This window comes from Hyperoodon ampullatus, assembly GCF_949752795.1.
Source record: "Hyperoodon ampullatus genome assembly, chromosome: 3".
NCBI classification, from domain to species: Eukaryota; Metazoa; Chordata; class Mammalia; order Artiodactyla; family Ziphiidae; genus Hyperoodon; species Hyperoodon ampullatus.
In genome coordinates this window covers 143,249,181-143,391,870 of record NC_136916.1, presented here as the reverse complement: position 1 = coordinate 143,391,870, position 142,690 = coordinate 143,249,181, and the positions used below count along the sequence as shown (strand labels likewise).

The following is a 142,690-nucleotide window of genomic DNA, read 5'->3' as shown; positions in this document are numbered from 1 at the left end:
CTGCGGCATGTGGGATCTTCCTGGACCGGGGCACGAACCCGTGTCCCCTGCATCGGCAGGCGGACTCTCAACCACTGCACCACCAGGGAAGCGCCACCAGGGGAGCCCCCACACACACATTTTTTGAATGACAACTTCAGTGTTGACCTGTATTTAATTTATGATCTCCCACAAGATTTTGTTTTCCTACCTGTTTCCAACTTGGGTCAAAACTGTTAGTTACCATTTTGTATTTAGGAAGCTTATTCTTCCACCTTTGCTGACTCAGTATGTATGAATCCCTCTTTGATTTAATCTACTTTCTAATAATTCTGTATTTTTTCAAAGTTGAGTGATAATTGATAAGTATCAAGATTGATTAGGCAACCTTAGGAAACTCAAATAATTAAAGCACGGGTAGTAAAGAACACAAAGTTATGGGATTAATCTTGTCATAAGACGGTTAGCCTTGGATTGGGCCAGTCTGATGGCTTGATAAATTTTCCCGTTGTGCATGGGATGGACTGGTAAGGGAGGGAGAATGGGTCAGGCAAATCTGCCTCCAACACGTGATGACTGAGATGATGGAGAAAAACAGATCAGCTGTGCCCAATTTGTGTAACAAGAGCTGTTTTTTTACCTTCATGGCACATATTTATTTCATTATCTGAGTTATTGAGGAAAATATTCAGGCATTGTTTTCCTTTAGTTCACTGCTGTTTTGTCCTTGCCCTGGCCCTCTTCTCTACCAAAACTTGCTCACAGGAAAGGAATTAATATTTGCTGCTTATATTTAACTATATTTCCCCCCAAATGAAATAACTTTGTTGCTTATTATGGAAATGTTCTATATGTATAAATACCCAAACATCATAGAAGAATAGAGAAGGAAGTAAGAATTACTCTTAATCCCACCATCTAGAAATAACTTGAGATTTTTAGGAGTATCCTTCCTTATATAAAATACTTTATTCCTTAGTCAAATGGAAATTATTTGATGGCTACTTAAAAAAAAACAACAGTATGTCATGCCATCTTTATCAATAAATATAAAACCATATCATCACTTAACTGGCTACATAGAATTTATACATGTGTGTATACCCACTATACTTGATTTCATCAGTTCCATTGTGATGAACATTGAACTAATTTCCAATTTTTCCTTTTAAAGAACATTATTGTAACGAACATCTAGTATGTTCTTACTGTAAGTGTAAAATAATAGAAAGCTAGAGCTGAAAGAGTCCTTAGAGATTAGCTAGTTCAATGCCATCATTTTGCGGAAGAAAAACAAAGGCATAGAGAGGATAAAGGGGAGTAGAAGCCAGGTCTTTTGACTTTACATCTATTAATCTTTTCAGTCTACCCTACTACCATCTTTCTAAAAAATTGCTTGGCTATTAAAATGCCACTAAGTGGCACTGACTTTTTATACTCCAGTAGCCAAAAGCCTGTGCCTTAAAACTTAACTCTTCCCAGGGTTATTTACATTTTAATATTGTTAGTTATGCAATAAGTTAAAAGATTCATATATATATATATAAAAGATATAAAATCTTTAGAATGAGGTCAGGGAATACCTCAAGTACTTGAAATCATATGTGGCAAGCTCCTACTTCAATTTCTGGCCATATTTGGTAGACGTGAGGAGTGGGAGTTGAGAAATAGGTTTAGGCAGTAGTTGGGGTCTGTAACAGAATACTGATGGTCACTCACAGCTTTGAAACACTTCCAAAAGAAGGGTCTAAAGCTTTGGCTTATTTCAGTTTCTGCTATGGAAGGTCCAGAGCTAGATGCTTAATTAAGTGTATTTTGATGATTAAGATGATGATGGAATAGAACTAGCAGCACTGAGTTGTTACTTGTACACACTCAGCATAATTGGGGGCTAAATTCTTGATCTAATTATGGACTTAAAAAATTAGTCTATAATGTAGATCATCTACATTAAATATCATGGGATCTGTTAATTTAAAAACCCATGAGAGGGACTTCCCTGGCGGCACAGTGGTTAAGAATCCGCCTGCCAATGCAGAGGACACGGGTTCGAGCCCTGGTCTAGGAAGATCCCACATGCCGCGGAGCAACTAAGCCCTCCTGCCACAACAACTGAGCCTGCGCTCTAGAGCCCGCGAGCCACAACTTCTGAGCCCGCGCACCACAATTACTGAAGCCCGTGCCCCTAGAGCCCATGTACCGTAACAAAGACAAGCCACTGCAATGAGAAGCCCGCGCACCACAATGAAGAGTAGCCCCTGTTGCCGCAACTACAGAAAGCCCGCATGCAGCAATGAAGACCCAATGCAGCCAAAAATAAATAAATTAATTTACATAAAAAAATTAAAACCCACGAGATACTGCTTCCTAGATAAATAACTCTTTCATAAGGAAGGGATTTGGAGTTCTATGTGATTTTTGGACAATGACTTGAACTCTGAGTTTCTTGGTTTCTTTATCTGGCAATAAGGATAATGATAGCAATTTACTTCATGAAATTGAATAAAAATGATTATATGGCATTTGGCAAAAAGAAAATGATAAGTCTTTTAAAAATAAAATTTGCCATACACGAAGGAAAATGAAGAAGAATGGTGTTTTTGATAAGAACCAGTTACTCTACAAAATAAATCATGTTTGAGTCTCTTGTGGTCTTTAAAGCATTCAAGAAATATTCAACGGAAGTTGAGCAGCTGCAGAAATATCCCACAGAATAGAAAATGAGATGAATTTGCAGAGGTAATAGAATCTTTCATTGCAGTATCTTTCCAAACTTTATTGAAAATTTCCCAAAGGTTTTGGTTAATACTATGAAAAAAAAATTGTAAGTTTGGAAACTGCTCACTAACAAATTAAAGCAATTAACAAGATCATTTATGCTGGCAATAATTATCACATAAACACAAAATTGTTTAATTGGTTGAATTGTTAGCACTCTAGCTGTCGTTCCTTGTTAATAAACTCGAGTTTTAAATTATATTTTCTCTCCTTGATTTGAGTTCCTGGCTTGATATATATTTATAAAAGAAGAGAACAAAGATTTCAGGTTTAGGCACTTTTGATTATTCACATACAAACTATCCACTTTGTGGAGTACTCAAGACAGAGTGTTAATGTCAACACCAACTCACTGCTTATAATGCTTTTTGATCCACCTTCCTACGTTCTTAATCCTACGTGCTCAAGGCTTTGGCATACTGGAGCGTGGGATTTGGAGTGGGGCCACTGCCCCAGGATGAAGTCTGAAAACCGCACTGAGAGGGTGGAGCAAACAGAGACAAAGTCCACAGAGCTGAACCATCACTATTGTATTTGCTGTACCTCATTATGAATGAAACATTGGAAGACTGCAGGTGAACTTGATAGTGGGTGTGAACATAAAACCTACTTAATTGACTTCATTTCTCATCCACAGACAGTAAGTTAGGTATGAATGTGCCAAGGTGGCCGAGGATGTGGTGAAATTCAGACACAAATATTGCCAATTATGTCTCCGGGAATGTGAATTTACTTAAATAAATTTACTCAAACATAAATAGGAAAGTGATTCTCCTGAAAAAAATCACAAATATATATTTTTAAGCCAACTAGAAATGACTTTCAATTACCTACTTCTTTGGTTGGCCTCCAGAACTGCAACTCTCTTTTAGTTTGCATGATTTATTTGTTCATTAATTCACTTATTCACTCACTTACTCGTCAGGCCTTTATTAAGTGCATCTTGTGTGTCAGGGGCTGTGCTAAGCGCTGGGAAACTTAAAACTGTATCCCGAAAGCAACAGGGAGCCATTGGATGATTTAAAGTAGTGGAGTGACATGATCAGATTTCTTTTTTAGAAAGTGTACTTTGGCTACTATGTGGGGGAAGAATTGAAGGAGAGTGAAACTGGAGAATGGGACAGCAGTTAGGAGATTTATAAGAAGCAATTCATGTGAGAAAAGATGAGGCCTGGGTTATGGACTGAATTGTGGCCTGCCCTCCAAATTCATGTTAAAATGTTAGCCCCGGGCTTCCCTGGTGGAGCAGTGGTTGAGAGTCCGCCTGCCGATGCAGGGGACACGGGTTCGTGCCCCGGTCCGGGAAGATTCCACATGCCGCAGAGTGGCTGGGCCCCTGAGCCATGGCCGCTGAGCCTGCGCGTCCGGAGCCTGTGCTCCACAACGGGAGAGGCCACAACAGTGAGAGGCCCGCGTACAGCAAAAAAAAAAAAAAAAAAAAAAAAAAAAAAAAAAAAAAAAAAAAAAAAAGCCCCAGGTACCTCGGAAAGTGACCAGATCTGGAGATAGAGCCTTTAAAGAGTTAATTAATGTAAAATAAAGTCATGTGGCTGGCCCTAATCCAATATGACTAGTGTCCTCACAAGAGGAGATTAGGACACAGACACACAAAGGAAAGACCATGTGAAGACAGAGGGAAAACATGGCCACCTACAAGCCAAAGAGAGGGGCCTCAGAAGAAACAACCCTGCCGGTAACTTGATCTCGGACTTCTAGCCTCCAGAATTGTGAGAAAACTAATTTTGTTGTTTAAGCCACTCAGTCTGTGGTATTTGTCATGGAAGCCCATGCAAACTAATACAGCCTGAACAAGGCAACTGCAGCAGAACATAAGCGCCTTCAGACACCAGTTTATCATCACACCCCAGTATAAGCCTGCTATTCCATCTGCACGAGCTCACATCTCTTAGGTAATGGAAAATCTAATCCTGGAAAGGAAGGAAAGCTCAGGCACAGCTATAGAAGGAAAGATGCCCATTTATTCCAAAGCCTGGTTAGTGCTTCCATGCACTGCTGGATGACAGGATGTAAGTCTTGTTCTTCTGCTCCTTTCCATTATCGGTGGACGGAAATTTGAAATTGGTGTCACTTGCTCCTTTAGAGGGAGGTCAGTTTGGTATTTACACACTCACTGCCAGTTTTCAGATTCCTTGCAAGGACCATTCTGTTTGAGGCATCTGAAGCTGAAGTTCATTCCTTTGTCCTCAATGCCTCTATATTGTAAATGGTGGGCTTTTCAAATGGTTCCTCCTGCTGCTTTGTCTTTGGAAGTTGTGGAGACTGTGGTTCCCCTAGATGCTCCCAGAAATGGAACAGAAATTTCAGGTTAGTTTTATGAAATGCATCTCTTGGTGACAAGGTAAAGATGAAGGGAACTAATGTTTTTTGAGCTCTAGGCACTATTTCAAAGTTTTCTGCTCATAACCATGAGTTCTCGATTTTTCCATTGTTAGCAGAGATTTGAATGAGGGGAACATTGGGTAGGGCTGGGTTTATTTGGTTTGGTATTTCTGTTTTTAAGTAGCTTTCTGATACATGTTCATTTCTAAGTCACAGTAGTCTTAAAATTTCAAACAAATAACTGGTTCTGTGATTCAGTAAAAATCGTTTTTAGGATTAATTTAATTCAAGGCACAGGAAGCTAGTCTAGTCTATATTTTTGGTTTATGATTTAATTTTTTCAAGTTCCTGGGTCTTTCACTCTTAAACTTTAAACTGTACATAAAATTGTAAACTGTATTTAAAAATCTTTATCCTGCTTTAAACTGCTTTTACTGAATCTGAAAATTCATATTTTTCTTCAACTCTGAGAAATTTTATTCTACTTTCTCCTTATTATCATCTCATCTGCTCTCTCTTTTCTCTCCTTTTGTAACTTCTTTTGGAACAGATATTGGAACTTGAGGATCTCACCTCCATGACTTTCAACCATTCTCACAAACTTTCCATCTCCTTGTTTTTTGCCCTGTGTTTGGGGAGAATTTCTGTTTCCACTAATCTGCTCTTAACTTGATCAGTTCTGCTGATCAGCTAATGAATTTTAAACTTCAGAAACCACTTTTTAAATCTCTACGTTTTCTCAGTGATTATTTTTCATGGATACAATATCCTTTCAAATCTTGCTGAATAAAATTTAAATTCATTTAAATTTTATCTTCTGTCTTCTTTATTAACTTAGTTTCCTCTGATATTACTTCTTTATTAGCTGTGTTTGGTGCTTTTCTTTCATGTTCTTGGCTCCCCTCCGTTGACAAAATCTTTGGTGATTTTGATTGTCCAATCATCTTTTACTTGAGGATCGGCTTGCCTGTCTGTTCTGTTAATCATAGCCTGTCTTCAGGAACTGTGAAGGAAGGGCGCAACATGCTATCCAGAGAGAGTGAAAGTTACCTATTATTTCTAGCGGTCAGTATATACTTGGGCTCCGCCCCTCTGGTCCTAGGATCCCCACTAACTTTATCCCACAGGCAAACATTTGGTACTTAAGGCCAGCAGGAGAGGGGACTCCTCAATGAATTATTCTATCCTAGGTTTCCCCGACCCCACCTCCTCTTGTATCCTTTGACTCTTGCTTGGAATTTCCCTAAACTATTCCTTCTCCTGAACCTGTTTTGATTTCCTCTAACTTTGTTTTTCTCTAGATCAGGTCCTGCCTCTCTCTTCTGTATTTCAGGATTTCCTAAAAATTCCTGGAAAATTGATCACATTTTTTGTTTGTTTGTTTGTTTGTTGCGGTACGCGGGCTTCTCACTGCTGTGGCCTCTCCCGTTGCGGAGCACAGGCTCCGGATGCGCAGGCTCAGCGGCCATGGTGCATGGACCCAGCCGCTCCGCGGCATGCGGGATCCTCCCAGACCGGGGCACGAACCCGTGTCCCCTGCATCGGCAGGCGGACTCTCAACCACTGCGCCACCAGGGAAGCCCTGATCACATTTTTTTTTCTTACTTCCCTGTTCTATTAGATTTCTATTCTCTTTAAGACATATCTTTTTATGAGATTTAGGATGGAAGAGAAGGTAAATGCATGGGCTCAACCCACCATCTTGACCCAATCTCTACTTATTATTTTCTTTATTATCTCTAATTAATTATCAAATAATATAAGCTCAATGTGAAAAATTCAGAGAATATAGAAATAGAAAATGAAAGTTCCTTCTTGTGTCAGATTCCTCTAATGTCCTGACTTATATCCACTTCTCACCTATTGATTTTAGCTGGAGCTGGATTGACAGTTCTGTGAGGGCTTCCTCTCACTTCCTGGTTAAGTAGAAGCCCCAGTTCCTGGCTGACAGCATCTAGTTTCAAATTAACACCTTCTCTCTGGCCCTAGAACTGCAGATTGCCAGTTAGGAGCTTGCTTGGTAGCTTGGAAGTGTGGGCTGTCAACATGGAATAGGAGGTTAGGGGGGCAGTCCCTTGACCAACCAGGATGAGGACCAATCTCCCACCTTTCTGATAGATAATTCAGGGAGGCTTTATGAACTCTTCTCAGGAAGTCCCTGCAGAATTAACCCCTGCTGCCCACAGCAATGACTTCAAATATGAACCCTTATATGAGCTTTTCCTTCTTACCTATTTCACTCTCCCCAGTTTCTCATTCCCACTCCCTGGGATCTGCCATTTTCCTCCCTCCTTATTTGACAATACCCTTTTCCTCTGTACTTCTAAACTTCCTCTCTCCTTCAGTCCTAATTTATCATTTCACTGTAACTCTATTAGCTGTAAAGCATGTGGGGATGCTGTCAGGATAACAGGCTCTGTAGCAAATGAGGTTGTATTGAATTATTTAGGTTTCAGCTAAAGTGGAAACAACGAAAGCAGCTGAACAGGTTTGTAAAATCCTGGGGTAATCTGTCCACTGATTTGGTGCTTTTACCATATTAATTTTTTCTCGTGGTTGAAAATTATAAATTTTAAGGCTACAAAGAAATATATGTGTACAACTTTTCAGTTCAGAGCCACAAACCTAAAGCTAAGGAATTGTCTGTTTCATGTAGTATATAATTATGTAGCTGCAGAGCTGCAATTCTAGGGAACCATGAATTTATTTAATAAGTTTATCCACACAAGGCTTTTTAAAAACACAAATACATAATTTCTCTCCATTTTTTAATTTCAAAAATAGAACAAAGATTTCTACTTGAGATATATGATAGTCTCAGCCTTTGAAGTTGGCCTGTTTTTCTTGAGTTTTCCTTGCCAGAATTTGGTTCTTAATTTTTAAATGAAAAAGACCTTGTTGTTTCTAACTCAGTAAAAAAAAACAAATGGATTCTTAAATGCTATCAGAAAGGGGGAAGGGTGGATCACTGCTAATCTAATGGGTGACAACAAATATTCTTCTATTATCTTCCTTCTATTACTAGTGTGTCTTGGGAAATTGAGCTTAATAAGGGCCCAGACAACAAGGTGGTAGAGTGGAGAGTTCTGTGCCTTTGTAACATCTGTGGAGTTTGCTCCACTTAGCACATCTCAATGTCTAAATGCCCACTCTCAAAAGAAGAGTGACTGCAGCAGGAAGTGAAGTATCTTTGCATATGTTCAATATATAAACTAAGCACGCACATCTGGCACTTAAACACCCTTTTCCTGGTGAATCCTGGAAAACAGCATAATTATACTCCCAAGCAAATAACTCAGGTGAAAGACTGTTTCGTTGTTAAGAATACCAGGCATCACCAAAGTTAAAACTCTTTTCTCATCTTTGCGCTTTAAATCTCCACTGTCATCTCCAAAACACCTGAGATTACCTGGGCTGATGTCTGGTGAGAAATTGTCTCAGCACGGCTGAGATGAAAGCTGCAGCAAGGTGTACCACCAAACCTTACTGAACAATGACCTTGTAGAGTAAGAAAGTCAAGAAAGTGGACAACCTTGCAAGCTGCCACTTCTGTGTCTCTCTCCCGAGGTGACTCGGAGATGCTTTGTCTTTCCTCTCTGGCACCATCGGTTCTAGTGTTTTCTCTGGCCTACAGCATCCCACCCCACCCAGCGTGAGGAAGCCTCCGCTCGCCTGGAAACCGGGTCTGGCCAGGAGGTGTCGGTGGGCTGGGGTGGCAGCTTGCCTGTTGATTACAGTCCCTGTAACGTGCGAGCCATGGGACTGCGGGCTGCGCCCCGCCAGCATTGCCCGGTCCGCCTGGACCACTCCAGGTTTGCAAACAGAAACGGAGACACCGAGCCCTCAGTCTGGGGACGCGGGTCTCGGGCCCAGTGCCCACCCGAGCCCTCCCAGCATCTGTTCTTACTACCATCCAGGAGAAGCCCGCCCCGGAGGACGCTTTCTAACACACCAGCCCCCGGGAACAATCTGTCCCTCCCAAATCCGCCGCAGCGGGGACGCACTGCCAGGGCGCCAGCTTTGCCTACCCTACGGCCTAAGCGTGTCTTTTAATATATTTTAAAAACCTGACTGTATACAGTGGGGACGCAGGGCGGGAAAGACTGGAGGGCTCATTTTCGTGGCGAGACTCGCCGCTCTGGGCGCACGAATTAGGCCGGAGCTGCAGAGCCAAATCCTTTCCCCGCTGCAGGGGGCTCGGGGTAGCGCGCGGTGAGGGGCGGTGAGCAGCTATGGGGGCGCTGCGGCCGGCTGTGGCCTCCTGTGGCCTCTGGCGGCTCAGGCTCATGCAGTCCAGAGGGGGGCGGAGGCCGGCCCGAGGAGCCGGGCGGAGGCCGGGCAGGTGGCCCCGGGCTTGGAGGCTGATTGGCAGGTGCGGGAGTGGGTGGGGAAGGCGGGGGCTGGGCCTGGCTCTGCGGGAGGCTGCGGCCCCGCCTCCCCGCCCCCGCCGCGGGACTATCTGGTCCCGGCAGCAGCGATGTCCCCCGGCAGGAATGTCCCTCCTCAGATAATGTTATTTATATCTCTGGGCGGGTCCGCGGCTCGGCAGCACCAGGCGCCCGGCGGCCGCTGTGCCAGGAGCCCTGCGCTGCCCTCCTCCCCCTGCGCCGCCGCCGCTGCCACCCCCGGGCTCGGGGTGGCCGCCGCTACAACCCCAGCGCAGGTGAGTCCCGGGAGGGCCCGGCGGCCAGAGGGAGCTGGGTGCGGGTGCGGATGCGCGAGGCTGGGGCGCGCGGCGCGAGCGCAGCGGAGGCGCTGGGCCCAGGGGGCGCGTGACGCACGGGGCCCAGGGGACCGGGTGGGGACCCAGCCCTGGGTGCCGGGCGTAGAGCCCGTGGGAGGCCCTGGCGGCTGCGGCAGCTATCGCCCCGGGGCGCGGGAATCCTCGTGGGCTTCGGCGGCGCTTGGCAAGCTGGGCGCTTGCTTTGGAGAGCCGGATCCTGGAGCGTCGCCCGGGGGCGCTGGGAGGGCGGTGAGGGGGGTGCGTGTTCTGGTCCCGGGCTGCCTCCTCCGGGACCCCGGCGTGGGGACGAAGGGGGTTCTGCCTCAAGCCTGTCGGACCTCCGCGCTGCCCTCTCTGCCGGGTTCCTCAGCCCTGGGGCCGCTCAGATTCTCTTCTGGGGAACTTGTCTGCGCGCTCCCCGGCAGCCCGGCGCCCAGGCAGGGAGGCGGAGGGGCCGGGTCCCCGAGCGTTGGGAACCACGCGGAGAGTGGCCGGGTGCAGCCCCAAGAAAGAGAGATCAGCGTGCCCCAAGCCATCCTCCAAGGACCCCCACCCTTCCTTTCCCAAAGAGTTCCGCTTCTCCAAGCTGTACTCTCCCTTACCTCACGGGTTCCTCTTTCTCCAACAACTTGGCCCTGAGAAATAGCAGAAAGTGGGAGAAATAACAGGAGCTTTAAAACAATCCCCAACTCCCACCAACTCACCCAGACTTCCAAAGGTGGGGAAGTAGCGGCAGGCTTGAGTACCGTTTCCGTGACAACGAGCCCCAGGTAGGGTCTTGATTTACAGCCTATTAATATCCAAACCACTATTTTCAGTGAGGAATTAGAGGCACCGGGAGTTAATAGTACCACGCTTAAATCACTGAAGGAAAATGAAAAGAAACCACAGTTTTGTATGCATCAGATGGTGGAGGGGGGTGGGTAGGGGGTGGATATATAGTGACAGTGTTTTTGCACCCAGAACTCCTGTGAGGAGAGGCTAGGCTGTCACTTCCAGGTAGCAGGCAGCCTTGCAAAGTCCACAGCCTTGAGTTAGTCACGATCTATACTTGAATTCCTAAGGAAAGTGACTCAGGCGGCTCTTGAATGAGAGGAGTGTGCAAATCAAAAATTTTAGGCACCTCTGTACTATCCACTAACCGATTCTTAATTTCAAAGATGGTACAAATTTTATCCTAGAATTCCCTCTTTGACCACCCTCTGATCCTATGACCTAGGGCAGGTCATTTCCTATTCCAGTATCAGACTTTAACTGTTTTGCTAGGAGCCGTGGGTTCCAGAATGTCTTGGGAAACTCTTTTTCGTAAGTGCAAAATGTTTAAGTGTACTGAAGGCTCAATACCCAACACAGCTAGGCTTGTACTTGCCCAGAGGCTGTGGGCTAGTTAGAAAAAGGAATATTAGGCTCACACTGAAGAAGAGCCCACCAGCCTTGAAGCTAACTGACTCCTCAGAAGTGGGTCATTTATACAGAACTTTATCAAATCCTAGCATAAAGTACAGCTGAAAGACATAAGCCCTACATTACAAAAACATGGCCTTTAGACCCCCTTAGCTGTTGCCCTTCTCTTTATCGGTGGTCCGGTCACAATGATTGGGGATGAGCCAGTTCTGTTAATCCCAAATTCTCAGAAGACTCAGTCTGTTCATGGAATTGAAAGCACCCCAAACCTCCCAGGCATCCAGGGATGGGCCTTGTAACACAGGCATATCAAGTTTTCCTGAGTGGCTTGCCCAGCTGAGAGCTGGGATACCACTTTTTGCTCTGGTCATTGCTTCTCCCAAGTGTTCTGAAGGTGTCTTTTAGCAAAATACCTGCTAGATGGTTAGCTTCGGGGTAGGTAAAGGTGTGGCAGGAAACAGACTCTCCTATATGACAAACTAAAAATGACTATTTTAGGCAAACTACCTGTGAATGAAAGTTTTGAACTAGAGTCAGAATCGGATGGTTCTGCCACAGTTCTGGAAACAGGCTTGTTTTTGGTAAATAAAAATAACAGTAGCTTTCTTTTTTTTTTTTTCTGTCTTTTACATACCAGTGCCCAGCCCGGTGCCTGGCTGGTGGTGCACACTCAGTTCATCTTTGTTGAATGAACGAGGGAACGAGTAAATGAATGCTCAGTGTTTTCTTTATATCGTCCTATTCAGTTGTCACAATAACTCTTCAAGGTAGCTCATATAATCAACATTTTACAAGTGAGGAAACAGGTTCAAGGAGATTAAGTAATTTCCCTCACATCACTCAGCTGATGAGAGGTGAGGCTGGGATTCAAACTCACCTGTTCAGTTCCAGCCTCTTTTAAGGTTCAGAAGTCGGCAGGGGATATAGAAGTATAAATTGGAAAGTTTGGTTATAGGATTGTCTCTTAGCTTCACAATCTTTCACTCTCAAGGCCTCAGGTAATAATTCTGCCTATATCAAAGAAGCTTTAAAAATATTGCTAAAGGTATAGGACACTTCCTTGCTCAGAGGTATTTAGCCATGCCCATTATGTGCAGGTCATTGTTTCAAGGACAGAACTGTAATTTTGGCAGTAGTCAAAGCATGGATTTTTTGAAAACAGATTTTCCTTTCAGTCGTGGAATTGGCCAGGAGGGCTTGATGATGCATGGGGACAGCGTGATAGGACGGAGGATGACTATAAAAAATTCATGAGGCAAACGTTATTGGACTGGGAAGGGACCTTGGAAGTCATTGGGTCTAGACTTCTATTTGCGTAGCTACTTGCTTAAAGGTGAGACCTAACTGTAATTTACCTGGTCATTTATGTGCAGTGGTGGTACGTGCCTTCCGTGCTTCTTACCATTCTAGACCATTTCTTTCCTGTCTCTCTCAAGGCCAGTATTGGGTTTATTTCCTGAAGTTCTGCCTAATATTAAACCACTGACATTTTCTTTCCTTTGAGGGAGATTGTGAGAGGATATATTTTAATATCCAATACTTTCATCCTAGTGAAATCTTAAAAAGGTATTGGAGGGCTTCCCTGGTGGCGCAGTGGTTGAGAGTCCGCCTGCCGATGCAGGGGACACGGGTTCGTGCCCCGGTCCGGGAAGATCCCACATGCCGCGGCGCGGCTGGGCCCGTGAGCCATGGCCGCTGAGCCTGCGCGTCTGGAGCCTGTGCTCCGCAACGGGAGAGGCCACAACAGTGAGAGGCCCACGTACCGCAAAAAAACCAAAAAAAACAAAAACAAACAAACAAACAAAAAAAAAAGGTATTGGAGATAGGAGAGAAGACATAAGGAGCATTCAACTCTAAACTGTTCCATAACCTCCCCATTGCCTGTTAGGTGTACAGATGTATGCATTTTTACACAACAGGTATCTTGAGACAATACAGATTTTAAGACAAATAATTATGTAGCATTTCTGGAGCAATGGAGAAGGAAAAGACTTTAAGGAATTATTGGGACTGTCAAATACCTGTTTTAATCTAAGCCCAGTCACTAAATTGCTCTTGAAGTATATTATTCCAAATTTCAAATTCGAAAGCAAAATTATACTCTCCATTCAAGACCTGAAATGGTAGGAAACATAACCAGTGGGACGTTTAAAGTGATATAAAATACATTTCTTCATAATTTTTTTTTTTGCGGTACGTGGGCCTCTCACTATTGTGGCCTCTCCCGTTGCGGAGCACAGGCTCCGGACGCGCAGGCTCAGTGGCCATGGCTCATGGGCCCAGCCGCGCCGCGGCATGTGGGATCTTCCCGGACCGGGGCACGAACCCGCGTCCCCTGCATCGGCAGGCGGACTCTCAACCACTGCGCCACCAGGGAAGCCCTCTTCATAATTTTTTTAAATAAAAAAATAATTTAAAAAAATTAATAACCTTGACCTGCAGATTAACAATTATTAATTGACTTGGGAAGATCAAGAATGAAAATAACTGCTGTGTGGGCTGATGAGAAATTTGACTTTGGAATGAGGACTGGCAGGGAGTGTTCACGGATACTGGGTTCTGAAATCATGTGGTTATCACTAGTTGAAAATTACTGTGGAAAGAAGTATTTTACCTTAAACGTAGTTTATATTGACTCAGTGTTTTACAGACCACTGTTTGGTTACTCCTCTACTTTAGATAAGAAATCTGGGGAGGAAGAGTAAATGCAGTGGTCTGTGTGCTAGGATCATCACAGAGCATTTGCCGGGTTATTCACAGAGAGGCGGTTTTTCCTCTGACAACCCCAGAGGTGAGGATCACCTGTTTTTAGAGATGGAGATGGTGATGGAGGGAAGGTGTCGGAGGCAGTCAGGAGAGCTCACTGTCAGGTCTGGCTCCACTCACTGAATTGTCAACTCCCCTTGGTAAATATTTAGAAAATCTCATAGCGTGTTTCTCTTTGTTGCTGTGCTTATTTCTTAACTCACAGTCAAGCAATCCACGTTCTTCCATTTTCATCTAGCCTTAGCTGACTATCAAACCACCAGGGGATTCGCAGCCTTCCAGCTCACACAGTCTTCGAGGTGGTCATAGACAGAAAATTCTTCTTCAGTGGATTGCTAGCTAGCTTATGACATTCCCAGCCCTCCTTTTCATCTTTATCTTTCCTTCTCCTGGTGGCTGGAGATATTACAAAGCCGTCGTGTCTTCATACCTCAGCAAGGCCTTTTCAGGCTGTGCCATAATGTTTAATTTCTACATTATACCTGTGCAGACCTGGCCAAGAGTATAATTACAAGGGCAATTAAAATCCAGACATATATCATGTTAGCAGTGGGGGCAAAAGTGGGGCTTCCTTTCTTCCTTTCATTTTAATGCTGTAAATTTAGCAACTGAAAAGGTACAGGGCTAGGGAAAAAAAATAGAGTTTGCATTGAACTGGGCTCAGATCATCTAGGATATTTATTTATGAAAAGAATAACAGGGCACCTTGACAGCTAAAGAACAATGATTGCTTTGAATTATAGTCAATTCAAGAGTTTCCTCCAGGGGCTTCTCTGGTGGCACAGTGGTTAAGAATCCACCTTAACCAATGCAGGGGACACGGGTTCGAGCCCTGGTCCGGGAAGATCCCACATGCCATGGAACAACTAAGACAGTGTGCCACAGCTACTGAGCCTGCACTCTAGAGCCCGCGAGCCACAACTACTGAAGCCCGCACACCTAGAGCCCGTGCTCTGCAACAAGGGAAGCCGCCGCAATGAGAAGCCCGCACACCACAGCGAAGAGTAGCCCCCGCTCGCAGCAACTAGAGAAAGCCCATGTGCAGCAACAAAGACCCAACTCAGCCATAAATAAATAAATAAATAAATAAATAAAGAGTTTCCTCCAGCATGAAAGGGAGAAACTTGGATAATCCTGAAAATGAATAAGTTGAAAATCATTTCCATTTATACCAGACTTAAATATGGGTGTGTCTCACTAGAGAATTCAAAGCACCTCAAATAAAATGAAGCACACCTTAAACACATAACTTATGAGGACTGGAAAGAGGCCACTTGCTTCATTCTGCCCCTCTGCTCAGTTCATGCCTGTTTCTACAAGCCCCCTAGGAGACTTCAATCAGCTTCACCTTCCAGAATATTTCCTCAGGGGTAGAAGAGTAAGAAAAGGCCTTTCATAACACTTACTCCAAGCCGTAAGTCATAGGGAGCTAGAGCTGTAGAGGCCTGAGAGAGCCATATTCAGAAAGAACAGACACTGGCCACCTACTGTCTGCATTACCCTGTTATATGTTGAGGACACACAACATCCGATGGAGACCCACTGGTCCGGTGGGAGAAAGGACTTGCAAACAAGCAGTGATTCAACAGGGCGCCTGAGAAAAAGCCCACAGGGGGAAGCATCTGATTCAGGCTGGAGAGTGTCTAGGATTTTCCTGATGGAAGAAGGGAGGATGGGTGAGGGTGGAGCCCTAGGCACATAGCCTGGCATAGACGTGCAATAGATCATGATTAGATTAGGGAATGAGGATTAGTTCTCTGTGGTTGGAGTACAGGCCACAGCACAGGAATGGGCTGGAGGTGTGACCCTAAAAATGGTTTGGGTTCGATTTGTGAAGAAGTTTGAACCATTGAAGGTTCAAGTTGAAATCAGTGAATGTTTTGAGAAGGGAAGGACCTGATCAGATCCTTGTTTAGACAAAGCTCACCAGCAAAAGAGAAGGGAATGTGAACTAGAGATCAGCCAGTACAAGTTGATGACCATACATGATGTATGGTCCACTTAGTTTTCAGGAGGCCTTTGTAAGTGCATCATCTCATTTTATTCTACAGTTGACCACGTGAAGAAACAGGGAACGTGTCATCATTCCTGCTTTACAGTCAAAGAAACAGGATCAGAAACATACAATGATTTGCCCAAGGTCCCTGAATTTGTGGTAGAACTTGACTTTGACCCAGTTTCCTAGTTCCAAGACTGGGGCTTTGTCTAGACGTTCTCCATGGAATAATTGAATATTCTGGGCCTTCTGGGTGAGACAGTGCTTGCTTTCTTTCTTCAGCAGAATTTTCAGTCTAAGTTCATTGGTCCTGGAGAAAGGGAGGAGGAAAGTTGTTACTGTATTTACTCTTTAGCCACAAAATCTTAAGGATGGCCCTCCAGCCTGTACACAGATGATGTTGCAAAGTATGACTTAATGTCAAGCATACATGTGGATTCCCAGCATGCTGTAGATAAGCAATGGACTTATATGGCTGTCAATTGATGTTTTGGCTTTTTCATTCTCTTACCCCAAATTTACTGGGCATTGTTATGCATATGCCTCATTTTGGGCTTCAAAAACCTCTTTTTGTCCAGTGATCTTGGGTGCCTTGATTTGTGCTTACTTCAGTCTTCAACAAATATTTATTGAGCTCTCATTTATTTGCCAGGCATATTCTAGGCCTAGGGGATATAGCAGTGAAGATGGTAAAAAAAAAAAAAAGTGACATCACGGAGCACATTCTAGTTGGGTGAGGCTGGTACTAAACAACAACAAATGACAGATGAGTATCTATCATACTTTCAGGTGATATAAAGAAAAAATAGTGCAAAGGGAAAGAGAGGGAGGTGGTTCTAGAAGTTGATGTAGGTTGGCTAGGAAAGGCCTCTCTGATGAGTTTTCATTTGACTAGAGACACAAATGAAGCGAGGTGGGGGAACAGGGACGTTTGGGGGAAGAGATTCAGGTTGAGTGAATCTCTCAACCTGAATTGGTTGAGATGAAGGCCCAAAGATGGGGTCGCTGCTGTGTCCAAGGAGTGGGCAGGAAGCCAATGTGACTGGCATGTTGGGAGCCAGTGGGGAGCACAGGATGTGATGTTGGGGAGGAAACTGGGTCTGGATCATGCAGGCTTTGAGGCCAGGCGACAACTTTGGATCTTAGCCATACGACAGGAAGTCACAGGATGTTGTGGGCAGGGGAGTGACTTCTTCAGATTGGTGTTTTAGGAGGATCTTTCTGGCTGTCCTGTGGAAGATTGATTGTATGGGACAAGAGTGGAAGCAAGGAGTGGAATGAAAGCTACTGTAAGTGGTCCAGGTAGAGATAGTGGACCAGGCTGAGGGTGGTAGGTTTGGTGACATGCAGCTGGCTTCTGGATAAATCTTTAAGGTAGAGTTGATGGAACTTGGATATAGAAGATGGGAGAAAAAGAGTAAGTCAAGGATGATTCAACTGGTTTTGCTCCGAGCTACTAGAAGGATGAAAAAGCCACTTACTGAGATGGGGATATGTCTTATCAAATATACTGTGGGCTAGTATTTTTGATTTTTGTTTTCATTGGGGAGTTCATTTGGAATAGACTACACAAAAAAGATACACAAAAAAGGTGTTTTATTATGAGTGGCTCATCTGTTTGTTTTGAGGTAGAGCCTCAGATGTGCAGTTAGTTCTCTGTGGTTTGTACCATTACTTTTAGGTCATTCTCACAACATCTGATAGAGATTAAGATATGGTACAAACAAGATTGAGATACATGTCACTTTTTGTAATTAGAAATGTCTTGAATTTGCTGATTAGAGCCCACTTTTTAACACTATCTGGTTGTCATTTTTAAAAGAACTTTTAAAATTATAAAATGAATTCATACACATGGTTGAGAAGTGTATCCACATTGTACAAGGTACACAACGAAAAGTCAAAGTCTTCCTTCCCCTACCTCCAGTCCTACTCCTAAAAAGTTACCAATGTCAGCAGTTTCCCGTGTATCCTTCAAGAAAAATTCAGTGCATCTATAAGCATATGGCCTGACACATTTTAAAGTCCTAACTTTAACCTAACAAAAGTATGTGTTTGGTTTCATTTTTTGTGACTCAGTGGCCCTCAGGTATATACTTCAATGGGCTGGAATCCAACTTTCTACCAATTAAGGGTCTCCCTCTCCAAAGCCACCCCACATGGGAACATCGTGTTCATCATACAGTGTCCCTTCTCAGAAACCTACAGTGGTTCCTCTGTGGGTAGAGACGGAAATCCAAACTCAGAAAGTGACTTTTTAAAAGCTATTGTAATCTGGCTCCTATCTCTTTCTACCCTTCTCTCTTACCACTTCCCATCACAAACCCACTACTTGAACCAGGTTCATCTGCTTCTACTTACTGAGTCCTGAACATTTCTTCCAGAGACTTTTGCATCAGTCTTCCTGGAACACTCCAGCCCTCAGTCACCTCTCCCTTCTCCAAGTTTGTTAAAGGGCTAGTTACATATACTACTTAATTGAACATAATCATAGACTTCTTTTATTGTTACTTAACTTTTCTTGTGTCTATTATTTGTTCAACTAGACAGCTCTTAAGAGCAAGAACTGATTTATGAATTGCAGTCACGGGTCTTACATAAAGCTTGGCTTTTGCACATAGAAGTTCAACTAGTAATTTTTGCAACGTGCACTTTGACAGTCATTCCCTAGCGGGGTGATGCTGTTACATAGGGATTATTTTAATTAAAACTTGTCAGATGATGGCTGCCAAAAAAGCCACCTTCTTAGTGGTTTACAAAGATGTCCATTCCCAGGGAATGGTAACTGGATGCTTCTCCTTTGGATAAAGAACTTTCTGATACGCCTGGCCTCAGTGTCTTTTCCCTTCCTCAGATGGCATTGCATCTAAATGTCAGAAACGGAGTGTTTTTATTTGCCTCTAAGTGATGAAGAACAGGCATTTAATGAACATGGCAACCATTCGAGTTTTAAAAATTGTTTTAAATTATGATAAGTATATGTAACATAAAAATTTCCTTTTTAACTATTTGAAGTGCTTAGTTCAGTGGCATAAGTATGTGCTCATTGTTGTGTAGCCACATCATCACTGCCATGTCCAGAACATTTTTCATCTTCCAAAACTCAAACTCGGTGCCCACTGAGCACTAACTCCCACTAACACTCCACAGCACCTGGCAACCACCACTCTACTTTCTGTCTCTATGTATCTGACCACTCTAGGTACCTCAGGTAAGCAGAATCATATAATATTTGTCTTTAGTAACTGGCTTATTTCACTTAGCATAATGTTTTCAAGGTTCATCCATGTTGTAGCATGTGTCAGAATTTCCTTCCTTGTTAAGGCTGGATAATATTCCATTGTATGTATTTTTCACATTTTGTTTATCCGTTCATCCATTGATGGGAACCTGGGCTTCTTCCACTCTTGGCTGTTGTGAATAATGATGCTATGAACATGGATGTACAAACATCTCTTCAACATCCTGCTTTCACTTCTTTTGGGTATATACTCAGAAGCATACTCCATTATATTGCTGGATCTTTCTATTTTTGACTTTTTGAGAAACCAAACCATGCAATTTTAAAATTTCTCCCTGGTATTTGTTGTTTTCAAAGGGAAGGGCAAAATCTATTAACATCCTCACCTTTGGGACCAAACTGAACTTGAAAATTGTTCCTTTGAGAACACTATCTTGAGGGGGTAGTTTGTCATCAGAGTTCTTGAATTTGTACCTATGTTAGTAACCTATTTTTAAACTGTAGACTTTTAGAGGACAGGCAGGAGATGTTTAATTTGCTTGTAGAACATGTAGCCCAAACTCAGGTGGGAAGAGTGTAAATATTACATGATGATTATTTCAGCCAAAATAACTCCTTGAGCTGGATGACAAGAGTTTGGGTTGCTTCCAGCTCCTTTTCTCTTGCTGTTTGCCCTTCGGCTAAGAACCTTCTTTTTCTGACTTTTTCAGGTGTGTGTGTGTGTGTGTGTGTGTGAGTGAGTGAGATAGCACCTTAATATTTATTATTATCCTTAAAATTTCTTCACAGATTTCCTTGTAATGACTGTTACTTCATCTTTGTAGCCTGGCCTGACAGCCCTTCTCCAGGTCCTGGGGTAGCAGCGAGTGCTTCCCCTTGAATATTTTTGAGCACCTTTCTCATTCCTTTGTTACAGCAAGGATCATCTTGCTTTGTAATTGTCCACTTGCCTTCTAAACCTTTAGGCTGTGCTTCTTGTGATGGGGAATTGGGTCTTACTCTTTTTTTTTTTTTTTTTAATTAATATTCCCAGCACCTAGAGTCATGCTTGGTACGTAGAGGGGAGTGGCTCAAAAATAGTTATTGATTAAAAAAGTAAAGACTAAATGAAACATTATTACAATAATTGCATAATTAGAATAATGAGTTATTATAATAAGTCAACATTTATTATGTGATGGCACTATGCTGAGAGCTTTTATATGTATTTGTTATTTCTATTATCCTAATTAGAGAGAGAAAAAAATCAGGCTTAGAGAAGTTTAATTACCCAAAATTACATACCTAGAAGATCAAAGCTGGATTTGAACCCTGGTGTATATTCTAGAGTGCTTGCTTGGACTCACCACGCCTACCATATTTGGGTGGACATCATTATTCCATGGCTCTCAATTCTAAGAGTTTCTTTTGTTCTTTTATCCTGCATCTTTAATGATCTGAAATTAGAGAGGTAATTATTTGTATACCTTTATATGTTGCTTTATATTTTCAATGATTTAACCTAATAGGCTTGAATCCCCTGATTAGCTGTTCATAAATAATTGATGTTCTGAATCCTATTTCCGAAACAGTTCTTTGACATCTGAGGATGAAGGTGCTAATGAGTACTGTACAATATACCCACCGTCATAAGGCAGCTCCCCATATCTCTGTACTAAAACTGCTTTCGAAGGGGTCTGATACTGTCAAACGTGATGGCCTCCATCTAGACCCAAGTCCCAGGGTCCCTGCAATATTTAACTGTTAACCACTCTTGCTTTGAAACTATGCCCTCCGTTGGCTTCCTTTTTCTCCTCCCAGCTTGTTTACTATTACTTCTTTCTGCTTTTTTTGTTCCTTCCTCACTACCAGTTTTTAATTGTTGAGGTTGCCAATGCATCTAAATCCTTATCTCTAGCCCCAGTCTCCCCTCTCAGTTCCAGGCTGCTTTAGAGCTGTGTACTAGCTGTCTTCATTTGGTTGTAACAAGAGGTCTCAAACTCACCAGGTAGCAATAGGACCTCTTGGCCCCCTTCTTCGCCCCCAAACCTGCTCTTCTGCCCTTTCTTACAACTAGGTTCATGTTGTCACCACCCTCCCAATCAAGAATCTCAGCAACTTTTGTGGTTATTCTTCTTTTCACACTTCCACATCCTGTTGGCTGCTGGCTCCTATATATATATATATATATTGTGTGTGTGTGTGTGTGTGTGTGTGTGTGTGTGTGTGTGTGGTACGCGGGCCTCTCACTGCTGTGGCCTCTCCCGTTGCGGAGCACAGGCTCTGGACGCGCAGGCTCAGTGGCCATGGCTCACGGGCCCAGCTGCTCCACAGCATGTGGGATCCTCCCAGACCGGGGCACGAACCCATGTCCCCTGCATCGGCAGGCAGACTCTCAACCACTGCGCAACCAGGGAAGCCCCCTATACATTTTTTTTCTAAAAATTTCAAGTTAGTTCCTTTCTTTCAATTTCCACTGTCCCTATTCGTATCCTATGTTTGAATAATTGGCCTTCAGTCTCTATCTTTCTAACCCATCTTACTCCCAATCTCAGAATTATTCTTAAAAACATGAGTCTGACTGAGTCATTCAACTGCTTTAAAACCCTTTAATCATTCCCCATTGCCCCCAAATAAACTTTAAACAGGTAGGAAGGGACCTTCACAACCTGTTCCAACCTCCTTTCCAGGCTTCATTCCCTCTCTGTTTACCCCACATTGGATGCTTATGACTGTTAAAACTTGGGGTGCATTTTCATGCCTCCATGACTTTGCTTCTGTTGTTTTCTAGGGCTGGAATATCTTTTTGCCTTTCCTCAGCCATGAACTCTTACACAAATGTCCCTAAAGGCCCTGATCAAACATAACTGCTTTGATGCTTTCCCTCTTCCCTAACCCAGGAAGACACTACACTCTCCTCTGATCTCTTACACTGTCACTTTTCACGTGGTACCCTGGCTGGCCGTATACAGGCGTGTCTCTCCTTCAGATTATGAGTTCCTCGAAGAAGGGATATTTGTCTGGTGCCCATGGGTGCCTAACTCAGGGTCTGGCTCATGGGCGGTGCTCAAGAAGTGTTGGTTGAATTGGGTGATAGGGGAAGTTTCAAGAATATTCAACACTGAAAATAATCCCCCACATTCTGACCTATAGACAATTATAAGAAGGGTTAATGGGAGACACACGCTGTTGACGGGTTTGGGGTGGGGAGTGGAGAGGCATGCTTTAGACCTGAGGAGGCTATCTTCCCACCTCTGTATTCCCCAATTGCTTTCCATTTAGCAGAGGGGAAAGTAACTGCTGACTTTTAACTTACATCATCAGAATATGTCTAGTGCTAGAAAAATTTAGTTATTCATCGAGAATACAGTCACTCCCACCTCATTTTTCATTGAATGTTTGAGGCTGACCCTTAGAATGCAGCTATGAAAGGCTCTTTGAGTGGGTGTTGTCAGAGCAATATACACAAGATTTGCTTTATAATAGTGAAGACTTAGAAAAACATTTCAGAAAAAAAGACCCTCCAATTCCTGTAGAGAGATTTTATTTTTTCTAGGTGCATTTAACCTTTTTTGTTTGTTTGTTTGTTTGTCCTTAAGGCATGTCAAAATAGAGACTACCTTGTAAAATATTACAGCGCTTGTTTCTTGGTATGTTCTGCCCTGCTTTTTGCCTTACCCGGGCAAAATATGAGTTTCACCAGTGGCTGGACTCCCCAGCATACTGCTTGCTCAGGCCTTTGAGAGTGTTTTGTTTCTTTCAACAAAACTCTCTGTCATGGACACACTCCCACTGCAATCCAACCGCTCTCTTCTTTTGCTGCGTTCTGTGCCCAGTGGTTGATAGGAGCTGGTTTTTAGCTTCCAAAGGCGGTGAGCAGGGCTGCTAGGCCTTTATAAACATGTGCAGGGGTTCTGAGATGAACTGATCAACGGAAGGCCCTCAAAAGGCCGTGGACGGATGTGCCCGGTAAAAAGAGGGTCAGAGGACAAAGTTAGGTCTCATGCGGGGGACCTGAGGGGAAAGAAACAAAGGAAGGGACTCAGCCAAGATAACTGAAGGCCCCAGGGAGTCCTGAGGGGCGTAAGGAGGCCAGTGATGAGCAGACAGCAGGCAGCAAACTTGATCCAGAGGTGACAGTGAACGTGGGGTCAACTAATAGCAGCTTCTAGAAGGTCTAGATAGAATGCCATGGGTGCCAGTGGTCACTATCCCATCTCAAGGATTCCTAGTTGCCATTGTAAAGGTCACCAGCAGGCTGACTACTGGTTAAGTGGCCTGGCTGCGTGCTTTTTCAGTGAACAAGCCTTTTTATTTTATTTTCAGGAATGATTTACTTTGTATTATGTTAGCTGTGGTCTGGTCTCGGTTTTCCCATTTAAAATCTAGGCTATTGCTGGTGGGGTCAGTGGCTCAGGCTCTTCCTTTCTCTGCAACGTGGATGTTACATTCTGTACGTGCTTTCTGCAACTGTTGGGAATCTCGATGCCCAGACATTTAAAGTCTGAAGCAGGAGAGTCCCTCACGGTGGAAAGTTATCAGAAGAATGGATGTGTTTACAGGCACAGAGAATGAGACCCTGTGTTAGAATGAAAGCACACTGCTCTGGGGTAGGAAGTAGGTACCCTCTGCAAGGCGGGGACCCACACCCGTGAGGACAAACGAGGTCACTTGCATTCAAAGCTGTGTGAAACCACTTTGCCCAGGAGACTGGAAAAATACTCGACCAGCAGCAGGTCGTTGGGTGAGCTGGTGGGTGCGGAGTAAAGCAGGTAAGTCAGTACCGTGCCCTCAGTGTAGCCACTCCATCGGCAGCCTCGGTTTAGCTGCTCTCACTGCTTCTGACCCAGAAAACGATCAGAAAATGACTGCAGTGAAACACATCTTCAAGGTGAAGCTTTCAGTCCAGGTGGGGGAGGGATGCGGAGTTGATCCCAAGGGTTCAATACTTACCTCCTAAATGTGCTGGGAGTGAGCTTTGTTTATGCTCTGACCCAGCGGAAGTCACTTTACATCTCGCCCTGTTTCCACCAGCAAAGAGTGCCTTCTGCTTGTTTTGCATAAGCCTTGCACCTCCTCTGCGGAAGAGGCAGGGAATGAACTGGGAGCTATAAAACTCCTGGCGTCATAAATCTTTGCAAAAACAGCAGTCTAGTGAGCAGCGTATTTGGCTGGCAAGTAATCATCACAGTCTATACTTGGTTTCTCTGCCTGTGAAATGGTGGGAATGCTTTCTCATTGAAATGTAAAGGAGGTCAAAATGAAATAGTGTATGCATTTTCCTTTTTAAAAACCTGATGCTTAAAGCATCAAAACAACTCAAAGAGAGACGTTCTATGGGTAAAAGGTATTCTCTGAGCACCTTGCAGACATCATCTAATAACCTAGAAATTTTCTCCGAAGAGTATCTGGTTCAACTCGCCTTTTTATTTTGAACCAATAAAGGAGATCCGCAGAGGGGAGCTGATTTGCCTGAGGTTGCCAAGTTAGTTAGTTGCAGGACTCCAGGTAGAACCCGGGTCTCTCTTTTTTTTTTTTGCGGTACGCGGGCCTCTCGCTGTTGTGGCCTCTCCCGTTGCGGAGCACAGGCTCCGGACGCGCAGGCTCAGCGGCCACGGCTCACGGGCCCAGCCGCTCCGCGGCACGTGGGATCCTCCCGGACCGGGGCATGAACCCCTGTTCCCTGTATCGGCAGGCGGACTCTCAACCACTGCGCCACCAGGGAAGCCCAAACCCGGGTCTCTTGATCCATGGCATAGTCCTACCGCATAGTCCTACCTCTCTCTCTGCCTTTCCCCCTCATATGTATATATATGTATGTTGTGGTTATTTTTTGTACTATACTACAACTAGCCCTTTTCATTTAATGATGAGACACTTTAGATGTCTATCTATATCAGATTATTAGATTGCCCTCTTTAAATTTTTTTTGGCTGCGTTGGGTCTTTGTTGCTGCACGCGGGCTTTCTCTAGTTGCAGGACTGGGGGCTACTCTTCGTTGTGGTGCGCGGGCTTCTCATTGCAGTGGCTTCTCTTGTTGCGGAGCACAGGCTTTAGGTGCGCGGGCTTCAGTAGTTGTGGCATGCGGGTTCAGTAGTTGTGGCTCAAGAGCTCTAGAGCGCAGGCTCAGTAATTGTGGCGCACAGGCTTAGTTGCTCTGCGGCATGTGGGATCTTCCCAGACCAGGGATCGAACCCGTGTCCCCTGCATTGGCGGGCGGATTCTTAACCACTGTGCCACCAGGGAAGCCCCCTCTTTCATTCTTAACAAGTGTATAGTATCTTATTCTCCTTCTATTTCTCCATGATGACTTTAATATGTACAAGCAGCACCATGGAGTTTGAATCTTTTTTTTATAATTAATTTTTATTAGAGTATTGTTGCTTTACAGTGTTGTTAGTTTCTACTGCAGAGCAAAGTGAATCAGCTATATGTATGCATATATCCCCTCTTTTTTGGATTTCCTTCCCATTTAGGTCACCACAGAGCACTAAGTAGAGTTCCCTGAGCTATACAGTAGGTCTCATTAGTTTGGAGTTTGAGTCTTGAATTCATGTTACTGATGTAAGAATATTTTATATTAGCATCCGGGGAGGGGAACAACTTCTGTCAAGGTCAGATGGTTTGAGAAATCTGAGACCTTGCTTCTGTTTCCTGCTGCTACTTACTTGTGGGCCCCTGTCATATGCCAGGTGCCATGCTTGGGACTTTAAATGCTTTAACTCATTTAATTCTCACAACCGTCCATTGAGTTAGATATAATTCCTATTTTACTGATGAGGAGGTTGAGGCTAGTCAAGCCAGATTTGCTTAAGGTCACACAGTCAATCAAGTGCCAGGCTCCAGATTTGAACCCAGATTTGCTTGACTCCAAAACCTTTTTCATTGTCTGAAATCTAGGACACTAGGAAGAATGGTTATGATGGGTTTAAAGCTCAGCGTCTTTCATATCTTCCAAGTTTTGTTGATATAGACCCAACTAAGGGTCCACTACACACACCAGCAATGATATGGAGGACCCAGTAGCAGTGGAGCAGAGAGAGAGTGATGTGAGGAGGAGGGACAAGAGGTGGCTGCACTTCAGGGCACATTATTGTCTGTTATGTGCTAGGCTGTGCGGGAAACACAGAGGGATTGACTGAGACACAGCTCTCCACTCTTGGGAAGCTTCTGGCTTGGCAATGGGAAAGACTCATGTGGGACTGACTGTATCACAAACTGCCCCAGGGTCTCCAGGAAGCTAAGATTGGTTTGGGCCAGGGGTCCTGGGAATGCAGCCTTCACTGAGGAGCAGCCATCTGAACTGATCCTGGACACAAGTGCAAGTTTCCCACTGGCCGAGTACGGGAGAGGGCATTCCATAGAGCAAATGGGGGCACGTGTGACATAGGAGCCTGGTGTGGCTACAGCAGAGGATGAGTGGGAGGATGTAGTGACCTAGGGGCCTAACAGTTAGGACGGGGCTAGATTGTAGCAGCCTTGAATGCCATGTAAAGAGCTTGTAGTTTATATTTTAGGTCCTGGGGGCAGTATCCAAGTATTTGAACAGGGGCGTGTTGTGCTGTCAGCTGTGTTTTAGGACATCCTGCAGAAATGTAATGCAGGGCTCAAGAGGGTCTAAACCAGGGCAATGGGAATGGAAGGGAGGAGGTGAATCCAAGAGATTCTGTGAAGTCCAAGTATCTGGACTTTATGTGTGAGGTCAGACCCCTTGTCGATTTTTGTGGGCCCTGCCACATAAAGTACCAAACGTATTAAAATTTACCAGTATCCAGATGCAACTAGAGATTATCATACTAAGTGAAGTAAGTCAGAAAGAGAAAGACAAATACCATATGATATCATTTATATGTGGAATCTAAAATATGGTACAAATGAACTTATCTACAAAACAGAAACAGACTCATAGACATAGAGAACAGACTTATGGTTGCCAAGGTCCGGGGTTGGGGAGGGAGAGGGATGGACTGGGAGTTTGGAGTTGGTAGATGCAAACTATTACATTTAGAATGGATAAACAACAAGGTCCTAATGTATAGCACAGGGAACTATATTCAATATCCTGTGATAAACTGTAATGGAAAAGAATATTAAAAAAATGTCTATATGTGTATAACTGAGTCACTTTGCTGTACAGCAGAGCTTGGCACAATGTCGTAAATCAACTATACTTCAATTAAAAAATAAAATAAGAAATTACCAGTATCCTATATTAAATATAATGTTTTGCTGTCAAAAGTATTTGAAGGGATTTTGGGGGGGGTTATATTAGGTTTTTTTTTTTATTGGAGTATAGTTGATGTATAATGTTGTGTTAGCTTCAGATAAACAGCACAGTGATTCAGTTATACATATATATGTGTGTATATATATATATTCTTTTTCAAATTCTTTTCACTTACAGGTTATTATACAATATTGCATATAGTTCCCTGTGCTATACAGTAGGTCCTTATTGGTGATCAATTTTATATATAGTAGTGTGTATATTCATCCCTCCCCCTCTTGGAGTTATTCTTTTTTTTTTTTTTTTTTTTTGCGGTACGCGGGCCTCTCACTGTTGTGGCCTCTCCCGTTGCGGAGCACAGGCTCCGGACGCGCAGGCTCAGCGGCCATGGCTCACGGGCCCAGCCGCTCCGCGGCATGTGGGATCTTCCCAGACCGGGGCATGAACCCGTGTCCCCTGCATCGGCAGGCGGACTCTCAACCACTGCGCCACCAGGGAAGCCCTGGAGTTATTCTTAATTTTGATTTTACAGTGTTAATTTTATACTTTGGCACCAGTCAGCTTTTTTCAAGTCTTACAGTATATTCGCCAGTCCTTAAAATTCAGTGGCACTAAGGTAGGGGGGAAGGGGAGCTGTTGAATACGACTTAGCATTTTCTAGCTCAGGTGTCTGGGATGTTGGTGTTACTAATTTACTGAGATTTAAGTCTTAAAAGAAGGAGCAGCTCTGAGGGTGGGGAGGAGGTACAAAGAAAGAGTTCAGTTGACCATGTAGAGTGGGAAGTGTTGGCGGCATGTTTCAGTGGAGCTGCTGCAGTGAATCTGGAGACCAGGAGACGCTGGGGTTGGGAGTGTTGATGTGACAGCCCTCAGTCAGCACAGAAACGGAGAGGATCACATGAGGGAAGAGAATAGACTTTAACTTTGGGTAATGCCCACATTTAAGGGATGGGCAGAGGAAGAGGACCTAGAGAATGTGATTGCCATGTAACAATATACTGAGGATGAAGAACCAAGGGAATCCAAAGCCATCCAAATCCAGCTTCAAGAATAGGATGGTTAATAGTGTCTGATGCTGGAGAGGGATGAGAGGAAAGGATAGGAGGATGCCGTTAGCCTGTAAGAGGCTCAAGTGACCTTCAAGAAAGTAGTTTTAGTGGAGGGTCCCATTCAATTATCCGGAGTTAGAGTGAAGCCATGGTGAGGAGGAGAAGGCAGTGAATGCAGACTGCTTTTCTGAGAACTTGATAGGAAACGGGTGGGTGGAGAAAGGTCAAAGGAAGTTTGGCGGGACATGATTTTTGGGCTGAGAGGGTAAGGAGCCCTTGGAAAGGAAGCTGGACTGAGAAAGGATTGGTGGATGGTGGAAGTCTCTGGGAGGCTGGAAAGCACTGAGTAGTAGGGTAGCCGACCAGCCCAGTCACACCTGTGCCCTGACATTGATGAAGTGTAAGCTTGCAAACAGTTGTCAAGCAATTCTGCATACAAGGCACCATGATGGGTATTCCAGGGGCATCCCATCCTTCAATGAGGCTGTGAGGTGACTCTAGGCTCCTCAAGAACAGGGACATTATGTTGAATGCCTGCTCTCTCTGCCTTGAGTAGTCCCTGGCACAGGACAATGCATCAGTGCGTATTTGTCAGCGCTCTGGTGGACTTAGCGTTCCTGTCCCACAACATCCTGAAGCAGGCTCCATCCCTTCTCTTTTCTCATGTTCTACTGTGGGACATATGATGTAGGTGCAGCTCATGTAAGTTTGGAAGCTTGGTTATAAAGCAAACATTCTCACATTCACACTTTACACCTACCTGCATGCCCCTCCCCTTTTCTCAGTTCCCTGCCATCTCAGGTCCTGTCTCGAAAATGCGGACAAGTAAGTTTGTACTGGGACTCCTCCTGTGCCTCTCAATGCTGAATTCTGGGGCACTTGGACTTTCTGTAGAAGCCGGGAAAGAATATATGATGATCCTTTAGGGGAAACAAAGGGGCTCATTCAATGAGTTGGTGAAAGATGAGTCTCCTTTGTTGATGGAGATAAGAGAGGATCTGGTTTCCTGAAAGCTCTCTGGGTGTGAATGCGCTTTCTTTGCTTGGTTCATGTCACTGGGGGATTTCCTTGATGGCCAATGAACAAGAGGGATCTTTGCTAGGAAGTGCTCCTGCCACCCCAAACTCTATTTTGCGGAAAGGCAGAAACCCAAGGATCAGGCCACATTTGCTGTAATTCTCTCAGATTCTAGGAGTATGAAGAGTTTTATTCAATGGGAAGAGTCTGACTTATGTTTTGGCAATTTTACATTTCCTGGTTGAGATGAGCTGGGAGACTTAACTTCTTTTCAGGAACACTTAATTTTTTTTCCTTTCTATTTACGATTATAATACAGAGTTTTACTAATGTAAAATATTACAGAAATACAGACCATAGAAAATGAAAATTCCTCATCATCCACCTTCCTTATCCCCTAGATAATCATTCACTACAATTTGATGCATATTCTGCCAACATTTTTTATACTTATGCTAATAAAATATATGGTTGCTATTTATTTTTACAGAAAAGGATTTCTATTATGGATACTATGCTATTTGACCATTTACATTGTTTTACTCATCAGTACACAAGGTCGTCTTTCCACATACGTATACCTGTAGATTTTCCTCATTAAAAATGGTTCCATTGTATGGAAAAACCGTACTTATTTAACCAATTTTTAAATGATGCCAAATTAGGTTGTCTTAATTTTTGTGTGTTTTCGTTTTGTTTTGGCTCTAACCAATAATATGGAGCTAGTTTTAAACTGCTGGGAATGGATGGCCTGTTTAAACTAAAGGGGCTAGAAAAAGGAGGCCAAGTTTAGTGGGGATGTATAAGGCTGTCTCCTTGATTCCCTCCACTCTCTCCATTCTCAAAGTAGGGAAAGACCTCTCCTGCAGCCCAGGGGAGTCTCCTGTCCCTTTTCCCAGGCAGGACCCAGGCACAGACCTTTTGTTATGAAACATACTTAGACCAAATCACACTGCCATTTTGTTTTGCTTCTCCCCTTTCCTTCCTTCCTCTCTCCCTCACACCTTCCTTCCTCTTTTTAACTCGGTGTCCAGTTGCAGCGTCCCCCCTGGTTCTCCTCTATTCCAGTCACCCATGAGTGTCCAGGCTCTGCATGCCTTCCTCTCCCACAGCGGGCCTCTCACCATTCCTGACTTTGATCTTGTTTTATGCCCTGCTAGTGTTTCCAGTTTCTCTAGATGGTGCCCTTGTTAGTGTCCGCTGGCTTCCCCTGTAGTCTCATCTGCAAAATATTTTAAATCTACTGTTCCCCAAGTCACTTGGCCTACCCTTTAAAGGATTTAAATACAAATCAAGCTTAACACAACTGCCCCTTTGCCCCATGTGCCTGGTACTTATCCTCACCCTCTGTTCACTGTACTGTGAATAGTAAATTTCCATTCCTCGTGAGGTGACTTCATTTCTAGTGGAAACTCCTGCCCTGTGTTGTGGCAGAGCGAGTACATTCTTTGGCTGTGGTCTGACCTGGCTTCGAATCCAGGTTTTAACACTTACCTCAGTAGGTAATTTAATCTTTTTGATCTTCATTTTCCTCTTCAGTAAAATGGGGAATAATGATACCCACCTTGCAGATAGGGTTGCACTATGGACTGGATAAAAATGTGTGTCAGATGTCTGGCACGTGGTAGGTGAGCAAAAATGATAGCTATTATTGTTATTATAGCTTGGTTTCTCTTTAGCGAATTTGTTAATTTTTAGTGAATCTCATTATGTGTTATAAGGGGTCAAAGAACCAATGCATCCAAGGTCTTACTAGAAACGGATCCTATAGTGATGTAAAATTTTGAACATAAATATTTTTGCCAGTATTCTTGGCAATAGTAAATAAAATAATTAATAAAATAAAAATTTAGGACAAGAATTTAGATATCTCTTTGAAGTTTCTTGTGCTAGAAATCATTTGTCTTTTCCAGAGAATGGCTGTTTCCATTTATCCCAAATGGTTCCCAGAATCTGGATTTTTTTTTTTCCTCTGAGGTCCAGCAACTTGAGTTAAGGGATGCTCTTTGTGGTTTAATCATTGCCACAAAAGTGCATAAAGAGTTTCTTAGCAAGGACTTTGCCAGTTCACTTGGGGATTTGTCATAGATTGAGAATGGCAGTGGTTTTCTGATACCCTCAGAAATTGGCCTACTCTGGTGGCTTGCAGAAGGCAAGCTGCATTTTTGGGTTTCTTACTCAGCATTCTGGAGTCACTTGGTTTGGAGTCTATTCTTCATCTACTGGTTTCTGGTGCTGATCCCCCAAGGTGAAGCACTGGACCACAAGGACAAATGGTAAGGAAATTAAAACACAGATTCAAATTTTCTTCGAGTTCCCAAGGAAAACCAAGCACTTTGTTCCCTGCACACAGAGGTAGTGAACTGGTCCAAGGTCCCATAGCAGCAGATCAGTAGGAATTACAAGCTTGCTTTTTATCTCTTGTGCCAGCAAGGCTTCTGGCCTCTCCCACACTTGGAGTGAGTTGTCCCTCCTCTCATGCCCACTAAGGAACAAATTTTTTTTTTTTTTTTTTTTTTTGCGGTACGCGGGCCTCTCACCGTTGTGGCCTCTCCCATTGCGGAGCACAGGCTCCAGACGCGCAGGCTCAGTGGCCATGGCTCACGGGCCCAGCTGCTGTGCCGCATGTGGGATCTTCCCAGACCGGGCACGAACCCATGTCCCCTGCATCGGCAAGCGGACTCTCAACCACTGCGCCACCAGGGAAGCCCAAGGGACAAATTTTGAGGACTCCTGTTCTTTAGGCAGAGCCCATCTCTTCTGAGGTGTTTTGAACTCCTGTATGGACACGCATTCCATAAAGCCTGGGAACCTTGCATTGCCCTGGATGGAGGGATTAGAAAACTCAAACTATTCTCTCTGTAAAGTTTGCTCCTGCCAATCCTTTGGGGGCAGGTTGGCTAGTACAGTCTCTTTCTTTTCAAATGGAAGAAGGCTCTGTGAGTAAGAGAAATGACTTGCCCAGAGCATCCAGAAGTTACTGTCAGCAGGACTGAATTTCCCCATCAAAACCCAGCACCTCTTGCTCCCTTGCTGAACCTGCCTGAGACTTGAGGGGCGTCCTGCTGAGCTCGCTGAGCAGTTGGCTCAGAGGCAGGTCTGCGGAGCTGACAAAGTTGGTTGGTCTGATGCAGATGGGAAGAACTTGGCGGTGGGGCCCTCCCTCCCTCCCTCCCTCCCTCCCACCGGATCTCTCCTCTTAGGTGGCAGTTGCGTAGAGTCCTGGGGAGGAGGCCCAGGGAGGGCTCCTGGCCTGACCTTGTAACCTGAGCTTCAGGAAGCTCCTGTCTCTGGAGGTGAGCTGCCTTGTAAAACAACAGCAGGCCTGTCTGCTTCTGAAGCAAGCTGCCTGGAGAGACAGCCTCCTGGGCTTTACTGCCTTTTGCCTGCTTAAGCCAGTGGAAGCTATGGACCCGGCATTAGCACATTGCTTTTTCTTCCCTCCCCTGAACCAGGCAAGGAGGCTCTGAAGCCAGCTGGGCTGTGTGTGTCCTTGCCATCTGCCAGGCCTCACTCCTCGGGCCAGAGCCTGGGCTTCGGCCAGGGCTTCCACAGCTCTGCCCAGCATCCAGCCCTGCGAGCCTCTTGGTGGCACTGCACAGGTGTCACACTGGGGTCCCGCTCCAGCCCTGTGGGGCAGGGTGGCTGGGAGCAGATGGGAAGGGGTGGGGCAAGGGTGGGGAAGGAGGAGTTCCTGAGTTTCTCTCCTGCTGGGGTTCACTCACCACAGTCCCTTGGTTGCTTGCTCTGTTGTGTGTGTGTATATGTGTGTGTGTGTGTGTGTGTGTGTTTTGGGTTTCATGGTCCCAGTGACTACAAGATGAATTGTGTGCAAGATCCAAGTTTGGAGGCCACTTACTAAGGAGAGCTTACATTTCTCTTCAACCAGTTACGTTGTGTTAGAACATAAGGGGCGATGATGTCTTGTGATACTGATACTTGTGATGATGAAGTACTTTAACACAATCTCTTTCTCTCTTTTTCATCTCCCTGAACTATAAAGAATAACTTTTTAGGGGGTTGTTTTCATATTTCATAAAGAATAGTGTTTGCGGGAGGTGGGTCAGGGTCTCTGTGTCGGTGCACCCTTATTGAACCACCCAGATTTTCTCCTGGGCACTTCCTTGACGGTCGGTCGGTCTGTCGATCTGTCTGTCTGTCTGTCTGTCTCTCACATGTTCTCTCCTTCTCTTACTGCTTTTTCCAAGCTGCTGCTGCAGCTTTTTTGTTTTATTCATTGCTCCTCAAGGCATTCTGCTGATTGGAAAGCCCTTTGCCAGGTTAGTGGCTCATCGGGGACCACCTTTCTCTTCCACGGAGCACATTGATTCCAGGAATCCCTGCTGTCACCTGACCACAGAGTGGTGGTGAGAGGCGCCTGCTTTCTGGTGAGTTGCTATCAGTGCAGGACCAGGGCCCCAAGGATGATCTCATGCAGGCGCCAGTTCCTGAAAGGGGTGATCACGGAGCCAGGCCCATCTAAGGAACATCAACAGCCCTTCTCAGCCAGCCTCTCTCTGTGCACAGAAAGCTCATTTGTAGGAAAGTTTCTGGGGTGTGGTAGCTCTATTATTTTGTTCACCAGGAAATGATACCAAGTTTCTCAGTTTTCCCCTTAATAAAGGGCAGAGCCTTGGCCTGGAATAGGGATTGAGTCTCCCAGCATCCTGGAGGATGGGATGGGCGGGGGGTAATTTGAGGAGCCTTCCTCTCACCCATGTGGCTTTCTGGGCCTGGGCCAGCTAGTGGGAATCCTACAAAATCAGCTGAGGCCTGAATGATATAGCGAGTCCAGAGTTGGACCCTGTGGTGGAAGAAGAAAAAGCAGTATCCAGTCAAGAGTCTGGAAAGTTTTGGCCCAATGATAAGTGCTAAAGTTTGCACTGTGGGAGATCCCAAGCTCTTCTGAGTCGTCAACACTTCCCTCTCTCTTGCTGTTTTCCTAGAGCCTCTAGACACACCCAGGTTTCTCTCCTTGGATAAACTGTCCTTTGGCCCTGCATCTCTGTCTACCCACCCTCAAAACTACATACCCTCCCTCTGCAAACATTTTGAAGGAATGGACTATACTCATGATTTTGCTGTCATTTTTTCCAATCCCCACTTTCCTGGACTTCCATCCCCACGACTTTACAGAAACTATTCTTACTGTGGTCACCAGCTGTGGATAACTAAAGCTCTCTGGGGTACTGGATGCTGTTGTTTGCCCCCACAAGGTTCTCGGTGTGGTTATCTCCAGGGTACTGGATGCTGTTGTTTTCTCCCCCAAGGCTCTCGATGTGGTTATCTCCTGACTCCCTTTGTTCTTTGTTGGCTTCTCTTCCTCAGTGTACCCCAAGAAAGGGGTTCCCCAGGGCCCATCCTCAGCTTCCATTCTGGACACCTGTACTCTCTTTTGGGATAATCTTGCCCACTTACGGTGTTTCTGCTGCTACCTGTTTATTGCTGATGATTCTAAAATAACTCCAGCCCAGACAATTTCCCTAGGACTTGAATACCCAGCCTCAGGTTACGTGTTTCCACTGGATGTCTCACAGGATGTCGGAGACTCCTACTGCAGGTGTTGTACGAGCTCTTTCCCCATTTGTTGCCTAAGTCTTATTTGTCCCATAACTACCAATGTAAGGGCCACTTGCTCGGGGAAGCCGTCCTACGTTCCCCCAGGCTAGGTGAGGCTTCCCTGTTAACCTTTGCCTAGTACTCTGCACTTTCCTCCGCAGCATTCTGCAATTTGTAAATTATAAATTAATTATTTGTAATAATTCATTGGCTATTTGCCTCCTCTACTGGACTGAAAGCACCATGAGAGCAGAAAGCCTCTCTATTTTGTTTCATTATCGCATATCCAATACCTAACACCATGGCTAACACAGAATACGTATTTCTTTCTTATTTATTTATTTCTTATTTATTTATTTATTTTTGGCTGCATTGGGTCTTTGTTGCTGCGCGCTGGCTTTCTCTAGTTGCGGTGAGCGAGGGCTACTCTTCGTTGCGGTGCGCGGGCTTCTCATTGCGGTGGCTTCTCTTGCTGTGTAGCACGGGCTCTAGGTGAGCGAGCTTCAGTAGTTGCAGCACGTGGGCTCAGTAGATGTGGCACACGGGCTTAGTTGCTCCACAGCATGTGGGATCTCCCCCGACCAGGGCTGGAACCTGTGTCGCCTGCATTGGCAGGCGGATTCTTAACCACTACACCCCCAGGGAAGTCCCTTGATACGTATTTCTGACCCATTGAAATCTTCACTCCTTACCCTAAACTTCCTTTTCCTCTTGTGATCACCCTCCTGCTTGATAGACCCACTATCCACTTAGTCTTTCAAGGTGGAGGAGTCATTCTTGACTCTGCTTCTTCTAACTTGTGGTTTCCACTCACCCATCAGTATCCTAAATAGCTTTGTAACCTGATCTCTCCTCAGCGCCTTGACTACCAAAACCCTAGTTCTTTTTTACCCTCCAAGGATAGAGACCCATATCAGACTCACCAAGCAACACAACAAGTTAGATGCATAGTTTTTAAAAGTCCATGGATGTTATCTCTGCTAGTGGAAAGGCAGTACAAGGACAGGATTAAGAGCCAGGGCTCTGGAGCAGACTGCAGGAATTCAAGTTCCAGCTCTGACACTTATTAACTTGTAACCATGGACGAAATAACCTCTCTGTGCTTTGGTTTCTTCATCTATAAAATAAGGACACTAACATTATCTACTATATGAGGTGGTTGTAAAGATTAAGGACTTCAAATACATAAAATACCTAGAACAATGCTTGGCACCTAGAAAGAGTGTAAAAAAATACCTATTAATATCAGTAGTAGTAGTAGTCTGTTCCTCCAATCCCACTGTTTTGAGCTCATTCATTCTTTCCTTTAAAAGGCATGCTATGTGCCAGGCAATTTGCTAGGCATGGAGGTTACAAAGCTGATTAATACCTGGTTTTTGCCCTCAGGAGCTGGCAGATGAGTATGTGAGACAGTCATAAAAACAGGCTAGGTCCTAATATAATGTGGAGAGAGAGAAATACCCAAGGCTTTATGGGAGCACAGTAGAACCATACAGGAGGCCTCTGCAAGGGTGGGTGGGTAGGGATCAGAGCTGAATCCTTAAGGAGGAACAGGAGTTATCCAGGTACAGTTGAGGGAGATGGAGAAGAGTCATGCAAGGCAGGCAAAGGCATTCCAAGAAAGAGGAAGACATACTCCATGCATGAGGGCAGTAAGAAACAGCCTGGAGTTGATGGGAAACCGCCAGGAGCCTGGTGAAGAATGAGAGACAGACAAGGGCCCTATCACTGTAGGCCTTTATTGCCATGCTAAGGAACTTGACTAACGGGGAGTCAATAAAGGGTTCTAAATGGATGGAATGGCTAGCTTTGCCTTCTAGAAAGATCCCTCTGGTAGGTGCATGGGGGGATCGATTTAAAGGGGCAGAGACAAGATTACAGGCAGGGAAAGTGATTAGGATATTAACTGCAGCAGTTGAGACAAGAGATGCCTTGGGTCAAGAACTAGGGTTTGGGGGCTTCCCTGGTGGCGCAGTGGTTGAGAGTCCGCCTGCCGATGCAGGGGACACAGGTTCGTGCCCCGGTCTGGGAGGATCCCACATGCCGCGGAGCGGCTGGGCCCATGAGCCATGGCCGCTGGGCCTGCGCGTCCGGAGCCTGTGCTCCGCAACGGGAGAGGCCACAACAGTGAGAGGCCCGCGTACTGCAAAAAAAAAAGAATCCAAAAGGGGCTGACAAGGCAAGTAATGGGTCTCTATGAGCATTTCTATGAGAAGTGAGTCATTACTATGGAAGTAGTGTCAGGTTAATGAATAGTATGACAGGTAGGTAGACAGGAATCAGACCAGATTGGGCCAGCTTAGACCCACGTTTAACACTTCTATCTCTCATGTCTCAAAGACCACCTTCAACACTCTGGTGCTCTGACTGTCACCCTGTTGAGTGAGGTTGGGAACACATTAAACTCTGGCATGGTCAGTACCACACAGCAGAGTCTGACAAGAGGAAAGGAAAGGAGGAGAGAAAGAATTACAGCATCATTGGGAAAGGAGTCGTGGAGAAGAGGGAAAGCTGAGGTTCCCATAAAATAAATTCATTTGCTCCACAGTTCTCACACAGACAGGCAACTTAAAGAATGAGAAGAAAATATGAATTGCTGGTGTTCTACCTGTTTGGCTTCCCCCGCAAATTGAAGCCTACTTTTAGGGGAGGGGATGCAAGTGCCTTAGCCCAGGTGACAGTGCAGGTCTGGGCTTGTGAGCGGGCCCTGGGTGAGGGGCCTGAAACCTGAAGGAGTTTGCCAATGTGTCTATTTTGGTTATTTGGGGGAAATCAAGGGAAAAGAGGGCCTTTTAAAAAATAAAACTGAGGTGGAATCAATTAGTTCTAAAATGCTGCTGGAAAGTTCCAAGGTGGGATTGGAAAGAAATCATCCACAGGTATATGTGGCCAGGGTCTGGGGAGGCCTTTATCTTGTCACACATCCTTTGCCCTGCCCTCTTCACAGGTGAGAAAGCAGGAGTTGGCAAACTTTTTCTGTAAATGGCAAAATTTTTCTGTAAACATTTTTTACTTTTGGGGCCACGTAAGTCTCTGTCGCATACTTTTGTTTGTTTTACAATCCTTTAAAAATGTACAGTCTACTCAGTTCATGGGCTGTACAAAAACAGGCTGAGGCTGTCGTTGGATTTCTCCCGTCTAGCACGTAACCCAGCTGTAGCTTCAGGCTCTGCCTCGGGCAGAGTGAGTGCCCCAGAGATCCCAGGATATGCTAAATAAACTTTGTCTTTGAGTAGTGAGCCCTCATGGCAGGAGAAGGGCTAATACTCTACACCAGGGGTCTGCAAACTCCACACCATGGGTCCAATCTAGAACTCAGTTAGGGGTTTCTGGTTATTGCTGAAGGTGTGCAGGAGGGTGTTGACCACAAAGCTCCTCTTCCAGGGCCCTGGATGACAAGGGCAACAGAGGTGAGTTTTGGTTAAGGAAAAGGGCAAATGTCCGACTCTACTCTGAGGGTGACTTCGTACTAGGCATGACCCTCATCTTAATGACTATGATGGGAATCCCTGACATTGGAGCTGGAGAAGGACCTGAAATGAGGAAGGTTCCATTCAGTAGCCAACAATGCAAAATGTTCTGCTTTTAGAGAGGAGATGCACAAATACTGCTCTGTCAAGATTGAGTTAGGTTTAAGTGTCCAAGTTTTAATAGAATGGGGCCAAAAATTCCAATTATATGGTCGCCATTGTCCTTATCTTTTTTCAAGGGACTAAGGTAATTTAAATATTGCTGTGACACTCATTCGTCACTTATAGAGTAGATTTTTAGAGTTATTGAGAATGAAGAGAGTAACAGGGCTAACCACCTTTTGCCTAACCCCCCACTCAATGGATGGGGCAACTTTGTTTGTGTTGTTTTCTTTTTCATGTCAATCTTTGGGTCCATGGCCAACTTATTTGAAGCCGGTAAGAGATATGTATTTGGAATTCAGATTTCTTTTTTCTTTTTTTTTTTTTTTTTGTGCCGTACGCGGGCCTCTCACTGCTGTGGCCTCTCCCATTGCGGGGCACAGGCTCCAGACGCGCAGGCTCCGCGGCCATGGCCCACCGGCCCAGCCGCTCCGCGGCATGTGGGATCTTCCCGGACCGGGGCACGAACCTGCGTCCCCTGCATCGGCAGGCGGACTCTCAACCACTGTGCCACCAGGGAAGCCCTCTTTTTTCTTTTTTTTCTTCTTCCCCTTCCCCTCCCCTTCCCCTCCTCATCCCCCTTCTCCTCCTCCTCTTTCTTCTTCTTCTTTTTTTTTTTTTTTTTTTACAAGCTATAACCAAGGACTCAATCATGTGGGAAGAAGTATGGTAGAGCCCTTAAGAGCATGGATTTAGAATTAACCTGGAATTCAGAATTTCTTAGAGTTAGAAACATTATACCGTGTGTGGGGTGGCATCCTATAATTGAGCATGTTATTTTGGCAGCAAAACTTATATTTACATGAAAGCAGATAAATAAAGAATATAAATTAGCTAACTTCAGGGCAGATTTTGCCATCAAATGAATTACAAAATTCTTTCTGCTTTCAGAGCTTTTTGAATTTCAGAATTGTTGTGGATGAGGGATTATGATCCGTGTGATGTCTCTTGAGTAAGACTGGAAGCTTTGGGAGTGTAGGGGGTGTGTCCTGACATGGTGCATGTACATGGTAGGTACTCATTAAAAGTTAGTTGATTTTCTTATTACCATAAGCATAATGATGTAAGTCAAGAGTGTTATGCTGCTGTTAAACAACCAGCCCTTATTTATTTTTCTAATTTCAAAATGTATTTTCAAAAATGTTGGAATTCCCCTATAAACTGTAACTAAACTGAAAGCTGCCCTGGTGGATGATAGACTGAAAAGTAGTAAAGTAAAAGCAGTTGGACTCTGTGTGTTGGTGGGTGAGTTGGTGATAGATCAGCTAATCTGTGGAGGTGTCTTGCAGTTTCGTAATTCAGTAACCGTAATATGCACAAGAATCGACTTATTAATAGCATTGATGAAAACTGAATATCAGAGAAGGCTTATTGGGCTGTGGCCTTAACTAGTTATCTAGACCATGAACTGAAAATGACTGTGATGTACTAACAATACTGAAAAGTTGTCATCAACAGGAGAGGAGCAATGGGGTCATACTCTCAGAACATCTGGCCAACTCTTCACACAGGGCTGAGTCTCTTTGGGGAGCTCCTAGTGAGAGAAGAATGGGGGGAATTGGAGTGGGTATTAACGAGAGCAAAGAAAATGAATGTGATTTTTAAGGCTCTTCAATTAAAGGTGGAAGGGATTTAGATCATGATATTAGAAAGCAAGCAGAGTGAGAGTGACTTTTCTTTGAGTGTGTGTCTATAATCAGATGTCTATCTCTGTATTGAGGGTAAAATAGGAACCATCATTCGGTTGTTATTTTTTTTAAAGGTAGATTTAAATGGTAGAAGAATTAAAGCAAAGCATAAAACTTATAAATGTGATGGTTGTGAAGCATTAGAAGAGATCATCAAAAAGCATCATGGATGCCTCTATTCTCAGAGGATATTTAAGGGTGGCCTTAGCTATCTTGATCAGTATCAGTATGAGGACACAGATGAGAGGGATAACAGCACTTTACAGCAAAAGGCGTGTGTGGTCACCTGGTCAGAAATTACAGAGGAAGTGGAGGTGTGGGTTGATGTGGAGCGCCTCCTTTTGTCTCACCCACTGACAGGGTGGTGTTGAGGAAAATGGGCAGCTTCTTTTCTTTTTTTCACTTTTTTATAATTGAAGTGTAATTGATTTACAATGTTGTGTTAGTTTCTGGTGTACAAAGTGATTCAATTATACATATATATATATATTCTTTTTTGTATTTTTTCCATTATGGTTTATTAAGGATGTTGAATATAGTTCTCTGTGCTATCCAGTAAGACCTTGTTGTTTATCTATTTTATATGTCGTAGTTTGTATCTGCTGATCCCAGACTCCTGATTTGTCCCTCCCCCACCCCCTTTCCCCTTTGATAACCATAAGTTTGTTTTCTATGTCAGTGAGTCTGTTTCTGTTTCGTAGATAAGTTCATTTGTATCATATTTTAGATACCACATGGAAGTGATATCATATGGTATTTGTCTTTGTCTGACTTTTCACTTAGTATGATAATCTCTAGGTCTATCCATGTTGCTGCAAATGGCATTATTTCATTTTTTTTTATGGCTGAGTCATATTCCATTGTATGTATGTACCATATCTTCTTTATCCATTCATCTGTCGGTAGACATTTAGGTTGTTTCCATGTCTTGGCTATTGTAAATAGTGCAAAGCAGCTTCTTTTCAAGAGCTGGTCTGTGCTGGCCAACACAGCGGCCAACGGTGGATGCCTCGTTATGCATGATCTCCATGGTGAATTTCAAGCGGTTCTAGACTCTGGCTGGAAAAGGAAGGGAACATACAGGTAAGCATTTCCCAACAGCTGGTGCGGTGTCACATGGTAGTAAATGCTCTCACTTCAGACTCTGAGTCCTGCTTGCTGTTTTAACTTAGGAGTCCAGTGGTTCCTCACAGCCCAGGATTTACACTTCTGAGTTGATGTTCTGATTCAAAGCCAGTGTGGCTTGAAGGAGCCAAGCCGCTCTGTCAAGGTAACTGAAGGATAGATGAATAGGCTTTTCCCTCTCATCCATCCATCCCCCAATGCCCACTGGACCCAGCTTGGAAAAGTCTCCCTAGATGCCCACATGAGGGTCGTCTTAGCCCGAGCTCTGGTCTATACTTGGAAGAGAGCTGTCTGCAGATAAGTTCTGCCCATTCTCCTTCATCTGGATAGACCACACCTTCTTATGTGGCCAGGATTTTGGTCTTTGATGTTTTTTGGGAGAAGACCAGCAGCCAAGTTGGGTTCTCTAAACAGGTCTGTTGAATCATTGTTTTCTAGTGAAATTCTATTTCAGTTTCCTGGGACTCTGAGAACTAAATGCCTATCCAAAAAGTAACTAGGTTTGATGCTGCAAAGCTTGTGGAAAACTGGGGAAATCACACCTTGAGGTGATTCTACACACAGACAAGTGGCTTTTATGGCTGTTAAGACATATGGCGATGAGGAGCTGCTGATGGATGATGGGTTCCTGGTAGCTTAATGGCCTGCTGCAGACCACCCTGGATCTTGATAGCCATGCTTTCGACGAGTGCTTCTACACACACACATACACGCACTTCCTCTGCCCAGAGGCTGTGGCCAGAGCTCCTGATGTCCTCTTTCACCTTATCAACAAAACTTGAGCAGATTGGACTTTGATTGTGGGGATGACTTCTTTCTTGCTGTCAGCCATCAAGAATGTGAAGGATCAGTGAGACAAAGGCCTTTTCGGACAGACATTTAGACCCAATTTAAACAAGCCATGCATGTATATGGCTCACACAGTACCTGAGTATACAGTTATATCATCTCCTTGTCATTGTCTTATTGTAAGGAGATCATGAGTTCCTTGAAGGCAGGAGACACTGTCTTTCTTTCCCCCACAGTAAGCTGTCATGAGCCCTGCAGGTGCTCAATAAATATTAATTGAATTAATCAGCTGCCACAACACAGGTGCACACATTTATCTCCTTTGTGCTTTCATTCTGCTACAAATACAACGTGTGCATTCAGCAACCCTAGGAGCATGGGTTCCCCCCACCCCTGTAGCTGCACGGGCTTTCTGCCACTGGGCATCATCTAGACCCCTGTAGCCAAACGTGTTCTACAAAGCGTGAGGCCCCGCCAGTCCTTTTACACACAGCTCAAGTAATACATACACCAGCTTTGAGGGTCTTTACAACTCCCCCTTTTCTCTCCCACCCCCAATGTTTCCTGACCCTTCAAAGGGTTTTAAGGAGAATGAGGTCCACCCCCTACTCTACTTCTGGGACAGAGTTTTTAATTACTGTGTAGGCTTTTGTTCTGTTGTTGAGATCAGGCTTCTCAGTGTAGGGAGAAGGGAATTCCAGTCATCCTGATGCATTATAATCAAATTACTTACCACAAGTCAGGAGTAACAGTTCTCTGCTTTCATTTTGATCACAGCAGGTGTTACAGGAACGAAGCATCTCGCATTTCACTAGGTGCTTTAGGCTGTGGCTGCAACAGTGCTTTCCGGTGGTGGTTTCTTTTAAGAACCATGCAGCTAGTAAACATTTTATCTCAACTCCATGATCTACCAACTTTATGCATAAAATGTAGTCTGTATTTAAAAAAAAATCAATATTGGCTCCAAATGCCCGACCACAAAATGTACTTAACAAATAACAAGTACACATTGAAAACCAAAATGATAAACTTTAGAAAGAGTCAAAAATAATTTGACTCAGAAACGAGGGGAGTAGACGAGGCTGTCGCTGAGTCATTATCCCCCAATGTTGGAGACACACATGGGACCCCCTGACCCCGGAAAAGTGATATTTTCATATTGTCAAAGGCTGTTACCTCTTGGCAAGTCTGATGCTGGATGATCCTGCTGTCTGGTGAAACTAGTGTCATAAAACGAACAGAGGACAACCTTCTTCTCATCTCTAGAATCCTATAGTTTGGTAAAACTTTCAGTTTGAGAGCACAACACAATGCTCAGAAAATATTTGTGGCACAAATGAATTATTCAGAGAGCTGCAAGTTTCGTTCTTCTCACTTCCTAGTTGATGGGGAAGAGGAGAGTGGCAGGTATTTTGTAATAGGTGGGCAGTTTCCAAAGACACATGGCCACTTGTGCCCTGTAGTGGGTGTCTGTTCTGTATTTGCAAGCTTTATGTACATGTTCACAATACATGTACCAACAAGTATACAGAGTTATTGATGTTTGGCAGGCTAAACAGCTACTTCTGTTCAAAGGCAAACGCTTGTCATGTGGATATTTTCTGATAAGGATGCCCACATGCAGTGGGTGTAGCAAACTGTGTAGGCATGAAGAGAGATAAGTCAGGGGAGCACGCCAGTTCTGCCAAGCCCAGATAATGGGCCAAGGCTTAGAGGAGTTCATTTTATAAAGGCAGCCCTGGGCTGGTTTGGATATGGACTACTTTGGATCTTTCGTTTTCCAGTATTTTTGCATGTCTGTCCGTCCCTCTGTCTCTCTTGAACAAGGGAGTATTATATGTAGAGAGAACAATAGCTCAAGGACTCTGGACTTCTGGGTCTCATTTCTGGTGGGGTTAGTGACCTGAAATGCTCAGGCCTTTAGAAACAGCGGCGTGCTCGCCATCTCTACAGTGGCATGCTGTGGTCACAAAGGAAACAGGAGCCAGACAGATTTCTAAACACCAAGGGAAGTCTTAGAGCAGGTGGAATCCCTGGAATGTGGTTTGAATGATTTTGGTAATGTTTGTATATTTTGGGTAGAAATGGGATGCAGCATCTGGGAGGAGAATAGTAAATCTGACTTATACAACATAGGAGGTGTTTATGGGGAGCCCTAGCATCATCTTCACGTTTCTTTTCAGCTGAAGCCCTGCTAAGTGTTAATATGGATTACTGGACTGTTAACACAGTTAAAATTTATCCTTAGCAGCAATTCATCCAAAAGTTATGCTGTCAGACCAGGTGTAGGTTGTACTTCACCCCTTGCTTCTCACGGGAGTGTGACCTGGGGATGTTCCTAAACTTCTGTAAGCTTCACTTTCTTCCTTTATAAAATGGAGAAAGTGAAAAGCACTCACAGCTCATTTCATTATCAATACACTCCTGTGTAGGCCAGGCACTTAGTATATGTGTCCCATGTGCTGAGTCCTCACTGAATATGCTTGTTCCTATTTTTGTTATTGTTATTACTGTTGCTGTTCTGTGATGATATTCTACAGATGTTTGTTGTTGGAGATGCACATTCCTATTGTGTGTTGGGACCTGTTCCCTTCACATGAGTAGCCAGAGGTCTGGCTGCCTGAAGTGCAGGGAAAGGGTTTGGATGTGAAGAGCTGTGGACAGTTCACAACTGAGGGCTTTCATTTACTGGTAATCAAGGGTGACTGTAAAAATAAAGGAAGTTTGGGTCTTCTAGCCCATCATTTTTACACGGGGACTCCTGCTAAGCAACTCTTGGGAGGCACAGCTGTCACACATTCACGTGAGGACAGTCTACTCAGCTTAGGGGCACCATTTTGAGGATGGATAGACTGCTATTGCTGGCTCTCCACTGCAACCTGTTTTGCTGGATTTTCTAAAGGCCTGGAGTACAGCACTTTTATAATTAAAAACAATCTAATAAAACAGGTTGGCTGGGGCTTCCCTGGTGGCGCAGTGGTTGAGAGTCTGCCTGCCGATGCAGGAGACTTGGATTCGTGCCCCAGTCCGGGAAGATCCCACATGCCGCGGAGCGGCTGGGCCCGTGAGCCATGGCCACTGAGCCTGTGCGTCCGGAGCCTGTGCTCCACAACAGGAGAGGCCACAACAGTGAGAGGCCCTCGTACCGCAAAAAAACAAAAAACAAAAAAACAAAAAAACAGGTTGGCTACAAGGAAATACATCAAATTAATAGTGGTCCTGTCTAGGCTGTTCTGGTTTCGTAAGCTGGTTGCTGGTGGTAGTAGAATGGTTCAGGCCAAGGCACAGGAGCTAATGCTAAGAGAAGAAGGTTAATGTTCATGCTCCCCAAGCCTGCAGACTGACCTGGGGTGGGAAAGCTGCCAAGGTGAGGCAGGCATCGTTCCCCTCTATGCAAACCCACTCTTCTCTCAGAGCTCAGCTCTTCGGCTTGGTTTGACAGCTGATGGCCTTTATCCAGAGAAGGCAGCTTGAGCAAGCCAGAAACCTGTACTAACTCTCAAAAGAATGTCACTCCCATCCCTTTTTCTAACATGAGAAGTAGGGATTGTGATGGAATGAGGGCATTGTGATGAGGCCATGACCAAGTAGAAATGAGAAAGTAAGGAAGTTACTGCTGGGTTTGTGATGAAGAATTGTGGCAAATATTCAAGCACTGATTTTATTTTCCCCCAATGGAATAAAGACATCTTTCTCCTTCCATTGGAGGGAAAGAGGGGGTGTCACATGACAAATCTTGAGTGGCGACAGCATGGCTGCTCCGCATCCTTCCCCTAGCATCTCTTCTGGAGACAAGTCTCTGACATCATGGGAGATGGTTGCTTCCTCATGTCTGCTCCTGGCACCATAAAAACCTCAAGAAGTGCAAAAGTATAGACAGCTTGTTTTAATCAGAAATCTGTCATCCAACATTTAGAGGATCTGCACAGATACCCAAAAAAGGGAGAGATGGCCAATCCCTGAGTAGATGTTGTGTAAACACTGGATAACATTTCTGATGATTAAAGAAACCCTCAACTTCTGCATATCCCCAGCTTTTAAGTGCCATAAACAGAGGAGGGGGGAAGAATAGTTGCTGTTTTATTACTGGAGAAACTGAGGTACAAAGAGGGGCAACAGTTCATTCTTCTGAGTTGTGGGAGCAGCCACAGACCTGGTGCAATGTTTAGTGGCCCACACGTATTCAGGGCTGCACTCCGTGCCAGGCATCTTGTGAAGGACTCTTAAATACATCATCTTATCTGATCCAAACAACAGTGCTGTGAGGTGATGACTGTTTTTTTTTATATATATCATATCACACGATACAGATACTTTATTTTTTTAATTTATTTATTTTTATTTATTTATTTTTGGCTGCATTGGGTCTTTGTTGCTGCATGCGGGCTTTCTCTAGTTGCGGTGAGCGGGGGCTACTCTTCATTGCGGTGTGCGGGCTTCTCATTGCGGTGGCTTCTCTTGTTGCGGAGCATGGGCTCTAGGTGCGTGGGCTTCAGTAGTTGTGGCTTGCGAGCTCTAGAGTGCAGGCTCAGTAGTTGTGGCACATGGGCTTAGTTGCTCCGCAGCACCAGGGATCGTCCCGGACCAGGGATTGAACCTGTGTCCCCTGCATTGGCAGGCGGATTCTTAACCACAGGGCCACCAGGGAAACCCCGGTGATGACTATTAACTCCACCTTATATAGAGATGAAGAAACGGAGGCTTAAAGAGTTTAAAGAAATGGCCCAAGTCCACACAGCTAGTGAGTGGCTAAGGCCAGAGTCATCCCGGGGCGGTCTAACTCCAGATGCCCCCAACCACTGTGCGGCACTGCCTGGTTCATGTCCCCAGGTCAAAGTCGCCTTAGTCTACTATTTCTGGCACTAAATCCCCTGTGTGCTACCCTCTGGTTCTTTCTGGAAGCTGGCTCAAGCCTTTGCTGAATGGTCGAGTATTACTACCATGTACTTGAGAATGTCGAGGCATGGCAAGCTTTCTGGAGTTGTTTGCAGACTATTTTAGCGATGATCACTCACTTCTCCACACTCTTCAGATGACCTACCGTGGCTTACGTGTCCACCACCCTGGCCACACACACACACGCCTCCCGGGGAACAGCAGACACTTGGCATCTCTGGCTGCCCTGGCCCCAGCCAAGCTATTTGGTGTCAGGCCTCTTTAAGAGAGGAATGTGGTAGCAGTTCCTTTGCAAGCAGCTCAGTCTGATTACAGGGTGAGGCTCTGACATGCTGTCCAGTTCTGGGTAGCCCATTTCCAGTGCTCAGAACCAGGGGTACCCTGGCCTCGGGTGCTTTCAGGTGATAACATTTGCTGCGCTCTTTAACAGATAGGCGGAGAGTGTTATCAAACTGTGGCACCTTGGAAAACCTGCAGAAACCCTCCTCTGGTTCCACATATTGGGGTTTCCCTTCTTCTGAAAATAGATGTGTGTTGTGTTAAAGAGGGACCCTAAAAATAGTGTGTGGCTTCAGTGAAGAGCTGGAGGGTTAAACACAGACATTTCCCTTCTGATGCTGCCGCTTGTTTGTCCTGGGGAAGTTACCCCACCTTGCTTTCCTATCCTCTCTGTGTCTGCGACGACTCTGGGGGAAAAGGTGCTTGGAGATCCTCAGAGGAAATGTGGGTCTGGTGCCTGCTAGAGACCCAGTGTATTTGTGTTCTGCAATCTCAGGGCTGGATTAGCTGTGACCTTAAAGGGCCTCTTGACCTCCCAATGTAGATCATCTTTCTTTCCTGTTGCCTCTCTTGATGTTCTTGTTGCCTGGTGTTGAGCTGAATGTGGACGAATCTGTCCCAGATGATTTAAAAACTGTTTATAGGCACGCTGCTCCTTTGATCTCTCATTCCTCCCTGCATAGGGCTCAGGTCAGGCAGGGCTATGATCGCAGTGGTTAAGGGCAGGGGCTCTGAGCCTGACTGCCTGAGGTGGAATCCTGGCTCTGTCACTTACTGGCCAATGGACGGGGCAAATCACCGAACTCTCTAAGCCTCAGTGTCCTCACCTATAAAATGGGGATAATAAGAGTTATAAACAAACGGACCTAAGTAAACTTAAAATCTTTTGCACAGCAAAAGAAACCATTGACGAAACAAAAAGGCAACCTACTGAATGGGAGAAAATTTTGCAAATGACATGACTGGTAAGGGATTAATATCCAACATATATAAACAGCTCATACAACTCAACATAAGAAAACCAAACAACTCAATTAAAAAATGGGCAGGGGCTTCCCTGGTGGTGCAGTGGTTGAGAGTCCACCTGCCGATGCAGGGGACACGGGTTCGTGCCCCGGTCCGGGAAGATTCCACATGCCGCGGAGCGGCTAGGTCCGTGAGCCATGGCCGCTGAGCCTGCGCGTCCGGAGCCTGTGCTCCACAACGGGAGAGGCCACAACAGTGAGAGGCCCGCGTACCGCAAAAAAAAAAAAAAAAAAAAAAAAAAGGGCAGAAGACCTGAATAGACATTTTTCCAAAGAGGACATGCAGATGGCCAACAGGCACATGAAAAGATGCTCAACATTGCTAATCATCAGGGAAATGCAAATCAAAACCACAGTGAGATATCACCTCACGCCTGTCAGAATGGCCATCATCAAAAAACACAAATAACAAATGCTGGTGAGGATGTGGAGAAAAGGTAACCCTCCTACACTGTTGCTGGGAATGTAAATTGGTACAGCCACTGTGGAAAACAGTATAGATGTTTCTCAAAAAACTAAAAATATGACCCAGCAATTCCACTCCTGGGTATATTTCCAAAAGGAATAAAAACACTAATTTGAAAAGATACATGTACCCCAATGTTCATAGCAGCATTATTTACAGTTGCCAAAATGTAGGCAACCTAGGTGTCCATCAACAGGTGAATGGATAAAGAAGATGTGGTGTGTATACACAATAGACTACTACTCAGCCATAAAAATGAATGGAATTTTGCCATTTGCAACAACATGGATGGCCTTGGAGGGTATTGTGCTAAGTGAAATAAGTCAGACAGAGGGCTTCCCTGGTGGCACAGTGGTTGGGAGTCTGCCTGCTGATGCAGGGGACACGGGTTCATGCCCCAGTCCGGTAAGATCCCACATGCCGCGGAGCGGCTGGGCCCGTGAGCCATGGCCGCTGAGCCTGCGCGTCCGGAGCCTGTGCTCCGCAATGGGAGAGGCCATAACAGTGAGAGGCCCGTGTACCGCAAAAAAAAAAAGACAGAGAAAGACAAATACTGTATGATATCACTTATATGTGGAATCTTAAAAATACAGCAAACTAGTGAATATAACAAAAAAGAAACAGACACAGATATAGAGAGCAAACTAGTGATTACCAGTGGGGAGAGGGAAGGGGGAGGGGCAATATAGGTGTTGGGAAGTAAGAGGTACAAACTATTAGGTATAAAATAAGCTACAAGGATATATTGTACAACACGGGAAATATAGCCAATATTTTATAATAACTATAAATGGAGTATAACCTTTAAAAATTGTGAATCACTATATTGTATACCTGTAACTTATATAATATTGTATACCAACTATGCTTCAATCAAAAAAAGGAGTGGCTGCCTCACAGGGTTGTTCTGAGGATTTCATGTGATGGTGTTTATAAGATGCAGTGTCTAGCGTGAGTTAAATTCTCAGTAAATGTTTTTGATGACAACTGCTTAATAGCTGGAGAAGTTTACTCCCTAGTATCCAGATGAGAAAACTAGAACTCAGAAAGGAGAAAGAAGTTTCTCCAGTTTTGCCAATGAGAAATGTTTGAATAACCTGCCTGACTGTAAGGTCCTTAAGGACAGTGGCCATCTCATTATGAACACATATATAGTATCCATTCAGGAAATATTTGGTTAAATTAATTTCCTCTCATAATGGCACTGTCTCATTTTTTTAAGTTAGCAATGAGCAAAAAGGATTGAGATAGCAGCAGCAAAATGTAGAAGCCATTTACATCTCCCTGGTATTGTTTCTTCCCCAGAGAAATGTGATCGCTAGCCTAGTGGTTGGCATGTAGACAGGCTCCAGAGCAAGGAGCTCAGTGTGTGCCAGATAAACTCTCACACACGTGAAGGAATGACGGATAAGAGGCTCAGCCAGATGAGGCATGTGAACAGGTGTCCTCCTTCAGGTCACAAGAAAGCTTCTTGGAATAGCTTCAGAGTTCTTTGGGGGAGCCGATCCCCTCCAAGAGTAATTTGCACTATAAGGTCTGGGGTCGTGTCTTAAATAATTTCAGGGTTACGTATATGACCATGCATTTGAAGCAGTCCATATTATCCTTGTAACTTTCAAGGCTTTTGGTTTTTTTAGTATTTATAAAAGATATTTTGAGAGATTTAAACCTTGAGTTTAAACGAATGCCACAGAAAATCTCCCCTCTGCTGGCTCTCATTCCACATGCAGGAAAGACTCAAATAAGCATTTTAGCCTTGTAGGGTGTTCTCAGTGACCAGAACGACTAGAAGTAACCCATTCTCTTGGAGAGATCCGAAGGTGAAAATGACACCATTAGCAGTCACTCTCGATATCATGAGAAGGAAGAACTTTTCTTCGAGATGGGTGTACCGTCTGGGAACAGAGAGTGAACCGAACTCTCAGAAGACCTGAGTTTAAGCCTTACCTTTGCTGCCCAAGTGTTGGGCAAGGAACTTGATCTCAAAGTCTTAGTTTAACTCAAACTGTGATTAATAGTATCTTCCCCACTCCTACCCTGTCTCCCAGGTTGTTAGAAGGATCAAAGAGAAATTATGTGAGAAAACTTTCTAATAAACACTGTTTACCTGGACAATAAAATCACCACTTCCTGTCAACAGCACCCAACTCAAATGGCATCTCTTCCATGAAGCCTTCCCTGGTTTCTCCAGCATTAAGTATTCTCTCCTGTCTCTGAATTCCTGTGGTATTTTATTTATGTCTCTCTCTTCACACTTACCTAATTCTATCTTGTTGTATCATTACTTATATCCACGTCTTAAGCAACCTGAGAGCAGAATCTGTGCCTCTACCACATTTATATCCTCCATTATAGTACCTTGCTGGAGAAAACCCTCTCATTATTTTAAAATAAATTGTAATAATTATTCTATATTACTATTGTCAAAGCAGTTCATAACAATGCACCTGTACATAGTAGGTACTCAATAAATATTTGTTTTTAGTCTTTTTATTTATGTTTTTAGTTTCAGTATTTTGTTTTTAAATTTATTGAGGAATAATTTACATACAGTAAAATTTACACTTTTCAGGGTACGTTATTATACGTGTTGACAAATACACACAGTGATATAACCACCACCACAATCACCCTCCAAAATTCCCTCATGCCCCTTTGTTGTCAACCACGGGTTTGTTTTCTGTCCTTATAGATTTGCCTTTTCCAAAACTTCATATAAATTGAATCATACGGTATGCAGCTTCTTGTGTCCAGCTTCTTTCACTTAGCATAATGCATTTGTGATTCATTCATGTTGTGTCTAATTTATCAGTTCTTTTTTTATCACTGAGTAGTATTTCATTGCGTGAAGGTACCACAGGTGGTTTATCCATTCACCAGTTAATAAACAGGTTGTTTCTAATTTGGGGTCATTATGAGTAAAGCTGCTATAAACATTTACATTTTGTGTGAACCTGTTTTTAGTTCTCTAGGGTAAAATACCCAGGAGTAGGATTGCTGGGTCATATGGTAAGTGTTTGTTTAATTTTGTAAGAAACTGCCAAATTCTTTTCCAGAGTGGCTGTACTATTTTGCATTCCCACCAGCAATGTTTGAGAGTTCTAGTTGCTCTGCATCCTGACCAGCACTTGTTGTCAGTTTTTCTAAAAACCATTCTAATAGGCACATAGTGATATCTTATTGTAGTTTTAATTTGCATTTCCCTAATGATGAATGAAATTGAGCTCTTCATGTGCTTATTTGCCATCTGCGTATCGTTTGTTTTTTTTTTTTTTTGCGGTATGCGGGCCTCTGTTGTGGCCTCTCCCGTTGCGGAGCACAGGCTCCAGATGCACAGGCTCAGCAGCCATGGCTCACGGGCCCAGCCACTCCGTGGCATGTGGGATCTTCCCGGACCGGGGCACGAACCCGTGTCCCCTGAATCGGCAGGCAGACTCTCAACCACTGCGCCACCAGGGAAGCCCCCATCTGCGTATCTTTTGATGAAACATCTCTATAAAACTTTTGCTTGGGCTTCCCTGGTGGCGCAGTGGTTGAGAATCCGCCTGCCATTGCAGGGGACACGGGTTCAAGCCCCGGTCCAGGAAGATCCCACATGCTGCAGAGCAACTAAGCCCGTGCACCACAACTACTGAGCCTACACTCTAGAGCCTGCGAGCCACAACTACTGAGCCCACCTGCCACAACTACTGAAGCCCGCATGCCTAGAGCCTGTGCTCTGCAACAAGAGAAGCCACCACAATTAGAAGCCCGTGCACTGCAACGAAGAGTAGCCCCCGCTCATTGCAACTAGAGAAGGCCCGCGCACAACAACGAAGACCCAACACAGCCAAAAGTAAATAAATAAATAAATAAATTTATTTAAAAAAAAAAAAAAGCTTTTGCTCATTTTTAATTGAGACTTTTTTAAAATTAATGAGTTTTTTCATTTTTTAAAAAATTAATGAGTTTTGAGAGTTCTTTATATATTCTAGATATAAGTCCTTTATCAGACACGTGTTTTACAAGTATTTTCTCCCAGTCTGCAGCTTGTATTTTTAATATCTTTCAAAGAGCAGACATTTTTATTTTTGGTGGTCAGATTAATCAATTTTTTCTTTTATAATACTCGATCTTCTATGGATCATACTTTTGGTGCTGTATCTAAAATATTTTGCTTAACCCAACTTTACAAAGATTTTCTTCTGTTTTTTTTTTCTAGAAGTTTCAGGTTTTACATTTAGGTCTATAATCCATTTTAGCTTAAATTCTGTATGTGGTGTAAGGTATAGGTAGAGGTTCACTTTATTTTTCATTTGATGTCTAGTTGTGCAGCACCCATTTGTTGAAAAAAACCTACCCTTTCTCTGTTACATTGTTTTTGCACCTTTGACAATAATTGTTTGACTATATATATATGTCAGTCTATTTCTGGACTTTAGTCCATTGATCTGTGTGTCTATCCTTTTGCCATACTATGCTATCATGATGGCTGTAGCTTTATGGTAATTCTTGAAATCAGGTAATGTGAATCCTCCAGTTTTGTTCTTTTTACAAAATGGTTTTGCTATTCTATTTTCTTTGTATTTCAATAGAAAATTTAAAATCAACTTGTTGATTTCTAAAGAAAAAAAGCCCTGTGGTTATTTTGATTGGCATTGCACTGAATTTGTAGATCAGTTTCAGGAAAATTGACATCTTAATAATATTGAATCTTCCATTCCGTGGGCATGGTATATCTCTCCATTTATTAGACTTTCAAATTCTTTCATCAGTGTTTTGTAGTTTTCAGCCTACTGTTCTTGCACATATTTTGTTCTGTTTATATCTAAATATTTCATGAGTTTTGCAGGGGGTGCTTTGTTCAATAAAAAATTGTTGAATTAATGAATAAACAGTGGCAACCTACTTGTGAATGCTTGTCTTGATCCTGTAGTCAGATACAGGGTACTAGAATAGTGTTGGAAAATTCATCACAGTCCTTGGTTATGGTCAGGCCAGCAGTGAGGCTAAGAGGTCTGAGTGGAACTCCAGAAGGCAGGAAATAGGGCCTCATTCTGCACCCTTCTTGCCACGTTCTTTAACTTTGGACCGTTCCTTCTCCCACCCAGGGTTTACCTCCTAGCACAGGTTGTACATTAAGTTAAGGCTATACTTTTCAAGGGCTCTCTAGGCAAAGTTGGCTTTCCCTGTAGGTGCCATACACAGTTCCCTTCCTCACACAATTTGAATATGCTGAGTAACCTGTCTGACCAACCATTTCTCACTTATTTGTCTGGTTTGGCTCCTACACTGTCTCTTTCATATCCATCCTTTGAATAAGGTGATTTCTGTAAGGTGCTTATTAAGATGTGTTCCCTGGGAGAGATACTCTGCCCCTTAGGAAAGTAGATACATCTGTTTCGTCCAATTAACATGTACTAAAATTGAGTCCCTACCATGTGCAGAGACCTCTGAGGTGAAAATGGCACCCTTCCCTTTGAGGAGTTGACTATGATAGGGAATTAGGTTGTCAAAGTCAATTTTGTTTTGAAGTAGGGATGAAAGTAGGTATGAAGGAGGAGTTCCACTTGGGTCATTCAACTCAGTGGAGGAACTTGGCATCAAGGGAGGTTGAGAGAGCTTGGATGCTTGAGGCAGGGGTGAAAGGGAAAGACATTTGCAGAAGGGGCAATGGGGTAATGACAATAGTCCTCTTCTACTGTGTACTTTCCTTTTTGCTGTGAGAGTGTGTGTATTGAGTAGACCCACAAACTTGATACTAAGAAATACTGCATTTTCTTTGTAAATAACTATACCTTGGGGTTATAGGGTACTCTATGGTTTATACATCATTTTCATATAACTTCCTATAATCTGTACAACAGCTTTATGTGGTAAGTGGTGGGTGTGTTGATTTTGGTATCCTAACTGCTCTAATAAGGAACTGTAAAATAAATTTTATTTCTGGCTCACATCATAGATGAGTCAATGGGTATAAATTGAGGGGGAGACTTTGTTCCCCACAGTCATCCAGGAAATCAGGTTCCTCTCATCTTGGCCCTTTAGGTCTTAGGAGTTTAGGGGAAAGAATGAGGAATTATGGGGAAGATTTTTATGGCTAAGGCCTCCAAGTGGTGTCCCTTGTGCTCATTCAATCACACAGCCACACCTAACCATAGGGGTGACTGGAAGATGCCTCCAAGCTGCGTGTAGGAAGAGTAGAATTCGGACATTGGTAGGCCCTATCCTGTGCCGTGGAAGCACAGGGTATTTCCCTCATTGTACAGGTGGAGAAACTGAGGTACAGGGTGGTTGAGTGACTTATAGAAGAACACACGACTACTAAGTTAAGTACAGGAGTTAGGATTTCAGCCCACGTCTGCTGTTTTGATAGAACAGGGACAATAATACTAATAGCAGTAATTACAGTGATAATATCTAATAGTTTGTGAGTATAGGTGTGTGTTAAACGGGGCACTGTATATAACGCTCTTAGTAAATTCCAGGTTCCCTTCCTAGCCTTGGGCTTTGCTCACAGTTGTGTAAAGAGCCAAGTCTTTTTCCTGAGGACCGTGGGCGGCAGAGTGACTGCATGAGCCAGCAGCTGGTGCGTCCCCATCAGCAGAGTCCAGGGAATGAGGCTGAAACGGATTCTAGTGGCTGAGAGGTGCTCTCTGAGCAGACTGGGAGGTTGTGTACAGGAGGACCGGCTCTGCCAATCCTGGAAAGGCTGCACTTGCCTTTGCTGCGAGACTGGAGCCTTGCAGGCAGCTTCCTGTATGTGTCCACAGGACAGCCCCACTGCGCCAGGCTCCTGCCCTGGCCAAAGGTGGGAAAATCCTCCAGCCAGTGCCCGTCCCCTCAGGAGTCCTTGTGGGCCTGAGCAACTTTTAAAAGATTAATTTTAACTGAATTATTTTAAAAGCTCTAACATGAATGAATACCGAATTGGCACCCATAACATATATTATTTATAGGTTCAACTTTTAAAATAGATCTCTTTGTGTAGCAGAGCTGTACAGATAGAAACCATTCTATGACTGATGTTTCTGTGACACAAGAAAGAATATATAAAAGACTTCTCAGCTAAGTGGAGTGGGGCTTCCCTGTCTAGAAGAGTTCTGGGTGAGAACGGCTGCTTTCATCAATGTTTCGGGTGAGAAAATTGAGGTGTGGGTTGAGTCGGAGCTGCTCTGAAAGGTTTCAAGATTGGATCGTAGGCATTGGGCCCTGTTGCCACTGCCTGTTCTTTTGCCACCACAGTCCAGCAAAAGAGGAAGAGACAGCAGCAATGTGAGATTGAGGCGCAAGGACAACAGTGACGCTGTCAAGGCATCGATGACCAGCCTGCATCCACAGCACTCCTGCTACGTGCCATGTTTCCAGCCCCTTCACCACCTTGACCTCCAAATTGGCCTCCAAATAGTGTGTCCTCTGCAGGAGCTGCTCTTGTCCTCTTCAGGGCAGTACTCTGCATTTCTCAGTCTCACCCATTTGTTCAGTATTTTTTAATCCCCATTTTGTGTACCTGGCATTATGCTGGGCAATTGGAACAAAAAGAATGACTAAGGATGTCCCTGGCTTCAAGTAGCTTATTGTCTATTGGGAAAGACAGAAAAATAGATTATTCTCCTATATTGTGGCTAAGTGCTTTGATGACAATGAGCACTGAGTGTGATGGGAGCCTGGAAACTGAGTGTGATGGGAGCCTGGAAGAAGTGCTCCCACCTCCCACTGCTGCAGGGGATGGGGGTGGAGATGGGGAGCTTTCTCGAAGAAAGCAAAGGCTAAGATGAGTTCTGAAGGATAAGAAATTATTCTGAAAAAGAGGGAGTGTGTTCCAGGCTTAGGGAATAGCATGTGCAAAGAGCGTGTCCTGAGAGAGCTGGGGACCTGAATAGAGTTCGTTATGGCTGGAAAGTAGGGTTGCGGAAGTAGGGAGGGTTGGATAGAATAGTGTTCAGGAGGGGATAGATCACAAAGGGCTTCGACTCTGATTTATGATGGGTTTTAAACTTTCTTCTGAGATAGAGAGGAGCTATTAAAGTATAGAAGTGACCTCATATTTATATTCTAAGATGACCTTTCTGGCCACAGTGTAGAGGATAGGTCAGGATGGTAGGCAAAAGAGCAAATATGGGTACAAAGAAATCAGCAGGAAACCACTAGACTTGAGATGACAGTGGTGAGAAGTGAAGGGGAGCAGTGGAGACAGAGAAGAATGGAGATTTGAGAGACATTGAGGGCACTGAGTTGATGAGATACTGGGTTCTATCACCCCAGGTTTGGGTTTGGGCCATTGGGATATTGGTGGACTAGGAACATGGCAGGAAGGACTGGGACTGGGTTGGTGATAGAGTCAACTGGGAATAATGCTGAGTGTGTGAGGCCTGTGGGTCTTCCAGGTGGATGTTCAGAAGGCAGTTGGATGTGATGGATGGGCGTTGCAGAGAGGTCATGCAAGGTGAAGTTCACGAAGTCATTCATGCGAGGTGGTCATTCAGGTCATGGGAGTGCAGGAGATTGTCTAAAAAGGGCGAGTAGACAGAGGAAGAATGGAAGGGGCCCAGGACAGAACTCTGGGGAACATCACCATTCAAGGGACAAGTAGAGGAAGAGTAGCCCCCAGAGCAGGCCAAGGAGAAAGGCCAGAGAGTTAAAGGAGAACAAGGAGCATGTCCTGGAAGACAAAGGAAGTGGTTTCAGGAAATTTTGGAACGGCTAACAGAGCTTAAGGCTTCTGAGGAGTCAAGATAAGACCTGAAAAGCATCTATTGTTTTACGGAACAAGGAAGGGAGGTGTCAGTGAATACCTTCAAGAATAGCTTCATGAACTAATAGGGAAGCCAGCTTTCAGTGCAGTAAGGAGTGAGTTGTTATGAAATGAGGAAGTTCTCATGAATATAGTTAAATACACTGTATCTATTTTTACTTTAGGAGCACAGGCCTCATCATACCTCTCAGTTCATCGTCATAATTTTCTAGGCAGGGCACCTCCCCTGGTTGGTTGGTTGGTTTCCTTTTATCTCCATTTCCCTTTTCCATTTCCCTAAGTCCACCTAGAGACAACCATTTTCATGTGTTGAAGAGTTTTTCTTTTGTTTATATCCTTATAATATGTATACTGTTTTATGTGCATATGTTTTGAAATTATTCAGTGGTGTGTTATAGATCTCATTCTGTTTCCTTATTTTATCCACTATTTTTTAAGATCCTCCAATGCTGCCATGTGTCCTCCATGTGTACATTCACCACATTTTACTGTCCATTCCCCAGCGATGGACACACAGGTTATCTTCACCTCCCCACCACCACAGTCAATGCTGCAGTGAACTTCCTTGCATATGTCCCTTTTTTGACCTGTGTTGAGAATTTCTTTGGTCTGTATGCCTAGGAACAGGGTTGTAGATACATAACCTGCCTGAGAACTGCAGACTGCCTTCCAGAATGGCTGGGCCACTCCACACTCCCACCAGTAGTACTCAAGTTATCTGTGCTACACACCACCATCTACACCTCATGTTATCCAGCTTGATAATGTTTGCCTCTGGTGTCTCCTTATTTTTTTTTAACATATTTATTGGAGTATAATTGCTTTACAATGGTGTGTTAGTTTCTGCTTCATAACAAAGTGAATCAGTTATACATATACATACGTCCCCATATCTCTTCCCTCTTACGTCTCCCTCCCTCCCACCCTCCCTATCCCACCCCTGGTGTCTCCTTATTTTAATCAGCATATCTTGGTTAGCTAATGAACTTGAGTATCTCTTTTTAGGGTCTTAGCCTTTTGGATTTCCTCTTCTGTAAATCACCTGTTCTTATTCTTGGCAACTTTGTCAAGAAATTTGGCTTTGAAAGGGAGGAAAGAAAGGATGGAAAGGAGGAGTTTTACTTAAGATGAGAAAGACTTGAACATATTAAAATGAAGATGGAAGGGAGAAAAAGCTAAAGATTCATCTTCTTCCCAGGATTGGAAGGATGGCCAGAAGGAAGGATAGTGAGGATCTGGCCTCATCCAGCAATAAAAATGAGACCGGGGGAGGGAGCAGGACTGAGGAGGGAGAGTCATTGCACAGATCATCAGCAGCTTTCCCTGAGCCCACCGTGACTGCCCCCTCCACTTGCTGGTCATAGAAGCAGTGGAGGATCCATGGAGTTGAATAGGAGGGGTAAGGTGACCTCCTTCCTATTCTAGGAAAATGTTATATTGTGTTTCTAAACGTTTGAAAGTTATATTTGTTTTAAATTGCAAGGAGAGGTGCCTAAATTTCAGCATACGGGATGTGGCACAAATAAAGTTGTAGAGGCACATGGTACAAAGGTGGGGGGTGCAGGACACGTGGACTCTCTTGGTTGGAGCAGAGATGTCATAAGAGAGAGTATGAGCTCAGCACCAACTGGTGTAGGACCCTGGATTAGACAATGCGTTAGAGAGTTGCTGAAAGCTATAGAGTAGAGACGAGTCATTATGAGGAGGGCTGTGTAGGATGGATTGAAGAGGCCCAAAACAGACAAAGTTGGACCATTACCCAAGTCCAGGCGGGAAACAGTAAGGGCCTGGAGTGAAGTGGAAGCCTTAGAACATAAAAGAGCGATGGATAGAAGACACTTTACAGAGGCTTAATGACTGGCCGTGGTGAGGAATCAATATTGAATAAGTACTCAATGCACATAAGTGGGCTATGTGAATGAGTACTGCATGGATCAAGGAATAAGGTGGGATAGAGGCTCCAGAGTTTGAGCTTAGGTCTCTTGGAGGAGGAGAATATTTACTGAGCACCTCTATGTCCCAAGCACAGTGCTAGGCACTGGAATACAATAATGAATAAGACAGGCTTGCAGCTGCCTGCAAGGAACCTCTACAGTCTAGGCAGGGAGAGGCAAAAACAAAAGTAAACGAACAGATGTATGAATAATTGCAATTATGATGAGGGCTATGAAGGGGTCAAGCAAAGTGCCCAGACTGAGGATGACAAAGGACTTAGCTTAGATGTAGTACTTGGGGAGGACTTCCACAGGACGTGATACCTAAGAGGAGACCTGAGGAAGGAGGAGGAGCCAGACATGCAAAGATGCTCCAGGAAGCGTTCCAGGCCAAGGGCACGGTGTGCACAAGAGCCAGGGTAGGGTGGGGATGGGGCGGCCTGGGGCATGGATGCCGGTTGAGAACTGAAAGGAGACTTGCAGGATGCATGTAGGGCATGTGGTGAGGGATGAGCTTGGACTGGGAGGAAGAAGCCAGACCATACTAGGCTCTAGGGCCATGGTAACATAACCTCAAAGCCATGATCACACCTAACATAATTGACTATAATTCCTGGTCATTATCCACTATTGAGTCTATAATTCAGATACCCCTGGTTGTCTAAAAATTGTGTTTTGGTGTTGTTTGATTCAAATTCCAAACAAAATACATGTTACATTCGCTATTATATCTCCTAAGTCTTTTTTCATCTACAGCAGTCCCTACCCTCTGCCTCTTTTTCAGTCTGTTTGTTTTAATGCCATTGACTTGTTGAAGAAGTGGAGTCGATTGTCTGCAAAATGACCCACCTTCTGGGTCTGCCTCTTTGCTTCCTCGTGTTGTCATTTAATTTGTCTATCAATCTCCTATAATTCCTGTAAATGGGAAATTAGCTCTACAGACTTGATTAGATTGAGGTTCAACTTTTTTGGCAAGAATGTCATAGGCCATGATGTCCTTCGTATTGCATCATATCTGGAGACACACAGTATTTCATTGCTTATTCTTAGTGATGCTAAAACTCGTCAGTGAATTCAGGTGTTGGGAACTTGATTCCATTGTATAATTCTCCATCAATCTGTTATCTAATGGTTTTATTTTTTGATTATCTTTTCTGAATCAATTGTTTCATGAGAAATATCCCACCTTTTATTTCAAATTAATTATTTCAACCTATTCTTTTTTTAGAATTTATTTTATTGAAGTATAGTTGATTTTACAATGTTGTGTTAGTTTCTGGTGTACAGCAAAGTGATTCAATTATGCATATACATATATATATTCTTTTTCATATTCTTTTCCATTATGGTTTATTACAGGATATTGAATATAGTTCCCTGTGCTATACAGTAGGACCTTGTTGTTTATCTATTTTATATATAATAGTTTGTATTTGCTAATCCCAAACTCTTAATTTACCCCTCCCCCACCCCTTTCCCCTTTGATAACCGTAAGTTTGTTTTCTATGTCAGCGAGTCTGTTTCTGTTTTGTAGATAAGTTCTTTTAGACTCCACATATAAGTGATATCATATATTTGTCTTTCTCTGTCTAACTTACTTCACTTAGTATGCTAATCTCTAGGTCCATCCATGTTGCTGCAAATGGCATTATTTCATTCTTTTTTATGGCTGGGTAGTATTCCATTGTATATATGTAACACATCTTCTTTACCCATTCATCTGTCAATGGACATTTAGGCTGTTTCCATGCCTTGGCTATTGTGAATAGTGCATGCATCTTTTTGAATTATAGCTTTGTCCAGATATATGCCCAGGAGTGGGATTGCTGGATCATATGGCAACTCTATTTTTAGTATTTTGAGGAACTTCCATACTGTTCTCCATAGTGGCTGCACCAATTTACATTCCCGGCAGCAGTGTAGGAAGATTCCCTTTTCTCCACACCCTCTCCAGCATTTGTTATTTGTAGACTTTTTAATGATGGCCATTCTGACTGGTGTGAGGTGATACCTCACGGTAGTTTTGATTTACATTTCTCTAATAATTAGCAATGTTGAGCATCTTTTCATGCGCCTGTTGGCCATCTGTATGTCTTCTTTGGAGAAATGTCTGTTTAGGTCTTTTGCCCATTTTTTGATTGGGTTGTTTGTTTTTTTGTTGTTGAGTTGTATGAGCTGTTTGTATATTTTGAAAATTAAGCCCTTGTCAGTTGCATCATTTGCAAATATTTTCTCCCAGTCCATAGATATTTCAGCCTATTCTTGACCACTTTGAATGTTGAGGCCATACTACCTCCCTGTGCAGTTTTCATCAGAGAAGAGAGAGGTAACTGTGGGTGTTCTAGAAAAGTCTTCTTGGAAGAGCAGAAATTGGGCATTCAGCTTTTCAATTCAACTATCGTTGAATTACTACTTATTTTGGGGGCGGAGGCCAGTGACTATCTTGAAAGAAATGAGTTGGGAGGGATAAGAAGTAGGACTGGGTTGTAATAGCTTTCTGTACGCGTAGCTACGGAGCCCAAGAATCCCAATAGAAGATAATCTTTGAAAATTACGTATATTAAGAGGACCATCTCTCCCCTCTCCTTTAATCATTCCCAGTGGACATTTGCCTCTGTGTTGGATGTGAGGTGCTGATAGGTGGTGTTAAGATAGAGGGCTGATGGGCCAATCCCTATATCAGAGCTGAGCAGCACCTGTTCCCCATTCAAATCCCTGTAAGAACTGTCGGGGCCATGATCCCCCCCCTCCTCCCCCATCCAAGCAGCTGCAGCATGACCAAAGCCATTTCTTAGTAGGAGATTTTTCCATGATGAGGGCAGACGAGTTGTGACATGTGGGCCTGAAGTCCCTGCCTGGTGACAGAAACTGGAGCAGAAGGATTAAAATGACCAAACAGCAGTGGACTAGAATGACCAGGATGTTACAAATGTACGGGCATCCTTGATGGTGGCAACCATGGATAGGAATCTTGAGACTTTAAGAACCCCCAAACCACACCCTCCTAATGATGGACTGGAAGCCAGGCTGGGTCAGAATGGGAACGGTAGAGTGTGGGAAAGCAGAGTGTGCTCTGGGGAGAGGCAGCAGCTTGGCCCAGGCACTGCTGGTGATGTCCACCTGCTGGAAAGTTCACCCACAGGTGGTATGCTTGCCCGGACCTCATTGTCACCCTATGGTCCTGAAGCTCCCCTACTCTGCTGTGCTGGGAGCCGTGTGCTCAGTCTTAGCCGTAATGAGGCTGAGCCGTAATTTCTAGGTGGAGACTTCTGCTAGATGGATGGAGGTGCCAGGCTGGAGATGGGGGATGGGAAGGAAGTTGGGGCTGGCTATAGATTTAGAATACCCTGCACTGGGCAGCTCACTGGTTCTCCTGCTGTTTTAGTGAGTGTTTATGTATTTAACTATTCTTTAAGGTGTCTGTGAATATGCAATGAGATTGTGATCAAAGGGATTAGAAGAATGTTCTGTTTTGGTCAAAGCATTGGCAGAAAATTTCCAGGGAAACTTTAGGATTTAATCTTTTGACCTGGGTTGCCATAGTACGAAAACATGTTACAAGCAGGTTTGGGGTAGCATAAAGGGGCAGAACAAAATAGGAAGCAAGTGAGGGGGTCAAACCTTACAACTAAAGAGAAAATATAGAGAAGGTCTAAATTCTCTGTTTAAGGAAGACTGTATTTAAGCTATTGCAGTAGCCTGCACCGGTGACCCTGCTAAGGAAACACAGCATCAGCCTGTATTTCCTCCATTTCTCACTCCTGGACTTTGTTGCTGCTCACGTTTGTGTGGCACAGGAAAGAGGGGATAGGGTTGGGAGGGAAAGAAAAGAACATCCATCCTCTGCTCCTCAGTGCTGTGGGAAGGGCTGAAGTGAGCTCTACCTAGGACTCTGGCAGCACCCTGCAGGCGGAGAAAGGAGCTGCCACGGCAGCCACCTCCTGGGTTCCCACCCGCCCCGGGAATTAACTGAGCATAGCACGTGGGCTTGAAATTCCGAGGCCTAACACCTGATCTCAGAAGCAGACGGGTGCCTGGGCACATGAGCGAAGGGCAGAGCTGTGGGTTGCATCAGTGATGTTGTGAAATCCATTTCCCAGGCAGGCGCTCCTGCTGCAAGTGAGTGCGCTGTGCGATCCCATGAGCTTTTCAGTACTGAGCTGTGGGCAAGTCTTCTAGGGACCCATCCCACTCAAAGTGTAACCTGGGGTCAGGGGGCGGCAGAAGTTCGCTGTGGGAGGCTGAGCCTCAGACTGTGCTTTTGGAGACGGGCCTGCCCCGCTGCTGAGCAGGCAGGTTGATGGACAGGGAAAGTGGGCTCTCCTGGGCGTGGAGTCCCACAGACCACAGAAGACCCACCTACAGTCTGACGAGTGTCTGGTGGGTTGCGAGAAGGGCTTCTAGGGGGCTTCAGGGTGAACTGGGGAGTAAGAGGACATGGAACTACTTCTTATACCTTTTTTCCTGGGTAGGCTGGCAGGGAAGGGAGGTGCAATTTGGGGCCTATTTTTAGCCATGGAATTGCTGTCTGCCATACTCATGGAGGGCCAGTCTGGCTGCATAGATGACTTATATCCTTAAAAACGTGACTGAATCACCTTGGCTCCAAGTTCCCCTCCGATATCAACTTAAATGTCATTTCCATGACCCCCCCCTTTGGTTAGGTGTCCCCACCATGTGTCCCCAGCCTATGCTGTTCTTTTCAGTCATGGTGGTTTCTTTATTGCCATGCCTTTGAAGGGCAGTTGTGACAATTATGGGTGACCCTGGGTTGAATTTGGTTTTAGGCATATTTTGTTTTGTTTTATTTTCCTGGAATAACCATCTGTAGCTTTCCTGTTTTCTTATTTTCTTCTCTTCTGCCTCTCACACCTGATTCTCCCCTTGCCGCTGAGCACACTGGCCCAGCCCCCAGCCCCTTGGCCCTGATGGGATGCCATCTGGGCAGGCTGCTGGGGTGGGCATGGCTGGGGGAGGGGGCAGGAGGAAGAGGGCCTCTCTTTAGTTTCTGAATCTCTTTCCTTGGTGTTTGCCTTCAGGGACCTGACTCTTCTAAAAAAAAAAAAGGAAAGAAAGAAAAAACACCTTGCGTTGTGTGTTTAGACGCGCACGTGTGTTTTTTTCACGTTCGGGCAGAGCCGCTGCCCGACTGCAGCCTCCTCCGAGCTGCAGTCGCAGGCGGCACGGGCGGTTTTAAGCAGGGTGACTTGCTGCCGAGTGGCTGCTGTTCTGCTCCCGGGGCCATCAGTCTTGTCTTGAACGCCCGGTCCTGCTGGTCTGCCCGCTCAGGCTCATCTTTCTGGGGCAGACTTATTTACGGAGCCGCGGCAAAGGTAATCTCACTCCCTGGGCCCCGCGGCCTGGGCCCCTCTCAGCCACGCTTAAAAATAGCCTGAGACGAGAAGGAGAGCCAGGGTCTGGTTACCTCCTGCACGCACGATCTGATCTCACCTCGCCTTCTGCATCTGGCAGCTCGGCCCTGCTCAGGGGCCAGCGGTCAGCCTGTCAGCCCCTCCCCACTCACAGCTCCAAGCTGGTGGTGGTTTCCCTTAAGGGAAGTAGGGAAGGGCGTGTTGGAGGGGGGAGGGCCCTCCCAGCCACCTCTGCGGGGCCAGCCGAGTGGGACATCTCAGCCCTGGAAGCAGCGCGTCTGTGCAAGACGACAGGCTGTCAGAAGGGACGAGGGTGTGCTGGATCCCAGGCCTGGAATCACGGCGGGTACCCGGTGGGGTGATGGCTGGCTCCCCTGCCTTCATCCTCCCTCCCCCCATCCCTCCCCCAGCCCACCCCCTGCCCGCCGCATGAGTAGCAAACACCTTGGCCAAGCCCTGGAAGCCCGGGAATGCCCTCTGTCCCCGTGTGCCATGTTCTTTCCCCACCTGCTTTCATAAAGTGGCCTCTTCCCAGTTTGGCCTCTTCCCGGCCGCAGCAGTAATTCCCGAGATGACCTTGGGGAGGCCTCATCCTAGGAGGCCTTGGTTTCCTCCCTTGTGCAGTTAGGGTGGATAATTCCGGCTCCTCCTGTCTTACCTCAAAGGCCTGCGGTGGGATTGATTAATCAGATGGGGGAAAAGAGCCTGAAGTGATTCTGTCTGAAAGACAAGGGCTCTGGCGCTGCAGTCACGCTTGGATTGTTGAACGGGCTTCACTTCTTCCTCAAGCGTGTGCCTGCTTGGGTGGCGCGTGTGTGTGCTGGACTGAGTGTGTGTGTGATGTGCATGTGTATGCACGCGCCCCCGGAGAGAGTGGCTAACCTCACAGCTCACTCGCTGTCGACACTTGTCATTTGTCTGCCTCACAGCCTCCCCTACTCCCACCCCTTTTGTCCTCTTGGACAGGAAGGCTCTGGGCTCCCTGTTCTGTGTCAAGGACTTGATCTTGGAGTCCCGTAAGCTCCCTGGGGAGAGGACTGAAGGGCAGGTACGGGGGAGGAAGTGAAGACTGAAGGGAAGCCAGTCTTTTTCCAAAGGCCCTGGACATTCAGGACCCAGCCTGGCCTCTCTGGCCTCCTGTCCCGCTTTTCTCTCTGACCTTGCCCTCATCTCCAGTTATATCATAAGGTTCCTAAGTTTTACCATGCCCTTTCTTACCTTCAGAACAGTGCACCTGCTCTTTATTCCTCTTGTTTGGACCCGTTCCTTTCCACCTATCCCTTTATAGGATGCCTCCAAGCTTCCTCTAGGAATCAGCTCAAAGTCTCCTTCCCCGGATACCCAGCCCCTAGCACGCGTCCCTCACGCTCCCTCATCCTTTCCTAGTTGTGGCACAGCATCACACCTTATTGTAACTACTTCTTCAATCCTCTGTCTTGCTGCCAGAGTATAAGCTCCACAAGGACAGGGCCCTTCCTGTCTTACTCATAATTGCCTGGCACAGTGCCTGCCACCTCGTAGGGACTTGGCGCATATTTGAAATAATCATGAATGAATGAGTATCGTGAATGAATGACGGGCAAGTGAGGAACCCAGTGCTCCCAATGCCCATGTTCATGGCACAGATGAACACACACAGCTCCGCTGTCGGTGGGATCCTCTCACCACCCCACACCACCATCATGCCTGGGATGCAACAGGAGCGCGTGTCCAGGCACCTGGGCCTACTTCAGAGAAGGCAAAACCAAGGGCCCAGCTTTCTGAATGTTTGCTGCAGGGAAAAAACTCGGAGGGCTCTTGGGCAGCCACTGGGAGAAGTTAACTTTCCCCAGTGCAGCTGCCGGTGCTGGTGGCACCAGTGGCATTTTAAAGCTCATGCTCTCCTCTCTCCCCACGGATTCATGTTTGAGTCAGACTCAGCCAACTCCCAGCTTCTCCCCTCTCCTGCCCTGTCCCCACCTCCCTGCCAGGTTGGGTCTGGCCCCAGTCCACAGGATGGGGCTGCTATTCCCAGCTCGTCCATGCCAGCTTCTGGCTCCCAGGAGAGCCAGCCCCCTCGGTGGCCGCGGCAGTGGGTTTGGAGGCAGCGGCCCTGCCTGCGACTGACGTCTCCACCTGCTGGCTGTCCTGACCCTTGCTGCATGCAGCTCTCCGTCCCCACCGCCACTGCCACCGTTACCGTTGCTGCTGCTGCTGCATTATTTTATACCTGACAACCTGGAGACCCTGGGTAGGAAGCATGGCCAGGCAGAGGGCACCGTGTGCTGCTCCCACAAGGATCTACTCCTGTTGGACGCTCCAAATAAGTTTCCCCTGAGACAAAGTCCAAGGGGGTGGGCACTAACCCTCTGACTATGTTGCTGTCCGCCCCCAGGGACCCTTCCATGAAGACTGAGGCAGGCGTAGCTGCTGAGAGCCTGCTGACATGACATCGGCCACGGAGTTTGAAAACGTGGGCAACCAGCCACCGTACAGCCGGATCAATGCCCGCTGGGATGCCCCGGACGATGAGCTGGATAATGACAACAGCTCAGCCAGGCTCTTTGAGAGGTCCCGGATCAAGGCCTTGGCAGGTACTCTTTGGGGCCGTGGCGGTTAGGGGAGCCGCTCGCCTAATCCCGAGGTTCACTACCCTTCCCGCCTGTGGTGAATCCTCTGTGTGCGTTGGCATGAGCCCTAGCAGGGCGGTGATGGAGACATGGCTGCGTGGCTCAGAGGCCAGGGCCCCTCGGGAGGGAGCACAGATCAGGCAGCCTCTCCTCCACGTGTCCCCCACTTCCTCCCAGGTGTGAGGTGCTGCCAGGTGGGCCCTTGGCCTCAACCTCTGTCCTGAATGACCTGTGTCCGAAGTCAGAAGTAAAAGAAGGTCTGGGCAAAGGAGTGTGTGAGGGGCGGGACAGCCAGGCAGAGGTGCATGGACCTCATTATGTACCTCGACCCCCCGCCTGGTCCTGGATAGAGGAACTGTCGTCATCTTCTCTGTGGTCCCGAAAGGAAAGGGTGATTTGATAGGAAACTGAGAACAGATAACGTCTTCCCCACACTGCCTCAGAAAGGAGGATTTTCTGGACTAAACCTCTTATCAAACTGGAATTAGATTTTTAAAAAAATTAATTTATTGAGCTTTGGCTGCGTTGGGTCTTCGTCGCTGCACGCAGGCTTTCTCTACTTGCGGCGAGCGGGGGCTATTCTTCGTTGCGGTGCGCGGGCTTCTCACTACAGTGGCTTCTCTTGTGGAGCGCGGGCTCTAGAGCGCAGGCTCAGTAGTTGTGGCGCAAGGGCTTAGTTGCTCCACGGCATGTGGGATCTTCCCGGACCAGGGTTCGAACCCGTGTCCCCTGCATTGGCAGGCGGATTCTTAACCACTGCGCCACTAGGGAAGTCCCTGGAATTAGATTTTTACTTAGCAGGTTCACAATAGATTTGTGTGTGTGTGTGTCTGAGAGAGAGGGGGAGAGAGAGAGAGAGGGAGAGAGAGAGGGAATCTTTAATCTCTCGTGGAAATGGCTTCTCCTCCTCCTGCTGGCTGAGATCTGATTCTTGGGATTTTTCCCCCCTTCAACCCCTGTGACCATTGCCCCCATGGAGCCCTGCCCAGGGTAGCTATGTTCTGACCCTAAGTCCTTGACCAGTAAAGAGAGTTTGGGTTACATGGGGTAGTGTATGGGTCTAAACTGGGAAAGGGGTGGATTCCTTCACCTGCTCCACCAGTGATCGGCCCAGAGCAGACTCGTTTCCCCCATCATTGATTGTTCCATCTTCTGCCTTGTTTGAAGGGCACAGCTTTCCCATAAGCACTCTCTGGGATGATTCTCCCACTGCCCCTCGCTCATGGCCCTCTCTGAGGTTCCTTGTGGCCCTCTCTGAGGTTCCTTCCACCTTCTCTCCCTCCACTCTGTTCCCAAGTGTCTGGGTCTCCAACTGACCTTGAGTCATGAGCAGGTCCCCTCTGAAGCTGTGATGACATTTCACCTCTGGGTTTCCCATCCCTGTAAAAGGGATCGGGTAGCTCATTCCCTTGTCACGGTGGAGAATCTTTTCAGGTCTCAGCCATCACCCTTTTGGTCCTTGCTCTTTGCAGGAAACTCCCTTTCTTCTTCCTTCATCTCCTCCTCACCATCCCTTACCCCACAAAATCCTTCCTTGGTTTTCCTAGGGGATGTATAATGGCACCAACCCCAATGTAATTTTAACCTCTTTAAATAACCAAACTGCCTTTGCCAGTCTGGTGACCTTCTTTGTGTCTCATGCTGGCTGGGTCTGGCTGCAGTGACCCTGGGATACAGCTGGAGGGAGAGCGATACTGTGTTCCATAAAGTTTGCCAAAGAACAGCTAGAGGAGTGGGGCTGTCTTTTGTGTTTCACAGGTAACTTGTTTTTTAAGAAATCAAGGTAAATTCCATTTTAACAATTATCAATCACATTCCTACTATGTGTAAAGCTAAACTCCTACCCAGACATGAAGGTGGAGAGGAGGGGAACACAGAGTTGGATTCAACATAGTATCTGTCTCTGAGGAGTTTATGATCTATTAGGGAAATGAACAATGTTCATAATTAATTAGCATGAGTAGAATTAGAGAAGAACTATGGGAAAGACACATAATTAAATAGCAATGAGAGAACAAAGGGGGAGATGCAGGGAGCATCAGGGACTTGTCTATGGAAGAGGTGGCCCTGGGGCCGGGGATTGAAGGGTGTGTGTGGTCCTGACAGGCCGATGGGCTAAGAGTTGGTCCAGTTGGCCGGTCTGTGTGGTAGCCTGGCCTGATGGATGCGCAGCCGGGGAAACTGGTGGAACTGGGTTGAGCAGGAAAGGGCCTCCATCAGCCTTGCCTGCTCCTCACTATGAGTGTGCATCTCATCTATCAAAGCATCTGAAAGCCCCCCAGAAGGAGCGGAACCACAGAGCGTAGAGTTGCAAGTAAACATGCAAGTTTGGGGTCCATTCAGGATTTTTTAAAACAAAGAAAACCCTAACCAGTTTACTGAATTTCTCTCCTGAGAGCCCACTCTGAGTGACCTGTGGGAGAAGCTAAAGCTTTGAGAATGTCCAAAGTAGAGTGGCTGGGTAGGCAGAGCAGAGAAAGGCAGCGTCAGTTTCCCACACCCACCTCCCCACTGGTTTTAACTTCTTGACGTTTTTCTCTTCAGTGCCGACTTTGGGGCTGCCTTGGCAGTCTAGGCGGGGTCAGCCTTTCCAAAGAGGCTTAGGAAGCAGAGGCTGCCTTTGGTCCCTATTACTCCAGCGTGCTCTGAGGCCACTCCCCCACTCCCAGGAGTACTACGGCAAGGAAGGCATGCAGCCCTGTATTTCTTAAAAGATGGCGGTGATCTGCTTTGTAGGTATAGATGGCAGCGTTAGAGATGTTGGCCTGGTCTTTCCCATCTCAAATCGAAGGTCCTGGGATGAGGAGGAAAATGTCACAAGACCCAGACTGAGGTCTTAGTTCCACTGCTAATGCTATTGCCATGGAGGACAGTTCAGTCAATCTCCTGGGTTTTTCTTTTTATAAATTTATTTTATTTTTGGCTGCGTTGGGTCTTCGTTGCTGCATGCAGGCTTTCTCTAGTTGCTGCGAGCTGTGGCTACTCTTCGTTGCGGTGTGCGGGCTTCTCATTGCGGTGGCTTCTCTTGTTGGGAGCACTGGCTCTAGGCACGCGGGCTTCAGTAGTTGTGGCACAGGGGCTCAGTAGTTGTGGCTCGCAGGCTCTAGAGCACAGGCTCAGTAGTTGTGGCGCATGGGCTTAGTTGTTCCGTGGCATGTGGGATCTTCCCGGACCAGGGCTCGAACCTGTGTCCCCTACATTGGCAGGTGGATTCTTAACCACTGCGCCACCAGGGAAGCCCCCAATCTCCTGTTTTACACAATGAAGACAGTAGTATTTTCCCAAGGTTGTTGTGAAGATCAAGTAAGATAAGGTTTATGGAAGTTATTTTATTAATAAAATACTAGGTGAATGTTAGTATTTACAGGAAATCTTCTTAGGAATAGTATCTTTCTTTTTTTTTTTTTGGCCTTGCGGCTTGTGGGATCTTAGTCCCCCAACCAGGGATCGAACCTGGGCCCTTGGCTGTGGAAGTGCTGAGTCCTAACCACTGGACCGCCAGGGAACTCCCAGGAATAGTATCTTTCTGTCCCTTCTCTTCTCCCAACTTCAGATATTCAAGTTCATCAGCTCAGTCAATGTCCCAGTTACCTTGACCTGTTCCAGGGCCAGTTTCTTCCCTCTTAACCCCCACCCTCCTTCATCTTAGAAGGCTTGGGTTGGAAAAGAGAGCCAGGGACCAGCGAAATTAGGCTAATGCTTGCACTTCGAGCTCTTGGCTTGGTCCCCAGGGACCCAATGGCCATGGGGATGAAGCCCGCTGCTGTGCAGATCTTTCTCCAAAGGCATCCAGCCTAGATCCCAGGTCTGTGTCTGCCATCAGCTGGGTGACAGGAAGGCCCAAGAAACCAGAGGACAGTGAGGCCTTGTGAGATGCTCTTCCTAGTGTGGCAGCTCCTCCTCGTCCCTCTCTGCCTAGTGACCTGTGGTTAGAAGACTTGCATTAGGTTAGCTGGACTCCATCTATTCTACCTCTTACGTTGTCTTCCTCTCAGCTCCAAAGGAAGCACTCCTTATTCAGCCTTTCAGACCATTCACGGCTCTTCCTCCCAGGGCCGAAATAAACAAGCCCTCTGGTTATTCTGCCTGGAAACTGCCACGTTGGTATACAAATACCTGACTCCTCTCCAGAATGAATTACTCTGGGTTCGAAACTGGATCAGCCTGACTAAAGTGAAAGGGGAGGTGGGTAAGAAAACACTGCAGGAGGCTCCTGGATGGGGATGGATTTGACCTTGGCATGCCAAGGGGAGCGTTGGGGGCCCAGCAGGAATATTTGCAGGTAGGTCGCCGGGCAGATGTTGCTCTCAGTGTCAGCCTCTAAAGCTGGCAGCGCTTCCTGAGGTTCAGTGGGGGCTAAGTCCTGGGGCTTCTTCCTGAACTGGAGGCCATTCTCTGCTTTGGTGACTGCCTCTGGCACCCTCCTACTTTTCGGACTTGCTTTGAAAGTTAGAGGAAGGGAGCAGCTGGAAAGCCCAGGCTCCTATCTCTCCAAGAGGTTCCAGCCTTCGTGTTTCAGTAAAAAAAAAAAAAAAGCTCCCAGTGTCTCCTCGAGCCATCGTCATCGTCACTCACCCCATTTCCTGTCCTTCATACTGGGCGCCATTAGGCAAACATTTGCGGGCCTGAATGAGGGACGAAGCACTGCAGGCTGCGGGGAATTTTCGGCCAGAATGCCTGCCCTTTGTGCCCTCTTTCCTCATCCCAGAGGAGGCCTCTGCCTGCACACACCCTCGCACCTGGTTGTGTACCCCTGTGATCTGGGTGAGGATGCTGCCTCGGGGCAGATGTGGCTGCACTGGGTGGCGGCGGGGGTGGGGGGGGATTGGAGGAAGGCAACAGAAAGATGCCCTGAAAAGAGAAACCTTGTGCATTAGCCTCCATCCCACATCCCCTGCCTGTCTTATGCACGCACACAGCTCAGCCTCCCCGCATCCCAAGTGCCTCCCGCTGCGTGATTTGCAGCTCATTGGTGCAGAGGCATCTGGAAGGTTGCAGTGCAGAAAGCAGGCTGGGGCCTCTGAGGAGGCTGTGAGGAGGGGAGGACCCGACACGTCCTTTCTCCCCTTTTCTGGCTCATTGAAAAATTACTAAGGGACAGACTACACAGAGCCTCCCTTTTAAGACAAAATGCACAAAATTGTGTAGCCCACTCTGCTTTTGCCTTTAAATCAGAATCCAAGTCACGTTTCAAACTAGAGACGTGCTTCCTTTCCACATTCTCTCTTTGTAGCCTTCTTACTAGAAATGAGGTGAGGCCAGAGGTGAGGTTGCTTTAGGACAATTCAGAGAATGCAACAGGGCAGCGGGTGCACTGCAGGCCATGTCCCTGTACTCTGAAGCACATGGCTCCTGCCACTCTGAACCTTGAATGTCTTCCAGACCCACTGTGCCCAGGCCCCAAGGTTAAGTTCTGTGACCAGCAGGTATTCCATCAGAGCTTTAGGACAGTGGTCCTCAGACCCTGGCACTCCCTGCCCACCAGCCTGGACCCTCCGGAAGCACTCCCCAGAGAGGGTGGTGTGGACTCCTTCCTGACTCTGGTGGCAAAAAGTGATGCTTAGTCTCACCCCACCTGTACCAGGATGACTCTGAGCCCAGGTGCCCCAGTTGTGTGAGAAGGGCTTTGTGTCCAAAGGGTGAATGATTTCTTTCAGAGAGCAGGATTCCATCACAGTTGTGCCAGGAGGGGTCAGCAGCTTCTTGGCAGCCTGTTAAGTTGACAGTTTCAAAAACAGCTGCTGGAGACCAAGGCCTCAGGTGTGCATGGTCCAAATGTCTCTCTTAAGCTAACTGTGAGAACAAAGATGGTGTCATTAACGAGACATTTTTAAAATGTTTTCTTCTCAGATTTCAAAACATGGAGTGGAGTTCTATTTAGAGACTAGACACTGGGAAAATGTACTATTCACAGAAATATCTTTAATCATCAGCAATCATTTTAATGTGCTGTCAGAAGAAAAAAAATAATTGGCTCAGCAGCTCTCTCTTGGAGGTCAGCCATTGTGAGTTCTCCTTCTTCCCCTGAGACAGGCCACTGTGCAGAGAAACCTGCCATTTACCTGTGTAGACCAACCTACGAGGGAGGCCAGTGTGCCACCTTCACTGTGTGGTCCAGGGCAGTTTCCCCTGCCCAGGACATAACACTTTCTCCCATTGTCCCCTCTTGATAAAAGCTGTTCCTCCTCTTTGAGAATGCTTTGCAGAACCACAGCTGTTCCCCTGTTCTGGGTGACTGCTATCTATCATCATGAAGATGCTTTATCAAATATTAATACACCGAGGTTAATAATGAGACTCTGTTCCCTCCCTGTGCGGCACAGTCTGAGCGAGCCATGTTAATAGCCTCCTCCATCTTTGGGACATTCCTATGGGCTGTCAGCTTCATTCCCAAGGGCAGGTTCTGACACCAGGCCTGGGCTGTGCTTTTGGCTCCTGGGAGCAGCCAGCACTCCCTCCCTTCTCCCCCCATGGGGTCCCCCCTGCGTGCTGCTTGGCTGAAGAGATGCCAAGAGTGTCATTTTCAGAGCATCTGTGGCAACTGTTCGTTTTCCCTTTTTATCATGTCACTGAGAAAGAATGACAGGGAGGCTGGCAGCAGCTTAGTCTCTGGGAGAATTTTGCCTCCAAACCCTTTGGCCTTCAGACTCTGGAAACTGGATCAACCAGGGCACCTTGTTCTACAGTCTAGTGAGAAATAGATCAGATAATCACACATGTGTCTTTGTACATATAGACATGTATGTCATGACAAATGATGATAAATGCTATTAACTGGGAACTGTGCGTTTATAACATAACCCACAGCTTATAACTCACCGAAGGATGAGTAGGGGCTTGTTTTAGTGAGAGTGTGGACTGGTGGGTGGAGACAGGAGGGGCAGACAGGAGCCACATCATGGGGGCCTTAAAGGCCATGGGTATCTTGGCCAAGCAGCAGGTAACTCAAAAGCGGTGGCTGAGGAGTTTAATGAGGGGATTATTTGCAAAGGAGTGGCAGAGTTGAAGGGTCAAAGGGTGGGAGCCTTTAGCAGGGAGAGCTATAGGCTCTCAGGACAGGGGCTGTGGCCTTTAGTAAAGGGCTGGATGGATGGCACTTGTCCCAACCCATGAAAGTGCTTTTCACAAAGAAGTGACATGGTTATGTTTAGCTTTGAAAGATCACTCTGGCCTCAATGGGGAGAACAGGTTGTGGAGAGGCTGCACAAGAGTCCAGGAAAGAGAAGGTGGCAATGAGGGTCAGCTTGGTGGCCACAGGGAGCAGAAAGTGGTCCATCCCCACCACGTCATTCTTCTGTCCTCCTGCGGCTATCACGGAGTTTCCCCAGTGAGGTGACCTTGGCCAACTTACTTTTCTGCTCCTCCAGGCCTTAGTTTCCTCACCTATAACACAAGGGGCTTGACGCGGGAGGTCTTCCCAGCTCGTAGCCTGGGAAGAAGCTCCCTTGAGGTAGCGCTAACCACATGCCTTTACCCTGAACCGAGGAGCTTTGGCTCCTGGCTTCGGGGAAGGGAATTGATCCTTTTCAGTAAATCAGTGGGTTCTCCAGAAATTCTCTCTGTTTATTAAAGGCTAGGCTGAGGCTGGGTTCCTGGACCATCTTGACTTCTGCAGCCTTGTGTTCTCAGCGAGTGTCATCTCTCCATGCAGCCACCACCTGTGTGCATGGCAACAGTGCTTGGTGTTTATACAGCTGCTTAGTGTTCTAGGTGCTTTCTAACCAGATGATCTCACTGACCCTTCAGCCACTCTGAAGTAGGCAAAGTATAGCTATCACCATCCCCTTTATAGATGAGGGAGGTCACATGGCAGGAAGTGCCAGGACAAGACTGGAATCCCAGGGTGTTAAAATCAGCCCTGTGCTGTTGAGGCTACAGCACTTGAGCTTTCTTGAATGTCCTTCAGACCTGTATGATCTCCCCCTCCACACCCCACCTGATACATCGGAATGGGAAAGTTTTGCTTTCACCAGCAGCCTCTAGAGCCTCTTTGATCAAAACCCTGAACTCATTTTTACTTCTGTCTTACAGCCTCCAAATGCTGTCACCTGCCAGGGCTAAATGACCCTTGTTCTGTGATGCTGTCCAGATCAGTGCCTGTCCGTATTTCCATAGTTCACGTTAGTGGGGCCACGGCACCTCAAACAGACTTTTGCAGCCACCTCCAAGCTGGTTTCCCGGGCTCCAGCCTCTCCCCTGTCCAATCCCATTTGTGCAGGGCACTTAGAATCTTTATCCTCCAACAAATTTTTAGTGAAATGTCACTTTATCTGGCTCTTCTTTTCCCAGAGTATAAAGTTCAGATTCCCTAGACTGTCCTTTTTTTGTTTTGTTTTGTTTTGCTGTACGCGGGCCTCTTGCTGTTGTGGCCTCTCCCGTTGCGGAGCACAGGGTCCAGACGCGCAGGCTCAGCGACCATGGCTCACGGGCCCAGCCGCTCCGCGGCATATGGGATCCTCCCGGACCGGGGCACAAACCCACGTCCCCTGCATCGGCAGGCAGACTCTCAACCACTGCGCCACCAGGGAAGCCCCCCTAGACTGTCCTTTGACTTCTTTGCTCTGATGCGTTAACTGCTTCTCTCCCTCACCCCCAAAACATGCACCTGCATACCTACATGCACACATGCACCCACAAATACACATTTGCCAGTTTCCACCAGAGGCTTTGAACAAGACCCCTCTTTCCTTCCCTGCCATTCTAAAACCATTATCATCTTCAAGTCCCAGATCAAAACTAGTCTTCTTCAAAAAAATTTTTTTTAATTTAAACTGTTCTATGATAACTTCTCTTTTCCTATAATATATAAAAACTATTTTTTTAAAAAATAGGGTGATTGGGCTTCCCTGGTGGCGCAGTGGTTGAGAGTCCGCCTGCCGATGCAGGGGAAACGGGTTCGTGCCCCGGTCTGGGAAGATCCCACATGCCGCGGAGCGGCTGGGCCTGTGAGCCATGGCCGCTGAGTCTGCGCGTCCGGAGCCTGTGCTCCGCAACGGGAGAGGCCACAACAGTGAGAGGCCCACATACCGCAAAAAAAAAAAAAAAAAAAAAAAAAAATAGGGTGATTGCTTTTGTATCTTTAAACATTTTAATACACAAGAATATATATTTAGTGTAGAAAAGATTAGAAAAGCAGATAAAAAAGAGAAAACTAGAGACATTGTTAATATCCCATATAGATATTGTAATGCCTATGGATATATGACTGTGCATGTATATGTATAAATATTAATATTATCTATAATCTTAGAATGTTTTTCACTGAGCAATATATTATGCATATTTTTTCATGTCTGTAAACATGCAGATTATAATTTTCATGGCTGTATAGTCTTCCTTTGTATTAATGTACCCAGATCTAGTTAACCAGCATCTTAGTGTTCAACTCTGATCGCTTTTAGAGTCAGTCTTGTGTGCTTCATTCTTACACATCAAAGAGTATGTATATATTCAAACATTCATTTGCATATGTAGTAAGCATCTTAAAGTTCTCTCTTAGGATCAACCCTAGTTGGATCTTAAATCCTTATGGGCAGGAGAACTATGTTCTTGCTGTTCACAATACCAGTGTAATGAAAGTTGATTGGTTGAAAGAAAAATTCCTCTCCAAACTAAACAGGAAGAGTAGAATTTGTGCCAGCATCATCATTTATGATGTGTCCCTGAGGGTCTGCCCCATGCTAGGCTTTATAATGGATTGGCATCTGTATCATTGAGGTTTGTCACAAGTTCATGGGAGTTAAAGTATCCCTTGCTCAGGTTCCCTAAGCTCTTGGCTTCCTGACATGAGAAGGAGGGAAATCCCAAGTTGTAAACCTGCAAAGGGCTCAACATTAAATGCTTGTTTCCAGGCCCAGGCTAGTGGTCCATGGCCTCCCATGGTGCCTTTTCTCCCACTTGCCTTTCTGACCACCTAGCTTTACTGATAGCTTAAAGCCATGTGCTGGTAAAAATACAGACTTGCTCAAGAAGGATACCTATTTGATTTTCATCAGTCATTTATTCCTCGGGGTTTGAGTTTTATACCCTATTTTTCTTCATGACAGCTGTCGTTTCTTACTATAAAAGTAATACATGTTCATTACAGATATTTTAGTAACCATAGATAAGCAAAAAAATGTCACCCACAGTCTTAATACCCAGCTATAACATAGCCCAACATTAACTTTTTTCTATGAATCTATGCATATAGGTCTGCAATATTGGGTTCATATTATGCATGTGGTTTTATAATCTGAATTTTCCCTCAAAATGTATTATAATATCCTTTCTTGCCATTGAAAGGTCTTCTCCCACCTTTTTCATATATAGGCTGCTATTCTCTACTTTTGAGAGCAGATTTTTAACAGAGAAAAGAGGGAGAGGCATGAAACGGTCAAGGAATTTTACAGGAAGCCATGGCAGGAATAAATAGATGGGCCTAGAACTGGGTGACTGTTTCCAAAGATAAGATATTTCAGCTTTACCATTTAGCTCAAGAACAGCCAATGGGTAAAAGGCTCTTATTTTTATAACAGCCCCACTGGGGACTTTTAATGACAAACTTCCAGGATGTCCATGACTTCAGGAGGTAGAGCAGGTACCAGAGTGGGCGGGGCCAGCAGCTACTGTGCTACTGGCAAGAATGGTGGAGGGAGGTTGAAGGAAGAACCAAGAGGAAGTCTGGAGAAGTGCAACACAAGAGAAGGAAAGAGCCTTGACCCTAAGGGGAGGTGTGTGCTTTGATACCTCTGTAGGGAATATTCTAGAGGGCAAGTCCTTAGCGTGGCTGTGTGGCCGCAGTGGGGCAGAGTGTACCTCGCTGCCCTCAAGACCCACAGACCTCACTCCCAGGCTCTGTCCCAGGGCGGGGAGGGTGTCACAGGAGTGTTCTCAGCTCATAAACCTTCTCCCTCTCCCTTCCACCTCTCTCGTGGGCTCAGGCGGTTAACTATGCTTATGATTTTTGTCGGGTGAAAAGTCCCTGGCGCGGGGGTGCACAAAGGAACTAAACTATCTTGGAGAAGAGGGTGAGAAAAAGTTCAATATTTTCTTTAGGAAAAGAAAAGTGTGGGAATTCCCTGGCGGTCCAGTAGCTAGGACTCTGCACTTCCACTGCAAGGAGCCCAGATTCAATCCCCGGTCGGTCGGGGAACTAAGATCCCGCAAGCTGTGCAGTGCAGCCAAAAAAAAAATGATGATTGTTAATATATTTCCATGTGTTCTACAAACGGATAAAGCCTTGGAAAACTGGCTCATTTTAAAAAAAGAAAAGAAAAGTGTATTTCTGTATTGAATAAGTGATATAGACACCCAGTGGGTAAAACTCAAAAGATACAGAAGGGCAAATCAGTTTCATTCCCATCTCAGTCCTCCAGACCCAGTTCTTTTCCCACAGCCAGTGTTATCAGTTTTTCATGTATCTTTCCAGGAATGTTTTATGCATATATTAGCAAATGGTCTATATTGTTTTTCTCAGCTTTTTTTTCACCATATGTTGTCCCTTATTGTTCTTTTTTCCCCACCCAGCGTATCTTTCTTTATTTTATTTTATTTATTTTTGGCTGCATTGGGTCTTCGTTGCTGTGTGTGAGCTTTCTCTAGTTGTGGCAAGTGGGGGCTATTCTTTGTTGCGGTGTGTGGGCTTCTCATTGCAGTGGCTTCTCTTGTTGCAGAGCACGGGCTCTAGGCCCGTGGGCTTCAGTAGTTGCAGCACGTGGGCTCAGTAGTTGTGGCTTGTAGGCTCTAGAGGACAGGCTCAGTAGTTGTGGCACACGGGCTTAGTTGCTCCACGGCATATGGGATTTTCCCGGACCAGGGCTCGACCCATGTCCCCTGCATTCTTAACCACTGTGTCACCAGGAAAGTCCCCCCACCCAATGTATCTTGAAGATTGTTTTATATTAGTACACAAGTAGCCTTCTCATTCTTTTTACAGATATAGTATTCCATTGTATGGACATATAATTTTAATTTAACCAGTCCTCTATTGGTGGACATTTAGGCTGTTTCCAATCTCCTGCTATTTCCAAAAATGCAATGAATAAACTTGTATGTAGATCATTTTGTAAATGTATGTCTATCTGAAGGATAAATTCCTAGAAGTGGAATTACTGGGTCCAAAAGTATCTATAGTTGTAATTCTGATCCGTCTTGCCAAATTGCCTTTTATACCCTCTCCAGCAGCGTATGAATGTTTTTTCCCCTGCATCCTTGCCAATGTGGTATTTTATCACACTTTTGGATCTTTGTGCATCTGATAAGTGAAACATAGTGTCTTGATGTACTTTCATTTCGCTTTTGGACTTTTAGTATCAAAATTTTAAAACATGCAAGAAAGTAGAGAAAAAGTACAAAGAATCATCACCTTGATTTAACTGTTAATATTTGGCCATATTTGCTTGTCCATTTTGGGGTAGGGGTATTTTTAAAGTAAATTGAAGATTATCATGACATTTTACTATAATACTTAATTTATCATAATACTTTAGTATGAATATCTGAATAACAAGAGCATTTCCCACCTAGCTATAATTCTGTTATTACACCTAATATAATTAAGAATTCCATAATACAATTTAATACCAACTTAATATTCAAATTTTCCCAGTTGTCTCAAAGATGTCTTTTATGATTAGTTTGTTCAAACTAATTAAGGACTGTGTATTAAGTTTGTGTGTATGTGTATACTTGTAATTTGTACTTCTATTATGAATAGCCTGGACAACTTTTTATACATTTAAGAGACTTTTATAATTTTTTTCTATTAACTCTTTGTTCACATTCTTAGTCCATTTTGCTATTGGATTATTGATCTTTTTCCTTATTAATCTGTAGATGTTCTTTACATACTAGGTAAGTTAGCCCTTTGTGATATGAGTTACAGATAATTTTCCTTGTTTGTTTGATTTTGCTTATGGTATTATATCTCACACAGAACTTTTTTTGATGCAGTTGAACTTTCAATCTTTTATTTTATGGTTTTTGGATTTTGTTTCAGAGTTAGAAGGCCCTTCCCTACACTAACATTATAAAAAACATTCTATTATGATCGATTTTGGTATTTTTATGGTTTTATTTTTTACATTTCAATTTTTGACCACAGTGAAATTTATCCTGGAGTATGAGATATGAATTTAACTTAACTTTTCCTGGATGGTCATCTAGTTTTGTCAACACCCTGTACCCAATAATCCATCTTTTCCCTTCACATTTGACGTGCCACCTTTATCAGATATTAAATGACTATATATACTTGGGACTATTTCTCTTCCATTGATGTGTCTATATATTCATATGCTAGTACCACACAGTTTCATTATTATAACTTTATACTATACTTCAATATTTGTTAGAAAAAACACCTGGGAATGTGGGTTACCCTTTATTACTCTTCTTTTCTGAAACTTTCCTAGCTATTTTTGTTTATTTTATTTATTTAATACATTTATTTATTTTATTTATTTTTGGCTGTGTTGGGTCTTTGTTGCTGTGCGCAGGCTTTCTCTAGTTGCAGTGAGCCGGGGCTACTCGTTGTTGCAGTGTGCGGGCTTTTCATTGCAGTGACTTCTCTTGTTGTGGGGCACGGGCTCTAGGTGTGCGGGCTTCAGTAGTTGCAGCACGCAGGCTCGGTAGTTGTGGCGCACGGGCTTTGTTGCTCTGTGGCATGTAGGATCTTCCCAGACCAGGGATCAAACCCATATCCCCTGCATTGGCAGGCAGATTCTCAACCACTGTGCCAGCAGGGAAGCCTGTTTTTGTTTATTTTTAGAATGAGTTTTCTAATCATTTGTCTAGTTTCCCCCAAAATTTAAATTATATAATATAAATATTTTAAAAATAATATTAAATATATAACTTTAGGGTAAATTGACATCTTTATGATATTGAGTTTTCCTATTCAAGAATTGGGTGTGATTTTTCCAATTGTTCAAATCTTTGGTGTGCCTTGGGAGACTTTATAGATTTATATGGATTTTACACAATTGTTTTAAAATTTAAGCTGAAATGTTTTGTCTTTTTATTATCATTGGGGGTTTTCCAAATTCCTATTTCAGGAAAGGATCCTGCCACCCCTTTAGTGTCTCCTTTTACCTCTAGGATTAAATCTAAACTTCTTAGCTTTTCCTTCAAGGCTTTCCACATCCGATTTAAAACCTATTTTCTACATGTTTTTCTTCTTACCTGTAGCTAGTCAGCAACCCCTGAACAAGCTCCATCCTTTTATGCATTCCGTCTTGTGGCTCCTCTCCTTCCTCTTCTGCCTGTGCAAAGTGGTTTTCTTCACGAGCCCCGCCTTGAGTGTCCCAATTGGAGATGACCTCTCTCCTCTTTCACCCCTGACCATTTATTGTATGTGCCATTTATCTGGTAACAAATCCAATATTACCTTGTGACAGCTTTTGTATTATTAAATGAACTGCCCTTTATCTCTTGTGTGGTTGCAGAACTATTTGTGGGTCTGTGTCTCGTTTCCTCAACTAGATTGCGAAGCCCTTGGGGAGAGTGAGCCTGCCTCGTGCTCCCTGCAGCATCTGGGCCCTATAGGCAGTAACGATAGGAGCAGCAATGATAACAGTGATAGTTAATGTTTACCTCAAGCTTTCTTTCTGTGTGCTGGCTACTGTTTTAAGCACTTTCCATGTATGAACTCATTAGTGGGTAAACACTTGAGTTTTGTTGGGTTTATTTGACCTTAAATTAAACCTTTGAAGGGGGACATAAAAGAAAGGGCACTTGGTCGCAATATCCAGACAGTGAGTCTAGCTAACTGGTCAGAGAGGAAGGGGAGTTTTGTAGGGAAGAAGGAGGCTGGCCACAGCCTAGGAAGGAAAGGGGAGAGGAACAGGCAGCAATGGAGAGGCCCTGAGCTTGATGGTTGCAGAGACGTGAGTATTTTCTGAGGTTCTGGTAGCTTTGATTCAGGCCATGCTAGTGGACTTGCCCGCTTCCCCTTCACTGGCAGGGTTAGGGCTCTGGAAATAAGGCCTGGCCCATGGCAGGGCCTTGCTGAGGCCTCTTTTCCACAGTGGTTCCCTGCAGGATGGCCCGGGTCTCCTGGGGACAGCAGGCCCAATGCTCAGCTGCCTCCGCGGCCTGTCCACACACTCCGGTCCTCCCACCTCTCCTGCACTCAGAAGGCTCCACTGAGTGCCTGCTGGGAGTGGATGCACTGAGCGAGCCGATGCGGAGCAGCCAGGGCTATGAGCTGATGGAAATTAATCCCCACCCCTCGGCCTTCCTCTCCTTATGACCATCATGAGCCTCGCAGAATCTTTCCCCTGTCTCAACACTGCAGACTGTTTTAGGGTACTGGGGTTCCTGGGCAATTGCACCCCTGCCTTCAAGTAAAATGCAGCCAGGAGGCCACCTACCTGAGCTCTAAACCTGCAGCTCCAGCATTTTGGGGCCCAGGGACCGTTATTTGTGTGTTGAGAACTGGAGAGATCTAAGGGTGATTTACATCTGCACCGATGTGTGTGCCAGCCCAGCAGCCTAGAATTAAATTCCACGGCCCAGCTCTTCCTTACACTTTGCTGAGCACAAATAAACACATCTCAGCACCCACATAATAAACTCTTTAGATTCTTAAAGACAGGAAAAGGAGATGGGAAGAAAGGACTTTGACTTTTTGAGACACTTACCTCTAAAGGGGCAACAAATTTCAGCCCCTTAAACAAAGCTCCACCACCGGTTGGAAGGCTTAGCCTCTTACAGCACAGATCCGGTCTCTAGGGAGAGCATCGTGGGACTGAGGCTGGCTCTGTTGAATCTAAACAGGCTCCAGCATAAACGCAATTGCTTTCTGTCCAATATATCATCAGAACTTTAGTTACATTTTGCTGAAGCAGTCCTTGAAATCAGGGAAGTGGTCCAATAGAGTAAGGGGGCTTTTCCCCCTGAAACTTTGCCCAGAGGCCCAGAACAAACAAGTGCCATTTTAATTTTATATTTATTACAGATTTGTATAGTCACTAGTAGTATTTTTGCTCTTCTTGGAAATCTTATTTAGACGGCTTCCATAGAATTCTTTACATGTGACTCCAGCACTCATCATATTTATAATGGAGTTTGCGTCAAGGATGGGGGCTCCTTCCTGTCCTTGGCTGCCTCCCCCTCTACCCAGAGCCTGGCACCTAACAGCTGTACAGTGAACAATTGCTGAATGAATGAATAAGCAAATAAGGGGTCTGAGTTCCTAACACCAAAATAGCCCTGAGGTAGGAAGGAATTTGATGCTGTGAGCCTCAGAAACTGCCAGTCTTATACCCTCGAGGCCATGCTGGCTGGGCTCCCCTTTTTGTTGTTATTAAGTCAGACATTTAATAATTTAAGAAGCCAACCGTTCCACAGTTTGGGCTCAGCTGAGCAGACGTTTAGCTTGTTCGCACGGCACTGACAGTCCCTCCTGGCTGGACTGCTCGGAGTCTGCCCTGGCTGTGACCAATCTGAACACACTCTCCCCAGGGACCCTCCATGGCCTCCCCAGGGACCAGGCCCACGACCACATGGCCAGGTCATCTCCTGCCTAGAATCCTCCGCCAGAGTGCCCAGAAGCAGGTTGCCACAGACTGTTCACTAAAGCAAACTTCTCTTCCTGTTTCTATCTTTTCTGCCCCTCTTCTCTCTCTCTTTCACCCTGTCCCCATTCTTTCTGCTATCCCAGCCTCTGTCCTCTCTCCAGCATCTTGATCAAGCTTCCCAGCCCTAACCATACAGGTACCAGCATTTATTTTACAGTACCCTGTATTTATTTTAACAGAGGTGTTAAAAGGTAGCCCACCCGAACTGGTACAGCCTGGGCTGGAAGCTTGGTTTGGGCCGAGGCTGATTTAGGCTGGGGGTGGCATGTCAGCTTCCCAGGTCTGAAGATGGAAAATCCTGCCTGCCATTCTGCGGGAGAGAAGGAGAGCTTAGTGCCATGCACAGCCCCCAGCCCAAGCCCCCACTACCCTTCACCCTACGTGGATCACACATTCCACGTGACCTCACTGTTTCCATGCTCATCTTTCTCCTCTACCTACCAGCAGCTCCTTGAGGGCAGGCAGTTTGTTTTACTTTTATGTATCAGCAGGCCTGGCGTAGGAGCTGAATAAACCTCTGCACAGTCAGCTACAGTACAGCTCTGGAGACCTACTGCATGCCAGACTCCAGGCCTTGGGGATTTAGAAGTGAACAAGACAGACAGATTTTGCTGGGCTCAAGGAGCCTGCAGTCTTGCAGGAAAGACAGACTTTCAACTAATCTGAGTATGAGGAGAGAGAAATGAGAAATGCAGATGCAGGGGTCGGGGCACACAAGGGGAGACAGAACCTAGGCGAGAGCTTAGGTTCCTGGAGAAGCACTGTTTCCACTGACTCCTAAAGGATGACTAGGAGTTAGGTGAACGGGGTGAGGGGTGGAGTGTCCGAGAGAGAGCATTCTAGGCAGAGGGAATATTTGTTGGATGGGTGGACGGGTGAACCTGGCATTGAATTCTGAGCTCGCTGGCCCAGTGGTCCAGAGCATTCTGATGCGCACAGGGAAGCAGGTGACTGGATTAGGGGTGTCTTGATACCGTGATGGTGGAAGTTACCTCTTCATTGCCCCAGTCATGGCACATGGACCTGTGAAGCCAAAAGGCTACGCTCTGGTTAGAAATGCTCCTCAGAAGGGGATGGAATAGATACATCGACCTCCTCTGCCAGGGATGGGGCAACTCTGGGGTTAAGGTGAAAAACCCTTCAGCCCCATGTCACATTGCAAATGGACCCTGCCAACCTCAGGCACCTCACGCAAGGCTCTTCTCCCCACCCAGATGAGCGGGAAGTTGTTCAGAAGAAAACCTTCACAAAATGGGTGAACTCGCACCTGGCGCGAGTGTCCTGCCGCATCACTGACCTCTACAAGGACCTGCGGGATGGGAGGATGCTCATCAAGCTGCTGGAAGTGCTCTCTGGAGAGATGCTGGTAAAGCTCCTTTCCCCAGGCCCTGTGGCTGCTGCTCTGCCCCTGTTCAGGAAAGACATGGTCTGGGGGCCTCTCCAGTTCTCATGGCCTTCCAAGGTTTCTCCCTATTCTTTTTTTTTTTTTTTTTTTTTTTTTGCGGTACGCGGGCCTCTCACTGTTGTGGCCTCTCCCGTTGCGGAGCACAGGCTCCGGATGCGCAGGCTCAGCGGCCATGGCTCATGGGCCCAGCCGCTCCGCGGCATGTGGGATCTTCCTGGACCGGGGCACGAACCCGTGTCCCCTGCATCGGCAGGCAGACTCTCAACCACTGCGCCACCAGGGAAGCCCTCTCCCTATTCCTTTGGGAGGTTTCAGTACTAATGATGTGAGGTGTCCGTGTGGCTGACTGGGTTCCCTGAACGTGTTCATCTAAATATGTCCCAGCATAAATGCCTGGCTTTCCATCTAATATATCATCAAAACTTTTGTTAATTTTGCTGAAACATTTCAGAATTTCTTGCCTCCTCTGGCCACTCCCACCCCTTCATGCTCCTCCCAGAAGCCATGCAGAGCTCTTGACTTTCTCCCCTTGGCATCTGGTTATCTGTGACTGGCCTGCAGTGGGCCCACCCTCATCCTCCTTGCGCAGGCTAAGACATATCCCATTACCCAGCTGGAAAAATTTGCCTCCTTCTTGGAACGAGGAGGAAAGTGTCAAAGATATTTTCCTGTGTATCCGTCACTCTAACAAGTGGAAGTTTATCACAGGCCCTCTTAGTTGTAACCCACCTGGTGGTAACGTTGCCCCTGCAGGAGAGCCAGATCAAGGCTCATGTTTTGCTCAGTTACTTCTATTATGACCTTGGGTCTGTCAGGCAGGACCTTCTTTGCCTCATTTCCCCCGTGTGTAAACCGATACCTGTACCTGATGTAGTAGCCTAAGACCTCAGGGTTTGAATGAAAGGTACCACATTCATCTGTTGCCTTTTCAACTCCAGACTGAAGTTGAAGAATGCCTCTTACCCCACTAGAGAGAGTTACCACTAAGAAACCTTCAGATGATGCAGTTACTTATCAATGGTGGTCCTCTTGAGCTTTGGCTGAGGCCGTTTGGGGGTGGGGAGGGAGGAGGTTGGATGGCAGAATGGACCCATTATCAGTCACCACACTAAAAGCCATTCTTATCACCAATCAGCAGTAAACAATTCCTAGAACTGTGCCTAGCACATAGTAAGGGCTCAACGAACTACCTGTTGTGTTACTATATTTGAGTGCCACTTATCACCCACTCAGAAGCCTTTGTTTAGACCCAGGAACAGTAATGATGCAGCCCACTTGCAGAACTCTGGGTGCTCAAGAGAGGGAGCCTCTGAACTTTGCTGAAAGGATGGGGTTGAAAAGTGTCAAGGAGTGAGCATGGGAGTTGGAGTTTGGCATGGAGGGTGGATGCTGATGACCGGAGCTGGTCCAGGCATGACCATGAGGTTCTTCCATGCCCACGGGGCATGCTGTCCCTCAGCCAAAGCCCACGAAGGGGAAGATGCGCATCCACTGCCTGGAGAATGTGGACAAGGCCCTGCAGTTCCTGAAGGAGCAGCGTGTGCACCTGGAGAACATGGGATCCCATGACATCGTGGATGGCAACCACCGCCTGGTCCTGGGCCTCATCTGGACCATCATCCTCCGCTTCCAGGTGGGTTCCCGGGGGGCAGAGGGGGTGGACGGAGCTTCCCTGGGCCAGACTGGGTTTGGGAATCTTATAAAATGGTGAATAAGTGCGAGTGTTTGCAAGTTCTGGGAGGCTAGAAGCCCGTCCTGTGGGACAATGCTTGTAGGAAGGAGAAACCATCCTGTGCATCGCCAAGTTGCTGAAGCTCAGGGCGAGCTGTTCAGTCAATAGCTAGTCTTTTGAGAGAGAGGATAGAAATTAGTAGCTGGGCTGAGATCTGGCTGGAAGATCTACTTTTGTCCCCTTCCCCCCACATGTGTCACTTTTTGTTTTTTTAAGTAGTTTGGTTCAGAAATTGCAAGAGTGCAGAAGATCTGCTTTTATGTTTTTCACTCAGAAGCTTTTCTCTTCCCACCCTGAAATTCAAGGTCGCTTATTTGTAAGGAATTTAGAAAGCCCGAGGGGAGGAAAGCAGGGCCTTCCACCTGCTGGTCTGGGGACAGAAAGAACCTAGTTGGAGGAGGGAAGGGCAGGGAGAAGGAAGATAACACACAACTCCCGGCCTGAAGATCTCACCCAAGTGGTCTTGGGTGTCCAGTCTCACTCTCTGAGGGTGTGTATGATGAAACGGTAATAACAGCAGAATTGGGGAGGATGAAAAGGCAAGAGGAGCTGCTGATCAAAATACAGCACCTCCAGGCTTCCCTGGTGGCGCAGTGGTTGAGAGTCCGCCTGCTGATGCAGGAGACACGGGTTCGTGCCCCGGTCCGGGAGGATCCCACATGCCGCGGAGCGGCTGGGCCCGTGAGCCATGGCCGCTGAGCCTGCGCGTCCGGAGCCTGTGCTCCGCAACGGGAGAGGCCACAACAGTGAGAGGCCCGCGTACCGCAAAAAAAAAAAAAAGAAAAAAAGAAAAAAAAAAATACAGCACCTTCCAGCGTTCATGCCGTTCCATGGCCCAGGTGGCACGTACCTCCTGAGGAGGAATGAGGGCATTCTGCTGTTTATTCCTGGCCTCCCCTTCGAGTTTCAAGTTGGAGCAGTCTCCTCTGACGTGGAGAAGCTGACCAAGGCAGAGAAACAGGCCTCCAGGACCCGGGGCCTCAGGCTGCGGGGCAGCTGCACGGCTGGCGACGGAATGGACGGCTACAGAGGAGGAAGGACCGAGGGGGCCTTCCAGGGAGAGCAGGGAGGCTCTGGGCCAGATGCAAATCTAAGTCTTCCCTCTCTTGTTCCTGTGCCCACAGATTCAGGACATCGTTGTCCAGACTCAGGAAGGTCGTGAGACGCGCTCAGCCAAGGACGCGTTGCTGTTATGGTGTCAGATGAAGACGGCAGGGTATGCCCTGGGGACCAGCCACTGCCACATTCCTCACCACCCCCTGTGCCTCCCAAGCATTGCCGTCCCCAAGGGACATAGACGCCATCACCCAGAACTACATCCATTTGGGCGTAGTTGATGCACAGTCTATCCTGACCTGATTCTTACAGGCCCAGAATACAGGATTCTATCCTCAAATCGCCTGGGTCAGACCATGGCGTCTGTTGGGGGCGAGAGTCTCTTGGGCCCACCTGATGAAGGAGCCTCTTTTTGTGACTTAACGGCTGCCCTCTTGTTGAAGGGGCTCGAGAAGGGTCCGGTCCGCTCCTCTCCTGAGGTGTTGGCCCTGGGTTCACACACTTGTAGAGACCCCAGAAGAATCTGTTTCTTAGCTCTTAATGCTTTTCTTGGATGCAGCTACCCCCATGTCAATGTCACCAACTTCACCTCCAGCTGGAAGGATGGCCTAGCCTTTAACGCCCTGATCCACAAGCACCGGTAAGAGAGGGAGCGGAGCGGGAACCCCTGTGGGAGCCAGAGAGCCCTGGGGGGATTGGGACACCTTGCACTTAACATGTAGGCTGCTGTTCAAGCGTCACAGGAATGGTACAGCCGTGGCGCCTTCTCCTCTCACCCTCGGCATCCTGCCTCCCTTAAATCCCCCTTCCTCACACGCTGGTGCTCACAGCTCCCTCCTCGGTCCCGTCTCCTCCTCTCACTTCTCCGGCTCAGCCACCTGCCTGCGTCTGCCCAGGGTCTTTGCCCTTTCGGTGGGGATGCCATGCTCCCTGCCCTCTAACAGTCTGGCTTCGTCCCCAGGCCCGACCTGATTGACTTTGATAAGCTGAAGGACTCCAACGCCCGGCACAACCTGGAGCACGCGTTCGACGTGGCTGAGCGACAGCTGGGCATCATCCCGCTCCTTGACCCTGAAGGTGAGCCAGTGCCCACGAGACCGTCAGGGCGCCTGGAGGAGTGTGGGCCATGCTGGGAGAGCCGTGGGCATGGTGGCCGGGCCAGGGCTCCGCTCCAGCCTGCTCTTCAGACCCAAGCTGGCTCCTGACACCTCCCCTGCCTGACTGGGGGCCCACTGTAGTCTTTCCATCCTTTTCCCTTCTTTCATTCTTTGTGGTCCTAATATGGATTTCATCCTCTCACTAAAATCGCAGCCTATTCCTCTTCCACTCTCGCCTGTCACTTGGTGCCTGTAGTTGAACTTTGTGCTGGAGACACAGGGAGATGAACCCCCTGAGCCTGACATTTCCAACTTCCGATTGGTCCTGAGAGCCCACCCTTTCCCCTTGCAGATGTCTTCACAGAAAACCCTGATGAGAAATCCATCATCACCTACGTGGTGGCGTTTTACCACTACTTCTCCAAGATGAAGGTGCTGGCAGTGGAGGGCAAGCGTGTTGGCAAGGTACTGAGCTGCCATGTAACCAGAGTGTCACCGTTTCCCCGCTTGCCACGCACAGGCCTGGAGTGAGATGCTCCCTTTCTACCCTAAGAGCTTTGTGTCTGGACCCCAGCTGTGGGAGAGGGTGCACATCACCCCCCACCAACTTCCTCTGAAGCCAAGCATGGCCAGGTTAATGGCTCCCAAGCTGAATTCCAACACAGGTTGTTGGTCTGTCCCAAACAAGGTCATAGCCCGTAGCTCTGAGCCGACCTTCCACATGCAGACCCATGTCTCGTGAGCATTCCCACAGGAGCAAAACAGGCTCTTTGCTTGTTAGTTTTTTGTGGTTTCAAGCCTCTTAGACTCCTCAGCCTACCATACAGGGGAGCCACCCCACTGTACGGACCCTCGTGCCGCAGTCCTTTCCCCGGCTGGGTCTTTTGCCCCTCCAGGGCAGGGACTGTTTCTCATTCATCTTCGTGCCCTCCATCCCTAATACCCACTCTTAAATAAACAGGACCTTGGCCTCTCTGGCGGCTGGATTGGAACGCACAGGCAGCTTTCTAGTCTTCTATAGGGTTCGGGAGGGGGGAGCTGCTCCCGTTCCCGAGCACAGCCAGGTCCCTCCTGACGTTGCCGGCGCACTTCCAGTCCAGCCGCCTGCTCAGCAGTGGTCTTGGGCTCAGGGAACAAACCCAACGTAAACGCTCCAGGGCTTGCGAGGAGGAGGACCACCTCGATCGTGGTCCCCGGCGGCATCCTCGTTGGCGTCCTCGCCCTTCTGACAAGGATGAGTCACAAGGTGATTCCCTAGGTAATTGACCACGCCATTGAGACCGAGAAGATGATTGAAAAGTACAGCGGGCTGGCCTCAGACCTGCTCACCTGGATCGAGCAGACCATCACTGTCCTGAACAGCCGCAAGTTCGCCAACTCCCTGACCGGTGTCCAGCAGCAGCTGCAGGCCTTCAGTACCTACCGCACCGTGGAGAAGCCACCCAAGTAAGGGCCTGGGCACTCGGGAGGGCGGGCATCACAGCCGAGAAACCACCTCCAGAGGGTTGGAGGGCCTGGAGAAGGAATCCGGGAGGCGGCTCCTGGAGGTTAGAGAGCTGCCCATCTGTCACCTACTTCATCCCGTTTTGTCTCCCTGCTCCCAAGCCGTCAGCCTACAGGCAGTGGGCATTGAGTAACCCCTGACTCAAAGCCAAAGAAATACTCTCCCAGATCCCTGAAGGGGAGCAGCAGTGAAATCTCAGACTTCAGAGTCTCTTTAAAGAATGTGCTGGAAAGTTCCTCTCTCTTCTGTGCACTGAGCTGCGGGTTTGCTCTTTGGTAGTGACCTCTGCATCCACAGCCCCAGAGCTCTCCACGTGAGGCCCTGTTGATCATCAAGCACATCCTTCTTCCTCTCCCATCTGTCGCTGCTCATCCATTAACGAGCACTTAGTCTGCCTCTCGGGACCTCTGCTCCACTCCAGCGTGTGCAGGGCCTACGTGCACACATGCACCTGCAAACACAACTGTGCACACACGTGCACACGCACACCCACACAGACACGGGGCATTCCAGCTCGCCCGCCCTTAGCTTGGCCGGCTCCCCAGAAACAGATTTCTAGCTCATCGGTGGTACCCTCTGCCTTGTTCCTCCCCCGCTCATTCATTCATGACTAGCAAGCAGGGAAAGGCGAGACACGGAGTCTGGGATGTACTATAAACAAGTATCTGATTTCTGGCCTGACACTAACCCACTTTCAAAGTCCTAAATCCAGTACAGATAACATGCCCCATGAGTCTACCAGGCACTGCACACAGGGGTAGCATCTCCTGGCTGCGTAGACAGTGCTCAAGGCCACAGCCCACCTGCAGTGCCTGTGAGCAGGCAGATGAATTAGGCTGGCTTCAGGGTGGGGACCTTGCTTACCAGCTGATCTTTGACTACTGCGTGGTGGAGGTAGAAGTGGGTAAATACTTGGCTACGGGCAGAAATGGGAAAGTACCCAGTTACCTGGAGCTTGGACCCTGGGTTCCAGAAATCCAGCCTGCTGCCAGTTCTCAACTCCTACACCTAACCTCCTCCTGGAGCCTAGCCTTTCCTCCCCTCTCAGAAGCATCTGGGTTTTGCATTGTTGTCAGGAGAGCTGACTTATTAGTACTCAGGTGAAAGTTGCGCTCGGTGCGATATGTTCTTACGTGGATAACGCTGCTTCCACGTAAGAACATACATGGTTTTATTGACTCACTCAGCAAAAAACTGAGTAAAGAGCTAGTCAAAAGCCTTCAACTGTTTGCAGAACAGGGAAGAGTTTCTTTGTATGGATTATTAAAACTTGATACCTATAGGAATTACCAGAACAGTCCAGTTAGCCATTCCTCCGTGGAAGCAAATGACAAGCAAATGCTGCAGTAGTTGTTTTCTCTGGTTCATGTCGCAAAGACTCAACCCCTATTAGATCTCAGTTGGCGAGTATGATAGATTGATAGATCTTTTAACAGGTAAGTAAACCTATGTAGATCCTCTTTACTTTTTTAAGAGAAATGTGTTTTGCTATCCAAGCTCCAAGATGCCAGGGTTCCATGTTCACTTAAAAAAGAACAACTGGCTGGGACTTCCCTGGTTGTCCAGTGGTTAAGGCTCCGTGCTTCCAATGCAGGGGACGCGGGTTCGATCCTTGGTTGGGGAACTAAGATCCCACATGCCACATGGCCGACCAGAAAATTAGGAAAAAAAAAAAAAAATGGCTGTGGGAATCTTGACGCTCATCTCCCTACCTCTTTTTTCTTGACAGGTTTCAGGAGAAGGGAAATCTAGAAGTCCTACTTTTTACCATCCAGTCACGGATGAGAGCCAACAATCAGAAAGTGTACACGCCCCATGATGGGAAACTCGTGTCCGACATCAACCGGGTACAGCAACGTTTTCCATTTCACGTTGCCAGTGTGTTGATTGAGCTCCTGATAAGGGCACAGGGAATGGTCCCTGGACAGGGTTAAACCAAGCCACTTTCTGTGGTGTTATTAATGACACACCTGGCTATTGAGGGTGCTATCTGAGCTTAGCCCTGAGAGGTCAGACTCCACCCACCAAGCATCCATTCAGCCCCCTGTTCAGGGGTGGAGGGAAGGGCAAGATAGGTGAAGGGGATGTACTAGGTATAAAATAAATAAGATACCAGGATTTAATGCACAGCACAGGGAATATAGCCCATATTTTATAACAACTTTATATGGAGTATAATCTATATAAATATTGAATCACTGTTATATACCTGAAACTAATACAATATTGTAAGTCAACTATACTTCAATTTTAAAAATTAAAAAAGAGGCAGTTGCTGCACATTTCCAGCTCAAAGTTGCCGTAAGAATGGGGATGCAGTGGGTTTGCCAGTGGCTTGAGTGAGCTCCTCATAAGGGCACATGTAATGGTCCCAGGACAGGGTTAAGCCAAGCCACTTCCTGTGGTGTTATTAACGACACACCTGGCTGTTGAGGGTGCTAAGTCTAGCCCTGAGAGGTCAGACTCTACCCACTGTCCACCGGTTCAGCCCCCTATTCAGATGCCCAGAGTCCATTATTTAGAGCCAGTTTTATAGCCTATTCTCTATAGAACCTTGAGGTTTTTTGGAGAATATTGACTACTTTTAACAGAAGGGAAATGCCTTATGACATTTCGGAGGTTTGGAGGCCTACCACCACCCGGAAGTTCCAGTGGAATGGAGGTAGCCATTTAGCCAATAGGAATTTACTGAGCACCCACAGAGGCAAATAACACTGTACTAAACCAAGAGTCTGAGGCAGATTTAGGAGAAGAGGGAACTGGGGGGTCATGACCAGTGCTCCCTGAATCTTTCGTCTGCCCAGACAGGAAAGCCGAAAGGTTGTCACTGAGCTCTAATCTAGGCTCCGCCTAGATTCCTAAAATCGCTCAGTGTTGGGTGAAAGAGTCGGGACCCCCAAATCCCAAGAGCTCTCCTCTACCCCTCGTGCAGGCCTGGGAAAGCCTGGAGGAAGCTGAGTACCGGCGCGAGCTGGCTCTGAGGGAGGAGCTCATCCGGCAGGAGAAGCTAGAGCAGCTGGCCCGGCGCTTTGACCGAAAGGCTGCCATGAGAGAGACGTGGCTCAATGAAAACCAGCGGCTTGTGGCCCAGGTAAAGGGGGCCGCGCTTGGGGTTGCAGGAGAGGGGGAACTTTCCAGAGCCCCCGGTAGACAGCAGGGCTGGAGCCCACGCTGGTCTCTCGGTGGCGGCAGCAGAACAAGCCTCTCCACAGGTCTTACAACCCTGCTCCCCGTGACTGGGCGGATCAAGATTCACATCTGAAAAGGAACTCTCCCAGGTTGACAAAGCCTCATTTTTAGGAAAGAGCCACACAATCCAAAAATGGCCCCAAAAGTTGTCTCACGTGAGCCAGTGGCATCACCTAGAGCCAGAGTTCAGGTTGACATTTCAGTGGTCCTCCGGGGATGTGATGAAAGCAGTGCACCTCGTATGTGTCAGACATGCCCCTTGGACTCTGGCCTCTGGGGCTGTGTCACATTTCACTAGCTGAAAATTGACCCCGGGACTGATTCTCCATGAGAGCATCTGTTCCTTCCCACTTGGAGCTTGGAGTCAAATTTCCCCTTTCATCCCGAAAGGGGAAAGCAAGCATTCTGAGAGAATTGGAGAGTATGCATGCACCCCAGATAGCATGGGGGTAAACCATCTGTGTACAGCTGCATGGTTTCCTAGTGAGAAGCCCCTTCCTGCCCAGAATCAGGCAGGTCCACGCAAGGCAGGGTGGTGAGTGCCAGCACGTGGTGAAAGAGCTCTGTTAGTAATATTCACCCAGTGTTACCCACAAGGATGGCACAGTGAGTAAAATCACAACCTTCTTGTAAAGGTTCTTGTGAGACGTTTAGTCTTTGGAACTTGGCTCTGATAAGATAGGCTGAAAAAGTGGCAGAAGTAACTCGTTGGGAAAGGGCTTTCCCGTCCAGCAGTTGTTCCAAAGGGACCCCCTGTTTCTCTGCATTTGGGGACCAGCTAAGCGGAGCCTGACTGAGCTGCCTGTTTTCCTCCCTGGGGGACAGGATAATTTCGGGTACGACCTGGCAGCTGTGGAGGCCGCCAAGAAGAAGCATGAGGCCATTGAGACGGACACCGCTGCCTACGAGGAGCGGGTGAGGGCCCTGGAGGACCTGGCCCAGGAGCTGGAGCGGGAGAATTACCACGACCAGAAGCGCATCACGGCCCGCAAGGACAACGTCCTGCGCCTGTGGAACTACCTGCAGGAGCTGCTGCAGTCCCGGCGCCAGAGGCTTGAGAAGACACTGGCCCTGCAGAAGCTCTTCCAGGACATGCTGCACAGCATCGACTGGATGGATGAGATCAAGGTGGGCTCAGACACCCCCATCCCCTGCCCCCGTGTCCACCTGGGGCTTCAGCACCTGCCCTGCAATGGGAGTGTGCTTCCATAGGCACCTCCCAGCCCCACCTCCCTGAGTCAGAGTGGAGAATCCGAGGCAGCACAGCATCGGGCTGCATCCGCCTCTCAACGGCTTAGCTCACACTGCTCCAGCCCAAATCTTCTATATTCCCCGTGATCGAGAAATCTGGGGTTCATAGTAGCACAGGTGCCAACCTGCAGGGCCTAGAAGACACAGACACCCATCAGGAGCCTGGAGAATCAGGCTCTGGGTAATCACGAGTTGACTCTGGTGGGAACCCAGACCTCCTGGCACAGAGCCACCAAGAAGTCTGTCTCCTCTCCCTCTACCACAGTGGCTCTCAACTGAGGATCACATCAGACTGACCACAGAGCTTTCTAAAAATACGCATGCCCAGGCCCCAAGTCAGGGACACACATAGGAGATTGAGTGTAGGGCTTGAGCTCCTGAAAGGTGCTCCCTGAATGATTTTAATGGGCACCCCCAGTGGGAGCTCCTGCTCTGTAGCTTCTTTCCCGCTGAGCAGCAGCTGTTTTCCAGCTGCATCTGACTCATCCTGGCCCCAACACACCACGGACGCTCCCTTCGGAGGGGTCTTCTCCGAGCGGGTGGGTTTCTTCACCTTTCCTCGCTCCCTCTACCTTAGCTGTCCTCTTTGCCAGGCTCACCTCTTGTCTGCCGAGTTCGGGAAGCACTTGTTGGAGGTCGAGGACTTGCTACAAAAACACAAGTTGATGGAGGCTGACATCGCCATCCAAGGGGACAAAGTGAAGGCCATCACCACAGCCACTCTTCAGTTCACTGAGGAGCCAGGTGAGGCCACAGGTGTTTTCCTGTTGAGGCCTCTGGCTCAGCACTCCAGCACCCCAGCTTGGATAAACCTAGTTGTACAATTCTGCCTCTTTCATCAACTAATGGTGCAAGAAAGAAGTTTGAGGGATAGCAAAATTCTCCAGAGGGCAGGCAACTGCTTTGGCCATCTATAGTCAGAAGGGTTTATAAGAACCAAGAAGGCATGCTCCGTCTTTCATTCTCTCTGCTAGTTCAAGTCATAGCAGAGACAATTTAGGTTTACAGCTTCTGGTCTTAGATAGGTGACCCCCAATGCCTCTTTGAAGAATCATCTTGAAATTTGTGCCTGGTTCTTTTTAAAATAATTTTACATTGTGCATTTCTACTGAGAGTTGACCCAACTTTTAACCTCTCTTATTCCTGAAGTTTTAGTGGGAATTCATTAAAAAGAACTAATTAAAAGCCTGTCCTCTAAGCAACTGGGAACTGGGACCCCCTGTGTCCAATTCCAAAGCCCCAGTGAGATGGCAGGTTCTAGACGACATGGTCCTAGCCTGGCACCTGATCTGAAGGTTGCCCTTCAGATGAAGCCCTTACCCTTTTTGTCCTCCCTCCTCCCATTCCTCCCAGGGTACCAGCCTTGCGACCCCCAGGTCATCCGGGACCGTGTCAGCCACCTGGAGCAGTGCTTCGAGGAGCTGAGCAACACAGCAGCCGGACGCAAGGCCCAGTTGGAGCAGTCCAAGCGGCTCTGGAAGTTCTTCTGGGAGATGGATGAGGCCGAGAGCTGGATCAAGGAGAAGGAGCAGATTTACTCCTCCCTGGACTATGGCAAGGACCTGACCAGCGTGCTCATCCTGCAGCGCAAGCACAAGGCCTTCGAGGACGAGCTGCGCGGGCTGGACGCCCACCTGGACCAGATCTTCCAGGAGGCTGAGGGCATGGTTGCACGGAAGCAGTTTGGGCACCCGCAGATCGAGGCCCGGATCAAGGAGGTGTCTGCCCAGTGGAACCAGCTGAAGGAGCTGGCTGCCTTCCGCAAGAAGAACCTCCAGGACGCTGAGAACTTCTTTCAGTTCCAGGGCGATGCGGATGATCTGAAGGCCTGGCTGCAAGATGCCCACCGGCTGCTCTCGGGAGAAGATGTGGGGCAGGATGAAGGGGCCACACAGGCCCTGGGCAAGAAGCACAAGGACTTTCTGGAGGAGCTAGAGGAGAGCCGCGGGGTGATGGAGCATCTGGAACAGCAGGCCCAGGGGTTCCCCCAAGAGTTTCGGGATTCCCCAGATGTGACCAACCGGCTGCAGGCCCTCCGGGATCTCTACCAGCAGGTGGTCGCCCAAGCGGACATGCGTCGGCAGAGGCTGCAGGATGCCCTGGACCTGTACACGGTGTTTGGGGAGACGGATGCCTGTGAACTGTGGATGGGCGAGAAGGGGAAGTGGCTGGCCCAGATGGACATCCCAGACACGCTGGAGGACCTGGAGGTCGTGCAGCACAGGTCAGGGCCGGCCCTTCCCTCTCGCCTCCCCCTACGCGGTCTGTGCTCCTAGTGCTGGAACAGCCTCCAGATCAACAAGGGTCTCTTTGAGAGGCCATAGGATGCCCTTGATCACAGAGGCCAGGCACTGAGCGTCACGAGTTCTAATCTGGCTCTGTGGCGCTTGGTACCTCACCCCCTGGGACCTTCCTCAAAATAAGACAAAGGGGCTCTTTCTGGTCCAGGTGTTTGATGACTTTTCAGCTACAGCAGCCTTTATTCAAATGAATGGTATATGGAACCCCTGACATACAACACAGTGGAAGGTGGAGTGGTTGTGGTGAAGGGGGCGCGAGAGGCTGGACCCCACAAGCTCTAGCTTTCTTTGGCAGTCCCTAAACCACAGAACCCCGAGGGGCCACAGAGACCAGTTTGTAAATCACCAGTCTGCAAGGCCACTCTCATTTCCATTATTCCGATTCCATCAGCACTCTGGCATGGGAGGGCGTGCCCCCAGTCTGTGCGGCATCCCATCATCCTGAGTACAGAATCCAAGGAGTTGAGGAAAAGAAGTCAGTCCTCGATCATGCCAAGGTGGTCCCACGCTGATGCTGGAGGGACCTGGGCTCTTATCTCAGAAGAGTCAGCTTTCATAACCACACAGTGCCCCACCCCTCAGCAGCTCTGCCTTCTCCTACCCAGGGATGGAGCACCTGGCTGGGGAGGTATCCTTCAGGTCCAGGTGTCAAGGCAGTGGAATTAGGGTCCATGAGCAGCAGCTGGGGCAGTGGAGGCATGGCAGGTAGTCTCTGTGGCGATTAACACCTCCTACACCTCATTTTCCCATAAACCTCTCTGTTTAGCCAATTGTCTTATAAGTAACCAGTTCTCTCCCAGCCTGATCCGGGAAATGCTAAACCATGAAACTGGACCCATGAACCAGAAAATAGGGTGTGTCAGCACACCTTTCTCCCCTCTTACCTGGTCAATGTATTTAGGAGGTGGAAGGAGAAAGCAAGTGCTACACGTTCTGGGGACTGGCCACTGCTGCCCTACCAATCCTCATTTTCTCTGTCCACATCAGGTTTGATATCCTGGACCAGGAGATGAAGACTCTGATGGCTCAGATTGATGGCGTGAACCTTGCTGCCAACAGCCTGGTAGAGAGTAACCACCCACGCAGTGGGGAAGTGAAGAAGTGTCAGGACCATCTGAATACCAGGTGGGGTGTGGGTAGGGCTTGGGGCTAAGGGCTTCTTTTCCCGACACCTGACAGAGCCTTGGGGGTGTGGCCCAGAAGTCAGGATGCCTGCTATGCACTGCCAGGTTTGTACCCTCAGAGCTCTTGCCTCACTCAGCCAAAGTCTCCTTCTGACACTGGAGCTTTAGCATCAAGGAGGAGAGACCTGTGTGGTGACCAGCCCAGGGAGGGAGAGAGACCTGTTTGCAGAGCTGCGAATGCTGTGCCTGGGGCGGGCATGTGCTGAGTGATGGAGCGAATGTCCTGAGTGCATCCAGTTAGAATCAGGCCATGTGGCACTCATGTCGCATTTCCCTGGACGTTCTTAGGCAGGGAAAATTGCTTTCTGAGAGCTCTTAAGTACTGTCCATTAAAAAAAGCTCCTGCTTGCACCAAAATGTAGCATTGGTAATGAGACTGGCTTGAATGAAGAGGAGAATTAGCAGCAAGCCTTGAGCACGCTTCATGGCCAGAACAAAAAACAGGCCCTAAGGAGCCTTTGGAGAGGGGCTGCTTTCAGTACAGGGTGTAATTGCCACGAGTTCCTTGAGGACCTCTGAGGACAGAGCATGCGCCTGTGTCCTGTTTGTTACCCTGGGTCCTACACGCACAATGGGATGTGTTCACCATCTCCCCACTACCCCGGTCCCTCTCCCCACACTTGTGCCTGAGCCCTGCTCTGCCCGAGGCAACCTGGGAGGTGGGGTTAGGGAAGACTCAGCTGTAAAGAAAAGGAGCAGCACAGTGGGGGCTTAAGAGGAGGCCAGGGGTGACTTTGGAGCCACTAGATTATCTCAGCATCCAAAGAAGGGGACTGTAGTTCAGGAGGGTCCTCTGTAATCTAAGGTTTATGCAGAGGAGGAGCATGCCTCCTTGTTCTTCTTTAGGTTTGGAGGTAACGGGATGCATGTGCATGCATGTATGTGTGTGCATGTGCATGACTCACAGGAAGTACTTGTCAGCTAGTACATCTGCTGCTTTGATGAGTTATGGTCAGAGAATGATCTTACAGACCTCTAAGCCATACACCATCCTAAGTGGAATACACCAAGATACTTGTCATCCTCAGGTGAGAGAGAACCTGAGGTGTGAAAAGGTTAAATGGTTTTCCATGACATCTGAGTGTTGAAAGGTACCTGAGCCGTGTACCCCAGACAGCCTGCATCCTGCACAAACATTCCAAGCATAGGGAGTTCGCCCCGTCCCCGTGTAGCACAGCCCATTTGGGAGCAGCCCCTTTTGGGTAGAAAGTTTGATCTCATCGTGAGTGGAAATCTGCCTCCTTGAAATTCAGGCTCTGCCCGTTAGACATAATGAAACTTACCCTGATTCTTCTTCCACGTGATAGCTCTTCAAGTGTTTTTAAAGACAGTTGTCATTCTTCACCGCATCCACAGTCCTGCCTCTAAGTCGCTGCTGTTCTCTCTACAGAGTGCATCTTCCTCCAATTACGTAGTCTAAATCATGCTTGTTTTTAGGCCAGTCCAGGTTCCTCTCCTTCCTGGTTTCCAGGATGAAAAAGTATCTTTCCCTCCCTTGCCTGGCTTAGAGCTTCACATTCTACCTTGTATTATAATTACTTTTGTCCTGAAGAACTTTTCTACTAGACTGTAAGCGAATGAAGAGCAGTATCTTTATATATTGTCCACAGTGCTCTGAGCACCAAGCATTTTGCTGTCTGAGGTTCCCTCTGTTCAGAATATTCTTTTCCCCAATATCCACTTGCCTTAGTCCCTCGCTCAGATCTCAGCTCACGTGTCAGCTTCTTGGAGCAGCCCGCACTGTCCACCCCATTCAAAGTATCACTACCTGCTTCCCATCCAGCTCCTCTGCCTCGATCCTGTTGTCTTGCTTTCATTTTTTTCCACTGTACTTGTCACCACCTGATGGATTAAAAACTTATTTGTCTCTGCCCACTCGAATGAGAGCACTTTGGTTTGTTCCTTGCTACATGCCCAGAGCCTTGAACGGGGCCTGGCACAAGGCACTTGGTAGTTGTGTGATATAACACAGTGAATGAGTGACCGGGGACAAAACTGAAATATCTTCTGCCAGGCTCGGCACATATGAGTCATTCAAACACTTACTGAATGTGTGATTACTTCCCACCACATGCATTCTAGCTGACCAACATTTTCTTAACAGTCTTGGGCCCAGGACCAAACCTGGACTCCTGACATGGTCTGGCCAGTGCTGCCTAGAGCAGTTCTATCAACTGCCTCCCTTTTGGAGATGGTGCAGTGGAGGGGAAGGTGGGTTTAGGAGGCAGACTAGACCCAAACCTCACCCTGTCCCCTGTGTGGGCTCTGCCTGGTGGCTGCAGTGAGGCCACACCAGGAAAAGTCTGGAAAATCGCCATGGAGCCACTTGCCCAGGGGCACCACCAGACCCTCTCCCGTGGCTTCTGGATGGAGCCAGGAGATCTCACATCCCTGGAGTGCCTCGCTATCCTTTCACAGTGGTTTAAGACCACCTTGGAGGAAATCTCCTGCTCCTTCCCCTTGAGGTCCAGCCTCAGCAGCATCCGTGCACCAGGCACAGAACTACCCAGAGTTGAGGGACTTCACGTCTGGACTCTCCCTCCTCTCTTTCCTGGAATTCCCAGTCCTTCCTCTGGGCTCTTTCTCCTCTCTCTCTCTCTCTCTCTCTCTCTCGGAATTCCTGATCCTTCCCGGCCCATCTCCCACTTCTGTTTGCAGGCCTGTCTTCCACCCCCAGACTAGGGGCCACGGTAACCCTGGGAATGCCCGCAGTGTGCTCTGCCCAGCCCATCTGTCTCCTGCGTCCACCTCCATCCCCTGGTGCTGGGACTGCAAAGATGAGCGAGCTACTCGGGGCCCCATCCTTAAATAGATCAATCCCATGGAGGCACTGGAGTTTGCCCATGGAAATACAGCTCAGATGACCAACATGAGATTGCTGTTATCCCTACTCACAGCTCCCTTAGTCCTCTCTGCCTGGTATGCGCTATGTACGTAGTATTTTATAATATCTTTTTTTGGTGAGTTTGTCTTAATTTCTCTCTAAACCTTACACTCCATGGAGCAAAGTGTAGCTATGACTGTATCCTCCCAAAGGCTAACATAATGCTTATACATTGTAGATATTCAAGAGAGTTAGGCTCAATTAGCGAATGTGTGTTCAGCATACTATCGTGTGCATCTAGATTACGGTGATGCAGGATGAGTAAACCTGGGTCCACGGGAGGTGTCCCTGGTGGTCGGGGCCCAGGCTAATGGGCAGCTCTTTAGAAGAAGCTTACTGTGGGCCGCAGACCAACCCCAGGACATCTGCCCGACATCTGCCCCCTCCCTATCTGCACATGAAGGTTAAGATGATGTTTTAATTATAATCCCAGCTTCTCCTTCCCCCTTCCTCTTCCTTTTCCTTCTCTTCACCAGGACTCTTTTGTTTTAGAACCATGGTGGCTTTTCTTAGGCCCTGGGCACTTGGAACTTGGTCTTAGGCATCTGTGTGTTTCCTCTGGAGAAGCTGGGACCCTGTGTCCTAGAGCATTCTTGAGGTTGATGATGGGAGGTTTCTAATTATTTTCATTACAGGTGTACCTCGGAGGTATTGTGGGTTCAGTTGCAGATCACCCCAATAAAGCAAATATCAAAATAAAGCGGGTCACACAAATTTGGGGGGTTTCCCAGTGCATATAAAAGTTGTTTACAGTATACTGTAGTCTATTAAGTGTGCAACAGCATTATGCCTAGAAAAACAATGTACATACCTTAATTTAAAAATACTTTATCACTAAAAAATGCTAATCATATCTGAGCTTTCAATGAGTCATAATCTTTTTGCAATAGTAACATCAAAGATCACTGCCCACAAATCACCACACAAATATAATAATGCAAAAGTTTGATATTGCAATAACTACCAAAAATTAGTACAGAGACATGAAGTGAGAAAATGTTGTTGGAAAAATGCCAGTGATAGATTTTTCAACAAAGGGTCACCACAGACCTTCAATTTGTAAAAAACAAAAACAAAAAACCCTGTAATATCTGTGAAGCACAGTAAAGCGAAGCACAATAAAACAAGATATGCTTGTATTTTTCAAACTCTGGGGAAACTGTACGTTTGCCTGAAATTCAACTACATATAGAGCTTACATACAGAGCATCATGTTCCTTTACTGATGGTTGGAATAACATCACAGCTCACGTCCTGCTGATGGAAAGCTCTGATTGACAGTTATGTTGTCTTGGGTAAAATTGGATAAACATATTTTACTCATGACAGTTTGTTGGATAGATGACTTTTTTCAGCGTGCAAGGCCTATCAGGAGAGACTCTGGAAGGGAAATCTGGTGTCCCCTCTAAATGTGGAAGGGACACCCTGTGGGAAGCGTTAAGGAAGAGGGTATCTCTGTGTCCCCTGTCTCCCTCGGCAGGTGGCAGGAATTCCAGACCATGGTGTTAGAACGGCGGGAGGCTGTGGACTCGGCCCTCCGGGTGCACAGCTACTGTGTGGATTGCGAGGAGACCAGCAAGTGGGTGGTGGACAAGACGAAGGTGGTGGAGTCTACAAAGGACCTGGGCCGGGACCTGGCAGGCGTCATCTCCATCCAGCGCAAGTTGTTGGGGCTGGAGCGTGACGTGGCCGCCATCCATGACCGCGTGGGTGCCCTGCAGCAGGAGTCGCAGCGGCTGATGGAGTCACACCCTGAGCTGAAGAAGGACATTGGCCAGCGGCAGGCGTATGTGGAGGAGCTGTGGCAGGCCCTGCAGGAAGCCCTGAAGAGCCAGGAGGCCTCGCTGGGGGAAGCCAGCCAGCTGCAGGCCTTCCTGCAGGATCTGGATGCCTTCCAGGCCTGGCTGTCCACGGCCCAGAAGGATGTGGCCTCCAAGGACATGCCCGAGTCCCTCCCAGAGGCTGAGCAGCTCCTGCAGCAGCATGCGGCCATCAAGGATGACATTGACAGGCACCAGAAGAACTACCAGCAGGTCAAGGCATCTGGAGAGAAGGTGATCCATGGCCAGACGGACCCGGAGTACCTGCTCCTGGGCCAGCGGCTGGATGGCCTGGATAAGGGCTGGGATGCCCTGCACCGGATGTGGGAGAGCCGCAGCCATGCCCTCACCCAGTGCCTCGGCTTCCAGGAGTTCCAGAAAGATGCCAAGCAGGCTGAAGCCATCCTCAGCAACCAGGTAGGGTGAGGCATTCAGGGCCAGGGGCCAGGGGGCATCTCTCAGAGCAACAGGGAATTTATGTCGTAAGTCTGCAATAGTGCTACAGGGCTCAGGGACCAAATTATGCTTTTCTTGGACTCTCTCTAGCCACTAGTTTGGAGGACAGTCCTCTTCGTTCCTTATCATGTGCCCTTTCCAGCCCTGTGTCACAGACTACGTCTTGTTCTTGGGCCAGTTAGAGGCTAGTGAAGTGAATTTTCCCCTGGGTGGTTACCCTTCCATGTGGCTTTAGGCACCCTGTTGATCAGGTGCCCCCGAGTGGGGGTGGGGAAAAAGACCCAGGGAGCTTCTTCCTTGCACAGCTCCAGGGGGTGCCATTCATGCTGTAACCTGCATGGCTGCACATGGTGCTCCTGCCTGGCAGGTGCCCTCCCCGCCTCCTCAGCTTGTCTTCATGACTGTTCTGGAAACTTGCTTCAACAGGAATATACTCTGGCTCACTTGGAGCCCCCAGACTCCCTAGAAGCTGCAGAGGCCAGGATCCGGAAGTTTGAGGAATTCTTGGTGTCTATGGAGAACAACCGGGATAAGGTTTTGAGTCCTGTGGACTCTGGAAACAAGCTGGTAGCTGAAGGAAACCTCTACTCAGACAAGATCAAGGAGAAGGTGCAGCTGATTGAGGACAGGTACCCTCTGCCCCTAGGGTCACGGGGCCAGGTAGGGTGGTGGTACAGCGCTCAGCACCATCGTGACTGTGGCTCCGGCTTCCCTTCCAGGCACAGGAAGAATGACGAGAAGGCCCAGGAGGCCTCAGTCCTTCTGAGAGACAACCTGGAGCTCCAGAACTTCCTGCAGAACTGCCAGGAGGTGAGGCTCCAGCCAGGCTGGCCACTTTGCAGGAGATTCCTTCTAGAAGCAGAGTGTCCTAGAGGTGGGAAGTCCTTTCTAGACTCAGGAATCTGGATTCCATACGTGGGGAGCTCTGGGCACTGGACAGCTTAGGTCCTTCATCCTCTAGAATCTTTGGTTCCACAATTTCTTTTTCAAATCTGTAAAGATATCTTCTAATTTGTCAAATCCAGGGCAGGCTTTCTCAAAAAGTGGCCTGAGGACTGTCTGTATTAAGAGTCACCTAGGGCCCTGGTCAGGGTTGGCCTGAAAGTCACGTGACCTGTGCATTCATACGGGGCCGCGTGCTTATAAGGGCCCCATGTTTAGTTTAATGCTTTCCTGTTGCCATCTTGAAATTCTTTTTTTATAGTTTTCCTTTAGCAGATTCTACTTTCAAAAAAAATTTTTTTTACATCTTTCTTGGAGTATAATTGCTTTACAATGTTGTGTTAGTTTCTGCTGTATAACAAAGTGAATCAGCTCTATGTATACATATATCCCCATATCCCCTCCCTCTCGTGCCTCCCTCCCACCCTCCCTATCCCACCCCTCTAGGTGGACACAAAGCACTGAGAAATTCTTAATAATCTTGAACATTTCCATTTTGCACCAGGCCCTGCAAATTATGGAGCCAGTCTTGGCTCTGGTTAGATGCAGACTCCTGGGCCCCACTTGGGCCCACATGAATCAGAGCTTAGGGGGTGAGAAAGAGCAGCATTCTCAACCAACCTTCTGGTTGGAGAACTGCTGACTCAGAAGGTCCTCGCTCAGCGTGGGGAGAGCTGTACAGGAAGGTCTTTAACCTGCACTCCTGGGTCCTTCCGTGAACAGTACTTCCATGTGGAATGGGGCTTCCCCTGACTTCTTGCTTGCTTCCATCCTCATACCCCTTTCCTCTCAACCCAAATGACTTTGTCTTCACCCACCTCTGCCCTTGGTACCAACCAGGCTTGGTATGGTGCCAGGACATCTTGGAAACATCAGAGGCTCATCACAGTTCTTCCTTCATTGTTAATTATAGGATCTGCCCTTGGCTTTTTCCTCAGAGAACATTTTCTCCGTGTTTATTAATGATTTCTCCCCCTACTGCCAAAGGGTGGATTTATCCATCCATTCAGTAAACACTTGTGTAGTTCCTGCAGTAGGCCAGGCCCTGTCCTCGGTCCTGGAAATGTGGAGAGAAGTATAAATATACCTGGTGTCATACTGCACACACTCTAGAGGGGAAGACACAGTAGTGCCTGTATTTTAACCCTGAGACAACGCAGGTTAAGTTTCCTGTGCTGGGAGTTAGGGATCCAGAGTTGGAGGGGAGTACTCTGCTGTGTTCATACTTCCTCCCCTTGGCCCTCTTCTTCTGCAGCCAGAGGTAGGTGGCAGTCCTGCCCTGAGTCCCTGGCCAAAGAGGGACACTCGGGGACCATTGAACCCACTCTTTCTGCCCACAGCTCACTCTCTGGATCAATGACAAGCTGCTGACATCTCAGGATGTCTCCTATGATGATGCTCGAAACCTTCACAACAAATGGCTGAAGCACCAGGCGTTCGTGGCAGAGCTGGCTTCCCACCAGGGGTGGCTAGAGAACATTGATGCAGTGAGTAGAGCGAGCATTTGGGCTCTCTGCTCGGGATGCTTCCCTGAGCAGCACTGCACACAGGGCATGGACACTGGCCCGCAGCTTGCGGGATGGTGTAGAACCTGGATGTGAAAAACTTCTCCAAATAGTAGTTAAACCTTCAGAGCTCCTGATACGTCCAGTCTTATAAAGCCCGGTCAGAATGGGTGCCTCCTCTGGGTCGCCTGAGTCTGGGGACAGTCCAGGACACTGAGGACACAGAGTCAGAGCCTCAGCTTTCAGTGCTAGGACGGCAGTAACCTCTGTCTGCCTTCCATCATCCACACCAGAGCCCCGCGCTGTCCTGCCCAGGGGCAGGGGAATATGTGAGATGAGCAGAATGGGCCAGGGACTACTGACCCTCACTGTTTGGATGGGCAGAACCACCAGGGAGTGGTCATTCATACCAAGGGTCCCCTCTGTAACAAGCTTGCCCAGGGGCCCAAGTCAAAATGTGGCCGGAGTTAGATCTGGGACTAGGAAGGGAGGTACCTCTGCCCCTCCCTGCTGTGGCTATCTGGAAAAAGCGGGCCTAGGACCACACAAGGCTGTGTCCATAGTGGCTAAGGGTGCGGGCTCCGAGCCAGGCTGTCTGACTTCTCAACCTCCCTGTGCCTCAGTTTCTTCATCTGTAAAATGAGGATAATAACAGTACCTACCCGAGGGAGTTGTGGGCATTAAAGCACTTAGAGTATTACTTGGCAATTATTAGGCACTCAATAAATATTAACTATTATTAGCAAGTATGTATTCCTAGGCCCAAATCATCTCATACTGTAACCTTCCGAAAAAGATACATTTATGTGGGTGAAAACCAGACAAGGCAAACTCAGCAACTAAAAGATATCACTGAAGGTCAGTGCACAGCTTCTGGCAAGACAATTAAGAGAGGGTGAAGGAATTCCCTGGCAGTCCAGTGGTTAGGACTCTGCCCTTTCACTGCTGTGGGCCCAGGTTCAATCCCTGCTCTAGGAGCTAAGATCCCGCAAGCTGTGCGGCACGATAAATAAACAAACAAACAAACTCACAGGGAGGTTTCCATGGTTGTTGTACCTGGGTGGATCTTGAATCTTTTTTTTTTTTTAAATAAAACAAAATTTTTTTAGTACTAGCTGGTTCTTGTCTGCAGCTCCCTATGCTACAAGTCTCCCTGAATCATTTGCCCCAGACACACTCTCCCTGTCCCACCTTCTACTGCAAATAACTCTGGGGGTGCAGAGTCTTTCAGCCGAGCCTCACCCAAGTTCTAGGCAGATCCTTTGCCTCACTGACCTCTCCTCGGTTAGCCCTTTGCAACCACCTGGAACAAGGCATCTCTCCAAGGTCAGAGGGTGAACTCTCCTCCTTCCCCACACAGGAGGGAAAGCAGCTGATGGAGGAGAAGCCCCAGTTTGCGGCCCTGGTGTCCCAGAGGCTGGAAGCCTTGCACCGGCTCTGGGATGAGCTTCAGGCCACCACACAGGAGACGGCCCAGCGCCTCTCAGCCGCCAGGAGCTCTGACCTGCGCTTGCAGACCCACGCCGACCTCAACAAGTGGATCAGGGCCATGGAGGACCAGCTACAGTCAGACGACCTGGGCAAGGACCTGACCAGCGTCAACCGGATGCTGGCTAAGCTGAAGGCAAGTGAGCAGGTTGTAGACTGAGGGTGTTGGAATGGAGGAGGTCTTGGAAGCAAAGCTGCAACCTGAAAGGGAGTACCCTCCTGTGCCCTTAGCTGGGCTGGCTTTTATCAGGTCTCCCGGTTCACAGCCCAGCTCCTACCCTTTTGCAATGAGTAAGACAGGGAGGGATCCAGACGGGGTCATAAAAGTGGGCATGAGAAGTATAGGACAGACGCTCAGAGGGGCAAAAGATGAGGTGGGGGCAATCGAAGGAGACTTCTTAGGGGAAGCTGAGCTCAAACCAGGCCTTTGAGGATGGGTGGGATTTGCACGATGAAGTGGACGAGGGGCTGCCCAGGTGCCAGGGCTGGTGCCGACACTGTCCCCTTGTGTCCCAGCGTGTGGAGGACCAAGTGAACGTGCGGAAGGTGGAACTGGAGGAGCTGTTTGCCCAGATGCCCTCGCTGGGAGAGGAGGCAGAGCATGAAGACTTGAGCATCGAGAAGCGGTTCCTGGACCTTCTGGAGCCCTTGGGGAGGAGGAAGAAGCAGCTGGAATCATCCAGAGCCAAGCTGCAGATCAGCCGGGACTTAGAGGATGAGACGGTGGGTGGGCCGCAGCTCCCCCCTCCCCCAGCGGCTGAGCCAGCAGCTGTCATCGGGATAGCTGGCTGCTGCCCGGGGCAGTTCTTGGTAGCAGACGTCTGGTCATCTCACTGCCTTGTCTCATAGGGTGGTCGTGATGACTACATGAAACGTCAGTGTAAGCCAGTGCCTTTTGAATGGTAGCTCGCTCGTGGACTTTGGGGCCAGGCAGACTTGGGCTCGAGATCCAGCTACATTGCCTTCCCTCCACGTGACCAGGAGCAAGTTATTTGGAACCTCAGTTCAAAATAGCAAAGTGCCCCCCTTTTACAAAACCCTGATGGGGTGTTGGGAAGAGCTGGGGAGACAGAGTAAGCAGAGCTCTGTCTGGCCCACGGTGAGTGATGGGGAAAGGGTGGCTGTGATTGTCGTCAGCTGTCCCCCGCCTTCTGGTCTCCGCAGCTCTGGGTGGAGGAGAGGCTGCCTCTGGCCCAGTCGACCGACTATGGCACGAACCTGCAAACTGTGCAGCTGCTCATAAAGAAGAACCAGGTGAGTCCTGCCACCTCGTCAGTCTCACCTGCCCCACGGAGGAAGCCCCAGCCCTGATCTGCACAAGGTCCCCAGCAGCACATAACACACTGTTGTTCTTTTTTTTCTTTTTTTTTTTTATTATTTATTTATTTTTGGCTGCGTTGGGTCTTCGTTGCTGTGTGTGGGCTTTCTCTAGTTGCAGTGAGCGGGGGCTACTCTTCGTTGCGGTGCGCAGGCTTCTCATTGCAGTGGCTTCTCTTGTGGAGCACGGGCTCTAGGCGTGCAGGCTTCAGTAGCTGTGGCACATGGGCTTAGTTGCTCCGCGACATGTGGGGTCTTCCCGAACCAGGGCTCGAACCCGTGTCCCCTGCATTGGCAGGCGGATTCTTAACCACTGCGCCACCAGGGAAGCCCCAGGTTATTGTTCTTGTTGATAGCTAGCTACAGGGTCCCCAGTCTGTGTTTGTATTCTCATAGCCAAAGGAGCAGCTTTGATGATGGCAGAGAGAATTCTGGGAGGACCACAGAGTGGGGCGGAGGTGTATGGGGCTGGGGGTTCCAGGTGCTTTGGGATTTGGGGCCATTCAGACCCATCAGGGCACAGGTGCGTGCAGGACCTGGAGGCCCTGGCCTGGGGTTTCATGTGCTTTACAGCTTCTGTATTCTGTGACCTCCCTGAGAGGAGGCGCTTAGCTCCTGGCATCTCTCCCACCACTGCCTTGTCCTTCTTCCAGGGCTAAGCTTGGCCTATTGAGTCTCCTCAGGGTTAAGTAGGCCCCTGTTCTCTAGACACATGAGCATACTTGTGGGGCTGCAACGCCATGAGGAAGCTGCTAAATTTGGTCTCTGAGCCATTGGAGGAAACATCCGTTGGCTGTTCTGCTTTCCCAGGCTGGACTGGGAATCTCTGCAGCCCTGGTCAGAATCCTGGAAGTGAGCAGATGCACTTCCTCTGTGTCAGGGCTGCAGGGGAAGCCTGCATCCTCCAGGAAGGCCAGCTGCATGGGGTCATGGTCTGGCCACGTGGTCTAGCCAGGGGCTGGCCGTACCCCTGCTCTTGGGCAGAGAGTCCCTCCTGCCTGGTCCGCTCTTTGGCTCAGGATGTGGCGGCAGCCGCAGCCTTGAGCAAGGAGAACCTGGGAACTTATCCCAGAGAAGAGCAGTGTGCCCCAGAGTGCCAGTCGGCACTGCAGCTCATTGGGGAAGGAAGGTCACGGCAGACAGTACGTTCTTCCCCCCAAATATCAGCAGCCAACATCTGCTCACAGAACCCAGCAACTGTGCAAAGGCCTGAATGAATTATATTCAAAGAGGTTCCTTAAAAGCTCCCTTGAACGCTTTGCTTCTAGTTGGCATGATCAAATCACAGAGGTTGGGCTTCCCTGGTGGCGAAGTGGTTGAGAGTCCGCCTGCCAATGCAGGGGACACAGGTTCGTGCCCCGGTCCAGGAAGATCCCACATGCCGCAGAGCGGCTGGGCCCGTGAGCTATGGCCCCTGAGCCTGCGCGTCCGGAGCCTGTGCTCCGCAACGGGAGAGGCCACAACAGTGAGAGGCCCGCATACCGCAAAAAAAAAAAAAAAAAAACCACAGAGGTGCCGGTGGCAACACATAGGGACCTGAATTAGAAGGTGGTGGAGGCGGGGCTTCTGCTAACATCACACCCTCCAGTTAAAGTGGGGAAGACTGGTGGAAGACTATTCTCGGGGCCTCAGTTTCCTCAACTGTAAATTGAGCCAACTCTAGTCCTTCCAGTACTCAAGACTTTAGCCTCAATAAGTGTTATTGCCAAATGATTTTCAACTCCCCTGGTTGAAGGTTGCTATTTCAGGAGAAGGGCAAGACTAATATGGATGGGGCTCCCCTTAACAAGAAGGGAAAGATAATCTCGTGGGAGAGCATGGCTGCCCCGGAAAAGACTATTTTAGGCTAGCCTTGCTAAAAATCCCATTTTATCATTTCTTCTACTGCAGTGGTCAGTGTGCATCAGACTCACCCGGAGGGCTTGTTAAAACACAGTTGACCAGGCTCCACCCTAGATTTACTGCATCAAACTCTGGGAGCAGAGCCTGATAATTTGCATTTCTATCAAGATCCTAGGCGATGCTGATGCTGCTGGCCTGGAACCCCACTTTGAGAATCAACACTTTAATGGCTGTCATTGCAACTAGAACAGAACTTGCAAGGTGCCACACGAAGGGTTCTCAACTCTGGCTGCACATTAGAATCACCTGGGGGAACCTAAAAACATAGGAGAGCCCAGGTCCCACCTCAGATTAATTAATAAGTATCTCTGGGGATGGGGCCCTGGCTGTGTCTGTTTTCCCCGATGATTCAGCCTGCAACCACGGTTAAGAACCACTGTCCTGCCTGGTCTGGCCCCTGCCTTCTCCCGCATCTCCTCCCTTATCACTTTTGCCCTCCTTCACAGTATTCTAGCTTGCCTGGCCCTTTGGACCGTCCAGGCTTGCTTCCACCCCCGGGACTTTCTTGGCACTCGCTCTTCCCTCCTGCCAGCAACACTCATCCCCCAGATCTTTGTGGGGTTGCCCTCTCCTCATCATTCATGTCTTACTCAGATGTCATCTGCACAGAAAACCCTTCCTGACTCCCCCAGTTAAAGTGGCCACCACCACGCCTTGGAAGACAATCCTCCTCTCAGTGGTGTCTCTTTCTCGTAGTACCTGTTATATACATTCATTCATTTATTTACATGCTTATCATTTCCTCTTCTAGAGTGTAAGCTTTATGAGGGCAGGGGTTTTGTTTATCTTGTTCCCATATTGTCCGTAGAACCTAGAACAGGGCCTGATACATCAGAAATAATACCTATGGGTTGAATGAATGAAGTCAGGGAAGAAGATGTCCTAAGTAAGCATACTGCACAGGAGGCTAGAAAGGAATTGCTTAAAAGGAGAGAAAGAAATACCTTTTTTAGGGTATAAGATCTCAGGGAGAGGTTATAAGATCTCAGGGAAAGTAAAGAGGCAAGCGGAGCTGACATCACGGGTTGTTTGACTACAATTGCAGAGACCACGGGAAATTGTCAGAATCAAGATTCTGAGCATCAAGTGTAAAGATGCATTTCAGCAAGTTAGGTGACTTGTGGGTATTGCTAGTTCTGTGTGTTTTATTTATTTTTATTTTTTTATTTTTTTATTTTTTTTGCGGTACGCGGGCCTCTCACTGCTGTGACCTCTCTCGTTGCGGAGCACAGCCTCCGCGGCCATGGCTCACGGGCCCAGCCGCTCTGCGGCATGTGGGATCTTCCCAGACCGGGGTACGAACCCATGTCCCCTGCATCAGCAGGCAGACTCTCAACCACTGCGCCACCAGGGAAGCCCTAGTTCTGTGTGTTTTAAATGCTGACAGTCATAGCACAGCCTGTGTGTGCTGCTCTTACCCCCCGCCCTCTAGACAGTTTTCAAGGCCATGGGAAATTGTAAAAAGGGAGGAGATGGGAGGTAAGGAGCCAAAAGCCCACACGCAAGGAGCAACCAGGCTGGGGCCTCTAGGACCCAGAAAGCGAGTGACGACATGTCACGGCCCCCTGAAGATAAAGGTGACCCATCACCAGAGTGGGAAGAAAATGCCATCTTGGTGACCAAAGGCTCAAGCAGGAAATAATACAAAGCTCACAAATGATTTGAGAAATAGAAACAGGGGAAAACAAAACAAAATCCTAAACTCTGAACAAGGAGCAACTGTCAACTATTGTTTTATACAGAGTCAAAAAGCTGCTAAAATCAGATCTCAAAAGGCCATTTAAGAATCGTTTTCCTCTCCTCCACCATGTACAGCTAAGAAATCAAGCTCTGCTGAAACAGGAGGTGTAGGGAGCCCTCGAGCACAGGCTCTGGGCTCCGAGACAGCCGTGTTCAAATCCCACTCTGCCACTCGCTGTCCCCAGTCACCTAACTGCTGTGCGCTGGTGTCCAGTGCTCACCTCAGAAGGTCATGGTGGGGGCCAGAGGAGAATGAGGTGGCAGGCCCAGCACCGTGCTGGGCACCTGGTCACTAGCAGTCTTTATGGCCACATCTGCTCCGCTCAAGCTTCCCCAAGGGGTTCAGGGCGAGAGGTGGCAGGGTGTGACCCTGGGCTGCCCTGCACGGTGGGAAGACCAGCCCCTGAGCCCTTCCCCTCTGGCCGCAGACGCTGCAGAATGAGATCCTGGGCCACACGCCGCGGGTGGAGGACGTGCTGCACAGAGGGCAGCAGCTGGTGGCCACGGCCGAGATCGACTGCCGAGACGTGGAGGAGCGCCTGGGGCATCTGCAGGGCTCGTGGGACACACTGCGGGAGACGGCGGCCGGGCGGCTGCAGCGCCTGCGGGACGCCAGCGAGGCGCAGCAGTACTACCTGGACGCGGGCGAGGCCGAGGCCTGGATCAGTGAGCAGGAGTTCTACGTCTTCTCCGACGAGACCCCCCAGGTCGGCTCGGGCAGGGTGCCAGGCTGGGCGTCAAGACCAGCCCAGAGGAAGAGCTGGGTGGAGGTGGGCAGTCAGTGGGGAACCTGTAAGGCCAGGTGTGTGAGGAGTGAGGGCAGGGAGAGGGTGTACGAGGTACCCTCCTTCTCAGGACGCCCCTCCTCTCAAGAACATACAGTGCACGTACTGCAGCCGGGCGCCCTGTTTGCCAATTAGATTTGCTCTAACCCAAGCGTTCTTCACCTTTTTTGTGCCATGGATTCTGTGCAGATGAACTGCTGTGGGAGGGGGTGAGAGGTGAAGGGGGTCTCTAAAAGCTGGGGTGATACAGGAAGTTTCCATGGGGACAGAGGTTGGATCTGGGCCGGGAAGGGTGGACGTCAGATGAGAATTGAGGGTGACAAACGGAAGGTAGGGTGTGGGTGTTGCCGGGCAACGGGAGGAGAGGGGAGGGGACCGTGCACGGCTCTCCTATGGGTGTCCCGCGAGGCTGGCCCTCCCCCATCTCGGGCACCTCCAGGAGCTGGGCTGTAACCTGGGCCAGGTGAGCTCGTGCCCTGACAGTCCGCTGCCTCCTAGGATGAAGAGGGCGCCATCGTGATGTTGAAGCGGCACTTGCGGCAGCAACGCACAGTAGACGAGTACGGGAGGAACATCAAGCAGCTGGCCGGCCGGGCCCAGAGCCTGCTGTCTGCAGGCCACCCCGAGGGGTGCGTGTGCCTCCTGGGACAACCTGGCCAGATCCCGGGCATCAGGCCAGGGCCCCCACCAACCAGGATCCCTTCAGGTCCAAGGCGGAAAACAGGAACAGTTTTCCCAAAAACTGTGGGTTTGAGAAAACTGCCTTCTGGCCTGCTGATTGGCCCAATTCCCTTTTATGATGTGGTTTTGTGTAACTTCACACAGGGCTGACTGAGGCCTGGTTTGCAAAGAGATTAGGAAATGGAACAGCAAAACTACCCTCTTGGTGAACAGAGAGCTCCAGTCTTTTCAAGAGTTATTCAGCATCTTTCAGCATAGCCTAAAGTTGCTTTTCTTTTTGTGGTCCAGAAGGTACCTCAGGATCTCACAGTGTCTCAGCGAAATCATTATATACCCATCTAAACTGTTCAGTTGTGTGGGTTTTGCATAAATGGGAGTCCACTGGGCCAGACACCTCAGGCCACCCCCAGTCATGGCCCTGTCCTCAGTCACCTTCAGGGCACCCACAGCAGCTGCCTCAGCATCTCCCAAGGAGCCCCAGGGATCGAGCCCCTGGCATGGCATGTCCCTCCCGGAAGAGCTGAGCAGGGTCTGCTGCTGGTGGAGCCAGGCTCAGACAGCCCACGCCTCAGCCTCCCTGGAAGAAGAGCGGAGGAGTTCTCCATGTACACTTGTCTCTCTGAGCTTCCCAGAGTCAGGGGCAGGGGCGGGAGGCACCCCCTCTAAGGGAACACATTTCACTATCCCCTGAAGCATCATGGTCTAAGGGATGGTTCCTTCTCTCCCCAACTCTTCCCCGTGAAAAGTCACTCTACCGTTTCTCTGAAGCTGTGCTCCGCCACTTGTCCCTGCCTCGGGCCTGGGGAGGAGGAGGCTGGCTCCTCTGATCTGGCTGCTCTGGGTTCTCTGTTGCCGTCTCTGAGGGCTTTCTTGTTTTGAATTCCAGGGAACAGATCATCAGACTTCAGGGGCAGGTGGACAAGCAGTACGCGGGGCTGAAGGACATGGCAGAGGAGCGCAGGCGGAAGCTGGAGAACATGTACCACCTGTTCCAGCTGAAGCGGGAGGTGGAAGACCTGGAGCAGTGGATCACGGAGAAGGAGCTGGTGGCCTCCTCCCCAGAAATGGGGCAAGACTTTGACCACGTGACTGTGAGTACCCATGGCCACCGCTTGCTTTGTCTCCCTCTAATGCAGTAGACCTAGGAGCTGTCGTTCCAGACACATACACACACCCGCCAGGTGCAAAGTGCCGCAGAGACGCGGGCTCCCCCGGTGTGAGCTCAGGTGCCCTGGGGCAGACGTGAGAGCCCAGCTCCAGGCAGTGGCAGGTGCCGCTGGGAGAGTCGGCAGCTAGTGTGATGACACCACCACACCCCTGAGCCCTGATAACTGGTAACCGCTTTTCTGTCTACCCCCGTCCAGATGCTCCGGGACAAGTTCCGGGACTTTGCCCGGGAGACCGGGGCGATTGGACAGGAGCGGGTGGACAACGTGAACGCCATCATTGAGCGGCTCATCGACGTGGGCCACGCAGAGGCGGCCACCATCGCCGAGTGGAAGGATGGGCTGAACGAGATGTGGGCGGACCTGCTGGAGCTCATTGACACGCGCATGCAGCTGCTGGCCGCCTCCTATGACCTGCAGCGCTACTTCTACACTGGCGCCGAGATCCTGGGCCTCATTGATGAGAAGCACCGCGAGCTGCCTGAGGATGTGGGGCTGGACGCCAGCACCGCCGAGTCCTTTCACCGCGTGCACACAGCCTTCGAGCGGGAGCTCCACCTGCTGGGTGTGCAGGTGCCTCTCATCCCTGGCTGTCCGTCCACGCCTTCCCCATGACTAGCTTCCCTGGGGCGCAGTGTCAGGTCCTCTCCTGGCTCCTAGCGGGGAGACTTCTCGAACAGGCATCTCCTTAGAGAAGCAACAGCTCCGGGCAGGAAGCAGAGGCTTTCAGATGTTCTTTAGCTTCAGAACTAGTTCTTTAAACTGAACCTTTCCCAAAACCCGATGCAAAAATACCTTCAAATGCAATTTCTCTGGTTGTCCAAGTATTACAGTATCATTAGTGAACATACATGTAGCACTTTTCTAGCACCAGGTACTGTTCTAAGCAATATACGTGGTCACTGAATCCTCAGCCTCTCTCTGAGGAAGGGAATAATGTTATCTGCCTTTTCTAGATGAGGAAAGCAAGGCACAGAAGGGTAACTAAATTGTCCAGAAACATGCAGCTAAGCAGTGGAGCCAGAATTCAGATCCTGGCAGTCTGACTATAGACTCCACACCCTTAGCCACTGAGCTGTTCAGTCTTTCCCCATGGGAGCTGGAGGGGGGCCCAAGACCAGCTTAGACTCCCTCCTCTCATCATGGGGTGCCCCCTGAGGTACCTCCCCAGGCCCCTAGGGTTCTGCAGACTTCAGCATGATGGAAAGGGTGAGGGCAAGGGGCTCAGCTGTGGGGCCTCACCGGGCCTCCAGTGGAGCAGGGAGAGCTGGGCCAGCTGTGCAGTCCTGCACCGACCCAGCAGGGTTTCGGGAAAGAACACCAAAGTAGGTTGGGCCCCTGGTTCACCAAGAAGGGGACAGCCTAAAGATTTGTCCTCCAGCTGGAGGCGCTTTGGGGGTACTGGAGCCCCTGTGGCAGGTACAGCCCCAACGAGGTCTCAGGAATGAGGCTTCACTGCCCTGGGGCCGGCCTCAAACAGAGGATGGCACCATGCAGAACGGTTAGGAACAGGGAGTTGAGAGCACGCCTCCAATCCCAGTTGCACCCTCTCTGAGCGTGAATGACCTCAGGCCAGTCACTTAGCCTCCCTGTGCCTCAGTTTCCTCATCTCAAAAACAGGGATAATAATAGTACCTCTTTGATGGTGGTGTTATAAAGATAAAGAGAGTAACAAAAAGTGTTTAGAGGGCTTCCCTGGTGGCGCAGTGGTTGAGAGTCTGCCTGCCGATGCAGGGGACACGGGTTCGTGCCCTGGTCCGGGAAGATCCCACATGCCGCGGAGCGGCTGGGCCCGTGAGCCATGGCCGCTGAGCCTGCGCGTCCGGAGCCTGTGCTCCGCAACGGGAGAGGCCACAGCAGTGAGAGGCCCGTGTACTGCAAAAAAAAAAAAAAAAAAAAAAGTGTTTAGAGCAGTGCCTGGTACATAATTAGTCTCATAATCATACATCAAAGGGCACGGAGCCCCTCTCACTCCCAAATCCTCATCAGAGCCCAAGGGATGCTTTGGGTCAGCAGAGGTGCCAAAGCAAGAAGCCTTCTCTCCAGCACCCAGTGGGTGGATCCCGCTTCCAGCACTGTCCTCGGGAGGGAGACTGGGAGGAGGCAGACGCCCTTGCCCATCCCAGGCCCAAGTCGTGTCTGCCTGGAAAACAATGTTCACTTTTGCCCCATCACAGGTACAGCAGTTCCAGGACGTGGCCACCCGCCTGCAGACAGCGTACGCTGGAGAGAAGGCAGACACCATCCAGAACAAGGAACAGGAGGTGTCCGCTGCATGGCAGGCGCTGCTCGATGCCTGCGCGGGGCGCCGCACCCAGCTGGTGGACACAGCGGACAAATTCCGCTTCTTCAGCATGGTCCGAGACCTCCTCTCCTGGATGGAGAGCATCATCCGGCAAATCGAGACCCAGGAGAAGCCCAGGTGAGGGCGGCGTCCTCAAGGCAGCCCCGCTCCTGGCCCACTTTGTCCCAGAGGCTGGCAGAGCAGGGCGCTGCTCCGAGGGTCTGTCCCGGAGAGATGTCCTGGACTGTGGGTGTGCAAGAATCTCCAAGGGGCACCTGAGGCTGGGTCCAGGGAGAATCTGAGTGGCTCAGCTGCCACTGGGAGAACCGACTATTCCAGAGTAAAGGGAGTCCTGAGAGTGGAGAGAAAGATATCTGTCATTCAGATTCTACAGTGGGGGCAGGGGCCATGGTTGTCAGTGAACATAAGTTTACACATTCAGAGCTGGGCAGGTCCAGAAGCGGTCCTGCTCTTCCCCCAGCACGGGCATATGGGGGCCATTTCCCTAAAACTCAGGAAAGGAGCTCATTGCGCACGAGAGGTGGGGGCAGGCACGTGGGCAGTCGGCCGGGATCAGAGCTCTCTACACACTTTGTGCCCACCTCTGTCCCTAGGGTGCCTGTCCCGGTGGTCAAGCTTTTATATTTAACATCATTATTGAGCTATAATCCGCATACCATACAATTCAGCCATTTAAAATGTACCATTCAGTGTTTGTTTTGCATAGTCACAGTTGTACAACCATCACCACAGCATGGTTAGAACATTTTCATCACCCCAGAAAGAAACCCTGTACCCCTTAGCAGTCATCACCCCCCGCTCCTCTGGCAACCACTAATCTGCTTTCTGTCTCTAAATTTGCCTATTATAGACTTTTCATATGAGTGGAATCATATAATATGTGGTCCTTTGTGACTGGCTTCTTTCACTTACCACAGTCTTTCCAAGGTTCATCCATGTATCAGTACCTCATTCCTTTTTCTTGCCAAATATAACATTCCCGGGCTTTTTTTGTGGTCACTGCACCCCCGTCCATGTCCTGACCACTGACCAAGGGAGGACACTAGGGCCTCAGTGTTCCTTCTGGGGCTGGGCAGCTGGCAGAGGACTTCCTGGCTGTCCAGAGAGAGAGGAGAGAGTCAGACTCCCAGGCAGGTAGGGGTCCCCCTCTGATCGGGACTTGGTGTCAGATGGGCCAGAGTCCCCCAGAGTTTCCTTTTTCACCAAACACCCGCCCCCACAGGGACGTCTCCTCGGTGGAACTGCTCATGAAGTATCACAAGGGCATTCTGGCGGAGATGGAAACCCGAAGCAAGAACTTCAGCGCCTGCCTGGAGCTCGGCGAGTCCCTGCTGCAGCGGCAACACCAAGCCTCGGATGAGGTGGGAGGGGAAGGCAGTACCAAGACGGGCCCTCCCTGTCCTCGCCTCCGCTCCTGCTGGGCCAGACAACTTCCTGGGAGGGAACCCATGGGCCGTGGTTTCTCTGAGGAGGCTTAGCTTTCTTTCACCCCGGGGAGGACTGGGGCTGTGTGTAGGCCCGGGGATTATAGCTCCACCAAACCTATTCGAGGAACTGGCCGCTACTCTGTAGGGAGAGTGGGCTCATAACCCACCTAACCCTCGCATGTGTGTGTGCTTTGGTCTTGGTGACATCCACTTCCTGGGTGAGGCCCGTGGTAACGTCAGAGAGGTTAAGTAATTTACCCAAGGCTGCACAGCTGGCAAGTGGCAGGGCCAAGACTTGAAGCCAGGTCGGTGTGACAAAGCCCAGCAGGCTGTGCAGGGCCCCTCCGCACACCACCTCAGACAGTGGGAAGGGTTACCAAAGCCTGAGCTGTCTTCCCTTCCTCCCCACAGATCAGGGAGAAACTGCAGCAGGTGGTGTCCAGGAGGAAGGAGATGGAGGAGAAGTGGAAGGCCCGCCAGGAGCAGCTCCACATGTGTGAGTGCAGCCTGGGAGCCAGGGAACCTGGGGCGGGGCCGGCGGGGAGCGGGGAGGGGCCGGGGAGGGGTGATGGCACAACACGGTGGATTTCCCCCCCTGCTGGAGAAGAGCCTCCACAGCACCACTCAGCAGCAAAGTTCAGGGCCAAGGGCTTTGGGGGAGAAGACCCAGCAGACACGCTGCTGGAAGCCTCCCTCTGACCAGCCAGCACCTGTTCCCTGTCCACCCTCTGCCCCACCTGTCCCCCGCCTCCTGCTTGGCCGGTGTCCCCGTAGAGCTGTGGCCTCTCCAGGGGTCAGGGTAGGGCTCTAGCGCATCCCAAAGCTTTGATCTGAGGCGTGTGGGGCACAGAAAGAACTCTGTTCTCCGCAGCTGGAAACAAAAGAGGTAGGGAAATTCCACCACCCAGGTAGAAGCCGCAAGCCACAAAGACCTGGAGTCTCCTGTGGCTGCTTGTACACGACTATGTGAGTGCGACAGCCAGGGGCCGGGAAGGGAACACTCAGGGCAGAAGACTGTTCTCAAAGGGCGATGTCAAAACCATTTTGTTTTAGAGTTTGTTCTAATTCATGTGTTTTTCAAATATCGCTATTGGTGGAGATGAGGTAGGGGCCCAGCATGGGGATGGAGCAGCCTCGGGCAGCAGGTCACCACTGAGCAGGGTGTCCACGCGATTCAGGGACACCTCCGTGGGTCTCAGCCTGCCTGCCAGCTCCGCGCCTGTCTGTGAGGGGCCCTGGGGTCCCGGCAGGATCGGACCGCTGGGTGCTAACAGACCCCCTGGCCGTGTTGTCCGTGGCAGGGCTGGAAGTGTGCCAGTTCTCTCGGGACGCCTCGGTGGCTGAAGCGTGGCTGATCGCCCAGGAGCCCTACCTGGCCAGCCGGGACTTTGGACACACGGTGGACAGTGTGGAAAAGCTCATCAAGAGGCATGAGGCTTTTGAGAAATCCACGGCAGGCTGGGCAGAGCGCTTCGCCGCCCTGGAGAAGCCCACCACGGTGAGCTGGGAGGCTCGGGGCGGTGGGCAGCCGCGCCTTGGGGGTTCCTCAAGTCAAGAAGTCTTGGGCGGTTACTGGGGACCTGCGGACAGTGTAAAGGCTGGGCAAGGCGGGAGAGTGGGAAGGAAATAGGAGTGGGAGAAAGTACTGACTTTTGAACCCCAAAGACAAAAGGGGCTAATTCCAAAAGGAACGAACACCAGGTGTGTCGGGTACAGGGAGCCTCTTTGGAGGAAGCTTGTCTGAGAACAGGCTCCCCTCTGTGGCTGCTCTGACCCGACACCCACCCCCGGCCTTTGCCTCCCCTAGCTTGAGCTCAAAGAACACCAGACCCCGGAGAGAACTGACGAGGAGACTGGGTGAGTGTGGGGAGGACTTGGCTGGAGCCCTCTGCTGAGAGGGGTGGAAGAGGGGGAGGGGAAGGGTCCTTCTAATCAGAAACCGCCCCCTGATGCCTTGACAATCCACACGTGACCTCTCACACCTGGGCCACTAGTCAGAGAAATACAGAAATACAGTGTCTGGAGCTTAAAGACAAAGAAGAGCTTTCATTCCCCCCCAATCCTGGGTGGCCTGAAGGCCTCGTGCAGGAAGAAAATGGGTGGAGGGCAGTGGCTGCTGCACCATTGCCCCCCTGCTCTGGGAACCAGCTGAACACGTGTCCCAGAGGCCGTGCTGCACGGAGCCATGGCATTTCTGAAGCATCTGCCTAACCTTTCAGGCTGAGGCAGATTGAGCAGCTCCTTGCTAAGTGTCTGCCAGGCCGCTGACTTGGCTTGTGTTCTCTGGGGACAGGGTGGGAAGCCAGGCCTTGGAGGTAGTCTCTGGCCTCTGAGGTGTTTGTTTCTAAATCGGGACTGTGTCTTCCACAGGCCTCAAGAGGAGGAAGGCGAGACAGCAGGGGAGGCTCCCCGAGGTCCCCACCGAGCAGCCACCGAGAGAACGTCCCCGGTCAGTTCCCTGTCCCATTTGTCTAGTTCCTGGGAGTCGTTGCTGCCAGAGCCCCCTCATCCCGACTAGGCTCAGCTGGGGCAGGAGGCCAGGACGGGCACACACTGCCCCTACCCCCCAGACTCCTTCAATCAGTCTTCCTTGTTTACTTAGCTTTTGTTAATTCCTAAAATAATTCCCCTTCTCCCTTCAACCGAGAAGAAACTGACATGCCAGCCCACTGACATGACTCTCTTAGTTTGGTTTTATTTGGTCTAATAAATTTTATTATATAAATACATTACCATCGACATCAGGAGGAACAGTTGATACAGGCAGGAATGATTCCTTCGTATACACTGTCCTTTTACCCATTTTCCCTCTAACACCATCCTTAACTGTACCCTCTACACCCACACACACACACAAATATACTCACAAATGGACGATTTGGCCTTCCTGCCCCGGCCATGGCATTTGGGGCAGTGAAGTGGGCACATCCACCCTCTAGCAGTTTCCTTCTTCCTGAGCAGAGCCCCTCGCCCCTTGCACCTTCCTGGCCTGAGGCTTGTGGGTCAGCGAGTTGGAGACAGAGCTAGCTCTGAGGCAAGAACAGACTCGACGGAGCCCTTCAGGAGTGAGGGAGAGCCCCAGGGCTTCTGGGTCACAGGCCTCCAACTTGTAGAAAAAGAGGACGCGTGGGGGAGGTGAAGGAGGGACGCAAACACTCCCGCTGCCAGAGGCCTGGCAGATGGCTTCAGGACCTGGCCTGGAATAGATCCTTCAGCTAAAAGGACCCAGATGGTCTATGCAGGAAGTCTGGGAGGCTGTGATCCAGGTTTTGGGGAAATGTCCTGGGAGCAGCTGACTGAGAAGAAAGCAAGAACCCAGCATGTGCCTTGCATGGCTTTGCCACTGCATGTCCACCACCTCTCCAGGTGCCCAGGTGAGCTTGCCTGAACCTTTAGGAGTTCTTGGTGGAAACTTCTGGTACACCAGCCACCCCAGAAAAATGCACAACACCGAGCATTTCCTGTGCAGAATCCCTGTCAGGTCTAGATTTCAGCCCTTCCCACCCTTCTGAGACACACACACACACACACACACACACACACACTCACTCACTCACACTCACACTCTGAGCTCCCTCTGACGCCTCCAGCCGGCCAGAGGTGTCCTGAGCTGCACCAGCCCTTCATGTCCAGCAGAGGGCACTCCTGGGCTCCCGCTGGAGGGTCTCTCCCAGGACTTCCCTCTGAAGATCCCATCGGCGCATGTGGGAGTCTCTGGTGGACTTTTTCTCAGGAACAGCCTCCACTGGAAGGAGAGAACTCTGGGGGCTGGCATGGACTGTGGACATGGGGGCTGGGACTGTTCCTGCCACCTGCGCTTCAGCTGTGCGTCTCTGTGTGTCTGCACGCGGTGGTGGCCCGGGTCTATGGGTTCCTTTGTGACCACCTGCGCGATCCATCCATTGTCTGTGTCGTGTATGTCTGTGCAATGTAATTACATGTGCATCAGAGCCGCCTCCATCCACCGCCTGAATGTCGCTGGATTTGGGGGGAGTATAACGTGCTTGGACCTGAGTGTCTCTGGAAGGAGGGAGTGAGCCCACATTTGAGACCCTTCCCAGAGAGCCAGCCACCCCGCCAGATGGGGAAACTGGCCTGTGCCCGGTACCAGGAAGAAACCGGATGGCGAATCAAATGAACACCAGGCCTGAGGCCTCATGGAAACAGATTTCCTGCTGCTTCTCCTTTCCGAGCCCTTTGTTGAGTTTTCATGAGGATCCATGGGATTCCGAGGGAGGGTGGGATATCCCATTGGTCTTTGATATGAGAAGAGAGGAGAATGGGTCACATGCAGGGTTCAAAACCTTTCCAGAAACCTCAGGCCTCTCCCAGGAAGGCGGCTGTCCGCTGAGCCTTCTCTCTGGGGTAGGCCTGGGTCCAGTGGCTCTCCTGCTGTCCCATGTGTGGTCTGGTGTCGGTGCCCTATAGGATAGATCCGTGCTGTGTGTGGTCTGGTGTCGGTGCCCTATAGGATAGATCCGTGCGCTGTGGCTTCACGTGAAACCCATCAGTAGTGCATGCCGGCTTCCTGCATGGGAGTGGACCAGACACCTGAATCCCTGTGTAGACTGCTGCACAGCACACGGTGGCCACCCTGCCAGCCCTGCCTGGTCCTCCCCTTCCCGGGTGTATGCACGCACACATGTATGCACACGCAGGGACTGGAGTACCATTCCACGCATTCAGCTTTTCTTCAAGCACACCCATTGCCTCTATCACCTCTTACCTTTCCACATTAGAGCATGTTCTAATAAAAACAAAAAGAAAGGGAAAAAAATCCATTATACGGGTAAGTGTGTAAGAGTGCATGAGGCCAAGCAGAAGAAACAAGGTTTCACAAATGGCAAAATTCCTGGAGTGGAAGTCAGGACATTGGGTTCTAGTCCTTAATTGTAGAGACTTCGTGCATGATTTTAGGCAACCCCCCTAATCCTCCTGGGTCTCCCTGCCCTCATAAAGCTCCGTCTGTGGGATGACAGAAAGTCCAGAACATTCCTGTGTGTGAACAATGTACCTAGATAAAGGGAGGGTTGGGAGAGACGGGTTTCCCCACTTTTGTCTCATTCTCAACTCTTAGGAACCTGGTTCTGTGGTCAGGTGCCAGCTGGTGTGAGGCTGGAGATGAGAAAGAGATGGCAATGGGGCCAGGGTGTTTCCTTTGGGGATGAGAGGAAGGCAGGGTTGGACCTCTGCTCCTGCCAAGGCCAGGGCCCTGAAGGTGGTCCCGGAGTCCCAGGCTGGGGCCGGGCAGCGGGCTGAGCTCTCCCCCTTCCTCTCACGCCCCACCCTCCACCTTAGGTGTCCCCCCTTCATCCTGGGTGCGGCTCTGGGGAGGGCTTGAGGGTCCTGCTAAGAGTCCTCATCTTCTAGGCTGAGTGCCCCAGAATCCTCAGTGTAGCATTTGCGATGAGATGCTGGTTGCTGAGATGCTGATGTTGATTTCCTGGAGAAGCAATGGTATTGCAGAGGATCCGAGTCACCCCAGGCTTAGGGGCCCCCAGCCAACGGCTGCAGAACCTCTTCTGCGCACTGTGCCTGTTTCCTGGCCGCGGGTGGGAAGCAGGCCCTGCTCTAGGAACTCTCTCAATGGGGCTGCTGTGACGAGGAGAGGGATACCCCTGAGAGGGGTTGGTGCTGCGAGGGGCTGTGACAAGAAAGAGTCTGCCTCTGGGGTTCCCTGTTTGGGGCAGTCGTGCCCCGTCTGCCTCCAAGCCTCAAGGCTACATTCCTCTGTGGTGCAGGGATTCTGGGGTGAGGCCGCTCCGGAGAGCATTTGCCTGGGTGCCTGTCATTATCAGGCCTTCATCAGGTTGTCAGGGAAAACTCTCTTACCCAAGAGCAGCTCACAGACGTCACTCTTCCCGTGACCTTCCAAGACCGCCTGCAGCTGGCTTCCCGGAGAGAGGACTGGGCATCTCCTTAGGAATGCACAGGAGTCCAGACTCCAGGTCCCTTGCCTCTCCCTTCCAGCGTCTTAGAGGTTGACGTGGCTTCGGGGAAATAACCCGCACTTGAGAATGTGAGGGATGGTGCCCCAGGGCTGAGCAGGCACTGGGTTGCAGCAGGTCACCTTCTAGCCAGTGGCTGGCTGGCTCCAGCTGCTGTCACTCCCTTGGCAACTCCCCACAGCAGCAGCCTCCCCAGCAGGCAGCCTAGGGCTCTAATCAGCAGCCAGAGGCCTGACTCTGACGCTCTTGGAGGGAAGGGATGTGGGTGTGGAGGCAGCAGCTGTGTTTCTTCTTGCCTGAGCAAGCTTTCCCCATCCTCCCCGGCTGAACTGAGCTGCTGATTCAGGCGTTTCACAGTGAAGGCAAATGGTGTGTTTGTCCATAATGAGCAGACCCCGCCTGGAAAGAACGTCAGTCTTCCCGTGAACCTGGGCGTGTCTGTCTCCCCAGGATGCCTGGATCAGCGTGGCAGGGCTGTGTCTGCCTACAGTCTGGCACCGCGCCCTGGCGCTCCAGTCTCCGTGGAGGAGCTGGCTCTAGGATCTCTGTGGACATCTGTCCGCTGCTCGGTGCGCCCAACTCTCTGTGCTATGGTCGGACGTGATCTTCCTGGCCCCGCTGCTCAAAGGCAACTCCTAAGTTCATCTTCCAATCTGTGTTTTAGAGCATCCCCGATATTGATGAACCCAGGATGGGACTCAGTTAACATTGTAGGCATCTCCGAAATGAGGCCTGAAGCTGCCAGCTTGACTGCTGGGTGTCAGATCTGGATGGGGGGAGTCAGCATCTTCTCTTCTGAGTCTTTCTGAGTGGCTGGCTCAGAGTCCCTAAGGCATCAAGCAGCTGCCAGCTCCTCCAGGGCAGGGACCCGAAGAGCCCACACTGGTGGTGGGAATGGCAAAGACAGCTCCTGAGGAAGAGTCGTTCTCTCCCCCGGGGATGGCCGTGGACCAGGTCTCCCCTCCCTGTCCAAGGGGACCCTGCACACTCCCCTCTCCTCTCCCCGTCACTTTATGTGGTGGCCTTCTGCTCTGTGTCCCCTCCTGTTGTCTACCCTGGTTCCCAGTGGTCATCTCAGACAGGCAGCTGGCCCCTGGGACACAGTGCTGATCCCCTCTGCTGCCCCTCCCACTCCTCATGAGAGCCCCTCACCATCCCTGCCACCAACCCGGTGGACCCCCCACTGCTCCAGCCTCAGCTCCTCCCATGGTCTTTCCTCCGTTCAGCAACAGCCTCTCTGTTCTCCTTTTAGGCATTTGTCTCTTCACCCTAAGTTCCCATCTCTTCATCTCTTTGGCTGCTCTCAACTCAACCAACCATCTCTTTTTCTTCTCTTGCAAACAACTGTCTTCTGAACCACCTCCCCAACCTGTCTGCTGACAGCCTTCTCACCCAGAAGATGAGAGCCCAGACCTCAGACACTGGGGGAGGGAAAAAGTGCTCGGCTGCGGAAGTGGCCAGCTTCCCCCACCCCACCGTCTCACAGGGCTATTTGGTTGCCTAAGGTATTCAACAATAGATCTTGTCTGGCCTCAAGCCCCTCTTCTGGCCCTTTCCAAGGTGGCCGTGACACGGATCACACTGCCTCAGCCAATCAGCCACGTGTCTTACATAAGCCAGACTCATTCCCCTTTAGACCATGAGCCCCATTGGATAGGCTCTTTTCTCTGGAGCAATAGTACCACCGTCTTCTCTTGCAGCAGGATTTAGTAGGAAGAGCACAGGGTTTGGGACCAGAGAGATCTGCATCCTCAGACTTCCACTCACTAGCTGTGTGACTGTGGGCTAGTTACTCATTTTCCCTGACCCTCAGTTTCCCTCAGCTGTAAAATAGGGGTAGTGATACTTGCCTCGTAGAAAGGGTGTGAGGATAGAAAAAGAGAATAGAGGTAGAGCACCTAGTAGGTGATTGTGTTCATTTTTCCCTTCATTTTTTTCCTCACTGCAGTCCTTCATCTCTTAAGAGAAACATCCTCCATATGAATTCTAACATCCATTGCCAACACCCTCCCAAACCAATCTTCCTGGAGTGCCCTTCCCTGGAGGCCCCCTACATACACACTCTAGGCTCAGTCCTTGCTGTGAGGTAGGCGGGTAAGACCATTGCACGGATAAAGTCCAACAGTCTCTGGGGTGCATCCTCTCGCCCTCCTTCTCACTTATCAGCATTTCCTTTAGAGAGAAGCTCACTTGTGTTTCCTTGTTTGCTGATGTGTCTCGGTTCACTGAGCATCTTCTAAAACCTCCCAAAGACCCTGTGGTCGCACCCCTGGTTATTTTTCTCCCTGGAGCTGGAGTTAGTTGTCTGTGTGCTGTCCCCCTGCGCCACCTGCTGGCTTAGCCTGGAAGTACACCTTCAACACCTTTAGTCCAGGTAAGAAATGTACCCATCCTGACCCTCCTCCCTTCATCTTCTTGAACCTCCTTTGGGGAAGAGATATCTGCCTGCTTCCCCCCATCCAAGTTAGTTTCCTAACAAGGCAGGACCCTAAAAAGTCAAGCTTACAAGACTCTGCAAAGACTCTGATGTGCCTCTCCCTGTTTGACTACAATCCTGTGAGATCCTAAAAGGCTCTCCTATCTGTGTCCTTTCCTCCCGTGACGTTCTCCCCGGCATCCAATGCTGCCTGTCCCCTACCCTCCTCTGACATCGTGATCCCAGCAGCCAGCGCACACACCTACCTCAGATGTGTCCCACCCACCCACCTGTCACCCAGACCCTCAAATCAGAGAACAGAAGCTCCATGCTTATTCCAGGCCCCATCACTGGGCCATTCTCCCTCCGTCTGTTACACCCACTTATGGTCTAAACTCTCCAGCAGCCCCAACCTGACGCCCAGAGTTTCTTCCAAGTAGCTGGATACCTCTTTTTTTCAGAGTGTCCCCCAGCTCCTCTGAGTGATTGCTCTAGGCTGGGTTACCCCTCAGCAGAGTAGGTGTAATCTCTGCATCTTCCTGATGACCCAAGGGCTAAAGCAGCTGGCCTTCTGCCTTACATCACGGAGGATAGAAGCGAGTCTTGGATCATCTTAGCTATCCGGGGCCTTTTGGCAGAACCTACCTGTCCCTACAGCCAACGAGTAGCCAGCATCCCCTCCTGGTGCTCTGCTGTCCACAGATCCCTCTACCTGTCGGGCAAGGCAGAATCTCCATCAGAGCATGGTATGGTTCCAGGGGCAGCAGGAGAACTGCCCCTCAACCCCCAGCTCTCTTAGAAGATGGTGCAAAGCATATTTACCCCTGGGGCCTATAAAAGGAGGGCCCTTTTGCCCAAACCATGCCCCCACCTTTCTCCTGTGTGTCCCTTCCCCTAACCCAGGAGGGAGAGAAGCCCTGCCAGCCCTGGGCCTGGGAGGAGCAGCTGCCACCAGACCCCTCCACCTCCCACCCTCATTCTCGACTCCTTCTCCTCAGGCCTTGGCCTTCAGGGGACAGGGGAGAGGGTGTGTTTTAAGTTGTCTCCACATGAACAGTCAAGAGAACGGAAGAAATCTTTGCATACGTTGGAAAACCCCCATTTCCCAAAGCCCACCCATGTCCTGGCCATTTAACTTTTGATCACACTGGCCATGGCCTCTGACTGGCCCTGCCAGGGAACATGGGTCAGGCATCCATTAGGAAGAAACAGAAGAAAGGTGAGATTAAATTGGGAGGCAGTCCTGGAAAAACCATCTCTATTTTCAGAGGACAGTTCCCGAAAGGAAGGAGCATGGAAATGAAAAGTATAGGAAGAAAATATGGACACACAGGGCTCTAGTAAAACCAGTCCCAGGAGGGGAGAGGCTGGCTGAGAGGGGTGAACATGGTTGTGAGGGTCTGCTGGGCTTTCCTCCCAGCATCTGCCACGCATCTTCCCTGAGCCCCCCAGAGCAGGTGTGGGGAGGGCCTGGCCCATCACCAGGAGGAACAGCACAGCCAGCTGGAGAGACAGAGGATGAAAGGCTTCACTACCTCCCCAACAGTTATGCCCAAGTCAGAGGGTTGGCCTGACTGGGTCCATAGAAGGACCCCAAACGCAGGCTCCCAGATCCAACCCTGCCACTCCTGCCCTTCCTCCTTGCTGGAGGGGGATCCAGGCAGGGCTTTAGAGCCTTCAGATCGTTGTGGTCAATTCTGGCTCATTGCTGACACTCGAAGATATAAATACTGCCAGATGCATAAAGATGGGCATGGCCCAGCCACAACTCTCAAGGGACAGGAAAAGATGAGAGCCCTACAGATGTGGTAAAAACTCAGGCCTGTCCAGTTCTGGAGTGCATGCTCTTAATTGCCTCTGGTATCTATGAGCTGTGTGACCTTGGGTAAGTCACTTAACCTCTCTGAGCACAGGTTTTCTCATAGATTGAAGGTGTTAGACTAGGGTAGTGTTTTCAAACTTTTCCAGCCATATTATCCTTTCTTTAAATGAGATCTTAGGGAACCCCAACCTGTTTATTGAACAGCCCTAATTTGATGGGATACAGCCATGACCAGCCTTACCTTTCTTCCAACCACTGCCTTCAGACATCTCCGTTGAGCCTCCGCTTCCCATTCCTTAGTGCCAGCTCAGGCAGACCCTGGTCACTTTTAGCTGTTAAAAAGTCTAACCAGTCTGTTTGTTTGAAGCTTCAATCTGATGTCCAGTATGGTGCCCATAGCCTCTCATTCTCCATTTCTCTATTTTGGCTTTGAGCCAAGGTCTGAAGGACCCACAATGGGGAGCACAGGGTCTGCTGTTTCCTGGCTCCTCCCCAGCACTCTCCTGGGTCTCCATCTTCAGTTGGGACAGGGAGTAGAAAAGGGGGCAGTGTCTCTTTACTGCCTGGGTTGGCTCTGGTCCTCTTGGGCTGTCAGTGCCCTTGGTCCTTCAGGTGTCCAGATACCACCTGCTTGGGGGCCTACAAGACCCTTCCGACCTGGTGCTGTAAGGTCTCCAGCAGTCAGGCCTTTGAGACAGGATTCTGGCCAGATGTCTCAAGCAAGGGTGGGCTTCCTTGGTGCTGGGCACATAGGAGACCCCCCCATTCTTGCCCCAGCCGGCATTCTTGCGCTGCACTCGGAGGCTGGCTGCCCCTTGCTGCCGCAATCTGTCCTGCCCTCTCTCCTGCTGCAGTGGCACAAAGGCGGATCAGCAAGGCCTCTGCATAAGGATGTACCCAGCTGGGGAATAAGAGGTCTGCTTCCCCTTCTCATGGGCACCTGACATACCAGCACGTGGCTCCACTGGAGGCCCCTCACTTGGCTTGGGCAGGGGCTGGGAGGATCCTGCCCTCCACGGGGAGGAGCAGGGAGGTAAAAGCCACGGACTTTCCCTGGAGCAGTGACTCCTTAGGTGGTGATTCTCTACCCCTGCAGCACCTTCGAGTGCATGAAAAGCTGATTAAGAAATTCCAGTGTGCTGACCCCACTCCAGGCTAGTTAACTCAGCATCCTGAGGATGGGTCCCGGCATCCTTTGTTAAAGCTCCCGAGGTGATTGTAAAAGGCAGCCAGGGTTAGGAACCACTGCCCTCCTCCAACAAATCCCCACCAAATGACGGGGGCAGGACCTGCACCATGACCCGGGAAGGTCTGGGTCTCCCTTTAGAAGGTGGTGGGGGAGGCTTAGGGCCTGGTGCCCTTAGCTTTGGGGTTTTAGACACAAGTGGAAGGTAACAGAAGGGTTCCCATACAACATCCTACCACAAATGTTCTTCTGTCCTGTCTTAGCAGCAGAACCCTTTCTTCATTTGAAGTCTTGCCAGAGCCCACGGATGACTCAGTAGGAGCTGGAGTATCTGTCTGAAGCAGGGGTGGGCCCTGGAGCCGGGCAGCGAGCAGCAGCGGAAACCCCCCTGGATGAGCCCCTTCAGCTCACTCTAAGAACCTTCTGTTCCTATGTTAGGTTGGAGAGGGGGAGAGTGGGAATGGAGCCAGAGACATGGGCACAGGCTAGGGAAGCAGGCCAGGTGGAAACCCACAGCAGGTTGAGGGAGGGCCAGGGTGGGCCAGGAAGGGCACAGGAGAGAGGAACCAGACTTAGGTGGGGCCTGCTGACCTCCCAGTTCTACCGAGAGTAGCCACCCCTGGCTCTGAACCCCCAGCAAGGTGTGCTCCTCCCATATGCCCCTGAGCAGGGGGAAGAAGAGAGGCAGTGGCCCCAGGACCTGCAGCCGCCACTGCCGCCAGGGCCGCACAAGGAAGGGCAGGAGGAGAAATCCAGCACAGATGAGAGGCCCACCACAGAGCCCCTCTTTAAGGTCCTGGACACGCCTCTGAGCGAGGGTGATGAGCCTACAACGCTGCCGGCCCAGGTGGACCACGGGCACGGCGTGCAGATGGAGGGCTACTTGGGCCGCAAGCACGACCTGGAGGGGCCCAACAAGAAGGCGTCCAACAGGTGTGTGGGGGAGGGCCGCGGGGTAGGAGGGGTGGGCAGCTCCCAGGGACTTCAACAGAGCAACATGGGTATGCTTGTGGGCGAGGGTGCCCTCTGCCTCTAGTCTGAGAGCTCCTGGGCATCCTCTGGGACAGCCCGGGGGCTGCTTGGCATGATGGGAAAAGCCTGTCTTCCGTTGTGGTCCTGAGTTCAAATCCTATGACCTGGTACTAGTTACTCAGCCTCTCACTTGTAAAATGGACATGACGGGGGCAGCCTGCCTCTTCAGTGCAGATGCCATGCCTGGCACAGAGCAGGAACTCAGTGAACACTAGCTGTTATGATCCCAGGGCGGGGTAACAGGTAGGCCTTGGCACTAATAACACATCCTTGACCAAGTCCCACTTTTTACCCAGTCTGGGCCCCAGTTTCCCCAGCTATAAAATAGGAGAGAAGAAAGAGTTGCTATGGTCCCTCCTAGCAACCATATGACCCTGAGAAATTCATTCAGAGGCTGTGTCGTTTCCTGACCCTGAGGCAGTCATGTCCTTGGGTGTGGTCTACCCAGGGATGCCTAGACCCAAAGTCTCTGGAGGCTCCTGCCTTCAGGTAGCAGTCCAGGGTCCCAGAGAAACAGGGCAGCATCAAGAGGCTGAAGCCAGCCACATTCCCAGGGCCAACTGGCAGCATACAGAGAGAGCCTGGCCTGGGGGACACGCCAAAGTTAATTCAAATTCCAGCCAACCTGAAGAGGTTTATTGCTTATATATGGAGAGCCTGCAGGGAAAGGGAAACTAGCATTTATAAAGTACCTACTGTGTGCCAGGCATTATGTTAGGACTGATAATAGCTTCTCAAACCGCTTATGATATTGAGGTTTCCATTTTCCAGATGGGGAAACAGTCTCAGAGAGGTTAAATCATTTGTCCATTTACTCCAAGACCAGCTCCTCCTTTGCAACTGCCTTACTTGGGCTACAAGCTCAGAGAAGGTGGTGAGGGCCAGAGGAAAGATCCCTGAGCTGGTGTCAGAAATCTGGGCTTTGTGGAATGGCTCTGCAGCCAGCTTTGTACAGGTCAGGTTCTCTCTTTGACCTTCCAGTCCTTCCTCCCTACGTGCCCTGCTAGTTCTCCACTTTTCTGCCCTCAAAAGGGAGGGAGGAGGAAAGGAGGAAGAGGAGGAAGAAAAGCTTAATGTTTCTCAGTACTCACTACTGTGAAAGGGCAACATGTTCCCCACTTGTCAGGGAAGGAGCTCAGGTGAGCCCACACATGAGCCCATGAGCCTGCTGTTCTCACCAAACATTTCAGCTTAGATGAGCCTTGATTTACACCAATACGTTTCTTTAAAAAGTGCTAGTACAGTATACTAGGCATAGATCATCAGCAAAACAAAATATCACTACCAGCAAAACAAAACCCTGCTCTATTCACGTTACAGTTCTGTAGTGAGACTCAAATATGCTGGTGGCTATGGAAATGCTTTGAAAAGCTGTTTATCCTATTGGTCTTAGACTCAATAATTCTACTTCTAGAAATATATCTCAAGGTAAGATCAGAGTTACAGGCAAGGATGTTTATCATACTGCTATTTAAATCATGGATAAAATTTCCAGTATTAAAAGGTCCATCAATAAAGGGATTATTTATATATGCGATAGGATACCATATAACTATTCAAAATTATTTTCAAGAAATATTTGAGAATTCAAATATTTGAGGATGGGGAAATACTCATGATATAGTGTTAAACTTAAAAGCAGGACATAAAATTGAATATACAGTATAATCCAATTTTAGCTATATATGTGAATAGAAAAAAGACTAGAAGGAAATACATCAAATGTTAACAATGGTCAACTTTTGGTAGTGGAATTACATGCAGATGATTTTTCTTTGCAATTTTTTAAACAGTAAAATGTATTACTATTGATCAGGGTAAAATTGGTATAATTAAGAAAAATGGTAAAACTATGGGGACTGATTATAGAGATGCTGTATCAGGACTGTAGGTGACCTGCTTTTCTGTACCCTCACAGGTCCTGGAACAACCTGTACTGTGTGCTCAGGAATAGCGAGCTGACTTTCTACAAGGATGCCAAGAACCTGGCCCTGGGGGTGCCCTACCATGGGGAGGAGCCCCTGGCTCTGAGACATGCCATCTGTGAGATTGCTGCCAGCTACAAGAAGAAGAAGCACGTCTTCAAGCTGAGGTGAGGCCCCGCCTGTCCACTGCCCCTTCCCTGGTTTGGCATAAGTGGCTGGACAGGGGCCCACTCTTTGGGACCAGCTTCAGACCTGAGCTGTCCTTCAGGGATTTTTCAAATCAGAGAGGCTGGTGGTCCTGATTTTTGCCTCTCTCAGAAGGTGCTGTGCTGCCTGACAGGGTTCTGGTCATGGGAAAGCTCAGGGGGCTGGGGGATCAGATCCAGAGGTGGCCACGCAGGAAACCCTCTGTCCTCCTAGGCTGAGCAATGGCAGCGAGTGGCTTTTCCATGGCAAGGATGAGGTAAGTGCAGGGCTGCCTAGCCCAGACCCCCACCAACAAAGGGGCAGGTGGAAGGGACGCATGCCACTTGACCTCAAGGCTCACTCAGGAGGAGGGGTTGTCCTAGAGGCACCCCGTCCTTTGCGGGGCCCTGACCCTCCTGCCCTATAGGAGGAGATGCTGTCCTGGCTGCAGGGCATGAGCACCGCCATCAACGAGTCCCAGAGCATCCGTGTCAAGGCACAGAGCCTGCCCCTACCCTCCATCACCGGCCCCGACGCCAGCCTCGGCAAGAAAGACAAGGAGAAGAGATTCAGCTTCTTCCCCAAAAAGAAGTAGCCTCTCGGGCACCCCGCGGGTGAAGCCAGTGCATCGGGATGAGCGACGAGCGGGGACGAGCGCTTCCCTCCTCGGCCGGGTTTTCCTGCTGCCCACGGCCTGGCCGCCGCTGCCTGCCGCCTGCCTGCCCCGAGTCGCCGGCCGGGCCCCGGGCCCCGCTGCACTGCAATAGCTGCCTTCGCGCCGTCGCCCGGCCCGGCCCGGCCCACGCCTGCCTCCACGCCCTCTGCCCGCAGCCCCGGCGCCCCGCACACGGCGAGCGCGGGCTCCAGGGACGGAGCTCCCAGCTCCGCCGGCCCTCGGCCCTCGGGGCCTCCGGGGCTGGGGGCAGGAGACGGTTTTCGAGGCCCACGCCCTCCTCTCCCCGCCCTCTCCCGGGCTGAGGGGCGCCAGCCCGTCCCACCCATTCAAACATAAGCTGGAGAAGAAGGCTGATGGGGTTCCTCAGACGCTGCCCACTCCCAAAGCAAGCCTTGCTTGGGGTCACCTCCTGCTCAGTCGCAGCCAGGGAAAGGGAAAGGGAAGAGGACACCAGAAATGCCCGACCTGCGCCTTAGGGGCGTGAGGAAGGAGGCTTCAGGTAGCTCTGGGCCAGGGGCTGCTGGGGACTGACGGGACACGACGGCCTCCTCCCCGCTGGGCTTCCTCAGACGGGGACTCTCACCTCAGGGGCCACCGCATCCCCTCCTTGCTCCTCCTCCCACCGAAAGAGGGGGGCACCCTGCAACATCGATGGGTCCTAAGTGCACAGGGGCTCCCGCGGCCTCCGGCACCCCTTGCTGCCACCCCCGATGGTGGTAGGAGGACCAGGAAGCTCTCAAGCCAGCCCTCTTTTAAAACTACAGTTAGAGTTTAGGGCTCAGCCCAGAAGGAGGTAGATAGGTCTCCACACTGCCTAAGGCGCTGCCTGTCCACTCGGGTCCGCCCGCACTCCCAGCACCTGCCCAACCAGCAACATCCCACTCGGACCCAGGGCCCTTAAGGCAGACAGCGCAGGTCCCCAGGTCCAAGATGGACACTGCAATGCCTGGGGTAGAGCATCCCAAAGCCAAATACCCCACGTGTTCTGTCTGGTACCACCTGAGGGTGCTGGCTGGACCGACAGCAAATTTCATGACCCGTCACCCTGGGGTGGCAAATGTGGCCACACCTGGGTATTTATTACGACCCACGTAACAACCCCATACGGCTGGGACAAATGCTGGGGCCAAAGCCAATAAGGTGTGGCGGGCACCCTTGCTTAGCTCCTCCGGAAGGTCCTGGCCTTGAGTCAGGGGGCCACATGGGTATCTACCTGACAATCCCAAGCACAGCCAAAAGGGGCCCTGCAACCTCTATCCCCAGGGATAGCTTTCCCTGTGCTGCTGAGGTCAGACTTCCAGACGGAAGAGACCACTAGTTCCACAGGGATTTTTCTCCGTCACTCTCTGAAAGCAATACAGCTCCAGCCCAGCATCTTAACTGGGGTTAGGTCCAAAAGAGGGGTTAAGTTGCAGGCAGCAGGCATTTCCCCTGGGTAGACCAGAAAGGTCCCTGGGGCCAGCAGTTGCTGTTTCCATCACCTTCCCCATGGGAAGGAGCCTTAGACACACTGAGATGATCCCCCGGAAGCGGGTGAAGCTCAGGCAGAAATCACAGGCATAGGCATCCGGAGTTACTAGGCCTTCCCAGGAGCCCTTAGTGCTCGAGATCAATACCACCGTGTCAAGGGAAGGCAATTTCAGCAGACAAGAACCACAGGAGGGACGTTCTCTGCTGGAGCCTGACAGGTGGTCCCACCTCTGGAGCCAGGGTCTTCATTTGGCCTCTATGCACCTAACCCTATGGCCCTCTGTGCACCCACAGGGGACCTAATCTGTACCACCCACCAGCCTCTTTCTATACCTAGGGAAACCAAGGCAGGAGGCAGTGAGGTGATGACACTCACCTGGCAATACAGACGGCCTCTGGTGCATCTGAGGGCATGTCCTGCTCCAGGGTAGATAGCGGCAAGAGTCTCCCTCAACTGTTCCCATGGGCCAGTCTTCAGGGAGCCAAGAGACTAGGGGCCACCCTCTCCCCTCCACGTGTGCCAAAGCAGCACCTGAAGTGAAGAATTTCAGCAAGCAACTCCACAGTCCCAAGAATGAAAGGGCCTCAAGGAAAAGCTAGGATTTCACCACCCCTGGGCCCCCAGACTGGGCAAGGGCAGCAGCCGGCTGCACGTGACCCACCATCTACTGCCAGCTCCCCACGCACCCCTCCCCCCACATCACACAGGCCCCAAGACATTCAACTCACTGGACTGAAAACTGCAGGGGCCCAGCTTTGGGACTCTGTGCCACATGGGGGGGCTAAGCTCCTGGTGCCCTGGCAAGGTTTCTTTTTTCCCTCCTTACATTTTCTATTTTGTAGTTCTTTTCTTTAACAGTATCCCCAAACAGCTCCAGTCCACACCAGCAAACCAGGATTCCTCCCCAGGGCAGTTTAGAGGAAGCTCCCTCTGGGCATGGTCAGGTGGTCCTCCTTCCCTCTCTCCTTCCCCTTTGTCCCCTGGCCTCAACTGACTGTGGCTGAGGGAGGTAAGGAGGGTCCTCGAGCTTCCTCCCCCCCACTAGCACCCATAACAGGAGGTCTGGGGCTTGGGGGGGGCGGCGCTCGGCTTCCCCGCCACCCCACTCCTTCTTCCTGCCTATCGGAGAGCAAAGAGAGTCCCCAAGGCTGGCCCTGGATCGCCCTCCTCCCTTCAGCAGGAGGGGGCAGAGATCCAGAGGACCCCGTGGCTCGGTCCCTTGGACAAGTAAGCTCAGGGAGGATGCAAGGGAGGAGGTGGCTGCAGAGGACTGCAACCCTGCTGGGCACAGACCACGCAATCTGGGGCTGGCCCTGGGGCCGGCTGGGCCTTGTCCTCCACCTGCTCAAATGTGCTTCCACCAACCAGAGAAAACCCATTTACTAGTTTTTCTAATAAATCAATAACGCTCCATATTTCCGTTTCTTACTTGACTCCCCTATTTCCCTTTGAACTGGACCAAAGGGGGCTGACTGATTGAGCAAGGCGGAATCTGTGAACACAGGACCACCGTGGAGACAAGAGGCACAGCCAGACTCTGGCTTGTCCTTGGAGTCTTATGGGAACAACTCTGCTGGCACCTAGGTTCTGTGCTTCACTGGAGACCCTGAGAAAAGCTCGCTTATTCGTGCATTCAACCATCTTGAGGGCCTGCTGCAGGCCTTTCCCCATGGAGCTCAGGACAGAGATCTGAAAATCAGAATCCACACACCTGGGGTTCATCTCCGGAGGTGCAGTTTCCATTGGTCTGGGTGGGTGAAACCGAGACATCAGCATTTTTCAAAAAGTCCCCTCCCCTGATGATTCCAGTGGGCAGCCAGTAAGAACCACTGAGCTGGTCCAGGGTTCCCAGGTATAACCTAGAGGGCTGTGTAAGGATCACCTGGGGAAGGTGTTGACTACTACTCCCCAGGCCTCACCTCCTGAAGAGTCTGAGTCAGAGAGTTTGAGAAGCAACAACTCATCCATCTTCTTCAATTTACAGAGGAGGAAAAAGCATGAGTTTAGGTGACCCAGCTAGTTAAATGCAGGGCTGGATCTCCTGACTCTCACTCTAGTGTGTGGCTACTCATCACAATCAGAGACTTGTCTAGTAGGAGCCAGCTCTCTCAGCGACTGTGCAAGTGCCCACAGACCATTCTGACCAGCTGGCAGAACGTGGGCCAGCCCTGCTCTGCTTCTGCTCAGGAAAGGCCTCCACTTACCTCTGATATTCCCTTGACCTCATTAGACTCAGCAGACCCATCTTCAGGCTGAGTGTGTCCTCCTAGGTCAGAAGACCTGCAAGACAGCTCTACCACCTGGCCCTGCAGCCCCACTCCTCCCAGGCCTCAGCCAGAAGAAACAGGGTGAAGCAAGGCTGGTCCACCCAGGAAAAAAAGGCAGAAAACCCAGTCAGAAGTAGGGGGCGTACCTACGCCTTTTGAATCAAAGACACTTTTGAGAATAAGATGAAGAATGAGGCTCCATCCCAGAAAACATGCATTTGTACCCCTCACCCAACACTGCCAGCCACTTAAGACATTTCTAGGCTCCAAGTTGAGAATCCTTGCCCCCTAGGATGTCTCCTGGGAACTAGCGAGGGAGAGAAGAATAAAAGGCACCAGACGTGGAAATATCTACCTGTTAGAAAAATGTTCCACCCCTTTCAGTCCAACTCTGGCACCTGGGGAAAAGAGCTAAAGGCTGGCACGGTGCCCCCTGACCTTACCCCAGACAGGACGCCAGGCTGTGGGTAGACAGAAGCCCGTGGGAACAGAAGTAGCAGAACAAGCCCCCTCCCACACATCCTGCCGCCCCAGCCTCCCCCGCCAGCACCTGGGGCCTTGTGCTTCGTGAGCATGCCTGCAAATGAGCGCCTGTGGAAGCAACAAGCCCATGTCCCGCTTCCCCTGAGACAGGCCTGGGCACGATCGCCTCTCCCCAGCCCGGCCAGACGCCAGTAAGGAGACCACTCACAGGTTGGTTGGTCAGCAGTGGTTATTACACCATTGGCAAATAACAAAATGTGTGTACATTAGTGACAACCACGGGGCCAGCAAGACAACCCACAAAAGTACCTGAACAGAGTCCACGACATCCTTCCCAGGAGGGAAATCAACAACAGAACACACACTCACTCACACACACACACACGCGAGCACACCAACATACCACAGGGTAGAAAGCAATAAATTATGGGCCTCGTTCCTGCCCGGATCCTAAGAAAAGGCACAGTTAAAGAGCAAAGCCTCCCCAGGCCACCCTCCTGTGTGTCCCCTGGGTGGGCCCTCAGTCTGGCAGCGGCCAGGCAACACTGGAGGCCTGAGCAGGGCTCGCTCTCCCTGGGAAGAGGTGAGCTTAACTATTTGGCCTCTTACTAGAGAAGAACTATATACGAGGGAAGCGGCCACACTGGCCTCGGAGGGCAAAGGGGCTCGCAAGTCACTGGCGCGCCCACAGCAGGTGAAGGCCCTTGCCCGGTGCCCCAGGGCGCTCTCCCAGGGGCGGCCTTTCTGAGGGCCCCGGGTGGGGCTCGGGTGAGCAGGGTGAGCCCAGGCTGTGAGCGAGGATGCCACCGTTCCTCCCCGTCCCTCGGCACGGCTGCTCCCTCCCCCAGGACTGTGTCAACCTGTGGAGTTCAAGGCCTGGAATTTCTCCCGCAGGCTCCTCACTCTGCCCTGCTGGCTTGGGTCTGCCGGGTCCCTGGGAGCCTCTTCTTTAGGCCGATACTCTGCACACTCCTGGAACTCTGGGCCCTGCCCCGCCTGGGCTGCTGGTGAGCTCAGTTCCCGCCCGCTGGCTGCCTCCAGTCCCGCATTGGGGCCGGACAGGGGCCCCTTCTCCATGACAACCATCCGCCGGCTGTCCTCCAGTGTGAGGTCTGCGGTGACGTACAGGGCCTCCCCTCCGTCCGGCGCGCTTGGGGGTGACCCCGCCAGAGGCTGAGGCTGGGCGACCCCTGGGCCTGCCGGGGTCCTCCTGGCGTTCAGGCTGCAGCAGCGGCCCACCTTCCCCGACAGGGGCGGCTGCGGCTGCATCATGTTCTCCGGCAGCGAGTTGCTCCGGTTGACGGGCAGGTTGCGCGGCCGGCTGCCCTTGGCCTGGAGCGCCTCGTCCTGGGAGGCATATTTGGAGCAGAGCTCTCGGACGTCGGGCCAGTTGAAAGTCTCGGTGTCCAAGGGGCTGAGGGGGCTTCGGGGGATGTGCCAGGCCCCAGGCGAGGTGGTCCTCGGGCTGGTGGCCGAGGAGCTGAAGGAGAAACGCCGCGGCGATACCTCCCTAGCAGAGCCGGGCTTGGGCGGGCTGTGTTCCTGGGCCGTGGGCTGCTCGTGGTTGAAGAGAGACAGCACTGGTTTCCTCTTACCTGTGAGGAGACAGCGAGCCGCCTGAATCCCTGCGCAGGAGGGAGCAAGAGGACATGAGGGCTCTGGACTGACCTCAACTCCCCTTCCAGGCGAGGCTGGTTGCTGGGGTTTTGCGTGTGATGGGAGAGAAACCTCACTGACCATGCACGGCGCCCTTACCAAAGGGAAATGGGAAGAATGAAGAAAAGGGGGTGGGGTGGGGTCAGGGGTCAAAGGAAAAGACTAGAGCTTCTGCTCTCCTGGAAAACAGAGGCCCGTGGCCACAGGCCCTCCGCTCCACAGGAGGAGCCTGGCCTTGAGCGTTAGACCAGCTCCAGGACTCGCCCCAGCCCTCTTTTTGGTAGAGGTCCTTTAGGGGGTCACTTTCCCAGAATCCAGCTGGCTCCTAAAAGGTGCTTCCATCCCAGGCTTGCAGGCAGGGCCCTCCGCCCCACCCCCTTCATACCTCTGCCAGCAGATGGTGCTCCAGCCTCCTGCTGCAGGTGGGGGGTGGTGGCAGCCACCTTTTCCCACTGCTGCGGTAGCCTGGCTGTCACCGACTTGCTCTTGATCCGGAGGCTGTACTGGCGAGCCAGCTGGTAGACCTTGCTCTTGACGCGCTCACTCACGTGGCTGTCCATCATGTGGGAGAGCTGCAGGATGCGGGGGTGTAGCGGGGTCACCAGCTCCCCCTGGGTGCCGCTGCTCAGCTCCTTCACCAGCTCCTTCAGCTCCCGGGCCAGGTGGGCCGGGCTGGGGGGCTCAGTGGGGGTGGCACTCTCCGGCGAGGCAGTAGCCGACTCCTCGGTGATGGCCCCCAGCTCACGCTCCTCCAGGATGAAGAGGGGCTCGTGCAGGTCAAAGCTATTGGCCTGGCCTTGGCCTGGTCCCTTCCGAGGGCTGCCCTCAGAAGACTCCACTTCCTCCCAGATCTTCACAATTTCCGAAGACGGGCGGAACTCAGCATCTGTGATGGGAGCTGGGTCCCCAGCACTAGCCTGGCCTGGTCCTGGGTAGTCAAAGAGGGCCCACGAGGCTGCCCGCGAGCCCACCTGTCTCTTATGCCCCAGCGGAGCCACTGGCTCCGGGTCTGGCCTGGGAAGGCTGTTGATTCTGGAGACTGAGTTTCTCACCAGTCCTTTGGGGATGAAGGAGAGGCTCTCCCGGCGCCGGACACTAAAGCCTGCATCGTGATGCTCTGCACTTTCATAGTAGCTCTTGATTTTGTCCAACAACAGCCGGTCTCGGGAAGAAAGCTTCGATTCCTTCGTGCAGGAAGGCCTGTCTGGCTCCGCTGGGCAGCCTGGGCTCTGGGGCTCTGTCCCGTTGACAGAAGGGTCACTCTCTGCGGCCACCCCCATACTGATGTCCACTTCTGGAGGGAGCTGAGAGCCCAGGGGGTCTGTGGTGCTCCCACGTCGGGCCAGGCCCTTCTCACTGTCCTCTAGGCTGATCACACTGCTGCTCCGGCTGGTCAGCCTCGGGGTCCCGAAGCCGCTGGACTTGCCATCCTCCAGTGCCAGGCTGCTCCGCCGAGAGAAGCTGCTGACGAACCGCTCGGCAATGACGCTGGCCTGGTCCAGCACAGAGGGAGGCAGGAGGCTCTCGGGCTCGTGGGCGGCCCCCATCTCCTCCTCCTCATCCTCACTGCTCAGGACCTTAGGGTCCTCGGTGCTCTCGGCCACCATGAAGTCCACCATATCACCCGGGGGGTCCAGTCCCAGCAGCAGCTGGTGGGTGTCAAGCTGCATTTCTAGGACTTCTGGAGCCTCTGTGTCTGAGGGCATCTCCTCGGTCCCGGGACCTTCCATGGCAGCAAACACCTCCTGCTCTGTCCCAGACTCAGGGTCTGGCTCAACCTGGGAGAGCACAAAGAGCTCATATGAGCCAAAAACCTCCCTCATGTGACCCGGGGGGATGTGGGGACAGCACAGCCTGCTCAAAGCCTAGTGAGAGCGGCTGCAGTTTAGGACTGCAGGCAATCAGAATGAGCATGACTCAGGAATGGGCAGCAGGTCCTAGGGAGAGGATGTCCCTTAGTCACCCTGCAGCTGGGGTGCTGGGCCCACATTCTCAAACCCAAGAAAAGTTCTAGGAATGCAGATGGGGTAAAGTGGTGGCACCTCTCAGTGGCAGCCTGCCTGGAAAGTACAGGGACAAGGTGGGAACATGCAGTATGGGGTCAGAGCCACGGCACCAGGACTCCCCTGCCTGATGGGAGGCGGCTCCCTCAAGCCCCAGTAGCTCCCCACATGGGGTTTGTTCTGGGTTGAAACCCAGGCCTAAACAACTTCCATGAGGGGCCAGGGTCTCCCGTGTGGATCAGGATCCAGAGGGCAGTAGGACCACGTGCTGGAATCCTGTCAGAGGGTAAAGACGGGAATTTGGCTCCTGCCAG

General features: G+C 49.1%; 2 protein-coding genes across 5 annotated transcripts in view; one reads left to right on the top strand and one right to left on the bottom strand.

Moving 5' to 3' along the window:
• Positions 1-67,423: 67,423 nt before the first annotated feature.
• Positions 67,424-134,415, top strand: SPTB (spectrin beta, erythrocytic; the record flags this gene model as incomplete). The annotated part of the gene is made up of 35 exons (XM_079698831.1): positions 67,424-67,571; positions 85,384-85,535; positions 87,034-87,207; positions 88,431-88,522; positions 88,922-89,002; positions 89,324-89,439; positions 89,812-89,924; positions 90,718-90,905; positions 92,693-92,810; positions 93,896-94,054; positions 94,978-95,280; positions 95,997-96,147; positions 96,757-97,627; positions 98,691-98,828; positions 103,252-104,008; positions 104,474-104,676; positions 104,767-104,857; positions 106,330-106,476; positions 107,855-108,118; positions 108,499-108,705; positions 109,147-109,236; positions 113,370-113,648; positions 114,225-114,355; positions 115,294-115,498; positions 115,772-116,146; positions 117,751-117,995; positions 119,101-119,239; positions 119,717-119,801; positions 120,607-120,803; positions 121,113-121,162; positions 121,676-121,754; positions 131,348-131,610; positions 133,628-133,801; positions 134,055-134,097; positions 134,248-134,415. 35 exons carry the CDS (start codon positions 67,424-67,426, stop codon positions 134,413-134,415), a joined length of 6,996 nt encoding a protein of 2,331 aa, XP_079554957.1.
• Positions 134,416-138,928: 4,513 nt separating this feature from the next.
• Positions 138,929-142,690, bottom strand: part of PLEKHG3 (pleckstrin homology and RhoGEF domain containing G3) — a gene marked incomplete at its 5' end in the record, with an annotated part of 15,946 nt that continues 12,184 nt past the window's right edge. For all 4 annotated transcript variants that reach the window (XM_079700339.1, XM_079700338.1, XM_079700336.1 and 1 more), the window contains 2 exons: positions 138,929-140,312; positions 140,759-142,151. In XM_079700339.1, coding sequence (XP_079556465.1) covers positions 139,573-140,312; positions 140,759-142,151 — 2,133 coding nt within the window. In that variant the 3' untranslated portion in view covers positions 138,929-139,572. The remainder of the gene's footprint in view (positions 140,313-140,758; positions 142,152-142,690) is intronic.